Source organism: Lepisosteus platostomus, chromosome 4 (assembly GCF_059453375.1).
Source record: "Lepisosteus platostomus isolate fLepPlt1 chromosome 4, fLepPlt1.hap1, whole genome shotgun sequence".
Lineage (NCBI taxonomy): Eukaryota > Metazoa > Chordata > Actinopteri > Semionotiformes > Lepisosteidae > Lepisosteus > Lepisosteus platostomus.
The window spans coordinates 61,173,333-61,317,511 of record NC_142614.1 but is presented as its reverse complement, the minus strand read 5'-3'; the positions used below and the strand labels follow the sequence as shown (position 1 = coordinate 61,317,511).

The 144,179-nt window shown below is 36.6% G+C and overlaps 3 protein-coding genes across 4 annotated transcripts; 1 reads left to right on the top strand and 2 right to left on the bottom strand.

Annotated features, from left to right (window-relative positions):
* Positions 1-31,848: 31,848 nt before the first annotated feature.
* psat1 (phosphoserine aminotransferase 1) lies at positions 31,849-42,010 on the bottom strand. The gene is made up of 9 exons (XM_088630165.1): positions 41,843-42,010; positions 41,027-41,087; positions 40,869-40,938; positions 38,861-39,066; positions 37,857-38,029; positions 35,159-35,328; positions 33,966-34,094; positions 33,632-33,769; positions 31,849-32,733 (listed from the first exon to the last, which is right to left on the bottom strand). The coding sequence occupies exons 1-9, from the start codon at positions 41,897-41,899 to the stop codon at positions 32,631-32,633; spliced, it is 1,107 nt and encodes a 368-aa protein (XP_088486291.1). The 5' UTR covers positions 41,900-42,010; the 3' UTR covers positions 31,849-32,630.
* Positions 42,011-46,285: 4,275 nt separating this feature from the next.
* Positions 46,286-68,557, bottom strand: cep78 (centrosomal protein 78). 2 transcript variants are annotated; one of them, XM_088630163.1, is made up of 16 exons: positions 68,416-68,557; positions 67,136-67,395; positions 66,711-66,880; positions 66,549-66,621; positions 66,303-66,406; positions 64,835-65,009; positions 63,692-63,805; positions 62,892-62,956; positions 61,276-61,384; positions 59,976-60,099; positions 56,315-56,369; positions 54,502-54,630; positions 53,559-53,636; positions 52,028-52,194; positions 48,293-48,443; positions 46,286-47,617 (listed from the first exon to the last, which is right to left on the bottom strand). In XM_088630163.1, the coding sequence occupies exons 2-16, from the start codon at positions 67,386-67,388 to the stop codon at positions 47,228-47,230; spliced, it is 2,157 nt and encodes a 718-aa protein (XP_088486289.1). In that variant the 5' UTR covers positions 67,389-67,395; positions 68,416-68,557; the 3' UTR covers positions 46,286-47,227. The 2 variants fall into 2 exon arrangements, with proteins under 2 accessions (XP_088486289.1, XP_088486290.1); XM_088630164.1 differs by lacking the exon at positions 68,416-68,557 and having other exon boundaries at positions 66,711-66,876; positions 67,136-67,275.
* A 13,249-nt stretch (positions 68,558-81,806) lies between these two features.
* LOC148673556 (guanine nucleotide-binding protein G(q) subunit alpha) lies at positions 81,807-141,911 on the top strand. Its single transcript, XM_088630162.1, has 7 exons — positions 81,807-82,803; positions 103,382-103,566; positions 124,695-124,849; positions 130,031-130,159; positions 130,544-130,673; positions 138,137-138,290; positions 138,651-141,911. The coding sequence occupies exons 1-7, from the start codon at positions 82,668-82,670 to the stop codon at positions 138,839-138,841; spliced, it is 1,080 nt and encodes a 359-aa protein (XP_088486288.1). The 5' UTR covers positions 81,807-82,667; the 3' UTR covers positions 138,842-141,911.
* Positions 141,912-144,179: the final 2,268 nt, after the last annotated feature.

The following is a 144,179-nucleotide window of genomic DNA, read 5'->3' as shown; positions in this document are numbered from 1 at the left end:
AGCGCAGGCGAACAAGTCCAGTGAGAGTCCAAAAGGGGAAAAAATTGTGCAGTCCAAAGTCCAGGTAGCCAGGTGATTAATCCAAGACAAACAGTTAAAAACAGAAACCGGGTCAGAACTGGAACAGGAACAGGGAAGTTAAAAACACAAAGATGAAGCCAGGCGCTCCGAGCCCCAGGCCCAGATGGTCAGGACGCCGGGGAATAAGACCTGCCCTTGGGCTACCTGCAAGCCCAGGGAATAAGCAAGCCTTGTGGCGTCCATCTTCCAATACTGAGCGCAGAGCTTAGGAGGCACATAACTTATATTGTGATGGATTAAACAGGAGACAGGTGCACGTCATAATGAAACTAATAATAAAAGGTCGGCATGCCCTCTAGAGGAGGGATGACGATCACGACAAGGATCCAGGCAAACATTACTACTTTAATTGAACTGAAATAACTAGTTCAGTGCAAGATTTTTTTAAATGGAAGAATAAATGTTATTCCAAAATAACAAAATGGGGGTTAAAACTGAATCAAGCTTTTCAGTAATGTTTTTTAGAATCTTTTGTGGGCATACCCAAGTTTAACACACTCTCAAGTTGCTCAGAGCATTGTGATTTGTGCTCAAGAAACGCATCAGTATTATCAAGAAACACACCAAAACATTAGAGGAAACATTGGTGACAGAGTGTCGGGATATCTAAGAAATAGAAAAAAAAAAGACAACTGCTCAGTATTAGGTTTCAGTCTCAAACCAGACATTACAATAGATAATAAATAACTAAATCCCCATGCAACTAAGATGTAAAGCTCTAGCTAATCCATTCAAACTTTAGATTCTAGTAGAAATTGTAAATAGGAAAATTCTTCTGAGCTTCCAGGCTCCTCTTTATTTTTGTACTTACAATCACCATACTGCAACGTCTATATTGTACAGTATCCCTTAGGGGGCGAGGTTTCATACTAAAAATGTATAGCAATTCTGAGATCTGTGTTTTTGTTCACATTTTCTTTGATTTTGTTTTTTAAACTACTTTTAAAATACTTATCAACATTGTGAATAGTGTAAGTATTATCAGTTTGATAAAACATTAGTAAAAATAATTAAATGCACTTGGCTTGAGAGTTGCATGTTTTGTAGATCTCTATACACAAACTATACAGAAATTTGATCAATTTAGAAGTAAGCTCTGTACCCATAATTTAAATCTTAGCATTCCTACAACTTTGAATAGCTTTGGTTGAACTCTGAATTACTTTTCATCTCTATTTCCACACTACCTATTACACAGCTTTTGTAGAACATTCTGAGACGATGCTCACAGAGAAAAAGTACTTCACAAAAAATGAATGTCTTGCATTGCAGTTTGGCATACCCACATGCAAGTAACATGGCTGAGCCACAAAAAACATAATTGTTCTCAAAAGCAAAATGCCTTCAGAATTGTTTGTTCCCTGCGAAGATTTACGATGGAAGGAAAAATATAAATGGCTTTAGACAAAAGTTATCCTTAAAATTGAATCTTCTTTTATGTATTTTCTTAGTGTTGATTTTAAGTATACATGACGGAGGGTTAACATTTTCTTTTCCTCTTCCATGTTAAAACGCCCACTGCTAGCTAATTGAAACTGTTTTTAGTGCTCATTTTCTCCTCAAGAAGTGCTGCAGTAAATCAAACAATCCAATTCTGATAACCTGGTAAGTGTTTGGATAGTGAATGCCTTGCAGCAAATATAAATTGGAGAATTACAATTGCTGAAGTACTCAACAGACAGGAAATAAGCAGAAGCACTGATTAGTCCTTTCTAAGAACCCACTTTGAGCAGGAGACCAAATAAACACAACACAGAATCCCCGGAAGCTGAACTCAATCATCCCAACATTTCAGTTAAAATATTTCTTACATCGTTCAAACAGGTTCAGCAATTTAAAAATAATCAAAAGCTCATCTATCCTTCTATTATCAGGAAGATACTTATTCCTGCTTAGGGGTCACGGCAACCCAGAGGCTGTCCCAGAACCATGTTGTACAAGAAGGGGCAACACCCAAGACAGGATGCCAGTCCATCTCTGGATGTACACACACAAACACATGGGGACAGTAAAAAGACAATTCAGTTGATCTAACCCGCATATCTTCCAAATGTAGAAAGAAACTAGTGCACTTGACTAGCTCCAGTGTGAACCTGGGGAAAACATCTAAATTCCAAACAGAAAGTGTCCCATTCACAATTCAAACCCTGGACCCAAGAGCGATGTGGTAGCAATGCTCCCAGAAACCAGCAAGTTATGCTTGATTGATCAGTTTATCTTCTGCCCTACCTTTATTCCAGGTAACATATTAAAAATGAGACTCAAACAGCAAGGCTTTATTTGGGATGAAATGTGAATGAAACTGCTAAAATATAACGATTGAAATACAGTATGATCACAGAATTGGGGTTTATATTAAAAATAAAAAAGAGTCATAAGATTCATCTGTGTCATGTGATTGGTGTCACTTGCTAGAGTGCAATATTAATAGGTGTTTACGTGCACAAACCGATTGCTCCTTTCATGTGGCCTGTAATAAGAAGACATTATATTAGCTCAAAGAAATCATTGAGCTGAAAAGAACCTGTCTTGTCACTTGAGGATGAGGAGAAATTCTATTTTCACACACTCTCTGTTGCAGTAATCACACTTCTGGGAATAGTAGGCATCTTCCAATCAAACTAATGGCTTCAGTTACTCCGATCCAATTTATTGTAGTTCATACCTGGATTTTTTTTTCAATTTGGCAGACAGAAATGATGCTACAATACTTTTAAACACCACTGTAACGATATTATATTTTACATTGAGTACAATTAAACAAACTACAGCTTGTTTATGTGGGCTGTCTTTTTTTGCAGAAACCTTTTAAGGATTTTCTTTTAAAAAAGAGATCAATTTTGTAACTCCATGACACAAGCTGGTCTTGTAACAAACTGTAAGTGATCTGATGATACTTACTAAACACACATTTTTACATACTGAGATTTTCGCCCCGTTGTGTTGATTAAAAAGAAAAACAGATGTCTTTGTTTAAGACTTTTTAAATTAAAAAGTCATAATATCACAATAAAATGGCAATGCAACTCTGTGTATAATCTTTTAAAGCACTCACACAATCTCAAGACTTTTCATGCATGGATTTTATACTCTTCCTGTTGACTTCGACAAACTGTCACGTGTTTACTAGTAAAGTCACCTTTTCTTGGTGGTATTTCTTAATCTGATGCCAGAAATATTTTACTGGACGCTGATCTGTCAGGCTACTCATCCAGCCCACCGTCCTCTGCCCCCCAATCACAAACAAGCCAAGCTCATGTATATACAGTATATATATACGTTCTTACCGTCTATTTAATTCAGCAAATCTACTAGTTCACTACTTCGCTAACCCGTAGCTCTCTTCCTGCTTCCATGTGAAACTACTCTTCCAGTCGCAAAGGGTCTTCCGCTGACCAATCCAAGCTGGCCGGTCCTGCTTCTACCCGTGGGTGCTGTCGGCTGTTCGCTGACTCGCGTTCTGTCACCTGCAGCATACAGTAAGTGCTGCTCAAGTCCATACAAGCACAACCCTGCATCCGACAAGCTGTTCATCCGTAACAGTCGTGTTCCGGCGAAACCACAGCCAAACAGACTCGCTCGTAAGCGTCCATGTTTTATATTGGAATGAACACTCCCGTTTCGACGATCTGTGACATAGGGAAGGACGGGCGGAGACGATTTACAGGGTCACTCACATTTTTTTTTTGCCCTGTTCATTACAGCTAGGTACGCAGCGGAGCAAGTAATAGGAAAGCAGAGAAAGAGAGATATCCTCCAAAACCAGAGGAGGGAAAATAGATATAGATGAAAAGAAAAGGCGGGAAAGGGTGAACATGGGGAAAGAAAGAGAAGAGTTAATGGGGACAGTCCAACCCTGTGGGGTGCGGATCGCTACAATATGTATACGATGCTACACATCACATTGAGAACGCAAGCTTAAGAGAAGGCCTATTTGGCCAATATTATATTTCAAAGTAAAGCCACATCAAAACAATCATCCATAGTAATCCCCAAGTAGACTGACCAGAAAAATATTGGCATTTAAAAATGTTATTTTAAATTTTGTTTTCCTGTGATAAAATATACAAATGTTAATGTATCTAGAAAACAAACATTTTCTGATGCTCTAAGAGTTGTGAATTTTATCTCCTGCTTGTATCAGCAAACAACCAATTCCCAGCATGATCGGCATCATTTTGTACATTAAAGGCTAATTTGATAATCCCTTCACCATTTCCTGTCGCATACTGTCGGGAAAAGCTTTTCCTTAGTCCTGAGCACAGATCAATACAAGTAAATCATCTTTATTTTACAAAAGAATACTGTCATCATCATTGTTCAATAATTACCATGTCTGTGGAAGGAAACTTGAAGAACTAGAGATTCTTCAACTCATATTTATAATCTAGAGTGAATGGCATTAATAAATGAGCTGGTGCACATTAGATTGAAATTTAATGGTATTTGATTTATAGAGAGTCCAGGTCTGATTACTAATGTTAAATCCATTAAACTGTCTCTTATATTTGCCTTAATGTACTTCCCTGAATACAATACAGATTAAATAAAACCATTTACTCTTCTTGTTAGAATACAATGTATTCTTTTCAGATAGCTCCGATAATACCATTTTGTGAAAAAAATAAGAACTTTAAAGGAAGAATGCTTTAAAATATATACAGTTCATATAGAAGTTGAAAATCTTCAGTACTCCATTCCTGTTATATGTGCTAAAAGAATATCTTACACATACTGTATGTTGGGGTTTATTACACAGTTTCATTATGTATTTGTGATCAAATGCATGCTTTTAGATTTAAATTAAAATATATATTTAATGATTTATCTTTGCAGTATGTAGTTGGAAAAATATGAACACTCGCAGAATCAGAGCAAGTGAGTAGTATTGGCAGCATTGTGCCATTAACATTTCTAACACGTCTTTGTGGTTTTATTACAAACACCCACATCCCTTTGTGTAAAGATATGATTCCTGTTCTCAAATTAGTTGTAGTTTAATGTAAAGCGAGGGCATTGAAATCTCAGGAACACAGACAGCTCTTCTCCAGCTCATATCAACACCTACACACTTAATTAAACACACCGTCTTCAGTGGATTCTGCACAAATCTCAGAATATGATTTAGTGCTGCACTTTCAAAGCATTAAAAAGTGCACTGTTTAAAATCTTGCCAAAAGAGATTTCAGTTGCTAGGAAAACATATACCATAGACTCTGTATATTTGAGACACCAGGACAGCTGAAGAAAATATTGCAATATGTCAAAATTCAGACATATTGTCTTCAGTTACCCTTATCTCAAAAGAAGACCTAGTTTACAGTGCATCAGTGCTGTAAACACAAAGCTCAGTTTCTAGGATATTTTTAAATTGTGGGAAATACTACCTGTGTGATATTTCAGTTAACCAACAAGAATTTCATTCAAACACGCAGTGTAACACTCTACGATATTGCAGAAAGTCAAGTTACAAAATAGACTTGCCATGTTACACACTAAAGAATATGCTAATACAGTGAGCTGTAATTACCACTAAATTAAACATTGTAGCAAAACATCTGTGTGGGATAACAGTGTTGCAAAAGCTCTGCAAATTTATGATGTGGTTAGTGTTATCAGAGGGTGGTAGAAGTTTGTTTGAAATATACATGTACATCTTTGACTGGAGGTGCGAGTTTTCAGACAAAAACATCAGAAAAGTTAGTGAGACCTGTCAAGGCTCCCTGTGTTTGAAAGCAAAATACGCCTGTGGATAAGGAATCCATAAAATCCAAAACAGTAAAACTACCCTAAATTAACATGTGACAGCTACGTTGTTTTGTTTTTGACTTATTTTATTTTGCTAATCATATATAGAGTTAGATGCTTCTTTTATAATTCCTAATTCATAACCATTCTGATAAAATCTCAGAAAGGTTTCTTTGAGAAAAGTCCACTTACAGTACATGTGTACAGATGTGAATGTTAAAATATGAGCTGGTGTAAATACCTTATGAAACAACTGAGATGACCTGTAGCTTGAAATCACAAGAAACCAACGTCAAGGCAGTATCATATAAGCATTTTTTTTAAATGCACTGCACTACAATCAGGGAGTCAGGAGATCTGAAAGTAAATTGTACTTGCATCACATATTGGCTAAATTAAATTTCTCTGGAAGCCATATCTACAGCATGTAGATAAGCCATGTTGAAAGACCAGAAGCCTGAGTCATTTGTCATATTTGTTTCACAAGCGTCTATACAAATGCCTCTGGAAAATAAAACATTTTTCTGGAATTCAGGTTCCTTTCTTCTTCTCCCAATTGTTTATATACAATGAGAATTTTATCTCATCCTCCTCCTGCTTGGAACCTTAAACCACCTCCTTTCTCTTTAATCACTCTGTTCTGCCTCACGAGAGAACTATCGCAGGGAGTGCTTGCCGTCCTGATTTTTGCTGCTGATACTCATTTGCAGTTTCTCCACATACATTTTGTACTTTTTGTAAAAATGCTTGTATAAGGAAAACGCTAAACTAGCAACCACACAACGCTACCCACTATCCAGAGCCAAACCCCAAACCTACAGTATGAGCTGTGAGGTCTTAAACCGCCACACTTCTATGCAAACCAAAAACAGTAACATATACAGTATGAACTATAGTACTGAAAAATAAGGATAGAAAAGTATTAATTAGTTGTAAAGGAACAAGTCAAGGTTTGGTCCATGCTGAAAAGAGAAGAAAAGAAACAATGTTTTGGCTGAGGAGACTTCTTCAGGTGAAATTCTTTTTGAATTTCCATACAAGAATGCATTTTTGTCCATTAATACACAACATATTCCTTACTTTACAGTATATGTATAGGTCACGTATGACAGAAAACGCATTTCTCTTAGACTGCATTTTTCACATTTGGAAAATAAATGTAATCAAGAAGCAGTTCTGAGCTGTTGATTGTGGCTAAAATCACTGATAGCTCTGCAGGAGGTTTGACAATTACAGTGGTTGGAGGAAGCACATTCACCTGTGCTGATTTTCCTGTTTCTTACAAAGAACCTCACTTAGACCAATTCCACTGAGCTCAGAACAAGCCTTATCTGAGCCCTGTCCTTCCACATTGCTGGATCTACGTGAAAATATATAATAGAATGAAAACAGATGGCTGTAGGCCAAGATATCATTCTTCTAGACATAGAATTCACTTAAACTTACTGTAGTTTCTTTCTGTGAAAACACCTGTTGTGTGACTGGCAGTAACACGTTCTTATATGACTCACTAAAAAAGTATGTGACATTTTCAAACAGCTGGACTTCAAAATGTATCTCCTGCATAGGTTTAAATATACAGTATTCCTATGCTACAGTATGTATGTCATTTTACATTCTGTGTGTAAGCATATGTAACTGTATGTCCTTGTCCTAAATGCAGCATTCATGGTAACAAAAGTGGTAAATCAGGGCTGTGTCTGGTTGAAACAATTCACTTGCAAGCACTTGACTCTGACAGAATATCATGTCTCTCCAAAAGGCCAAAATAAACTTATTTCAAGACAGCACCAAATGCAGTGTGACTTTTTGCATCCCTACTGGAAATGCAGTACAAAACTGTATGTCGCCTCAAAATGTTGTGTAGAGTCTTCATCCATAAATTTCAATATCAAATTTAAAAGAATGCTTAGGAGTGCACAACTAATTTAATTAAATATGGCATGGTGCAGGTTTTGTGGTACAAAAACAATTTGATTATCTTGTTATAGACAAAAGGAAGAAACAGATTTTCTGAAGAAGAGTTCAGAGCTTCATTCGAGGGAGTTCATGATCCCACTACTCATAATATTTCTGCTATGTTGGTTGAATTTGGTTTCCAGTGGGAGAGAGTGTTTCTAACAAGATCCATAAGTATTATAAAATATTAACTATATCTTGATGTCTGAAATTTTGTGTGCCTTTTCTTTTCACTCAGAATAAAATGAAAACAATCTGAATTACATTTATATCTCCATAATTTTTCAGTTAATACAGTAGATATTAATGAAGTCTCTGACCCAGTTATTCCAAAATGGAACGAAACAGTTTTTGAAAATGCTTCTTTGACTTAATTTAAAACTATTCTAATTTTGTTAATCAAACCCCCATATCTTCATTAAGACTGCAAATGGAGAAAATGAAGTTCACCTTGGCTTGGAAAATGCTTTTCATCTCTGGTTCTGGAAATCATATACTGTAACTCATATCTTTGTAAATTAAAATCTTAAAGGCAATGAAATCGTCCTCACATCTTATTTCACAATATTTCACTGAATTACCAACAATACACACATCACATATTACACTAGAGCACATGACTACAATTTGAATTTCACCCAAAAATTATTTAAATGTAATTGTTAATTAAATTTTGACACTATAATATTATATTCATACTTTAGTTGATTAGGATTTTCATTAAGGGCCATTTTGGGTTTTTTTTCTCTACGTTATTATTAATAATGTCTCCAATTATCCATTTTTCATTTACTGTATTTTAAAACTCGAAAAACAAAACAACTTGCATTTTGTGATCCTAATTGCTAGCATTATCTCCAAAGTCTTCCTCGATTTGTTTTGCGAGGCATGATTATTCTGTTTAAAGTTCGGATTTCTGGTTTTAAAATTTGTTCTATGTATATTTGATGATACCTGCGAATTGTTCAAAAAAAGAAAAACAATGCTGACTTTCAAGATAAAAAGGATTAGTAGTGGCTAATGCATTTCCCAGGAGTGGATATGAGCCTCTTTGCTCCAGGAAATGCAGGCTGCATACAAATGAAAAGAATAAAAAGACCTAGACCTGGAATGAGTGTAGAAAGGCTCAGTGCTTTGCTGGGGATGACTCCTAAAGTTACAATAAATCAGACAGACAGTGCTGGCCTTTGAGGATAAACCTGTGATGGCTTGTTGTGCCTCTCTGAACTGCCTCAGAGGCCCAGGGACTAGAAAAGTGCCTGAATGTCACATTAAATCTACCAGGAGGATGGAGCACTTCAAAAAGAACCACAATCATATCTGATGGAAAATACATTTTCTGAAAGCCACTGACAAAAAAGTAATCTTTGATGTGGATGTTGAATAGCAATTGATATTGTCTTTCCTGACATTTTTCATTATTGCTGTCTTATGCTGCCTACTTCTTGTATTAAAGTAATATTAACTGTTTGACAGGAACAGATCCTCACACTATCACACAGACAATTGTTTTTGAACCGTCTTAGCCTTCAGCCAGGAAAGAAGTCTCCCAAACTGTTTTTTTTTTCAACAAGACACTGCAGGGTTATTTTCGGATTGCCCCACACCTATTTGAAGGAGCTCTCAATCATATTCTTTTAAAAATGTGAGGTGTACCAAAACTTGATGTCAAAGGAAAACATATTTTTACATACTTTATTATTGTACCATATTTCTTTACAGTTTTAATCGAGGACTAAATATTGAGCATTAGGGTCTTAAAATGTACAGGAACCATTCTTTCTCTATATCATGAAAACATGTCACAAACCAGAGTCATTCAGCCAGTCTAGATTGCTTGGTAGCCAGTGGCTAATAGCTCAGATGATCTCATCCAAACATTTCTTAAAAGAATCAAGTATATTCGCTTCAGCGCAATAGCTGGATAGCTTTTTTTCCAGGCTCCCATTACCTTGTCTGTAAACAAATTCCTTCTGTTCTTAGTTTTAAATGTAGTCGCCACTAGTGGCTTCAGCAAAGCTGAAACCTTCTTCAGCATAACATGCCATCAACCATGTTCAAGCATTAGTGTTTGTAGTTGTACACCTTTGAAAAATGCAAGTACGTGCATTGATTGAAGTTGTTGCAAACTTTAGTATCTGTATAGGTGGTTTCCTGCCTTGATCTTCTAAGTCTTGACTGTTTCAGATTCCGGAGTGGAGCAAATTTGTTTGGCAGTAAAATGCTCAGTGGCTGTATTGGAAAAAGAGTAAATCCTTCTATGATTGAGACTAGCTTCTCTCTGCCATCCTTTCTGTGTTAGTATTTTGACGAGGGACTTTCCAGTTCTTCGATTTCATGTTGCCCTCTCATTTCCTGGAGCTCTATCTCTTGCACTTTCAAAGTTCAAAGAGACAATGAATCCTAAGGGTGTTTTCTGCTGATTATGTGGTCTGTCCACTTAGTCCCTAAAGTAGCACAGCTGTTTTCAAACTAAATCTCTCATCCACAATTCTTCTACCTGTATGATATAAATTAAACTCAGCAAGAGAGTAAATTACTGAATAAATGATGGCAAATTAGTAATAAACTACCACAAAGGGTGTCTGTCATTTAGCTCTAAGGAACGATACAAAAGAAAACCTGCAAGAATTTGCATCTCTTTCCTCTAGTCTTTAATTCCACGGCAATTCACACTTCTTTAATTGATCAGCATTGATATATCTATATACAGTATACTGCATAAGGAGTAAAGGCTAAGAATGTTAGACTTCAATGTGCAATTAGTTAATTTACATACTACTCAGCATTAAGCATGAGATTACAGTAGTTGTTTGTTATTTAAGTGTAACAGTAATCCAGGAGCAGATCATCGTGAAACTGATCATGGTTTGAGGTACTGAACATCCAGTTGTTAAACTCTTACACTTGCTACTTGTTGTTTCATTGTTCCATTTATTTGCATTTGTTCTGTCAGTAGATGTTAATTTTAACAAGCAGCTTTAGAGTGCTGTACTTTTCTATGTCTCTGTCGACCTAAGAACTATCTAACCTTTAGATACAGCTCCTGTTGCGTATGGGAAGCATCTGGCCTGCTCCTAGGTCAGAGCAGTGGTGCAGTGGCAAGTCTTGAATAGCAATTGGAAATATCAATTTGAGCTGTAAAAGAAGGAATGAATGGGTCACTTATTTTTAGAATATTGTAAGATTTCTCAAAATCAAATACAAATTAAAATATACATAGTAATGAAAATAATATTGAATCAGTATTAATTCTGAACACTGTAAAATAATTATCAGGACATACGGCTATTAAAATAGAAATTGCCCACCCAATGTATTTTCCTCCAATCAAATAGGAACAAAAACATCATATAACAGAATGAATTATGGAATGTATAATGTGTTTTACTTTACAATGTTATACTGTAACTGTAATAGCATTGCACAGAGTGAAGTCAAGATTGTCATAAATAATTAAAGGAAAGACAAAAGGGTCACATTTATTTCAATATCAGAGTGTTCCTTTAAATAAAATCATACAAAACAAAATCTACAATAACATTCTACTCTGTGAAAGTGTAATAGAAGATTCTGGAACCAATTTATATAGAGGCCTTCAAACGTTTCTGTTTTCCCTGAGGTAGACAAAAAGGTAACATGTAGAACACATTCTGCAATAACAGACATCATCATGGTCTCTGTAACAGCTTTTCAATCACAGCTCTCCATGACTATTGGGACTGTGAAATCTAAACTGTGATTTTCACAATTGAACTTTAATACTTTAACTTCTCATTGAAGAAACTGATGAGGTACCAGTAACCAGCAACCAGTAACCAGTAATGTGGCTCCTATCTATTTTATTTGTCATGAAGTCAATTCAGTCTCTACCCTTTTGGAGCCATTATGCAAATTGTAAAACCTCTTTATTTTGAAAGGGCAAATGTACTAGGACAGTTAGCTGACAGGTGTCTGTAGTCATTCAGGTGTCAGTATTGGGTATCTGGGCATTCATTAAAGAGCTGTGTGCTTGTTATTAAAGTCTTGTTTTGCTTTATTTTGTCTGGAAACCATAGTCAAAAGTTACAATGAAAACCAACTGGCAGGCGATTGTGAGGCAAAAACAAAAGAAAAACTCAATTAGAAACACAGTGCAGAAAATGGGTGTACCAAAATCAAGACTTTAGAATATACCAAGGAAGACAGAGACCACAGGTATAATTACCAATCATCAAAGACCTTGTCAGCCCAGAAAAACATCAGCAGTTTGCAACACAACAATTCTCACAGCTGTCAATGAAAACCCTAAAACAACTGTCAGTGAAATTACTAACAACCTCCAGTGTGCAGGGATGAAGGTATCACAATTCACATTCTTGGTAAACTGAGACAGCAGAATTACACACTGTAGATATCACACCACAAGATGTCACCCTCTCATCATGACCAAGCACAATAAAGGCCGATCAGAATTGGCTTGAAGTAGAAAGATGAGGCAGGAAAGTTTTTGAATAAACTTTTACGGACAGATGAAAGCAAGATAAAACTTTACCACAGTGATGGAAAGCTTAATGTGTGAAGAAAGAAAGAAACTACAGATGTTTCAAAGACCTCAACCTCATTTAAGAAGCATGGTGAAGGTAATGTTATGGTCTTATCAACCTCTGGAACTGGCTTGCTCATATGATGTGAATGATGATAGTGTAGGGACAAGGCCTATTATTTCACCAAGGATTAAGTGATATTAAATATTTCTAACAATCTTTGTGTTCCCAGACAAAACAGCTTATTGCCTGTCACAGGAATGTAGCAAAAGTGGCCCCTTTCTGTAGTCTCAGCCACAGGAAGACCAAGTGGTGTTTGTGTGTGAGCAAGTGAGGGAGATTAGTTTATCTTTTGTATAAGAATCTTTACTTGACTATAAAGAAAAAAACACTTTTTCTGTGACTTTCTTGTACAAATACTTTTGGAGGGCACTATAAATGAAGATGAAGGATGTCCATAAGAAAGTTTAATATATCGTATTGCGATTTAGTGTCCATTACTAAGGAATCTGAGGTTAGATAAATACTGGCAACCCTGCCAGGAAAAGAATGCAAATGTATCTTGCCACTATGTGCTGTGAGACAAGCAGGACAGAAGACAGCCTTAAATCTAAAGGCAACAGTTGGGAATCTTCAAACATACTGGCATTTCCAGGATTAAAACTACATAATTGAAGTTTTCTACATGGATATCGTACTTATGGCCAGGTTGCAAGGATGAAGCCTTTTCTGTTGGTGAGCCACAAAGAGAGGAAACTTGAATTTGAAAGACTGCGTCTGGAACCATGTCTTATGGTCTGATGCTAAAAAAACTGACCTCTTTGACATACTCAGTATTACTGTATGTTTAGTGTAAATAGGTGAAACATGTTGAGAAAATACTAATTCCCACTGTGAAAAATGGCAGGGAGTCTATCATGTTTTTTAAATCTTTTGCAACTGTAGCTCCTGGGGTAATTGTTAATATAGGTTGAATCATAAACTTTCCTAGACAATCTGGCAAAACAGCTGCCCAGAAACTCCCTCTTCCAAGAAGCTCAAGCTTGGCTGAAAATGGACATTGGCTGACAAGGATAATGGATACATCTGAATCAACAAAGCTGTACAGCTGTACAGAAAAACTCATTGTCTTACCTGGCCATCTCAATCTCCAAACCTCAATCCAAACATTTATGTTTTGGAGCTCAAGAGGCACTTCACAAATGGAAACTCTGAAGGTCTGAAGAACCTACAGCAATGCTGCCTGGTGGAACGATCAAAAGTCATGTCAGAACCTCAAAGCACACTACTGAAGTCAGCCTACTCCATGCCAGAGGTAAAATTACAAAATATGAACTACAGCAATGTGACCCTTGTGTTTTCTGGCAGTAAATTATTTTATTAGAATATAACATTTGACATTTTTTTTAAGCAGGACAAATTATCGAGTCCATAACTCATTCTGTTATATGATAAGATAAGATCACTTTATTAGCCATATATAATTTCTTGTATTAAAGATTTGTCTTTTTGCATACCCCAGCTTGCTCTCCATGAGACCCACAGACACGGAGAAAAGCCTTGGGTCAGAGCACAGAGTCAGCCATTTCTACAGCACCCCAGGAACAGCTGGGGTTAAGGGCCTTGCTCAGGGGCCCAACAGAGTATGATCCCTCTGGTGGCCACAGGATTTGAACCAGCAATCTTCCAGCCACAGGCACAGAGCCTTGGCCACAGAGCCACTGCTCCGCCACAATGTTTTTGTTCCTATTTTATTTGGGTTTTGACTGAGTCTGTGAAAATGTGCTTAATATGATTTTAAATACCCCAGTGAGAAAACTGGTGTACTGCATTGGATACAGTATATTTAGGAAAATGGCAGATAGTAAAAATAGTCACCAACATCACCCCTGGATGCAATGTTTCTTCATGTGAAGACAGCCCACAACCACCCCCCTCAAACCCCAAATTCGATATTTTTACATAAAGTCATAATCCATACTTTATGTGGATTCCATTCTCTGATTTTTTGCAATAATTACCTTAAAAACATTACCTTTAAATGGGGCACAAGTAGCATTTATAACATTACAACATGTGGGGCTAAAAAATGCACTGAAAATTAGGATTTGTGATATAACACTTCTCAGAAATGTCAAATTAGATTTTTAATGTAAGAATAGAGCTTTTACCTCTGGAGTTGTACCTTGGAAGAGTGTGGGTTCACATCCCAAGTGGACACTGCTGTTGTACCTTTGTGCCAGATACTGTACTCAGTGCAAAAGGCGATTTTGTATGAATGTCATTGTAAATGAGAATATGTTTAATACGTTAAATAAAGGGTGTTGAATATGATAATGATAATAATGATGACTACGATGATTGTTTTTGCAAATCCAGTGGATTATTCCCTTTATTTCTTTAATTTACAGAATCCACAAATACTAGGTGCGTATACTGTAGAGGTATTGAAATAAAGTTCATTTTAAAAGATGTGAGAGAAAACAAGTGTGGTGGGAGTGGAGATGGAAGTACTGTATATTGTAAGTAAGCTACAGTAAGTGCAGCTCCAGAAAGCACACATCTTAGTCCCTGGGCTCAGTTTCAGCTACAAGTGATCTGTCCAAGATGATCTTGAGCCCAGTTGCTGTCAAGACAATGTTGTTTTTTTGAGAAATATGGACTGAACATTTTTTGTTCACTGTTGAAAGTTGCTGCCTTTTCTGGCTGCATGTATTCTGGTACCCTTGCTAGCAACTGAACAAAGCTGCTGTCTTTGTTCTCACACAATAGAATTCCAGGATATAATTCCAGTCATTTTTGCTCTGTTTTGTCTCATAGTAGGATTTCCATCTTTTTATATTTTTATGGTGCTTGGCAGAGCAACTGGTTACATACAGTACTATAGTTTAGGCTTGTCCTATGCATTGAAATGCATGGGTCAATGAATAGTGTCATTTTAGGGGAATCCTCATACTCTCAGTGCATCTAATGATACAGAAGCTGAGAAAAGCTGTGCCCTGATAGGCATCTTGGCTCGAGTATGGTCTTACTTACACTTTTCCTATTTTTACTCTTTTTGTGTTTTTATTTGATTTTCATATGGTGAACTCATAGGGATTCTCGGTTGTTACTTCTCTCTAGATTATTATTTGACAATCTGTTCATTTATTCCAACAAAAAGTAGCTTCTGAAAACATTGCCTAAGGCAGAACATGAAGAAGCACTGTGGAGGAATATATCGCTCGTAGACAGGCTTCAGCGCATGCTGTTTCACCAATGTGTTTCAGAGGATAGCACAATGCTCATTTGTTTCCCATCACCAGTTCTCTGTAGTCAGTTGTGGTTACTCTTTTCAGAGGATATGCTTTTATTTGGCATGGCAATTTCCAGTCTACGGCAAAGCAACAACAAGGTGGAACACATATGATATAGAAGAAATGAAACATAATAAGGAAGATGCTGTATAAATTACAATGCAGCTGAATAGGTGTGGACCACTAATGAGTGTCTGTTTTTTACAACTGTTACAGAATGTCTATAGCAGTATTTTTTAAATGTCCCAAAAAGGAATCATTTAAGGTCAGGCCTACATTTTTCTATCTCGTGGTTAAGAAAATATTAAATACAAAATGCTAAACACAGAGTGAAAAAAGCAGACATCTGAGGGGAAACAATAAAAAAAGAAATGCAACAACATTTTGAAATCCAAATGTAGTCTTCATTTCATGTCCATAAGTAGCACGCAATATCAACCTAATAAGTAAGGATGTAATTGGATGTTATTGGCCATGTAGCTAAGCTGTTTTTTATGTTAAAATATTGACAGTAAGCCAAAATATCTGCACACTCTATCACACCTTTAACAGGTGCTTAGAGCAGTGATTCCCAAACTTTTTTGGTTTGGTCACAGCACCAACCCTTTCTTGATTGAAATAACTTTAACCCATGCATGCATACTTATATTATTGTTTTGTATATAAATGCATTTTGTAAAAACAATTGATATTGTTCATGATCAGCTGACTTATTCCTAAATTGTACTTAATCTTACAACTATCTGATTCATAGGATGTATTAAAAAATGGCAAATCTATTTAATACATATAATAAATATATATTTAATTTATTTGAGAATTAAAATAATGTTACAACTATTTTAAAAAAATTGCCATTATACACATCCATCCCTTTTCTAATCCGCTTTATTCTGTACAGGATCACTGGGGAGCCGGAGCCTGTCCCAGCAAGGACCAGGTGCCAGACAGAATACATCCTGGACAGGTCATTGCAGATAACACACAGACAAACACACAAGCACTCGCATATTTCTCCAGAATCCAAGTATGTATATTTCAGCTAACACTTTTTATGTAGTTGTAGTAATGTATCAGAAAACACTTCAAATTCAAACCACTTCGGACCTTACTAAAGGTGAACTAAAGTGAAGTCACTGCTGCTTCTTTTTTAATTTCCTTTAATTAAAACCCAAAAAAGAAACCTGAATCCAATTAATCTAATGAGATGGAAAATACAGCTTTTGTTGACAAGCTCAAACATGTAAACATGTAGGCCTAAAGGATGAAAGCACAGCTCACACCACTTTCCATTTGTGACTGTGCTGCTCAGAAAGTCCAGTTTAAAGCATTGAAGTTTGGCATAATCTCTTTTTCACTGAGGTATGAACTGTTAAACACACTTTCACAGGATTTTATGAACAGTTCTGTAGCAGCTCTAAGCAGACGTGCCTGTTTATTTAACTGTGGAGAGTGCTAGGCTGCTGGGCCTGGGGGATGGCAATTCCTGTCTTGGCTCTGACACTGCTCCGTAGTATCTTACAAGGAGCACCTTTAAGAGTTCTAGAGGTTTTTTACACTAAGCAGTCACTATGCATTAAGGGAATGTGAATATAAACTATCTGCTTTTCATATATAAAGTTAAAGATACAGTAGCAGCCACACACCGCTGTTACATGCAGTACATGAAAACAAAGAACAATTCAAATGTGCTCTAATACTCAGCTCTAATGCTATCTCTACCACAGAACGTCTCAAAACGTCCACTGTGTTTGAAACAGAAGAAGTCATGGTTTTGCATTCAAATACATAGTTTAATTAATTGTTTCTGTTTCAATAAGAATTGAGAAACTTGGAGCAGAATTCCAAAGCTTGTTGCATAATATTAAACCCATTCTTTCTGCGACTTAATGCTAGAGATTGCTTTAAATCTTGCCTTTGTCTGTGGGGGATTTGTTGTGTATTGTGGCAGCACTAGTGTTATGAAAAGATTTGGATGTGTAAAACACTACTACTATGCTTGCCTCCCTGATTTCCTGGACCTTTAAGATTTTGTATGGATTTTAAGACTTCTGCTCTATACGTAGGATGTAAGGCTTAGTGTCTACAGTATATGATAAAGTGCTTCATCATATATGAATCCTTGAATTTGCATTTAGAACAATTTGCTGTATACGATGAAAAAGATGAAAATCAATTTTATGGGGCATTTTTGGAGAATTGTGAGGATTGCAGGGGTATGAACGATTATTTAATTTTTAAATGAATCTCATCAGCTTTATCATCCTCAACATTTTCAGTTTATTATTAACAGGATTTTAATCTTTTTTGGTTTATGTTTTTAATCTCCGTAATGCAGTATTTTATATATAAATGATCATGGGATATGAACTGCTGTTGTTGGAAACATCGCAGAAGCAAATCACATAGATAATAAATTGTGTATACTGAAGAAAAAGTAGGGAAAATGAGCAAAAAATAAATTGAAGTGTAATTGTAATAACGTTTAGGTTTGTAGTTCATATTACAGAGAAACCAACTTTTTGCCACTTTACACCAATTTTCAGGTTTTTTCATTTTCTAAAATGAAAATCCCACTTTTATAGTGAAAAAATATATTTCTGCTGAAGACTAGACACGAATGTGAAAGATTCAATTAAAGAAAGTCTGTACTGCCATCTAGTGGTTATTATGGTTCACCTTTTGTGGAGATGTTAATTTGACGTTCTTTATTATTATTGATCAGAGAATGAAGATAATCTGTACAGTATTTGTATTTGTAAATACGCAGGCCATCCCCTTATTTATGAAAAATCTCCATTTCTCTATTACGCTATTTTTACTTCTCTTGCACGTTAGAATTTAAAATATACTAAAAAATACTAATAAGATTTTGCTTGATTAATTTAAAGAGTAGGTTTCGAGTTCATCGAAGCACATACAGAAAATCTGCAGCACTCATGTAGTACCTGCATAACAATAATGGGGGGTGCTAAACCCTATTATTTGAGTTGAAGAAATTAAAAATAAAATAGTTTTTCCTTACTTAATGTGAATTGAATGTAAATGCTTTAATTTTGCATTAGAAGCCATCCAAGGTGATCCCAAAAATGTATTTCAGGCATTTCACACTCTAACAGATGTGCTAGTATTCCACAACATTCCAAAACCATACAGTATCAAGTGTTTAATTTGGTGTGCGCCATGTGCTTCTACTGTTGAACCAATCTGTTAGAAATAAAAAAAAAACAGTCCTTCTTCTTCGCTTCAAAACAATAATCTGGTTTTAGACTTGGCTTTGTTTCTGCAGCTTGTAATTTGTGAATGTTTCTGCAGCTTGTATCACTTTAACATGCTTGCATAACTTCATCAATAGCATCTTCAGCCCATGGCTCATTTAGAATAATTAACAAATAGTAAATATTTCTGCACCATGTGGTAGGTATAACAATTTCATTTTACAGCAAAGATAAATGAAAAATTAATTTCTGGGCCAATCTTCTGTTTCAGAGGTGATCGTCATAAAAAAGTCAAGCCTCCATCTCTTTTTTTTTTAAAAAAAAAGGTTAAAAATTAATATACTATTACTGAAGACTTTTTTATTATCTAGCCTTTCTGGCCTTTGTATTCCCTCACATAAAGGTGTGACTTTGTTCAAAAAGGATTAACCCAGTCACATTTTTCACAGGAGGTTTCCATGTGACAGAGCACATTCCAATTAAGAACCAGTAATTTGCTTGTAATTCAAGTCAGGAATTAGTCACAGTAATGGGGGCTTGGTGGAGAGGTGGATTTCCTTGTTAGGAGCTAAGCACGGGATTAGCCAAATTCTCCATGGAGAAAACTTGATTTGTTCAAGGTCTTTCATGTTTTCTACAGAGAAGGGATTATGTCTGCTTTAAGCAGGCCTTGCTTAAAAAGCTACAAAGTCTAAGAAAAAGGATTTAGGCTGGCTAGGCCTGTGCTTATTTGAGTAGCCAAAGAGTAGATGATTTCAGATCAGGGGATTATTTAAAGCTATAAACTTAAAAAATAATATATTTTGAGCCTCAGGGTCAACTGAGTTAAAATACAGTAGAAGTAGATCGATGAAAGAATACAGTATTTCTAGTGTATTTTATTTGAATGAATGCACACCGAGAATTATTTTGTTAAAAGCTAAGCTGTAACCTTCTTGTTGTAGAGAATGCATTGAAGATTAATAACTATAAAAGGTGACAGCAAATCCTGACTTTTCATTAAAGGCAGATGATGTCATTGGAAGGAAAACCTAGCTGCTGTTGTTTGCTGTGGGTTTTTTTCCCTTCTCTTTTCTGGAAAAATAGAATATTTTTTTCTTAACGTTAGTCTGCTCCAGGATACAAAACTGCACAGTGTAAGTTAAGCAATGCGAGGCGAGTCTAAATTGCTGGCACAGTCACTCTAAAATAATGATGTTTGGTTTATCAGTTTCCCAAATTGTAGGATTATGTTCTACAATAATTACTGTTGCATCAGGACTATTCTGCAGAGTGTTTTTTAAATTGTTTGGAAGGCAGGTTTGTGAAACTGGAGGATGCTTTAGATGTTCTTCAATATTAAAACCACTAGTGTTTTGCTTGTGTTATGTGAGCCAATATGGGACTGTATTTTGATTGGAATTCAAATATCAAACACAAAATCCTAAAAATGTTAAAAAATAGAAGTCTGATAATGTTGCCATATTATTTATGATGTACAGGTAATATGTTATGTATGATATATACATATTAAGTGATATTATCATTTTAATAACACGGTTTAAGCATATAGCCAAACTTTAGGATTTTTTGTGCCAATAAATAAAATCTAAATTTTGTAAAGAACACTGTAATGAGGAAACTCATCTCTTAAAGATTTTTATATCTACATTTTCTAGTTTTGTTTCTGTTGTTCAATTTTATCAAACATTTCTTACAATTATTAATTGCTTTTGTTAAAGCTAAAAAAACAAAGATAGATAAGACTACTCAAAGTTCATAGCCAAGATTTTGGGATCGGCATTAATATAACAGGTAGTCTTAGTGTGAAATTAGTGCTGCTAATTTTAGTGCTGAGGCCCTGCGTTCAATTCCTGGACTGCTATCTGATTATATGTTGTCCTTTTGTTTGTGTGGGTGTCTTCCAGGTGCTCCAGTTTCCTCCCTTAGTCCAAAGAGAAACTGGTAGATTAATTGGCTTCTGGGAAAACTGGCCCTGCTGTGAGTGTCCTATGATGCCCTGGTGTCCTGTCCAGGGTGTATCCTGCCTTGTGCCTGTTGCTTGCCAGCATATAGGCTCAGGTTCACCAGTGACCCTGTATAAAACAGGTAGAGAAGGGATGGCTGGCTACACAGAATGAAATGACAGACAAGTATTTAAAATCTCAGTTTATGTGATAGATTTTTAAGTGACTTGTTGCATTTGCCATACGTAAATATTCTGATAGCTCATGGAATGTTGTACAAATCAGTTTGGATAAATCAGCCCAGCGATGTTACTGTTTAATAAGGCAGTGGGAACAGTCATTAAAAAAGGCAAATATAATAGAATGCTAATATCCTTTCCATCACATTGTGTGCAGAAGATTCTTATCAGGATTGGAGTAAACAACAGAAAATGAAGAGTTATTTTGTTTACTGAGTCAAGACTACAACAGATAAAGTATGCCTCGCAAACTACATTCCCAGGAGGGAAATAAAGGTGTGGTGAAGAATAATAGGTTTAAGATATAAACTAAAAAAAAACTGCAACCCATCATTTTAAACTTTATGAGTTTGTTGGCTTGTTTTAAAAACAATATGTGAGGACAATCATATCTCCCCCCCCCAAACACATACACACTCTCCTATGCATTAATTTTCCAATGGAAACAGCTGATATTAACTGAAAGAATACATGGTAAAGGCACAACTTTAAGAAGGACAGTGTACTTAATTTGAATCAGTAACTGAAGCATCCCATGAGCCCTTGGACAACTAGTAGTTGGGCAACTACTACAACCAGGAAACTATATCTTCCTAAACAAGTCCAGTCCTGCTTCGGTGGGCTTGCTTTCTTATTGGGGTAATGTAGAAACAGCAGAACAACAAAGAACATCTCTCCAAGAGAAAAAAATGTTAGTGTCTGTGGACCTAACCATCTTTGAATACATACTGTAAGTCTTCATCTTGACACAAAAAATGGCAGAAAATTGTACTGTAAATGAAAAGCACAGTGTGTTTCACCTTAAAATGCTGGATAAAAAATTCATCAAGTAAAAAAGTGGAATTGATTTAATTTCTGTCCTTACCAATGAAGAAAAATAAAAACAATCTTTCTTTCTCAGGTGTCTGGCAATCTTAAGAGAACAGGTTAACATTGATTCTGCCATCAGACACTTGACTGGACGTGCGGCAGTATGAGTTAAATGTACTCATACGTGGTTGCAGGATATAATTGTCATTTTTTTCTCAAAGTCGGATGACATCAAAAACGTGAAAAAGAGGGCATTATAGCTTTCAATGCAATTGTTTTTTTAATTCATTGAAATTACAACAGAGAAGCTATTCTGTAAACAAATCCTGCTTTCAGATCTTAGAAAAATTAATTCGCCTCACCAAACAAAAAATGCTTGCATTATTAAGAATTTTATTACTATTTTATTAGTAACTATTAATCCTGTAACAAAATTACACTGTATCAATTGAGACACATACTATAGGCTTTTTACATTTTCTGTATTGATTAACTGCTCTAAGTGATAAGGGTATAAATTGCCAGTGTATTTTCTATTGAATGAGGTGAGCCTGTCTACATCAAACATACTGGCTGCAGGGATTGCATTGCATATAATGGGCTACATTATACAGGAGCATCATGAAGGTTATCATGTGGGATCTCGCTTACCAGCTACTGTGCTGTGAAGTAGTTCACCACACCTCCAGAACAAGTAAGACATGTTGGCACCCCTGTATCAACTGTCTTAATTCCTCACCCAGGCCTTGATAACTGTTCTACTCTTGCCATTCCTCCTCAGCCTGATCCATGATACTGTATATCTCTTCCTGGCATCTCTCTATTGTTTCAAAATTCTTTTAAGCTTTCCTGTTGTTCAGTCTCATGTCATGCTGAAAAGATCCCATGGACATTGTAATGAAATTGCTGCAATCTACTAACATTGGAGAAATTACTGCCTTCCATTTCTTCAACGGTTTTCTTTCATCCCTAACCACTATATGGAAGTGAATTTCATTTTTAGAACCACAAAACTATGTTTGACCATGGGGCCATTTCTGTGATGAAAGCAGGGAACTTGTAAATTCATGTCTAATACAATTCTGATTTCCCAGTCCTTTTCTACCCCTCAAATTCACTTCTTACACTTCTTCACACACTTCCTAACTTTATTATCTTCTTATCTCTTCCTTAATAAACTCTTAACAAACTTTCCAGACACTTTTTTGTCTTCAAGACTCCTTCTCTTTGATATTTTACTGAATTTGGCAGTATTCAGCGAAGACAATTTTAACCATTGCCACCCTTTCCCCTTCAAAATAATAGTAGAATAGTACAGCAGAATATCCTAATTTATGATTAATGTATGAGGCACATTTACATGATTTTTTCACACATATTGCCAGAAGACTTACTCATTTTCTGTTTTCCCAGTTCATCCATGTTTCCAGAGTTGTCTATCCTGCTGTATGGTTTCTGTATGGAGCTGGTGCTCCACAGTCTGGAAGTATAGGTATAATAAATGTCCTGCTGTACTTCTTCATCAGTTACTTCCAGGCTGATATCCAGTACTTTCTTCATACAGCTTTGACTTCTTAATGCTGAAGTTATCTTCCACTTTCACAGTGGTTTACCAAGCCCTTCCTTTTGATCTTAATATAGTATGTTATGGTACAGGTATTCTTATTGTCACGATTATGGTCCCTCCTCCTTAAGGGTGCTCCAGCCCTTTCACTTCAGACTTGATTATGTGCACCTGACCCCTGTTCCCAGCCCACCTTAAAAGCCAGGCGCTGACGTTCATCCGGGCTCTGCATCTGATTTCCGTATCGTGCGAGTCCAGGACCGCCCGGTTCCGAGCCGGTTTATGTTTTTAATTCCTTGTTGGATGGATCACCTGGCTATGGACTTATTATTGTGTTTTTGGATTCCCTCTCTGGATCATTTTTGGATTGTTTGCCCCGGCCACACCTCCCCCGTGCACCAGCGCACTTTGGACACGCCCCCCCCCTGTTTTCATCCCCGTATTCCTGCACGATCTTTTTCCTAGTGTTTCCTCTCGATTCTGGATTGTGTCGTCCGCATAGGGTCCGGAAAGAACTGTTCGTTACACTTATAGCCTTTTGAAAATAAATTGTATGTAAAACTTATTAGATCATTTGTTACAGTGTATCGCAGGGTATTTTCTGAGTACTGTTTTATTTCCATAGGACACTATTGTTCCTATACAAAAGAGCTCAATTAAATAAAGAAAATACAAATCCTACATCATGTTATACATTACATCTACACTGTGATGAAGACAATGTTCAATATAAGCTCTATCACTGTAAGTAAAGAAGTCCTTCTTTCAGATTTGGAATTACCAATTACTTCAAAAAAAATCCATCCTGGTATGACCCGCAGTACCAGTACAACAGGAAAATGCTATAAAGACATTTGCCTTTTTCACACATTTTTCATTTTTCATTTTCATTTCAGTAATTTGGTTAGAACAAATGTGATAGATGAAATCTGTAGAGAGTTTTTGGCATGAACTAGCATGACTTAGCAGAGGGACTGTCAGTCAAGCTATGAGGATGAGACTACCCGAACCCTCCCCTCACTATTGCAAGGAATGAGCCAGGGAGCTGCTGCAAAGCTGTAGATGGGGAGGCAGGAGGGGTGCAAGCTGTATATATATAATAGAGCAGACATGGGCAAGATGAGGGTCTACTGTAATCTTTCTCTCAAACATCTCCTTTAGTTATAATTGATTGGAGTTCTCCAACTGTGATAGATAATATTGCAAGATTACATATCTCCAATAAGAAAGCCACATAGGCTAATGCTGATATTCTGATTCTAGACAGCAGGGTTTATTCTTTATTGCACCCAAATGCCATTTCTGAACCACCCAAGAAGCTCCAGGTGAAGTCCTTTTCAACTGAACAAATAGAGGCTAGGATATCAGGTCATTGTTCATCAAGTCATGCACATCTCAAAATTCAGGTGCACTCTGAAAGGAACCTGCAGATTAATAATTTAGATTATTCAAGGCTTCATCCTGTGAAATTATTTTTCATCTGCAGTCTTTTTTATCATTCGTGGCAATTATTTCAACAGCTACAATAGTGTCCTTTCTAATTTCCCTTGTGCTTTAAGACAAAGAAATGAAATAGCTAGACCTTAAGAAAATATGTTTAATGGGTTTAATAATAGCAAGGCTGAAGGCAAGTTACAAACTAAGTAACCCTTTAAAAAATACCTCTAAAATGTGTTCTGTCTCCAACTCCTCTGATAATAAGTAAATTAAAAAATGTCCATAAAATACAGGATTAAAATAAAATACAAAAACAGACGTTAGTGGATGAAACTCATACTTGTCTATGACAGGTCAATAAGGAGACATTTAAATTAAGCAAATGGACACTGAGATTCACCATGTGACCACCAGAGGGGGTAAATTCAGTAACGATGCATGTTCAACACTGCAGTGTTGTCAGTAATTTTAGTATGGACATGGACTTCTATCCTGAGGCAATGTTGTAGCAGTAAATGTGTGACATCAAGGGCTTCAAAAAAAGTTCTGGCTTTAAAGTTTGTTTCTTTTGGTAGTTGTGGAGTGGGACACCTTTGTCCTTATCATTTATTCCTGTAATTCATTCTCCGATATTTGACAGAATAGCATGCATAAGTGCTAATGTGGAATTATCATTCCTCAGAGGTTGGCCACTATTGATTCTCCAAGATATGCAAATATGCTAAAACAGATTTTACCAGGACAGACATGTAGGATGTCTTAATAAACACTCTAAAATAAAAAATCCAGTATCAAAGGTATCTATTTGTGTCTGCTTCAATCACTGCTACGACCAACATATGTTCCTTTTTTTTTGTTACAGAGAAAAGTAGTAACCTGTAATTAAGAAAGTCTGTTTTTTATTATGTTACTTGTATTATATTTATATTATAGTTTAGGTACACTACTTCTGTACTGCTATCAGTGGGTATAATTGGTATGGATAAGAGTATAATGAAAAATCCACTGTATCGACAGCTAGTACCAGCACATAATATTATTTTTTTGTTGACCTCTTCAGCCTTTACAACTGATATTTCCTGATTTACAGCATTTGCTTCTGCAGCAGCTGTATGGCATGTCCACCACTTCTGCAATCTCCACAAAAACCTCTACACTAATGAAGTCAGCATTGATCTTAGAATTGTGCATCTGTCAGAGTGCTTGCTAGCAAAAGCTATACTGTAGGTGTTTAAGTAGGATCCTATCAATTTCCATCAGACAGCAAAGAAAAAATTGTTCTGTAAATGTACATTTCACTTGTGCTGTGACTCAAAAAAATGTGTAGAAATCCAACTTTTTTGGAACAGAATAAATTGTAAAACTATTGCTTTTTGCTGCATATCACTGTTGAAGTACTGTACCTTTCTGCTTCTGAAATGTACAGCAAAGCTGATAGGATGATACATCGAAGACATAGATATAGATGCAGTCATAGAGATATAGATATTATCCAGAAAGTCGATTGCATCATGTGAATCATACAATCATAGAAAGGGACCTATTAGCCCATTTATCGGTCCATATAAAGGAGACCTATTTCATCCACTGCTGATATGCAGCAACAACATGAGTGATGTACAGAAGCCATTTTTCACCAGCAGGCCCCCTACCAAATCATTTATATTTAGACAGAATCATTTAAAAGAAGCATATGATTTGGAAGCTCCTTGATTTAGCCCCTATACAGTATCAAAAGAAAGAAAAACAGTGGCGAGGAAGAGATACAGTAATGTGCCTGACCTTGATGCAGAAATAAAATTGTCCTCTGCAGAGCTTATTACCCCATGTAAAAAAATGCCTGCAGAGAGATGAGGTGGAGTACATAAATAATAGCCCAAGGGAAGCCATAAACTGGACACAGCCGTGTAAAAAATTCATATGAGAGTAGATATTAATTTAGTGTAGGTATTCCTGTTTTTGTGTTGATTTAGAGTATTTTTCTCTTAAAGCTTTTCCTGACTCTCCCCTAAGGCCCTTCAATCCTGCCCAGAGGTAATGAAAATATAGACTCCCTGTTACACATATACTGCTTTGTTATTTTGCCACTAACCTCCTGCTAGAATTACAGCGATAAGCAGAAATCATAACCGCCTTGCTGGATTGCTGTAGGACTGACCTCCCTTGACAGTTCTTGAATTATTCAGCTATCAAGGGCCTGCTAAACATTAAATTAAGCATCCTCTCTTCCCTGTCCTGAACCATTAAGTTATGCAAATGTGCAGATAATGGGACATATGACAGCTGGAGGCATTAATCAGACAGCTCGGGCTCAGAGCTGTTGTTATGTAGAAACCACATCTGCCAGCAGACAGAGCAGACACAATTAGATCTCACTTAATGCAATGATAAGAAACTACCTCACCTTCCTCAGCTGTGCGGGGCTATAAACCAGGTGATGAATGGCCCACTGGGGAACATCCAGCTATTGCCTTCTTATTCACTTAATTATTATTGTTTGTAAACAAGCCTGTTTTCATAAAGCCATCCTCTCCTCGTGACATCTGTTCTCCCAGATCTCACGGTTCATACAGTTTGTTCACTTGAATACACTGCACAGGAATTCACAAAGGTAACAGTTAGTAGAAAGTAATTTAGCTTGCCTTTGAGCAGATACTATACAAAGATAGTAAATTGAACACTGAAATTAAATTTGAAGGTTTTTATCTCTTACAACATTCTTAGTATACAGACGACAGGCACAGATAGGCGGACAGAGACGGATAATTACATTTTAATTATTTAAAAAGTCAATGTGAATTGCTATTTAATTACAGATTCAGATTGATATCACAGTTACCAAAGATTTGTAAAACCTGTTTCTGGAAAACCTGAATATGAGGAATGTTTCTCCTGAAAATCCGTTGTGGACCTTGCAAGGGCATTTTACATCTGGTCTTAATTGGCTATTAGAAGTGACTTGCATGCTTAGAAAATAAACTAATTACATTAAATATATATGAAGGAAGTGTCGTGCTGAAACAACGAAGAGAATCATTTCAGTTATTTTATCTTTATAGATGTTTTGAATAACTACACTACAACTAGACCAGATTCACTGTGAACTGATATAATAACCATATTGTACGGTCCAGTGTTGTTTTTTTCTCTTACAGTATTTAATAATTGATAGATTTCTTAACAGTTAGCAACATTGATTTTTTAACAAGTATTTTAACAAGTGTCAAAACACAATAAGTTATATTCTTAACATTATAAATTACATATTAATGTTACAGAACATGCAAATCATTGGTACAGTTACACTGTGTAATCTGACAGTAATTAATGAAAAAGAAAAATGCAGAATTTCCTGTCCCCTTCCTACTTCTCTTACAAAAATCCCAAATCTTCCCTTACTAAAATGAGTACAGCTAAAAGGGAAAAAGACAGAGGACACGAAAAAGAGGATACCAACATACTCATTCCACTAAGTCTCTAGGAAGGAAAACACTGGAAGGCAAGTCCTAACAGGTACTGTATCATCAGAATAGCCGATTAGTGACAGATGCAGATCTAGAGTGCAGAAGGGAGGCTCAAAGTCTCAGAATAGCTCAGAAATGGTTGCCAACTTAGGACAAGACCAAAACCAAAATGTCAAATATGGGGAATAAATTAGGAAAAAGTGTAGCAAGTTTAGATTTCGACGTGTATAATTTTAAACTGTATGGGGCCTAGCACAGATGGAAGAAGAGTGAACTGGATTAAATTGGACTCCCACTAGCCCTTTTGTATAACCTTGTCCAGGTTTTGTTCCCACAAAATTTTAACTATGGACAAAAATGGACAACATAGTGAAAGAAACAATGAAGAAATCTTAGACCTCAGATATTATATAGATATAACAGATATTAGACCTCCATCAAGTGTGAGTTTGAGAAGATAATCTATCTCAGTTTTTGTTGGGAGGTGAAGGCTGAACTGAGTATGTATAAAGTGCCTTACTTGTAGACATTGAAAAAAATAGATTGCGGTAGATTATATTTCATTCTTAATTGTTCAAATGACATAAAAATGTTATTTTCAAACAGATCTTAAACTGTCACAACCCCATTTACATGCCAGTTAAGGGAGATCTGGGCATTGAGAGAATGGGGAAGCAAATAATTAGTATTAAGAAGGAAATGGAGAGAGAAATAAAGATAAACTGTTTCCTGAACTGAATCCAAATACAAAGTGTATGTTACAATACGGGGAACAAAGAATCTTATATAATTTTATGATGCGTAGGAACTGAGATTTTATTTTTCTTAATTAGCCAAACTGAATATATATATAGTGAATCATATTTATAGTATAAAGATTCTGTAATAATACATACCTTTATAAATATGTTTATATAATGAATTTTTAGGATTTTGATATGCTTCGTTTTTGTGTTGGGGCTGAGGTGTCTTTTTTTTATTGGTTTTCCAAATCTATTCAAATAATTTTAAGTTTAGCTGGTTGTTAAGTCTTTTAGCACCACCTTGTGTTCAGAGACTGTAAAGACCAAAAATAATGGAAGCTTATCCCAGAACATCACTTCAATTCGCCAGAACTTGAAATACTATGGTACGATCTTCTTTAATTCTTTAATACAGAAAAAAAGGGAAACCTGCAGATTCATTATGTATTGGTAAATTATACTCTAACAGTTGGATATCATACACGTGTCACATTTTAAGTCTTAATGTAGTTTGCTTTTTCTAATTAATACCTGTAATGTCAGGATAACAATAATGAACAGATCTGTGAACTCAATATTCGGTGAAAGAGCCTTTTCCAACAACTACAGCTGCAAGCTTTCTGCACAAGTCACTCCTAACTTTGCACACCAGCTTGGTGCACTTCATGCACATTTGTCTTGGCAGATTTCATCAGGCTCTCTGAAATCGCTTGGGGGCTGTTTATGAACAGCAGTTCCAAGTTTTATTCAGGTTCCCAATAGGATTCAAGTCAGGATTTTGACTGGGCCACTTGAGGACATTCTCTTATTAGGTCACATCAGTGCCAGAGCTTTGGGTCACTCACTGGCCTGCTGGAAGGCACATTTGCAACCCAGTGTTAGATCCTCAGCACTCTCCATCAGAGTTGCCTCTAAGAGTTGCCTGTACTCTGCTCCACCTACTTTCCCCTGCATCTTGAGAAACCTGCCAGCCCCTGATGATGAGAAACAGCCCCATAACACAATGCTGCTTACACTGTGCTTAAAAGCATTTATGCTGCTAACTGCAATGTGTTGGGCTTTAATCAGATGTTTTGCAATTAGACCAAAACCTTTTGGTCTACGGTTGAGTGACTAAAAAACCTCCTGCCACATTTTCAGTATCTTATAGTGGCTACAGGATGTCTTCACCTTTCCTTGTCTTGAAGCTTTTCAGTTCTTCTTTGATATCTTTTTTTTTTGCTGAGGAGTAGGTTTCATATATCACAAATGTTACTTGAAAAGTGTCATAATTACAAACCAGCTTCTAGTTTGAAAGCTCTGCAAGGGTCTGAATAGTTGCAAGGCATGCCGTAAACAAGTAAACACATTAGAGAAATGTAAAGTATACTTAAGAGAAGAGATCAAACCATTTTACTTGTATTATGTTTAGTAGCTAAAAGCTCGGTTCACAACAAACAAAAAATGCATTCATGCAAAGAGAAGCTGGTTACCTGGTACAACAGAGTAGCAGAATTAGTTGAATTCATGCAATGTAGAAAGCAGATGTAAATGATGGGAATGACATTCCCACCATGATCAAAAGTCATGTGAATTTTGAATGATATCCTATTTAGAACCAACAAGCAGGACTCCGTATCTGCACTGTTAAGAATTTCTGGTTTCTTAATAATGCTGGTGAGGAGAACTTTGAACAGCCAATCTTTTGCAGTACCCACTGTTTTGGACCCTAGCCTAGAGAGAAATTATGTCACTGTTTTGTGCTATTTTCACAGTTGCCCCTCCCCCTTATGCAAGTTTCCAGCCAACCCAGCTGTACGAGTGCAGCTCTGTTTGGGATTAATCCATATGATGGATCAGTGTCCCATCCAGAGGCGGAATGAAATTTTCTCTAGTCCATATAAAGCTTCAGAAAGCAGGATGACTTTTGGTCCAATGAGCCACTGTGGTTCTTGTAGAGACTTTCCACTCTCTTTTCTGACACTCCTTTTGACAGTGAGAGAGGAAGACGGAGGCAGAGCACAGAAGACAGTAAAAACGAGAGTTAGTTCAATTCAACTAAATCCAACAATGTCATTGTAAAAGTCCTAACAACAAACAAGAGGAAAAATACCCTGCAAGGAACTGTGGCTGACAGAATGTGGAAAAATATAGAAAAGTAAAAACACATTAAGAACATCCAGAATAGCATATTAAAAGAATGGATGAAGGTGGAGGAATAAATAAATGGGTGCAATACATTACAAAATTGCATCTTTCAAGTAACACAGCGAATTATGAAATCATTTCCTAGGAGTGCAAAGACACCCCAACATATTGGAAACTGTAATACACCATGAGACTGTCCCACTCGCTGTCTGTTCTCAAGAGTTCACAGGGGTACAGTAGCTCCTAGATTAAGTGCTGTGCTACAAGGTGTGGTAAAGTACATGGATTCATGAAGTCAACAAAGGCTTCTGTGGCTGACCGAGCACCTGCCTGACTGTGATGTACAGCAGGAATGTCATGACTTCCCTCACGTTTGTCTTCACCCTCAGCATTTCAGTGCTTCTTTACTTACAGTATGAAAAGTGCTGTTTTCACATTAAGTCAAATTCTTCTGTGAAGTCCCAGGTCAGCATGGGAGCATGAGTAGTGTGGTAGGTTAGAAAACCAATAAGATGAAAAGCTCTTCAATTTAACTGGGAGGAAATATTTTTAAGCGAGGAACTCCATATCACAACAACATTGAAGTATCAAAGGGTGATTAGAATTGTATAACAGAGATAATTTACCTATTACTCAAAACAGTTACATGTAGATAATCAGAAACACAAAGAAAATGAATAAACTCAGAGCTATGTACTCACAAATATTTTTAATTGTAACAAGTTCTAAATTAAGAAAGATTTGTCAGTTGTTTCTTTATGTAAGGTCCACATTCAACAACTTAAAATCTTACTAACTTTTTAGTCTGATTGAAAGTGCTCTTTTTGCAATGAAAACATGTCTCAACAAGACTTAATATTTTAAGTATATTTTGTGATCAAAGTTTTGGTTAAATTAGTTTTTAACCTTATCTGAATCAATAACAAACACAAAAATGTCATTTGAAAAGTTAAAACAAACGTATTTCCAAGATTATAGTGTTTTTAAATATTAAAAACAGTAAAAACACTGATTTACATTTAACTATTTTTAGTCTCATGCACTGATGGTAAGACTGACCCTTTTGTCTGACAAAAAGTTTTTCTATTTACATTATACAGTATTTGTTTAAAGTACAGGAAAACTTTCATGTAACAATATAAGCACCATAGGGGTAGTAAGCCAAATGTCTGTTAACTCAGAACAACAACTATATTAGAAATTTCTGTAAACAAACTGGAATGTAAGTAACAACAGTTAGGTTACTAAGGTACTTTTAATGCAAAATTCTGCAGGGTTTATGTCAATACCTGCAATACAAGTATTAAGCATCAGTATTTGATGCCTGCTTTCTTTATGCTCCAAATCAATCTCAAATGGAAGTTAGATCTTCTCTATTAATATTAAACTATGTCTTAAATATGAAGGTCTGCACAGTACATAACTAACTAATCAACAAGTACTTTTGCATGAGCAGCTAATCACACCATCTTCTAATGGTGTGTTTTCATAAACTCTTTCATGAAGTTCGCCAGCATTTTTGTTTCATCTACTGTGATAGCATTATAGAGAGAGGCTCGGATTCCTCCAACAGACCTGGAACACAAAGAATACAATAATTATTTCCTTATTCATTTATAATTAAATTTGCAGACATGAGCTTGGCTCTCCACCTCAAATATAATCATTAATCAAAAATATGAAAAAGAAATGCAACATCAGTGCGTGCCGAGGTCTGTCTATGGGTTCAAGTAAAATCTGCAAGCAATGTTTTATAGGACCCCAGCTTTTAAAGTCATGAGCTTCTCCAATACTGCAAGAGACATCCTTAGGGTCATGTTAGTTACTTGTGTACCTAACTCAGAAATGTTTTGTTCAGAGTGATCAAAGAGAACAGTGATCCTTCAACAGTAGTTGACTGAAACTAATCCAAGAATGGCCTGATAAACAGCAAATGTCAGGAACTGAAGAAGCATTAATTTTAAATTCTCTCTCACAGGTTCCTTGTTTAAATTACTGTAAGTTGGGTCACTGGAGAATTTATTCCTTGTCATCTGTGTCAAGTCTAAATAAAGATCCGTAACTTCATATCATAACTTAAAAATCAAATATTTACCGACTACATATCAAATATTCCAGGACTAAAAAAAAGTCAGCTTTTTCAGCAAATTGCTTTCTATGACATACTGTAATACCATTTTATTTAAGTGAATGAAGTATGTTTCATGCTAGGCTACATAAAACATCAAGATGTGTAAGAGTGGAATACAGTCTCTTTAGAACAGTTTAATTACAAATACAAAGTGAATTCACAAGGTTTCTTAAATATTTAGTTCTCAAATTAAAATCATCTCAAGTATCTCACCAGATTTCCAAAATTTCACTGTGGTTATGATTTACAATTAAATAAGGGAAATAACTAACTCTTATTGGAAAGAATAAGAATATAATGGATTGCATTAAATGTAATTAATATTGTATTAACAATACGTACCTGTGACCTTTAAGTGAAATCATACCAAGCCTGGAAGCTTCATCCACAAACTTCTTTTCAAGAGCTTCATTTCCATCCTTTATCCCCACACGGAATGTGACATTCATTCGGCTTCTGCTTGCCACTTCAACAGGACAGCTTTACATTGGAAATAGAGAAACTGTTTTTTAGATTTAGACTCAGCTAGCAGAGGACATCAAAATAAGGTTTTCCAAGCACATAAACCGGGCAATGGCTGCAAACCCAATTTTAAAAATAAGGGTGTTGTGGTGCACATTGTTAAGGGCAGTGTGATTTATATTAGCACAGCTCATACAATTACTAAAATACTTACAAATAGAATCCATTGGATTGATCAATGATGTCATAGATCATTTCTGATTTTTCCTTGCTCAATTTCTCCATGGCTGTAGTACTTCCATTGTTCTTTATCCATTCTAGAACCAGTCCCATAATGTAGATACTACAGTAAACAAAAAAGAAGGCATTTCACCAGTGTTTTAACAGTGACATTATTCAACAGAAATGGCTACGAACACGAAGAGCTCAATCTAACAGCAATATAATGATTAGAGCACCAGAGTCTTACTTACAAATCATGAACTGATGAGACACCTCAGTAATTATTTTTTCATTGTACAACATTAACTCATCTATTAATTTGTAAAAAGGTTTTAGCTCTTAAATGTCCCCCCCCCCCCCATTAGCAATACTTAGTTTAATATATTCTTTTTCAAAGTTTCCCCAATCCAAATCCTGGAGTAACCCTACAGTATGTCTTCTGGTTTTCATTCTAGCTGAGTTGTTAGTTTGGTTCATCAGGCTCTTATACAGAACTGTATACTGGGGCTGGTAGCTTTTAATACTGTTTTAGTTTTTAAATAGTAGTGTGAGGTTACTGCAGTATTGCAGTTTGGGTCTGCAATAACGGATAAAAAATAAGGAGTTTTTAGAAAAGTATAGCCAAACAACAATTTTAAACCAAGCTAAAAGCATACTATTTGCCATATTTCTAAAAATATAACACTCAAAAAGTCTCATTAGTGATGAAAACCACAAGACATACTTCAAGACAGTAAATTACAGTTTCACACACAGGTACACAGTTCCAGTCCTTGAGGGCTAGAGTTCACCAGGTATTTTAGATCTCTTTAATTTGTCAACAGCTGCAGACCTTCGAAAAGTGTTTAATTGGTCCACTGAAGCAAATGATTAGCTGAATTAGGCTGCTGAAAGCAGATGTGGAATGAAAACCTGCAGCCCTGCAGGACTGAAGTCATGCACCACAGTTGTATTTAAAACGAACAAACATTTTTAGGGAAAAAAGCGACAGCAGTTTATAACACTAAAAAGCCCTACAAAGTGCCTTGACGTAACAGAAACGACATGGTAGAGTGGGACAGGTAATGGCAGTTGCTACTGGTGAAGTGGAAACACCAACACTGTTGTAAGGTGGAACAAAGATTGTTTTACTGTTATTACATCTCTTTGAAAGTCTAATGCTGAGGTACGATCAATTCTTATTACCTAAAGCACGGCGGAGTGTTGTACACGGAGTTATTCCCCGCCTGCACTTGGTAGTCAAGAATGACGGGACACTCTTTCAGCGCCTTTCCTAGAAGGTCATCCCGGACAATCACCACTGTAACCCCAGCACAGCCCACATTCTTCTGGGCACCAGCAAAGATCAGGCCAAACTGCAGGAGAACAAAAATAAATAAATAAAAATTAGTAACGGAGCCAAACCGGTATTATACGTGTATAGAACTGTTTAGTTCACAAAAAAAAGAGAAAATTGTCATGTTGTGGAAGTTTGTGCGTTTTCTTTTATTTGTATGAGAGAGAGGATAAAGAGAAAAAAAGTTTTGGTTTTCAGTGATCGGTGATCAGCGACATAGTTCTTTCAATTTAATGACTGCTTGCTAATAAATTCTTTTGGTGATTCTTAAGAATCAATGTCTGCAGGAGATGTGCAGATGTGCAATGGAAAGCTAAGCCTTAAGCTCCCGTCTCCCCTCCTGTCTTCTTGTTTCTGTTGTGTCCAGTAAGTTATTTTTTTTATTTATTTTGGGATGCTGCCTAAGTTGGCGGTGGCTCTGAAAAGTCTGGACCTCTCCCCAAATACGAATAAACTGGACTCTCATAAATCGGCAAACAGGCCTGTTCTGCTTCAGCAGCTTGAGGCTCAGCAAACACAAGCTTGTGAAAATGGCGATGGCAGTGCTGACGTCCCACACGGAGGCAATGGCAGCTCAGGTGCACAGGTGGCTACTCCATAGCTCAAACAGCCAGTCCATTCAGGGCAAGTTTAAGAGGTTTCTCCCATCTCTTTGGAACAGACAAAGAGAGTTTTCTACAGCAATGATCTCACTAGAAACGCTTTTGTCCTGCAGAGACAGCACTGCCACAGGCGATTACCGATGGAATAGGTCAAATGTTTAAACATTTAACCGATATGTGAAAATTGCACTTTTACTTAACAGTAATGGTTTAAACTTTAAAGACAAAGATAATGTTTGTACTACACAAGAGAGGTGGGCTCATGAGATTCAACATAATATAAAATATACAGTACTGTTTGGCCTTGCTGGGTCATCAAGCTCTGCAGTAAGGGCTAGGGCAGAGTTTCACTACACTTTTTTCTGGTGACATCGGAGGAAAGCACAAAGACTATACAGTGAATGAGGCAGGAAGATCAAAGTACAGGTTCTAAAAATTTTCAAAGACCACTTTAATGGAATACAATAATTTCTTTGAGAACACAAATTCCATTATCATTACTTGAAAAGATAATTTCAGAATATTTAAGAATATCACTTATGTTACAAACTTCTCTCAATGCCAAATGAAAAACATAAAAGCTTGAATGTTTGTCCTAATGTCCTAAAGACCGGATGTATAAAGGACAGCCATGCACTAATGTGGTCTCCAAAACAAGTTAAAATATTTTATGTCATCTTTCCAAGTGTCAATATTAATGCTACAATGTAGATTATAAGACAAGGGGGGGCTGATGTGCATCCAGTTGATATTGGTTGCAGTTCTTTATTTTCATAAAATAACTAAGGTACTGCATCATGTGTATCCATTTTACAGCTATGAGCTCACTAACATGCTCCTATATCAAGCGCAGGTAAATCATGATTTCAGGAACACATTGCTATTAGGATGAGGTTTTAATGATCTCTCCGAGTGCTTTGCTTTTCTGGAATGCAGCATCAGCATCTTAAGAGATTTACGTATAGTTGGAAATGGATTTATCATTATAGGCTATTTAGTGTCCCTCGTGTCTATATCCGTGTCTGAGCTGAATTAGTTGATGAGGCGGTTTTAAAACATGACAAAGGGTAAATCTCCTGGTATTGATGGCATCCCTCTTGAATCTTATCTGACATTTTGGCCCCAATAAGAAACCCCTTTCCTTGACATGATACATGTGGCCCTCGAAGGAGGTCCTTATTGTAGGGATGTTATCACCATAATAGTCTGCTGATTAATAAAGGATAAAGATCCCATACTTTCTGTGACTTATCAACCTGTCTTGGTGTCCTAGAAAATCAGCAAGATATATGCTAAGGTAGAACTATGAAAGCTGGAGGTCTCTGTAATATATTAATTCACCATGATGATACAGGCTTTATTAAAAAGTACCCAGCCCCTGATAACATTTCAACTGACTGCTCTTTCATTACAGGCAGGGAAAGGCATTTGATCAGCTCCAGTAGAAACACCTCTGGTCAGTTGTGGATTATATGGGCTTGGCCTCAGGTTTCATCGATATGGTAAAGCAATTATAGACCATCCCTTCAGCAAAGGAACTGTATTAACAGGAAACAAGTGATCTTCCCATTATGGTATATCAAGAATGACTTGTCAGGTATATGCACTTTAAACTTTGTTGTTCACTTTGTCTTTAGAAACTCTAGCTCAGGCTGCTTGTAATCTATTACATTTACCTCTACCTTTGTTAATAATATTCAACATTAAGAGGATGATACAGTACATTGTTATAGTGGCGAATACAGGCTGAACTCCAACAAACTACTGGTCAAACATATAAAAACAAAACCTGCCATGTTGAACCTTGACTGCTAATCACCGCGCTACCTTGCTGACCCCTAAAATAATATCAATGTGTGAAATATTAGATGTCCAGAAAGTTTCCACTATCTACATGAAGCAGCAGTAAAAAATGATACCGATTCAAGATGGGCAATGACAATACCTTTGATACGTCCACAGGCTTGGATAAGAAATTGGATGACATGTCACACACAAGGGGAACGCCCTTTGTCTCGGGGACAGATCGGAACTCCACACCATGGACGGTCTCGTTGCAGCAGTAGTACACATAAGAGGCAGAAGGGTTCAAGTTCCAGCTGCCAGGGTCTGGAACCTCTGTGGGGAAAAGTAATTTTTTTTTAATGCAATACTGTATATTGATAAAATGAACATATTAGATAATAGCATTGGGTCTTTTTTTAACCATCATCATGAAACACTCAGAATCAGTCCATACTTTTTAATTTGAAATGAAATACATGACACTTCCCCACAGTTTGTCAGGAAAGACCATTTCCAGATTATCAGCACCCTGTCAGCAGGAGGCCAGTACTGTACAGGTATATCACCAATCAGCTGTTTTCAGGAGTGTAAAAGTATGAAAAATCCTCATTTTTTGCATCAGAATCGGAGGATAACAACAAAAAACATTTTCCCAAATTTTCCCTGGTGCTCAAAAAAATCAGTTTAAAAAAAATGTCATGATTCAGATAGAGCGCAAAAGCAGAATATTTTGGCTGTAATAGATCTGAAGTATAAATTGATGAGAATGTTATAGATTTATATTTTTATTCATACCATCACTCCCCATAGAGGCTAATGTATGTGCAGAAGTGTCAGATTTTGGCACTGTGTCTGTTATCTCAATAAAATCAAACTTTCCGATAGAAACAGTAAGGAAACATTTTCTCTAATGCTGAATTTGATCATTTTCGCTTTATTTTTGATGTGTAAAATTTAAATGGAACTTGTCACCTTTTTCCACTGTATTAGTGAAAAGATATTTGCTGCAAGTATTTCATCTCATTTTAATCCTAATGCTACACATCTATCCTTCAACAGCGATGGACTGTGAAATGGGAACACTTTGGGGTTGCGTTTCTTAATTCCTGAGAGCATAAATAAATGAGGAATGTATTTTTAGGACATTTCTTCAAATGAACATACTTGTGTAGCTCTCCAGTTTGGGGTGGACAATGTTAACTTTTCCATATTTCTCCGCCTCCTTTGCTGCCTTAGCAGACCAGCTGCCTGTGACTATGTAGTCGGCACACCTGTCCTCCTTCAGCCCAATCAGATTCAGGGGCACAGCGCTGAACTGACCACAGCCCCCGCCCTGAAGGAAGATCACTTTGTAATTCTCAGGAACGTCACTGTGGGGGAAAAAAAATGACACAGAAAATTTAAAACTACTTGGGGAAAAATAGTAAACACCTCATAATTTAATGTTCAAACACTGCCATGTAAAATTGATTATTTCACCATTATTTGGATGAGGAATTAGGCCTTTGGCCAGCATCTTTGTAACCTTACAAAACAAGTTTGAGTACTCCCATTTACTTCTAATGAGCACTAATAAAAAGCTTCCCAAGGCTTGGACAACTATGGTCCTTTTCCAGAGAATTGTGTAACACTGACTCAAATCGTGTCCCGTTAACCCTTCATCTGCTCATATACTGCCAGCATGTTGCACTATTGTACTTTTTGGACACTGCATTAATATGCTGTTTATACTGTGGTACTTTCAATCTGTATATACCTATGCACATTTTGCATATATTTTATTGTTTTTCAAGTGACTATGACCATATTTTGCACACACCTATTTTATTTTATTTTAATTTTTAGTCTATACTCATGTCTATTTTTGCTTGTCTTGGGCTGGGCTGCTGTAACACCTCCATTTGGTAGAGATAAGACTTTATTGATCCCGATCTCTTCTGGTCCCGCCCTCAAGCTAAGCAGGCTACCACACTGTTAGAAAGTTTCTTGAAATTGACAATAAAAAGTTTATACGATAGCATGATCTTCCAATAGTAAGGAAATGTGTTTACAGAAAATTATAGAAATCATTAATTTCACTATTATATTAACATTTACAGACCACCATCATTTTCTTTAAAACCACACAGAGCTAAGAAAGCTAAAATCCCCTGCATTCTTTATTACGATTAAATCAACCTGAGATAAGTCCTACCCACATCCACTGAAAACAAACAGCTCTTGCACCCAGTATCAGTTTTACTGGGGGGGGGGGGGGGGACATCTGTGAAGTTTCCGTTACAACTTATAGAAACATATTGTTTTTAATCAGACATTCAAGGAACTGCTATGCTGAAAGAGCAGAATTCAAGACCACTGAAAGGTGAAGTAGCCAGGATCACACATGGAGCTAAACAATTAACCCCCCCCACCGCCACCTTCTAAACACTAGTTAGTGTAAAACTCTGCTGTGATAGAGGACCTTGTGACGGAGTGACGCTGTGTGTGCTCAGAGTGAGCAACTGGGATTGAATCCCGACACTGACAGCTGTATACACGATACCAGTTTGTTGCACTGTATCGCTCTCCAAACAACCCGGTCTAGTTTTCCCTACACTGTGCTCTCCGTTTCAGATAGGGGCTGCTTTTCTTGCGGAAGGCGTCCGCGAGGAAGAGTTCCTGTGTCTCAGGGAGTCCCATTTCCCCGGCATGAGAAGCTGGCGAATGGAAGAGCAAGCTGGAGACTCCCCAGTGGAACTGGGCTATAAGCTGCAGTAAGGAACACCACTGCGTACTTTCTGCTCCTGGACAAGTGATGTTCCTTGTTACTGTAAAAAGTTACAGTAAGAAAGCGCCGTTCCGAGTGAAACAAAACGGTGCAATTACACAACCCCACTATCTTTGACGCTACTCAACATTGTCTCCTAATGTTCTAACAAACTGAGACCTTCACCAAGACAAGAAAACTACACTTACAGTAAGTGTACATTCTGTATTTTACACACCATTTAATCATCAGGCATTTTTGTTTATTTAACAGGTGAACAGATATATGCCTCACACTTGGAAAAACTACCCTTTCTTAAGTTAAAATTAAGGAAACATAAAATTGAAAAACTAATTTTAATATTTTAAACTGTTTTAAGGGAGGTGTGTTTCACTTAATATTGTACTTGAAGGAACGTCTACTTACAGAATTTCACGCAACAGGTTTTCTGTTGTATTCAGGATTTTTGTGAAATCAGCGGATCTGTGGCTCATCTCTGTAAACCGAACAACAAGAAAATAAAGACATCACACAAAGAAGGGGTCAGGAGGTAAAGGAGGGTCCTGCAGCAAATTTAGACTCACCAAGAACACTGATACCAAGCCCCCCGTAATCTATCAGCTCCTTCTGTGCTTCCAACAGAACCTGTTGATCACAAGATAAAAATTCAGAGATTCCACCATGACTGCTCAGGTAGAAACATGAAATAAATCCCTAAAATGCATACAAAACTGGCATCTGTCTTCAGAACATACTGTAAACACAGAATGTACAGCTCTTTCGCTTGTTTAAATTCTTTCAAATTGTTTCTCTGGATATCAGGTAATTCCAGGCTAAATACAATTGTGAAACACTTGTAGATCTTACCCTTTTAAGTCAAAATCGATGAAGTTCACACAATACACGTAATTCCCAGCACAGTGCACAACTGTATTAATGTGCAGATCCCGGGTTTAAAATGAAAGGACACCTCTGTAAGTGGGTAAAGAGCCCTCTAGTGCTGACAAGAAACAATGCAACGAAGAACTAACGAGTTTATCAAATCTGACGCAATTATACTTGTTACCAATTTTAGGACACATTTTTAAGTAACTCACATGCATTATGTAAGGTTTAAATTTAGAAACATCAAACATAAATTTCGTCTTGCACACAAGCTGTAGTTACAAGTATATTACATTACCGACCAATGGACTAGCTATATTCTCTCCTTTTTTTTTTCACAAAGAAGAATGAGAAAAAGTTAATTTCCTTCAATCCTCAAATGTCGTCTGTTACACATGAGAGAAAGTAAAAGTACTACGTTGATAACGTGCCAAGCAGTCTGATGAAAATGTGAAATCCGCCTTCAATGGGCATTGCTTTCGATACGATAATCAAAGCTTTGACAACACACTTACAGAAGGTGGAATTTTGGCAGGTCCGGCACCAAAGTTTACAATTTGCTTCTTTTCCATGATGGTACAGCTTGGTTCTGTCGTGATTTAGAGATGTCGCCTATGCCCGTGCACACCTCACAGCTGCCCCCGAGTTCTGCAGGGCCGCTTTCTAACAGCGCACGATTAACAGATGCCCATTCCACAGTTTTCATTGGACGCTTTCACATGGTGACTCTGATTGTTATTAAGCTATTGGTTCCACGAGGTTCTGGTTAGATAAGATTGGCTGAGTGTTCACGGGACCGGCTCGTGATCACAGGCTCCCCTTGCAAGTCTGTTTCCAGATTGCACCATCCAGCAGCCACGCTTCTGAAAAAGCACTTGCAGGTGGGAATATTCTGTTACGACAGCTGTTTACGTCGGTCCTTTTCGTGCAGTTTAGTAACTCTTAAAACCGAAAAAAAGATTCGACGTTTGCTTCTATTGTAAAAATCTTCAGCTTTTACCGTGCCGTGCCAGCATCAACATCGATCATTCCTTTCTTTTCATTTCTGTTATAAATACATAAAACATGAAAAAGACCTCATCACTCCGCTGAATACGAATTGCGGGATGGTGGGGTAACACTGCGTCCAATGTATTCAGTGCGTGTTAATTTGGACTACTAATGAAAAGCTTTTATCGTACAGATTCAGTTTTCCCAGTGCATAATGGCATGTTTATAAATTACCTTTTGTTTGTCGCATCTAAAGGCTGCACTGCATACAAGGTAGGTATAGTATGAACCCACTTAATGAGCTCTGTTGGAAACTGCATTCATCATTTACCGAATGAAAATAGGAATACAGGCCCTGCCCAGGTCCCCATAAGTTGCCTCATTCTTAACATGGTTCTGTTCATAGCTGGAAATACTCTATTTTGTGATGTGAATTGTTTTTACAAATTACTTTATACATTGCTAACGCCAGCAGCCATATCACCCTGCAACTGACAACTAGCACCCCACTGGTGCTCAGCAGGTGTGAGCCTGTCAGGTACCTGGATGGGAGACCTCCTGGGGAAAAAACTAAGGTTGCTGCTGGAAGAGAAGCAGATAGGGGGTGCTAACCCTGTGGTCTGTGTGAGTCCTAATGCTCCAGTATAGTGACAGGGACACCATACTGTAAAAAGGTGCTGTCCTTTGGATGAGATGTAAAATGGAGCTCCGGACTGTGGTAATTAAAAATCCCAGGCTATTTCTTGAAAAGAATAGGGATGTTACCATGATGTCCTGCCCAACTTTCCTAATCATGGCCTCCTAATAATCCCCATCTAGAAACTGGCTTCCTAGATGGCTTGATAGCACTATGGTGCACTATGGCTGCTGTCACATCATCCAGGTGGGTGGTGAATATTGGTGGAGGGGAGTCCCCATTACCTGTAAAGCGCTTTGAGTGGAGTGTCCAGAATTTTCTTTTACTGTTATTGAAGATTGAAATGCACTCACCAATGCTGATTCTAACCCCAAAATATGAAAATAGCGTTGCAGTTCCTGTTTAAACAGTAGGACTGTCTGTGTAGCTGGTGACCAACTATGTTCTTTGTTTCTTGACACAACATTTTATTCTTTATATAACATAATGGGCTCGTTCCTGCAACATTTGATATATGAGGTACAGTAGGTTCAACCACGACATTCGCAATAAAATAAAAGATAGATCCACCGCGTTCAAATCGGGGGACAAAGAGCTGTACAAGAAATCACGGTATGCATTAGAAGAAGCCATAAAACGCGCCAAACGGAGCTACAGAGTGCGGCTTGAAACGCAGTGCGCTGACACCCGGAGGCTGTGGCAGGGATTACAGTCAATCACAGGCTACAAGGGCTGCAGCCAGGAGATTGACACGAACAACCCATCCCTGCCTGCCGAGCTGAACCACTTCTATGCCCGCTTTGATGCTCTGAACACGGGCAATGCTGAGAAGACCCCAAGTGTGCAGGGCGAGTTTGTTCTGAAACTCTCAGAGCAGGACGTGCAGAAGACTCTGAGCAGGGTGAAAATCCGTAAGGCTGCAGGGCCTGATGCGATACCACCTCGCGTCCTGAGGACATGTGCAGCCCAGCTGACCACAGTGTTTACAGACATCTTTAACTCCTCCCTGTCACAGTCCATGGTCCCCACCTGCTTTAAAAAAAACACTATTGTTCCAACCCCCAAAAAGACAAAAGTGACATGCCTGAATGATTACCGCCCAGTAGCATTAACATCTGTGGTGATGAAATGCCTGGAGAAGCTGGTGTTGTCACACATCAACTCCTCCATCACAGAGTCCCTGGACCCCTTGCAGTTCGCCTACCAGAACAACAGATCAGTGGATGATGCTGTCTCCCTGGCTCTGCATACAGCCTTGGAACACCTGGACACTAAGAACTCGTATGTGAGAATGCTGTTTGTGGACTACAGTTCAGCATTCAATTCCATCATACCCAGTCAACTGGTGACAAAGCTCAGGGGATTAGGTCTCTGCAACTCTGTCTGCAACTGGCTGCTGGACTTTCTTATCGAGAGACCACAGGTGGTGCGGATAGGCAATAGAACATCAACACCACTCCTGAGCACTGGAACCCCACAAGGCTGCTGTCTGAGTCCAAGGTTGTACTCCCTATTTACTCACGACTGCACAGCAAGACACAGCAACAACCGCATCATTAAGTTTGCCGATGACACCACTATAATAGGACTGATCAGTGATGATGACGAGTCCACTTACAGGGATGAAGTTGTACAGCTGCTTAGGTGGTGTCATGGCAATAACCTGGACTTGAACATAAAGAAAACGAAAGAGCTAATAGTGGACTTTCGGAGACACAGGCCATACACTCACAGCCCACTCAGTATTGATGGAACGGAAGTGGAAACAGTCACCAGCTTTACGTTTTTGGGAATTCACATCTCTAAAGATTTAACCTGGACTGTGAACACCGACTATCATGAAGAAGGCTGTGCAGCGCCTTTATTTCTTGAGGTGCCTCAAGCAACGGGGGATGCCAATACATGTGTTGGTGAACTTCTACCACTGCACTATCGAGAGTGTCCTCACCAACGGGATCACCGTGTGGTATGGCAACACCTCTTCGCGAGAAAGAAAGGCACTGCAGAGAATGGTCAATATGGCCCAGAAGATCATCAGCTGCGGTCTCACAGAGATTAAACAGCTCTATGAGGACCGCTGCCGTGGTAGAATTCTGGCCATAACAGAGGACGGTCACCACCCCGGGCATGAGCTCTTCACCCCACTGCCCTCAGGCAAGAGATATAAGAGCATACGGACACTTACCACTAGATTCTTCAATAGCTTCTATCCACAAGCAGTGAGACTGGCGAACACATTTAGCCATCCCCCTCGGACCACACCTACACCATCACCATCTACCTCTTTATGATTTCTTATCTATTGCACATCTCCAGTCATTGTTTACACGTCTGTATTGTTTACATTCAAACTGTCTACATGTTTACTTGCACATTGTCTATTGTTTGTTTGTACATTGTCTTGATGCACTGTTTACACTTTGTTTTGTTTTTTACACTTGTTTTACAATCGAGAGACTTTCTGTAAGTAAGAATTACATTGTACCAGTACCGGTTACATATGGCAATAAAGTTCAAGTTCAAGTTCAGCACGTTTAGAAAGTATTCATCCCCTTTGATTTTTTTCATAATTGATGTTGCAAACTCAAATAGAATATGTGGTTACTAATCTTTTCAAACAATAGTATAAAGTCAAAGTTACTATGATACTTCGTTTTGAGCCAAGGTTTTCTGCACCTAATTTCCTCGAGATATCATGCTAAAACTTGAATTAAATCCACCTGGGACAAGTTCAGTTGATATGATCTTAGAATGAACATGACATAAAGTTCTCAGTTAACAGTGCATGTCAAAACACAAACTCTACCATGAAGATCAGGGAGTGGTCTGTACAATAGGTAATTATGGAATTGTGAGGAGGCATAGCTCTGGGAAGGGGTTTAAAACATATCTAGGGTGAAAGTTCAAGAAGCACAGTGAGGTCTATCATTAAGAAACTATGAGAATATGAAACCACCTGGACTTTTCCAAGAGTAGGCTGTCCTCCCAAACGAAGCAACCAGACAAGAAATTAGGCCTCATGGCCACCTTCTTGCAGGTGGGACTACCACCCCTGTTAGGCGCTGTGCAGCTTGACAAATAAGTGAAACAACTGGTAGCCATTTAGGTCAGTATGGATCTTCAAAAATAAAAAAATAAATGTTTCTTTGATTTGTGGTATAATTAGTCAAACAAGCTGTTTGAGAGAATTCTAACAGAAATTCTCTCATAACATTTTGTTTAATTAGCAGATTTACAGTAAAACTATTTTCCATTATTTGTTTTGATAAAGCAATTTCAAAAGACTCGCTCTTCTATAAAAAAACTAAATGTTAACATAAAAATCCCAGCCTTTAAGTAAAAAATACCTTTATTTTCAGTAAAACAAAATACTCAAGGAATGAAGATCAAGTTTATATTACATGAAATGTATAGAACACATACAAAAATAAAAGTACTATTCAAATCAGATTTATATTTATGAAATTGAAAATGATCATTAAAAGATGCATAAATTCTATAAGCAGTAAAAGAGCCAATGTTTCATAGAAATATATTGACTGTTGTTGTCAAGAAAAATATTTTTTATTTTTAAAATGATACTTCTGCAGCATAGCAGGTTGACATCAAAGACAAAAGAAAGAAAACCATCACAGCAAGATTTTAAAAGGATATCCATCTTCTCTTTATATACTGAGGCATTACAAAATGCCACAAATTCGTATTTGAACCAATAGCATTTGCTGTGTCTTTAATGCCTCTCTGTATAAATTTAAAAGTGGCACATTTAACAGACATTCCTTCATGCATTTTTTCTTTTACTTTCCATGTGGCCGGTTGAACAAGTTATTCTAAATATGTAAGGTTGGCAAAAGTTTGTTTCCATACCAAAGAATGCATTATTCAGTTTATCAAGGTTTTGTTCAGCCAGCATTGCCTGCATTATGCATTTCACAACTACAGAACCTGTTTTTCACATGAATCTGAGAAGGGAACTTACCCAGCCATACCCAAAACCACCCCATTCTTCTCATTTAAGAATATTTTCTGAAAAATTATAATTCAATAATAAGCAGTATCTTAACATTATCGCTAGTTTAGCTGTCTGAAAGTTTTTTTACTGACTTGCATGTTTGTAATGACACTTCCGGTTGTTTTTACAAATTGCCTGCTGGATGTAATTTTAGATGATTTATAAATATATAAATACAGATGCCTTCAGTATTCTACAGAAGGTTCCTTTACTGACAATTTATTTTTTAATGTTTTATCAGAAACCCTCTTTAGACTCATTTCACACATTTCCAAGGCAATGGAGCTCTGAGCTAGATTTGGAAAGCTGGTCTTCCTGATGATCAGCTGATCCAGAATCACTCCTTTTCCCTCCCAGTACACCAACAGGACCTTCACCATTGGTTTGAGAGCCGCTCTTTAGCGATTGGCTTCGGCCACTGGTACTTGCGCTGGATATTCTCCTTCTCTGCTTATGAATACCATCTCCTGAGGCCGATGAGCTCAGAGCAGATGGACGATCAGCAGTGCTCTGTTGTTTTCCTGGTTCTTCTCTATCCTTTGCACCATTCCTCAGGGATTGTCTGCTACTCCTTCCACTTTCACTTGGATGTTTGAAGTATGCTTCCTCAGCTCGACTTTCTTGAAAGAACTGTGGTTTCTGGAGCTCTGTCTGTGTTGAAAACACACCATGAACTGGACCACATGACATTACCCTGATAAGACACAGTCTATGTTTCTAGTCCCGATCTACAAAAAACCCACAAAGCTTAAAAAAGGCCTTGCTATCTTAAAGAATAGCATTTCCTTAATTGAAATGTATTATGATACACATAAGAACATAGTAGCATGAAGGACATTTCATTTTAAAATTTAAATGAAGAACCACCACACAAAAAAGCCAGTGACTACTATGCATACTTTTTAGCTGCTAAGATGACAAAGGCAGCTTTTCATAATGTAGCAAACCTTTTCCTCAAAACATTAATCTTAAAAAGACTGTTAAAAAAATGATACAGTACATATGGTAAATTAGTGACTCATTAATTGCACAGCACTTGAAGGCCATGTGACTGACTGGCCAAGAAGACAGACTCAGCAGCCTTTGTTAACAGCAATCTTGTTTTCCAGACGCCTTAATTAATTTCAATTGGACAAAATCTCATTATATTCTTCGATATTTTTCATATTTCAATGAATATCACCATTCTATTTTCTCAAATTTTACAGTTTAGGTACACTTTTGGAACCAAAGGTAAACCTTAAATTATGAAAGATTCTCTATTATGTCAAAAAACCATACCATTCCACACTCAGTTTTACTGATTTAATTATAAGCTTCACCTACCTGTATTCCTGAAGGCATTTCATCTCTCTTGTGTTCAGTCTCCTCACTGCCTCCTTTTTTACATGTACCAACAGTAGAAGAAAGCTGAGGGACTCCCAGTGGTCCAAAATCAGACTGGTCAATTCCTGCCATAGAAGCAAGCTGTCCTAGACTACAAAAAATATATATTTAAGAATTGATATTATATATAATTTTAAATAATTGTACTTATTGGCTCATAGTAGTACACTGGACAATACAAATACTACAACATGTTTGTTAAGAAGCTCACAATATAAAATAATACACAACAAAGTAAAAATAAAGTAAAAAAACTAAATGCAAAGTAAACTTACCTAGTGAAACCAAGAGTAAAGCTAAATTATTATTACATGTTGGGGTTATATTATACCAATATGGATTGTGTAATAATTAATAATAAAATAACCACCTACCATTCAGTACCAATTAGTAAATTAAATATAGACCAGTAAACTAACTCAAGTCTACAGTATCTGAAGAGCTTTGCAGTTTATGCAGAGCCCTAGGGCAGGGTAGGAATGTTGTTTCTGCAACTAATTGTCCTCTGCAACTAACCACCAATGGGAAGTCTGTTGATTAAGATACATGGGCCTTTGGATAGCCTAAAATGACAACTATGATGAGGTATAAAAGGAAACCTGGTGTTAACTACCCCTAGCCATCTATGCTGAGTCTCTTCACTTTGAGGCACGACATACAGTTAGGCAGAGTGGAAGATGCCCAGCAAGGCCAAGAAACAGCAAGCCAAGAGATGAATGGCTTGTCCAGGAAAAGTAAAATCTCCTGATTAGGATTTGGACCATTTCCATGCAATAAATTCTTAAATTATATGAAGCCCACTCAGCCAGTGCCTTATCCAGGAGCAGGACAACCTTAGAATTCAAATCTAAATTTCACCGTTTTTGTGTGTGCTGAGTACTTTTAGATCACACAAGTCCTAGAATTCTAGACTCGGTCAAGTCTATTTTGGACTGAATAAATAACCAAAAAAGGCTATACAGCAATCATACAGGATGACATTAAGATGTCAATATTTCAGCAACAGAAAGGCAAAGCAAAGGTCTCAACTGAGCAATGTTATGCAGATGGGAAAACAAAATCCTCTTACCAGCAAGATACCTATAAAGTGAAGACAGCAGTAGTATCTTATATCTTATATGACATGCTGTAAAGCCGTTCTCAGGAGACACAGCTTGGTGTGTTTTTATAGCCAGGTGAATCGTGTACTAAAAGACCCATTAAAATACACTTTGAATCCATGTTAAAGCACCAGCACAATACCAAGGCTTTTTGTACACATTATTAAAAAGACCAAGATGAGAACTATTAATAAGAAATTGCTGCACTTATTTTGAACAATTTACTTTAAGATTTATATATTACAGCAATAGACAAGAGTTAATCAATTTATGGCCCTTCCAATCTGCTCTTTAAAATGCTACATTTATCCTACCAATTAACAATTATTAATAATCTAGATTTCAAGAAATATAAAAGGTGAATGTATTCAACATAATATTAAGTACCTAATTTATAATTAGGCATTTCAAAAAATAATAATCTCATCATATTGTAAAGTTTAAAAAAAAAGTTTATAGGACTGTTCAGTAGATTAACAAGCAACTGAACAATAAGTAGTTTCAATCAAGGTATAAGTGATTTATATAAAGTATATAAGATATACTTATATACTTAAGCCACAATAGTAAAAGGAAAAGCAAACAATTCTATGGAACTACATATATCATCTGGCAGCCATCCCCAAGTGCGTATAAAGTGACATATAATTAATTGCTTACACTTATATACTTATATAGCGCTTTTGTGGATACTCCACTCAAAGTGCTTTACAGGTAATGGGGACTCCCCTCCACCACCACCAATGTGCTATCAGTGGGGAGGAGAGTAATGAAGCCAATTCACAGATGGGGATTATTAGGAGGCCATGATCGGTAAGGGCCGATGCGAAATTTGGCCAGGACGCCGGGGTTACACCCCTACTCTTTTCAAGAAACGCCCTGGGATTTTTAATGACCACAGAGTCAGGACCTTGGTTTTACGTCTCATCCGAAGGACGGCGCCCGTTTACACTATAGTGTAGTGTTTACACTATAGACTATAGTGTAAACAGTCACTATACTGGGGCATTAGGACCCACATGGACCGCAGGGTGAGCACCCCCTGCAGGCCCCACTAACACCTCTTCAGCAGCAACCTTAGTTTTTCCCAGGAGGTCTCCCATCCAGGTACTGACCAGGCTCACACCTGCTTGGCTTCACTGGGTTGCCAGTTGTGAGTTGCAGGGTGATATGGCTGCTCCTACATATAAATGTAGGAGTTTTGCTCTAGGCAAGCCTTTTCATATTTATGTTATTCTATAAATTATTTTGAAATTTATGTCAATTTCATTTTGAAATTACTTTTCCCATTAATTGCAAATGCTCTTCCTGACATTGTTCAGTGATGTGAGAAAACTTTAGCAGTCTGAGCACTAATCCATGCACTTAGAGAAGAAATTCTAATGAGCACTCACTATGACAAGCAATAAAGACTGTCCAGAACGACTATTTAGGGTGTGAAAGATTAAATGTTTTGGCTGATTGCCGGTAGTCACTTCAGAAAACAAAGGATTAAGCTGGCCTGGCCTTAATATGCAAAACATGTCCGTCTTTCAACATGCTCTAAATAACTGAATCTAGGTCATGAGAGAAAGAAAAACAGTTTACACTCTGAAACACCCTTTTATGCAGTTAATGGCTAACCCCATCAAAATACATTGAATGTAAAATACTGTATATTTCTGGAATAATGCTGGAAAAATGTTTGAACTTAAATTTATAATGAAACACAAAATAGTAATATACTATTATATACTACCAAACACATACCCAAGTATTCACAAGAAAAATAAATATTATTTAGGCAATGAAATACAACTACTGGTGATAACTGAAATTCAAAGACTGAAAAGGCTAAAGTTGCGACATAGAAGCCAAGGATACAACCAAGAAATCATGCTCTTTTAAAACTTTAAAAGGAGGATGCTATTTGGCAGCTGAAATATGATTCCACTGAAAGCACACCCCTCCAAAGCAACAGGGTGGACTCTACGAAGACTGTTGTTGGAGTACTCAGAGAGTACCTCAGAGCTTCAGAGTGTACTGTACATTTCAAAATGCCTGAAAACATAATATCTCTATCTGTGTAGGGGACGTTTTATATATCATTTTGCAATGTACATACTCCTTTCTTATGCAATATATTAAGGTATATCCCATTTATTAAGTAAATAATATATACATGTATTTCAATTATTATTAATGGTACCAAACCAGATACAACAGATTAAAAGGAAGTTCCTATTTTTCTCTCATGCTGTCACATTTCTACATTTTACCAGTTGTTAAAACCGGAGAAAAATATACAGTAGTTACGCACAGTACATTTCTTAATAGAATACATAATATTAACCCCAGACAGATAGAAGACCCTATCATTTAAATCAGAAGAAACATCATTGAATTGATGAATAAGTAGCATGTTTCAAGGCAGGAATAGATGTAGCACGTAACTATAAACATAAGAAATATTGTTCACCAACTGGCACCTTGAATTTAAATCATACTTTGCTTGCCCAAAACTTTGATGTGATCCTGTAGTATTGGTGAGTATCATTATACAGATTATAAAATGCTTTACATATAAACTTCTTACCCCGCATCTTTTAGAAGATCCAAAAAAGCATGAAATTTTTTAAAGGATGTTTCAATGCTCTCTAACACAGCTTCATCTTCAAGTACACTAGATGTTACTGATTGACTGTGGAGGGCCTCAGACAGAGAAAGGTTCATATTTCTTAATCGCGTGTTTTCAACTTCTAGCTGCAAGATACAAAAGAAGAAGAATGAAACATCCTTCCAGAGTACTTCAAAAATCCTCAGTTAAATTAAAACATATTAAAAACACACATTAAAACAAAGAAAAACATTTAATTTAATTTTTAATAATAATTTAATGAAAACAAAAAAATAATTTAAAGATTCTGCAGAATATCCAGATAACAACAGTCAGGATCAAGCTAATCACCTGAAAGTCATCAATTACCCTTCAGTTTCAAATCTGCAATCAACAAAGAATGGTCCATTTTAATTTTTGTTGCATAGCAAGAGATCTGTAACGAGATCTAATGAGAAAAGCAGTTCAGCCCATTAAGTTCAGAGTTTGGGATGTATCGTTAGCTGAAATGCCAACCACCAGAATAGTACTGGCTAGGAGACTATACAGAGATTGAGATTAAAATGATACCCATCACAGTGATAGTAAGGCTACCTACATGGATCACTGTATAACCAATGAGCATTCAGACCACCACTTATTTCAACACTAAACAATAAAGAGAGCTGCAAAGTGATGATATAGTAGGATGCATACACTAAACTTCAACCTTTCAGTGGAACATATCAATATGTGGAGTCCTGTGTTTAACATACTCAAATTGCAAGCTAATAGAATAGGTGAATAGCCAGGTCTGTACATCAGATGTCTGAGAATCAATTATCTCACTTTCTTCTTCTAGCAATGGAAAAAGCTGCACCTTCTCCTTCAAAGACAGAAACTTACAAAGTAATTGAAATCTAAAGGGATGCAGTTTAAATTTAGAAAATGTATAAGTTCTTCTATTTGTAGAAAATTGTGGAATTCAAATGGCAAAAGAAACCTCACTTTGTTATATTATTTGGCATACAGAGAGTGATTCCAGCTGGATAAGGCCTTTTGTTTTATGTGAACAGCTTAGCCCTCCTCGTCTTTATGACACTGTTGGGATGTTTATCATGGAAATAAGCAGAGTTCCTGAGTCTTGGTTTTGTATAAGGCTGGGCTAAGGTACTCATGACTGTTGTAAATAATCTTTGTGTTTTGTGTTTTTGTAAATGAAGGCATGTATGCATCTTTTAAGATGCTGCTTGTTCTTTTACCCTGAAACTACGCTATGCAAAAAAAACTACATAACCACAGCTGACACTATTTAGCTACAAGGCAGCAATGCTAGCCACTGCACAAACCCTAATGTATATTATCTATTATGTTATAAATTACATATACAGTATATGATTTAAATTGAATTCCTAAAACATTTTGAAAAAAGAGCAAAAAATCGTATTGCTGCCACTAAGGACTGCATTGCCATCTACCATTAAGCATTACTTTGCGCAGAATTAGAGAGCATACAGATTCGTACAGGTACCTCAACCAACCGAGCATCTAGCTTGGCTCTTGCCCTTTTTTCCTCCTTTAGCCTGAGCAAGCACTCTTCCAAATCCACCTTCACATAAAATAGAAACAATGGGTTATTTCAGGGATACATTTTTCATTTACTCATTTGGTTGATGAATTAAAGAAGTAAAATTAATAACTTCATTGTATATGTACAGTAGCAAAGATACTGTACATGACATCTGATTCCACATGGATCCAGAAATTGTTTTATAGAAATGCAAAAGAAAAAGGATTGCAGTGACAGATTGTCACCTAACTTTTATTTACTTTTTTATACTTGATATGTAGTGCATCAGTAAATACTAAGTGAAAGAAATGGTCAAATTAAAAATCATCCGTGAATAAATATTGAAGGAGTTTTTTAATATTATACTTCTATTCCTGCGAATATTAGAAGCATGATCAAATTAAAACGACAATACTTAATACCTGAAGCTTAATCCTTGTACATTTTGTATTTATGAAATGTTGCAGAAATTCAGTTGATAACCCTGCAGTACTACTTTGACAGTATGTTCTCAACCTGTTTTCTTATGTTTGAAGGCCAGGGGGAAAAGAAATCAATTCTAGTTCATTCTTAGAAACTGACTTAATATTCAGAAGTATTTCACAAACATATTTACAGCTTGCCTTAAAAAGTAATTAAGTTACTATTGAATTTATGGAAAGTTTTTTTAAAGACTAATTTATGGTCTCTTCATGGTTACAGTTCATAATCACAAAATATACTTTTAACAATAAACAAAATTCTGCTGAAAGTCAAGACCTAGATGACCAGATTTTACAGTTACAGTACTTTTATTTATTTTTAGTTATTTTTCCTGAAAGGAACTGATCTGTTTACACACAGTAAATGTTTTCAACCCTTACAAAACAATTTGCCATGGTTCTCTTGGAGAAAAGCTTTATACCTGTAATCGCTTGTATTGCCGGACTGTGATTTTCTCTGGAGTGCTGGGCACTTGCTGACTGATTGTAGAACAGCTAGGCTCTTCAGATTCAGACTCACTTTCTACTGTGACCTTTACAGGACTTCCACCCTGAAAGCACAGATCAGGAAAATGTCAGTGAAGAACTTAGAACTTGCTTGATTTAGCTTTTATTAAATTTTTGAGTATATGACAATTAAAAAATACCAAAGTCAGTGACCATAGAGCAAAGAGCTGTGGTCCGTCTTTATTCAGACAGCTGGTTAGACTAAAGACACTATTATCATAACATTGTAAACAAATGTGTGACAGACCAAGGAGAACACACTCACAAACTCATCCATAAAATAACCAGCAGTTCTGCAAAAGAAGCATTAAAAGCAAAAAAAAACTAAATGAATAGTCAACTTAACACAGCAGTCTGTTTAACCAGAAAATATAAAAAAGAATTCAGTTCCAAAGTAAAACGTTCTGGATTAACACAGATTTAATTGAGTAATTTTGTTTTGGTGGAATGTATCTCATGAATATAGATTGCTTCTTAATACAGGACAAATCAGTTGTCAGTTTATTAAATTAGTTGTCACTTTATCAGTCACAATCAGACAACTTGACAGAGTGTTTGTGAGATGTGCTATGTGACAAGGGCCGTACAGGGTGAACAGGTGACAAACAGCTCAGTTGTCTCTGACTCACTGCTCTTCAATCACACACTTAAATAAATTAATACAATTAATTTATTTACATAATAGCTTTTTTATATTGTATAAAATATTAAATAAAATACATAAAGCCCAAAAGTTAGCCACTGTTTGAAAAAAAACAAATGAAAATTAAAGCAAATAATTGTTACATAAATCTGTTATATATTTCTTTAAAAAAAACTGTCAACCTTAACATTAAATGAAATATTCTAAAAATAAACTGTTTTTAAATGGCACACAGAGTACAAGAACCATGTATAGCTGCAGGTTCAGATGCCTATCTATGGGCACATGACATGAATGTTATTCTGCTTTTTAGACATACAGTATATTCTCTGTGGTTACCAAAAGCTTAATCGACGCAAAATCTTTTTATTTGCATTTATGTACATTTCATGCAACAATTGACAGTGTCCTCATATGAATAAGTGTCAAATCTATTTTATGATGTGTTTTCTCTTTCAACTTGGAAAATGTGGAGCACAAAATAGCACTCCTTGCCTTGGCCCCAACTACTGCCACCTAGGGCTTGCCTGGTGTATTTAAAATGTGATGTACAGTACTTCACAAACAAGAGTTTAGCTAAATTCTTCCCCAGGAGTCTAGGCAACATTTTAAATTACCCTAGTTATGAATTTGCAATGTGGTACATGATGTTTTTTTTGTTTGTGGGGTGACAGTACAGGACAACAAACAATCCTTCTGTGTCCGTGTTATAGCTTGCCTGCACTGATATAAATGCTATTTTTCTGTTTGTCTCCTTCTGGCCAGTTACTGTACAAACTTTATATGCACTAGGGTCTCAATATTTACGATGTTTCAATGCAGAGAACCTTTGTGAATAGCTAAATCTGCATATATCAGAAATAAATAAAAAAATGATTGAAGCAGTTCAAGGAAGAAAATATAGATGTTAAGGCCTGTCAAAGGTGTTTGCTTCTCATTTACACAACAAAAATGACAGGCTCAAATTAATGCATATTAATTATGTAAATGCAAGATGTGGAAGTGTGCAATCTCATTCACTTCTTACTTGTGTAGTTCATGCCTAATGTGGAAGCTTCCTACATCAGGAGTACAGCAAAGTTTACCTGAATTGGATGGTCTATGAGCACATTTTCTTGATGCAAACCCCGAGGGAAACCCCTGAAAAATTGAAAACGCTTAATACTTAGGACTGTTTTACGGGACTGTCAGAAATCCACATGACAAAACATTTTATGAAAAACACAAGTACAGTTCTCATATGAATAAATCTTTGCTTAAAACAAACTGATTAGAGAGTTTTAAGTGCAATATAAGTGATTTCAAAATTGTGTGGTTACATGAAAACCATCAACAGGTCTCAGGACTGATGAGAAATTCCTAAGAAATACCTAGGCAACAGTACCACACTTAAATTCATTGGTCTTATTCTGTCTTATTTTGTTGGGCTGTACTTTAAGGGAGATGTGCACAGACATTTAATTAATGTGATGTTCCATAAATGTTTTTCTTGCTACATAGCCAAGGCTGTCCAGAATCCTTAGAAAATAAAATACACATATGGATCTCATTAGAAATAAGCCATGTCAAAACACTTAAGGAGTTCATAAACATTCATGATTAAAAAATAAAGTACAAAATAACTATTTACTCTCTGATGTGATCAGCAATTGAATTTTTTATGTGGCACACAGCTACATTAAGTTGCTCACTGAGATTAACCAACTATTTTTGATACCCAGATTTGTTCCAAAAGTACTCAAAATGTTCACAGGAACCAGGAAGTTCCTTAAATTTAAGTAGGTAGCTTCGTCAGCATGCGCACCCTGCAAAGGAACAAGTAAAAGTTTATTCCATGCTGAAAAGAAAAGAAACACAACTTTTCGGCTGTGGAGCCTTCTTCTTTTCCAAAGGAAAGAGTGTGGAGGCACCTGAAGAAGGCTCCACAGGTGAAAAGTTGTGTCTCTTTTCTTTTCAGCGTGGAATAAACCTTTACTTGTTCCTTAAATTTATTAATTCAAATCTATTCACAGGGATTTTTTCTGGAAGCTGTACCCATGAGTTTGGGTAGACCAATACGTTTTTTGGGTTGCGAACATGAACTGGTTAGTGCATGGAAGCTAAGGACAGTTGAGAAGAGAAATGCTATGATGAATGCTACATTATAATGCTATATTATGTACTATGCTATATTATATACTGTATGTAGGTCACTGCTAGTTAACATTGTATGCCAGAGTATTCCTAGCATTGTTTATTTGTCCTTATTACTGCATTCCTAGTTTATTCTTATGACATCAGTCAGGACATTTTGTCTTGCATATTTTTTTTCAAACTCATTGCAACTAGAACTCCACAAAACCAAATAACAGCTTTTATTATTCATTTATCTTTAACTGTCACTGGCACCGTGGAGTTTATGTGCTTTAAACTAAACATATTAAGTTCTTAGGCAATAACTTAGGCTGGTCATCCCTGGGACAGGACAGACTTTAAGAAAGTTCCTTAAACTGAAATAAAGTAGCATATAAACTATTATACATTTGCTAAGATTAATATTGATGTCTAATTTAGTGTGATAAGACAGTTATACATCTCCTGAGAGTTAAGCAGTTGTTCACTCAAGACAGTCTGCTATGACCATCAGAGAAGCTGCCAATTAACAGAGTTCAAATTAACTGTGGTAATGTACTTTTTTCAAAACCCCAAATCTTCCTTTAAAATGTCTGCAACAGTGGGACAGAAACAAATCTATTTAAATGTGTTAATTACGAGATAAAAACAAATGCCTTTTCAATAAGACTTTTTTTAGTTTCAGGTTCTGAATCTGCAGGGTGTTATGACAATTTTAATTAAATTACATCTTTGCCTATTTCACACATTTTCTCTACACAATGCCTAATAAAGAAAACGACAAGCTAAATATGTGCTAATACTGTTACTTTATATTACATATGTGATATTTCCAGATGGTTAATGACAATTTATCATTGTTATTGTGTGAAAAAGTGTGAAATTAAACTTCACACCTGAAACAGCAATGGATTGTAAGTTTCTATTAAAACTGTTTAAGTGACACGTGTCGGCATCAAGCAAGGGGGCAATATCACCGAGAAACATTGAAACAAACAGACTGCCTTGTTTAAAGGGAATAAAAACAGCTATTTGTAAAATTGTGAGCCATAAATTAGTATTTTATTAATTACAAGAAGATAAATGGTGATTGATGTACTTGTGAATATAAAAAAAGATAATAATGAGTTGCTCTATGGTCATGATGAATATGATGAAAGTCACTTTTTCTTCCATAACTTGAAATAATGATGATAATAAAGTTTGGCTGCTCAGCAATCTGCAGTATATTATCTACAGTATGTACAGTACTACAACACTGAGAAAAAAGTTGTGAACCCCAGATAAATCTGGTAACTTCCATCATTTTACCTTCGTTACATTCTACATTCATAATTACCTATTTTAACCAAAACCTGTCATTATAGGGTGTATAATAACCATGTATCCATGTCTCTTGAAACAAAACGATGTATGCATTAGACAAACAATGAGTAATAAAAAGGTACAGCAGAAAAAGCTAGTTTCAATAGCTCAATTAAGGGAATAATTAGAATTAGCTGTTTAAGTTTACGGTCATAAATGAATACAATTAAATAATTACTTGCGTGTTATCCTCTCATGACAGATGACATAACACTGACATAGAAAATGACATAATAATTACGTAGCTCTTAGGGACTACGTTTGGAAGTTCCCACCTAATATAAAAATCAGAAATGTTGTGAATTTGGTCTTTACCGCACAAGTGTGCGTAAACAAGACATTCCACGATCTAAGGAAATCTGAGGACCTCGGAAAATGTTATTGATGATCATCAGTCTGTAAAGGATTGAAACACCATTTCTAAAGATCTGAGGCTCCACCAATCCACAGTCAGTCTACAAGTGGGGAAATTTGAAGACCACAGTCACCCAGCACAAGTTGTCCTACCAAAATCTCTCCAAGAAGAAAAAAAATAATCATCAGGTAAGTTACACGGAGTCCCAGAGTAACATCCAAGGAACTTCAGGTCACTCACATCTGGGCTAATATGAATGTTCATGACTCAACTATCAAAAAACGACTACATTAGAACGGTGTCCATGAAAGTACAGCAAGGAAAACAAACACTGCTCGCCAAAGAACATAGAGATGATCAAAAGGGCTTTGGGGAAAAAAAGATTTCTGGACCGATGAGCAATAGGTAGAACTTTTTGGCCTCAATGGGAAATGACCAAACACTCAAGAACCTCATCCCAAATGTCAAGCAAGGTAGTGGGAGTGTGATGATTTATGGCTGCTTTTCTTGCCATCACTCACATAACCATGAATTCTGAATTGGATCAGACAATTTAGGAGGATAATAATAGGCCATACATCTGTGACCTGAAGCTGAACTGAAAGTGGGTCTTGCAGCAAGACTATGATTGCAACATACAAGAATGACTGCAGAAGAAATTCCCTTTTTTACAATGATCTAGACAGTAGGACTTCAAAGAATGTGACTACTCCAGTGATTTTTGTGACGCAGATAACTTTTTGTCATGCACTTAAACCTACGAGGATTCCTGGCCACTGAGCCGAAGAGTACTGGGGTAGGACCCCAAAAAACATTAAAGCCTTCAACTTCAAATGAAAAGAAAAATCTGTACGACATGGTTAATGATAGCAACAGTGTTAATTACAGTTTCAATTCTCTATAAAATCTCTTACCTCTGTCTACAGGCACGTGCTGCAGTTCGCCAAGGTGTATAGCCAATCGCCCCTGGAGGTAAAGGCTGTGGGACATAAGCAGTAACACAAGTAGTTCTCCCATTTGACGGTGGTCTCCGGGATCCTAAAATATACCAGTTGAGGTATAGCAAAAGTTTTTATATTGTGTTTCGATATTTTGTATAGACTTCATGTGTATCAAACGCTCATCATTTATCTTTAGGTTTAAGACTGGAATCACATCTTTTTTATAATATACGTATGCAAGTTGAAGTTTAAATGGCCAGCTACAGAAAAAAGATCAGACAGGTTCCACAAATCCACTCACCCAATGAGTCATTCATCTTTTGACATACTGCAAGTTTTACAGTGAGCTATAGGAGAATTACAAATACGCAGAGGAGAGGCACATTGTTTACTGAGGTCTGTGCAAGCCTGCAGACTTCAAGGAAGTCTATGGGGTCGATCTGTGACTGAAAGAGTTGTGGTCGACTAATCCAAGCCTTACCCAGGCCTGCACCCAGCCAATTGTATACCAACAGCTAAGGAATCCTAGTCAGCCTGTGACATGGCCCAGGTTCAAACCTGTGATTTCTGTCATTGTGCTCAACCTGCACTCCAAGCAAGATTCTTTGCTGATTATCTTGTTAATTTACATAAAATGAAAAAGACTACAAAAACAGTTTATAAGATCTAGTAAAAATACACTGACCAAGAAAGGGCTGGTGAAGACGACTACATTAAAACTCCAGGAAGCAATATAAACATTTTACGAACAGACATATTAAGGGTCTCAATAATGTTATAAGTTAAAGAAACTGTTTAAATCAAGCCATCAGGAGGATGAAAAAGCTAGATAACTAGTAGATTAAATTACAACGACCACTCTAATATTACTATCTTGCTTACCACATCGTCTCCAAATAACTGATGCAAAGGTGGAAAATAATACAAGAATAACATGAATGACTACATGATTTACCACGTGACAATACAGTTAAGATTTCATTTTCAAATGATTAAACTAAAAAAAAAACTAATGGAGGAAACAAAGAAGAATAAAAAAATCTAACCATAAAGGAAATAAACTTTTAAAAAATCATTTTGCTTCAACTCACAATTTCCCCTGTCTTGGTTCACAATGACTGAGTCAAGAGATGCAATTAAAATTAAAATCTGTTCTTTATCTACTAGAGTACTTGTCACTCTAATAGGCCACAGTACACTGAATTTCACTTATCGAACCCAAAAGAGAAAACACCAAATTAATACATGGTATTCCTAAGGATCATTAATGTACCTATTCTGATAGTCGCCTTTCCTTTCACTCCATTTCCAAGCATTATGGTTCTTTTTTGTGGTTTCTGTCTCAATGATTCCTTAGACGAGGGAGGTTGTATCCACTTGTACTACAACACAAAAAAAGACATTCAATGTTAATAAAACAAGATTCATGGCACGCATTCCATCATCATTATTATAATCACAAATATAGATTTAGCAATTGTAAAGAATTTTTTAAAAAGACTGGTGATCTATCCATTTTCATTAGCATTAGATGAAAGTAAATAGGATTTTACTATCCTTTAGTGTAAACATCACATTTTCACTTTTAAGTACATTTTTGACAATAGCTGCTTCCTGGAGCCCCTTTAATCACAAGATACAAGACAACAATAAAGGAAGAGGAAAGGAAATTTATGACCTGCATTTTTTTCTTTTGTTAACGTGAGCAATTTAATAGCATTGAAACAGATTTGAAACAACTTTAACAAGGCTCCAAACCTAACAATCATGGCATACTTGAAGCTTTCAAACAGGAATACCTTAACAGTGTTCACACAGAAGGACTCAAATGAATTAAGGCACAGAATGCCAGAATATGAATAGAAGTCAATATGTTATAAACTGACAGACACATGATGGCTAAAGCATAGAATTACAGAAAAAAACTTCATGCTGGATGGAGGTTTGAGAAACAGGGGATTCACTTGTCATTTCTGCAACCATCTTATATTGGCAAACTATTGTATATAACTGCAGATTAAAAACTGGAAGAACCCATGTATTAACATTCTAATTGTTGCGTATATTTTTCTATATGTTTAAACAACTACTTTGTCGTAGTTTTTCTTCTATGCAATTTAAATAACAATAGGGTGGCAATTTAGCTAATAAGCTGTGGCAACACTGTAATTTTGTACATGGAATTGCAAATTGAATTCTAACCTGGTCTGAGGGACTCAGACACTACTTTCCAAATGCTCCCCTCTAGTGGAGAAAAACAAGTTCAACCTTTTTGAACACTTTTCCAAAGCTATGGACGGAAAACTACGTGCATCAAACACAGGTCAGCAATGAGTGAAGGGAGGGCATAGCTATGAATCAGAGTGAGTGGTACTTAGGTCTCCAACTTTAATAAAAATTAAACTGACAAAGGCTCCATATGAGTCATGCTTCACATTTTTTTCCTCAATTTCATATTTCATCCTACCACAAAATCTTGTCCACAGATTTCTCATCCATGGCTTTATTTTCCCAATCAATAGTTAGAGTAGATGATGAAATATATTGTCTTCATCATAAAGGTAAACGTAAGGAGAGTTTTGCTGCCAATATGGTAGTTTTTGCCAATTAAATCAAAATTAGTCTGTCCAACATGACATGATACAAAGACACATTTAACGAATGGTAAATTGCTAAATAATTTGTGAAAGAAACATTTAACAGGATTTTTAATATAAACTTTAAACAAGTAATCCAGACTGTCCCTACAAAAAGGCATTCATTTTATATTGTTTACATCTTCTACCTAAACAATTTGGTATCAGAATATAAAAACAAAACTTCAATTTTTCAAGAAAAGAATTCCAATTTCTTTGATGATAAACTTAATCTAGAGAGAACCTCACCTACCTCAGGACTGGTTCCATTAGCATTCACAAGTACTCTCTCAATAATCAACTTCACTAGAGCATTATCTGATGAAAGAAAACATTCATCAATAATGGCCATTAATAATATTTGTAAACAAAATCTGTGTTTAATCAAATTCTTTTTACTATTCCTTCCATAAAGGAACAGCTGATTTTCATATTTGTCACAACAGGCCTCATTTCCATGAAAGGAATTAATGGAACTTACAGTGCTTGAGAAAATCCTCAGGAAAACTCACAGCTACTTTAATCTTTTATTATTGCCATTTACAGTTTTTCTTCTTCACTAATTGTAGTTTCCCACTTAAAACTCAAGTCAACTGGGTCTCATCTTAAAAAACATTCAAGCAGTTATTTTTTTATTTGATTCAACTGAGAATAAGCATATATAGCACACTGTAAAACTATTAACCACAGTGCAAAGTTTTTATATTTTGTTGGCATATGAACTTGCAATCATGATACTTCCGAGTAAATGTTCTGGTCGTGTAAGTTTTCTCAGATATTGAATTTCAAGCCACAGCTCACGTAGAGCTATAACGAATCAACCACGAAGATGGGAAAAAAAAAGTCATGAAGTGGAAGAGAGAGACATTGTCACTTTTATAGCTTCTTCACAGGTCTTGCTGACATTTGAATTTGATTGTTACGATTTAAAAAAGTATACATTACTTATAACTCCATAAAAGATTTAATTATTAGTAAGGATTGAATACTTTTGCAAGACATTTTATATACTGTGCTGTAATAATAGCAAATAAACTAAAAGGAAACACTCACCTACAAGAGGATTTTTCCGAAGATCAAGAACAACTAAGGTTGAGTTGGAATTAAGCATATCCAGCAGTGCTTCGGCCCCAGCATTGGATATCCCACATTTCTGAAGGTCTAGAGCTGTAAAGTAACACTGAAAGCTAGAGAAACCATCCACTGCACTTTCTCTTTGACAACATCTGTACAGTTATAATTTCTGACGACCCTGTTGAATTCATGAGTGGATTACAATATTTTAAATTACATTTCAATCAAAAAACCTCAAGGTGTCTTATTTGAGTTAAAAGAGGGCTGTTTATACACAGCATCCCTTACTATTAAGAGACGAACTATGGACACTTCATGGGTGTAGAATTCAAACACAAGGTTAAATACAAAAACGGATTAATTTTGACAAATAATAAGATATATCATCAGCAAACCATACAAATGTATTTAAATGTATTTTTATAGCTATTGCAGTTAAGTCTGATAGTGTTTGTTACTTGAATACATCTTACAAATACATACTACATGTAAAATGTTTAAATATGACATCTAATACAATACTTCAATTCACATTGAAGGGCAACAAGCAGCTTCCAATTTGGGTAAATACTTTTGGAAAAAAATACTACGTTAAATTGAACAATCTACGAGCTTGTAAATGTTCTCTTTTTTTCTAGGTCTGACCTTTATGCATTCAATAACCATGTGAAAATTTACAAAACCAACTGTAGTTCTCAGACATACATTTCCAGATTATGTTTTTTTATGTCTCCTAATTTGGATTTTCAAGCAACTGTCTTTTACCCAAGACACTACTCACAGAACACCATTCACATTTAGTGAGGCGGCCCCAGTTGCCACCTCAGTAGTGATTTATAACTGGAAAACATGTATGTAAACACAGTACAAAGCTTATTTACTAACACCAACTTTTCTAGGGAGAAATATAGTTTCTATAGAAGACAACAATAAATATATTTTTAGATTTAGAAATACTGATGTAAACATTTGGTTTATTTGACATAATTTTAAATTTTTAAAGCACCTCTCCCCAAAAGTTATGCTACATCTCCGAGAGAAAACTGATAAAATGTTGGCATTAAGATAAGCCATATTAAGATATGTAAAGGTTTTGCTCATTTATTACAACAGTATTTTTACCTTTAAGCCACAGATCTTCTCCTAGAGCATCTGCAAACGCTGCAGACCCCCGATCCCCAATCAGAGTGTTACAGCACAGGCTGATTCTTCGAAGGCCAGTCATACAATCTAGGTCAGGTCTCCTGTACCGGAGGCTCTCAGCCCAGGCCTCGCTGTGCCGTCTGGTTGCCTGGTGCTTCGGAGACGTACAAGAGAATTTATTTTTTCTAAAGAATGTAAATGTGCATTTCACCAACAGTATTTCCCAAAAAATGAACAGCTCAACCAATAAGTACTGACAATAAAGGAGTTACAGGAAAAAAACAACATGTACCACACAAGCCTCTTCAAGTGTTATGTTTTCCTTGTTGTCGCTTTAGTTAGTGCAGTCAAAGATAAGAATTTCACACTTAATCGATCGCAGATATCAACATTCTACTTTCATAATGTACTATGAAACATTAATTTCTGTGGGTTTTGATTAACCTATTATCAGTACTGCTACTAATGTGGCAAAAACAATCTTAATAAGGTTCAGCGGGGGAGCTGCATGCATTGTTTTCATAGGAACGAGTAATGTTTACTTCCATTGAAAATTATGAGGAAAACCACAATGTTTGAGATGTTGAGCCTTTATCAGGGGTGAAGAAAGATAATTTATCCTGAAATGTTGTTTCTAAATTACTATTATTCACACACACAACTACAGTACTAGTGTGGGGTTTTTGCAAGCCACTCAAATGTTAAAATTACCTACTTACTTGTACATGTTTTCTTTTTTTATTTTATGTACTTTTTCTTATTTAAATGTGAAATGTACAATATCTTAATTTAAAATGAGATCTTTATACATGATTATCTGCAATGACAAATTGAATTTTTATCTGAATTAATTGAATTATTTAAACTATTTTTAGACTTTAAAAAAGGCCGATTATTATGTTTTTAATTACAGGAAATTATTCTTAATCTGTATTATACAAAGAATACATCATATAAATGAATGTTGTAGGTATTGCAGGTATTTCTCAAATACTCTCCTCCTCTTCACTAGAGAACCATTAATGAGTACAACATTACTGTGCTAATTAACAAATTTTGCCTATTTACTCAAAAACATCATATTAACCTCAGCACATCAATCACTCATTCCATTTTAATTTAAAGATTCAAAAGTGATCTAAAGTGTTTCTGCCTTTACAAAAGCTAAAATACTCATTTTAAAAATGAAAACAAAATGTAATCTTGCATATGCAGTTTGCTCACAATACCCGAATGACGTATTTTCACTCAAATTTCTCTCAACAGCAAATTCAGAGACTGACATTTTTCCATGTTAGAAATAATCAGGTAACAAAACTAAATATTTCACCACAATATCTGCATTGCCAGAGAAACTGTCAAATTCTTTTGTATTTTCTTGATAGGAACACGACTTTACGCAGAACATTCTCTTCCCGTTATGAAGATCAGCAAATTAGCAAATTACCTTGATAATATTTGCCATGTGTTCTGCTCCTCGCCATGTCAGGTTACAGCCTGTAAAATTAACTGTCTTGATTGTAGAGGAGTTCTTCACACTCTGGCAGATAACTTTACAAAACAGGTATAAATTCAAATGAGGACACAAGAGGAATAAACAAAACAGTTCATTCTCCAGAGATATATCTACTATTAAAATGTGACACAAAATACACAAAAACAAAACTGCGTAATCCATAATGGCTTTATTTACCTTCCAGCCCTTCATCCGCTATAGGGCAGTATGCCAATGAAAGGTTCTCCAAAGACACAGTTTTTGCTAAACCCTAGAGACAATAAGCACAAAAGAAGCAATCAAGCTCACGTCACTTTCACTCATCATTTCTGAAATGAAACAAGATAACTTTTACTTTACCTTCGTGAGAACAACTAAATCTCTTTCTCGCAATGGAAGCCCTTGCAGCTCCAGGGATTTAAGGGCATGCGAAACACTCAGGCAGTCTCGCACCGATTTGGACAATCGAAATGTCATATCCTTGGAACGGAAAGCTGGGATTCTTTTCCTGTAGGTTGATCTATATCTTTCTGACAAATACATAAGTGCGATTAGTGTACTATTGAAAGGTTCCTATATACCAACTACTGCATTTCACAGCCCATTTAAAGTAAGCTTTGGGTAGAAATTTTAGGAAACTTTAGTCACGCAGTCCTTATTACAAAGAGTTAGAATTTGGATTTTAATCCTCAATGATTTACTTTTCTTCATGTCCCATCCACTGTTTTAACTATCTGAATAAAGTGGCCGTGACCAAGAATAATATTCACACAAACACTACAAACCTCCTTCACTAAGACCTGGTTGATAACAGCTTCTAACTGCAACATGATGTAAATGTTTGTTGATAGCAAGAGAATTTAAAATGGGAGTCCAGTCAGCCAGCTTGATGCGATCTCCGTTGATATCTAGCACACCCTGGCATAGGTTTGCCCTGACGGCTGGCAGTGGAACCAAGTCCTGCAGAGTACAGGCATACTCGTAATATGACTCAAAGTCTACAGCTCCTCGGCGCCGGATTTGGACAGTATCTATCATTGTGGACCTGAAAAAACAAAACAAAAATGATTCCACAAATGTTTCCTGTGAACGATTTCAAATCATTGCTGCTGTACATAGACCCTGTACTCCTTTTCTGGGAAGGTTAGTAGGGAATTATGACACAAACAATAACACGTCTACTATATTGTAGTTTAGTCTGTTTCATTTTTTAAAACAAATCAGGATCTCAATCCAACAGCATGTACCTGGTATTTCAAGCTCTGAAATTAATGTGACTGATGTGTGCAGTGAGAACTTATACTGAATATTACCAATACTATTATATTTCAGCAATATTATATCATATTGCTTCGTCAAGTGCAAACATGCCGTTTCAGTAAACGTTATCAGTGTGTCTTAATTTGTTTTCTTTGTACTTTATTCCTATTACCTTTCGTTTTTGAGAATCGAGATTGGATCCAAGAATTCAAATTAGTGATGAAAACTGTCAGGGACTCGTCAAAAGTCAATCTAAATACCCAATATGCAGTACATCAGTGCTTTATCATGCAAAAGCAAACTAATAATAAAACTTTAAATAATATTCAAAATGACGCTGTATTTCCCTTTTCACCTATATTTTAGCACTTACAGCATCATCATCATCATCTACTACACCTATGAGTTATTAATTTTAAATACAGTAGTTATATAACAGTAAGTGTTTTATGGATTGTTATTGAATATCAATTTTTGGCAGAAGAGGCACACAAAGGTACTCGGAGGCAAAATGATTTTAACGTTTCAAATGGAATAATCCCACCAATTGTCCTCCGGCTTCACTCCATCTACAGTACTCGCAAACATTCAGGCTTTCATTTAAACCCGAGCTCCAAAAAATCATCTTCATCTGCGCCACAAAAACGAAATTCTAGTTTAGTTATCCTTTAATTACGCGCATCACCGACCACAAGCCTCATACAGTACCAATTGTTTTGGATAGACCATGAGTTACAATAAAACGAACACGATTATTAATAACAATACTACAAAAGGAGAATAAACCCGATCACCGTGACTCTACCGTTTGCCTGCCTGCCTGCCTGCTCCCCAGAGGAGGTGTGCAATCTCCCTGGTCCAAGCAACCTTTGCGTTCCCTTGGTTTCCTAACCGTCTACCCACCTCACCCCACAACTCCTCCTGCCGCTGCGGTTTGAAAATGGCCACTCGGCCCGGCCCCCAAGTTCCCAGCGCCCTCCGCGGCCTCCCCACGCTGGGAGGGCCGTGCTCTGTTTACACGCACGCCGCCTGCGGCGAGACCAGCGAGCCAGGAGAGCAGGGGATTTTGAATTGTAATTGCTTTTCGATAAGTGCGATGTGTAGGCTGCTTTTTATATAAAATTGCCTCGTATCAAAATTAACCCAATAAAAGTGGATGAATGCGAATATCATGAAGTGATTTTAAAAATGTAGGCAATGTGAAACATTGTACACAAGAAGAAAGCTCTTTGTATACCAGAAGAAAGCTCTAACGGGTGTCATTTTACTTATATTCAGTGGAGGATTTTAAGACTGGAAAATGATGGTGGCATTATGTAACTTTTTGCTGATTTTTGTGCTGAGATGAAGTGGTGATCAAGTTCTGTCAGCCAGAACTTTAATTAAAACGAAACAATTTAATAAAAATACGACATACTCTGTATAAAACACTTTTAATACTGTTTAATATATGCACTGATTGAAATACCATTGCACAAGTAGTTTTCTAAGATTAGTTTTGTGTATTTTCTGCTACAAAGTGTAATTCATACTGTAACGACAATACTATTCGTGTTCAGAAAGTCACCATAAACTATTCCGGAGAAGGAAACCGAGGGAACCCTGGCGTTTTCATAGGTTATAGCTGGTAAATATTTCCAAAATCCGATGAGTTCTTCGACACTGCAAAATGTATTTATATAAAATACTGTACTTTAAACAATGTTTTCAAGTTGCAAAACGGTGGTTTCTTTCAAGTGTAAAAAATATACGGGTAGGGTTGCAAGTTCAGCTCAAGTATTAATTTGGTCGTCACGTAAACTGAGATTTGAGGATTGTGTTGCGCTATTTTTCAGGTTCTGGCACAGGAGTTCTGACTGTAGGTGGGTATCCTTCCACTCCCCCCTCACCTGTCTGACTGGAGAGAGATCAGTGCCATGAGCCACATGTCAATAATGGGAAAGCAGCTCATCCAGGCAGGCAGGATGCCTCTTGGCACATGATTGTCTGTCTAACACTCAACAGCATTTTAGACAGTGTCCTATTGTCTGCGTTTTAATAATAATAATTCCTTACACTTACTGTATATAGCACTTTTCTGGGCACTCCACTCAAAGCACTTTAGAGGTAATGGGGACTCCCCTCCACCACCAGCTATGTGCAGCCCCATCTGCAGCAGTATGCTCACCACACATCAGCTATCAGTGGGGAGGAGAACAGAGTAATGAAGCCATGGAGGAGGAGCCAGTAGGAGGCCATGATTAGTGAAGGCCAATGGGAAATTTGGCCAGCATAAAACCCCTACTCTATTCGAGAAACACCATGGGACCACAGAGAGGCAGGACCTCACTTTTACATCTCATCTGAAGGATGGCACCTTTATTCCATCACTATACTGGGGTATTAGGACCCACACAGACTGCATGGTGAGAACCCCCTACTGGCCCCATTTTCCCGAAAAACTGAGGTGAGCAACCTTAGTTTTTCCTAGGAGGTCTCCCATCCAGGTACTGAGCAGGCTCACACCTGTTTACCTTTGGTGGGTTGCCAGTTGTCAGTTGCAGGGTGATATGGCTGCTACTCCTAGTTTCTACTTCACCTATAAAAATACAACCTAACTTTGGCAACTGCAGTTTGTTTCTTTGTTTCACCCTTATAATGAGGTCACATACTAATTTCTGCTATATCCATTAATTTCTCTTCTCTGTTTTTGGGTTTGTAGCGTTTGCATCATTTTTGCTTGAAGCATCCATTTCTGCTGCCTGCATGTTAATACTGTACAGACTGTAGACGTAATGTATAAGTATCTACATCTGTACATACATTATATATGTCAATTATATGTAAATATTTATAGTATATGTATCTGTGAATACGCACTGCATACATGTACATAAAAAAGAAGAAATGAAAAGTATTCTAAATGCAGTTGTGATCAGAACATAGAGGTGTGAATTAAACCTGATAGACGTGGCACTCTAGTGTGTTTTTCTTTTTGTCTTTCTAGACATCACAATAGATCTGTCCCCACTACCATTATGTTTTTTTTATTTCTGGTTACAACAAAAACTAAGTGGAAAAAATACATGTACACCCAAATACATTTGGAAGCTTAAAGTGTTTAATCGGAATTAGGTGGGTCGTCCATGATCTGTTCAAAATTTATTTCTTGGCTTTTCGTCTTGTTTCAGCCTGTGTTGGCATATATCTCTCTACATTTTGTTCCCTAGATGAAATATCTAGGACAAGACACTTGGGCCTCATACTAAATTCCAGATTCATGACTGTATATGGTAATTTAAACTGTAAGTGTTCAATCTTTTAGTCTGATAAACTCAATTATAACTTTTTCAATTATGACCTGAACAATGCTGAAAATACAACAGATACAGTAGGTTTACTAAAAAAAAAAACCAAAGGCATTAAAGTAAAACTCAGTTGAAACATCTCGATATTTGGTATTGGGACATTTAAAGTGTATTGTTCTAAAAATGGATTAAATCATCATTATGTAAGTCCAGCAGATACCCTTTACCTTTGGTTTCAATGTGTTTCATTGTAGAACGTATTGATACTGGTGGCAAACCTACTGGCTAACTCTAATTAGTGATTTGCTGAAAAAATCCAAACTTATACAAAGTGTAATCCATCTAATAGTTGACAGGTTTAAGAGGGACTGACCTATAAAGTAAAACAATTTTAAATAAATTTGTATCTATGTACAGTATGAGTGTAGTCACTGTTATACTGTATATCCAATGCTTTAGATCACTTAAATGGACTGCACTACTGAAGACAATAATGTATTAAAACTGTAATCCCCCTGTTATAGAACAATCCCCATGAGTATGTGATCATTTCAAGGCTGTGCCAGGCTAGGGTAGCTAGAAACCAATAAATCACCAGGGTCTGATGCTATTTACCCACTCATTTGATGTTATTCATATACTGTACCTCTTAGCATGGATACTTTAACTCATTTAGATTGGGAGCAGTACCCAAGGACTGAAGAATTGCAGTTGTAATGCCAATTTATAAAAAGGGGGCACAGATATGTGTCAAGAAACTACAGATTTCTTGGCACGTATCTGTGCCCCATTTTTTAAATTGTTCATGTAGATGATTCATAGAGACTGAGCCTTACTTCAGCTACGGCTAAAGCCTTTGAAATGATAGATCTAAATGAAAAGATTACACCAAACACAATGGACAGGGAGACAGCCAGCATGGGTTGAGAAAGAAAAGGCTTGTTTAACTTAGCTAACAAGGATAGTAGATAAAACTAAAGGATTAGATGTTTAAACTTCTGGAAAGCTTTTAAATATGGACCTTCATGAAATATTTATTCTAAAATTAAAAGCCAAAGGAATCCAGGCTAATGTGTGCTCATGGCACAACTTCTAATTGGGCCAATGTAAGCAGTGATGCACCGCAGAGATTTGTTTTGGGCCTGTCTGATTTACATCAGTGGTTTAGATTGTGATTCAGTTAGCAAACTGTTTAAATTTACAGATTGTACAAAAACAAGGGGAGAGGTAAGCACTGAAATCTCTTCAAGAAACTAATAAAAAAAAATATCGGACAGTACGCTGATATACGGCAAATTAAAGTTTGCATTGAAAAGTGAAAAGTGTTCTACACTGGTAGCTGGAACATAAGATATAGATATTGCACTAGTGATACAAAGCTACTAGAAGCTAAAAAGGATCTGGATGTGTAGACTCTTCTTATGGTCTCCTCACTGTGAGGAAACAAAACAGAAAACAGAATAGCAAAATGAGTGTGATTTACAGCGTATCCAGGGAAGATATGCTCAGGCTTCAAAGGTCACTTGTAAGACTACTCTAGAATATTTTGTTCAGTTTTGGTAAGCATACTGCAAAAATGATTTTATAGACTTCAAGAATACAAAGGAGAGCAACAAGAATGCTCAATTTCTCTGTGAAACATTATGATCCGTAGGAAAATGTGTAAAAATGTTAAATTATAATATACATCTGATACCATTTTCTTCCCCATTGAAAGTGACCAATGTCATCTCGTTATTACAACATACCCATTAGATAAGGAAACTGAATCTAAAAATGTCATAAAATCTTACTCCTTGTTTATAACTTCCTAAATGTCTGATGTTGCACACTTAATTTTTTTTCATGGACTGAGCCTTTCTCAATCTGCCTACATATATTCCTCATTTTGTTCTTTTGTCGGTAAAATGCACATCGGTTAGATATGACCACAAAAAGTGCAGACTTAAACTTTTAGTGGGAGTGTACCGAAGGCTAGTCTCAGTATCGACTCTTGATTTGTGAAACAAGAAATGAAATGCATTTTTCATCCACTAGGTGGCAAAGCAAAAATCAAGATTGCCGTGCAATGATACAGTACATATGATAGTGATTCATTCTTCACAATTCATTGCAAAATATTTTCACCAGTGTCAAGTTTCACACTGAAAACATAATGATTCTTTTATATGTGTGTATGTTCTCATTTTATGTAGTCTTGATTAATTATTATGTTTAAAATATTTGATTAAATCTTTTAGACTGGATTGCTGCATTTCGTTTGTGCAATGGTACAGTATGGAGCCTAATATTTAGTTAATAAGCTATAGGCAGCAATACAAAAATATTGTTTATAATACTCCCCAAACAAACAGCTATTAAAATTGATGTTGTGTGCTTGTTGAACAATATATAAAATCTAAAAAATATAAATATATAAAAAATACCAATAAGAAAAAAACATATAATAACCACATCGTAACATATTAAAATCAAGACAAATCGTTCACCACTAGGAACACATTTGGGGGGATATTACATCTGTTGCAATGATTCGAACGTTATTATTGATTTTAAATTATTAATGTCACAAATCCATATTTAATAATGCAGTAGGATTTAATTTCCATTTGAAAATAATGCAGCAAAATATATAAATATATAAAACACGGCACAAAGCCTATTAAATGTGACTCATTATTAAAGTGTTGTACTAAGGCTTTAGTTTGCTCAGGAACCACAAAGGAAACAACTGCTCTAAATTCGTTCATTATTTATACAGTGAACCCAGTCTTACACTTAGTGCCTAGCAGGAAGAAAAGTTAACTATTCTAATGCCTCTAGCAGAAACAAGAGACCACAAGCTTAGATGGCTAACAGGACTGACACCAAGCAGACTAGCAGGGGGATGGAATGTAAACAAGCATCAGTATATACTGTACATACAGCACACAAAACAGCAGGGAGAAGGAATCAGGAACCACTTATAACAAACGTGCATTAACAACCCTAAACTCATACAGTGCTTGGCCACCAAGTGCGGGCAAGCAGTCTTTGTCCTGGATGAAGTCTTTGGGATATCTCATCCCCTTTTGTGTGCATATTACCAATCCATTAGAGGTGAGAACACCCTGACCAAGTCTTTACAATATTTTGAAAATATGTTTTGATTAGAGTCCTCATCTTCTTTTTTAAGATCTAGACTACAGGAACAGGATTTTCATTGTTTTCCTTGCAAATATGCTGAAACTGAAACCCAATTTCCCAAAAGATTGCATTTCCAGTAACATGTCAAATGTTTTGCCTTTTGAACAAAAATATAATAGTACTTGCATCTATCCATTTTCTAACTGCTTTATCCAATACAGGGTCACAGGGGAGCCAGCGCCTATCCTGGCAAGCAATAGGCCCAAGGCAAGATATACCCAGTCCGTAGCAGGAAACATAAAGACACAGAGACACACCAGGGCTAATTTTCCCAGAAGCCAATTATCCTTCCACAATGTCTTCAGACTCTGGGAGAAAACTGAAGCATCCAGAAGAAACCCACACAAACACCAGGAGATCATACAAGTTCCATGTAGACATGACCCCAAGAATTGAACCCAGCGCCACAGTGATGCAAGGTAGCAGTATTAACCACTGTGCTACTGTGCTGCCCTTCTACTGTTATTACATTGAAAAACATCTTACAATTTATATTGGGTATGTCTCAAGGGATGGTCAGGTTTTTTTTTCACACAATCTATTTCACCCACAGCACAGATATGGGGGCATTTTATTCTATTGTACATAATGTACTGTAACACCATGCTAGATGGCTCAGTGTCATGGATCTTTTAAGCAGGCATGTCACAGGACAAAAGACACACATTAGAAAGGATACCGTTTGGTAGACACTGATAAATTCAAGGATTTCATCCAGTTGTTTCTTGAAAGAAGCCCGGGTATCATCTTCAACAAGATTGTTCCAGATTGAGGGGAACTAGTTGCGGTGGTTCAGCCATCTGGTGAAGATGCTGAAGGTGTACTGGGAAGAGACCTTTGGGCAGACCCAGGATATGTTTGAGGGATTGTATCTCAGCTGGCCTGGGAGCACCTTGGAATCCACCAGGAGGATATGAAGACTGTTGCTGGGGAAACGGAAGTCTGATCGGCCCTGCTCAGCCAACCACCACAACCCTCACCAGGAGTAAGTGGTTAGAAAATGCATGGATGTAAAATGATTTAACACAGTCCCAGAAGGTCTTACTTTCTCTCCTTTGTGCGAATGCCAGCACGTTTTCTTCTTCTGGTCACTAAGCCTCACACACATACAGCTCAGAGTGTTACGGGAGCCGGTCCTGACTCCCGTGTTGAGTGTAGTTTAGGACCCTGTGCAGACGGTAAAATCCAGAAGTGACTGTAAAAGGGCTTAGGGGAAAACACAGTTAGGAAAGGAAGGGATGGCAAACAGGGGATGGTGCCGACAGTGATCAGGTGCAAGGGGGGTGCAAGTCCAGTGGGAGTCCAAAAGGGAAAAACAGGCGCAGTCCAAAATCCAAAACCGAGTGATCCATCCAAGACGAGACAGAGGTTAAATCCGGAACGGGATCCGGAACAGGAACAGGAGGTTAAAAACAGACTGATGAGGCCAGGCGCTCCAAGCCCCGGACTCAGCTAGGCCAGGTTGCCAATCCGAGGCCTAAGCCCTCAAGCCGTGGACAAAGGGCGACTTGATCTGTCTTCCATTGCAGAGCCCTGAGCTTCCGGGGCACCGGGTTTAATTAATGGTGAATTCAGGGACAGGTATACATGATCATGAAACTAAAAACACAAAGGGGTCGGAGGGCCCTCTAGAGGAGGGATGACAACCGTGACGTGACAGAGACACAGCTGCTCCCTTACAATCGTCTTTGAATGGTTTATATCTGGACATCCTCATGTTCCCTCACAAGTTCTGTAACATTTCCAGGTGCCCCCGGAGAAGGTCCTCTTTCTTCTGCCTGAGTAGCACCGTAGAATCCAAAATCAACATTTTTTTTTCTGTTTGTCGATGGGGGTTTTAGCACGTCTTCAAAAGACATTTCACACTTGGACTTGCAGTTGCTCTGTGCCCAATACAACAGAGCCTACAGCCCACATTCTCCACCGTACATGACATCGCCACGGGCAGTCCAGCATCAGAAACCTATAAGTAAGGTGATGCCTCAGGAAAACGGATGTACAAATGCAGCAATTAAGTGGAAGGCTTTTTATTTACGATGCACAGGAAATAAAACATAAAATTCTAGATCACTCTGATATCTAACTAAACGTCTACAGTTTCTTTCTAAACACAGTTAGGCAGATAATCCTTTTACTGGCATGCACAACAAAACCACAGTTCGAATCCAAGTACATATCTTTTGTGAGAACTCACTTGATCTCTCTGTATTGCTCATTTCCTTTCTCCCTTCTGTAGTTTTAGTAGGAAAGGATCTGTTACCTTCTCCCAATGTCACGCCCCACACTCTCCCTCGCAAATGGCGTACCATTCCCAAACCCACTGTTTCACAATCTCATTCCTAATTTAACCCATCACATTCCCACATGCACCAGATTCCACAAATTCTCACTCCCGAACCAGTTATCCAACCACATCCCTTTCCTTTCAGTATTTAAAGTTCCCTCATACACCAACCTATGCTCACTATTGAGAAGACTCCAGTAGAATTCTCGTGTGCGTGTGCGTGTGCGTGTGCGTGTGCGTGTGCGTGTGCGTGTGCGTGTGCGCTTCTAAGCCTTTTGACTGATCTCCTGGTACCAAATCTTTGCTCCTGCCTTTTGACCATGCCTTTTGGATTTCCCTCGTTACCGGACTCTTTGCCTCCCTAATTGATTATGTTCCCCCTGGATTATGTCTTTTGGATTGTCCCTGTGCTACTCCGCATTCAGCGAGATTCACGGTTACGCATAAGGATCCTCCAATTCTACCAATTGGTTTCCTGACACCTGAGCAGGAAATTGTTAGATTCCCTAGGTAACCTTTCCTTTCTGGTTTTATACACTTGACAATTATCTTTGTAAGACTGGTCAAGTGATATCCTTTCAAAATCATTCACATGACCTCCTGGGGGATGTATAGTAGCAGCTTTCGAATTAAACAAATATGATCTTGAAAATAAATATTGAAGACCCTGGTTTTGAAAGAGTAGTTCAAATATTAGAGTTTCAATCAACCCATCAGTGTTTATGTTTTATGACAGTCAGTGCTGAGCTATTTATTAAAGGTTACAAGAACAACACACACTAATACAAATGTAATGTACAGAAAAACTGAAGAAATGTTATATACACACAATTTACAGAAAGACTGATAAACAGTTAAATGATGCTTAACTGTGAGAAAGTGTCACAGGAAAAGAAACTATTGACCTAAAACATACACAAGCAGATCAGATTTGAACTGGTTATACTGTAGAATAGGTAATGAGAACAGTTGTGTCTTCAGTTTAGATTTTAGTAGGGAAAATGTACTGTATACAGACAAAATAAACAGATCTTTAGACATATTTTGACATAGAAGTATATCACACAGCCATAAAGCAGCGGGAAGCAATATATATATATACCATTCAGTGTATATTATCACATGTATTTGTACTGTGTGTAAATATTTCTACACAGATGTTGGATTAGATTTATTTTGTGCATGTAGTTGAAGATAATATCGGGGAGTGAGTTATAACTGTGTCTAAGAAATAGGAGTATCTTTGTGTTTCTCTGTTTTTACACATCAATGCAAGACAACTTTTAAATTGTACAATTACGAAGACATTATCATCAAATTTAAACAATAAGCTTCTTTGGCACTCTTCACCATGTGATTCAATGAAAAATGATGGCTACAAAAAATATTTTATTGCTTTTCAACAAGCTCTTCTGATGTGGGTTTAGTTGTTTAAAACAGATTTTCTTTTATTGTTGAACAGTTATATTGTGCTTGATGTTTGATTTCAGAACACAGGAGCCCTAGTGCTTAGTATTTCAATGAATAAGAAGACAGTTTAACTGATTTTAATTTTTCACTTAGATATCCCGGTGTATGCTGTTTCCTTGGATATGTTTACATCTCTGAAACAAAGCCAGCTTCTAACTCATGTCATTAGAGAAGATCTTACATTTCCAGGAATTCTGCTCTCGCTACTGCTGCTTGCTGTGGAATGAATAGGAAGTATTGTAATCATGCATTAGGGAGAGGGATGAAAAACTGAAACATGCTGCTTATCATGCAGAAGCTTAAGCTTCATGTAAAAAATATTGAAAATAACTCAAAGCGCATATGAAGCATTTAATAAACAAGCTAAATTCCATAGAAGCCTAAAAAATGAATTGACTGAATTTAGCCATTTGGTTAATGAAGGCCCTTTGGCTAAAAATTGTGTTGTTTACAATTTTATGTCTTTCTTAGCCTTAAATAATTAAAGATTGAAATTGGATATAAATGGAATTATTCATAAACAAAAGCACCAGTATATAACCTTTAACCATGGTAACTGCCTTTTACAACATTCACAAAACACAAAGAAATAACATGAGATCATACTGGCACATTGAAAGTAAAAATTACCTTTGCAAGTATCAGACAACCAAAATCAGTTTGAAAATGAAAGTACTGTATACAGTACATGTCCACAGCAACACTGTGGTAATGGGTTGTGGAATTCAATGTAATTTGACAGAAGAACAAAGAAAGCTTCAGTTCTCTAATCAATAATGTATCATTCTTGAAGTCGGCTTCAAGATAGAGGCTTGTGAAAAAGACAGATAAATTATCTGAAGCGTCTGTGAAAAAGATAAATTTGTTTAAAGCATTCGCTCAATTAAGCAAGAAATGTTTCAATGAAGGGAGTCCTTGTCCTAGAGAGCTGAAGCATATTCTGATTTTTGTTCCAAATGGTCTGTAAATTACTTAATTGAACACACATCACCCGTTTAATTGATCACAGTTAATTGTTACTGGCCTTTTGAAATGGGTTGCTTAAAAGCTACCTATGAAACTCGTTAGACCGGGGCTCTCCACAACCAAGGATGGAGACCACTGTTTTAGGGAATCCTTCCATACATTACCTTTTATTCCTGGTAAGCATTGTATTGCATTGCCAATCCTGGAAAACATAAAAGGCAAAGTGAAACCACACTCACTTTATCGGGACTGGATCCAGTTCATTGCAGGGTACACACGCAACTTAGAAACATCAATTTCCCTGCTAGCCTGTCTCAGGGTAGTAAGTGGAAACTGAAGAATCCAGATAAACCACGAAGGAACACTTGTAGAACATGCAAACTCCTCACAGAATATCAAGGTACTACTGCTATTACGTTGTAAGGCTGCTTTGTTGCCTTGAGAAAAGAAACTAGTGTAGAAAGATGTTGTAATATTCAGCCCATATAACTCATTTGGTTGCCAGCAGTTACTGTAGCTGAGTAGTTAGAAACATCTCATCTGGCTGTTTCTTGAAAGAACTCAAGGTATCAGCTTATAGACTAGAGCATGGAGGGAGGCTTGATCCAGACTCCCATATTTCATAGTAAAAAGTGCCAATTATGAAAATCATCATAAAATAAAAGGAAAATTAACTACAGTACATGTACGTGTATGTATATTTCAATTTCACAAAAACATTAGCAGAGAGTTCGTTATCAGCAGCTGAATAATGGAAAAGGAGAGGATTTATCCTGCTGAGATGGGTGAAACCCAACTTCTCCAACATGTTCCCCTCCAAACAGAGAGATTCTGAACATAATCCAATTTACAGTACAAAATAAGAAAATAATGTTGAAAATGTTAAGCAGTCATTATGCTTATCTGGATGTATGGTTGCTAGTAACTGATTTCTTATGGTCTTATTCAGATGTTTCTCAGAGGATCCCAAATAAATTACTTTAACAACATGCTTGGTTGGTTCCGGCCCCTCATACAGTAACTTTTAGGGTGAACATATCTCTCCTTTTTAAGGTCCTACAGTACTGCATATGCATCCAATCACGATTTCCACAATGCTGCACCCTCATTTCAACACTGAGCTTGAAGCAGTCCCTTGGACTGACACTGTCAACTAGGATTTTGAATATTTACGTAAATCAACTCTCCTTGCAATCTACTTGTTTGGCTGGGTGTGATTACTCTTTGAGAACATCAACTATTCTTGTATCTGCAAGAATGCACATCGTTACAATTTTACAACGCAGAGTCCATGGGAAGCCTAGACATATTTGTGCTTGCAGCAGTTAGATGCTCTCAGGCAGCCTAGTTCAGTCACAGGCAGCTCATTTACACACAGACCAACATAAACCAGGTGCACTAAGATAATCTTTTCAGTGCGCCCACACTCCTTTCAAGTCTATAACATTGATTTGAACCAGAACCAGAGTTCTTATAATCCAGCTGTATACTTTACAACCATTGCACAGTCACAGTATTAATTAACAGCATAACAACCTCAACACTCACTTTAGAAAAGGTTTATTTGCCTAAATTAAGGGAACAAAGCCTATAAATTCCAGATACTTAAAGCCAGTATTAATCATTAAACACTTAAATGGGTGTAATTGTTTTATTTTTTTAATAATGTAAATGTGGTATTTGATCTACAGTGTAGTGTTTTCTGTGAAAAGGCTCTTCTGAAACGTTTTCACGCACACTGTAATATATTTTGTAAATAAAAGTATCTGAAAATATGAGTGTGCATGAATAAGTACATATTAGGTGATCAATGTATATTTCAATGTATATCAACCCCTATAACTATGAGTTTGTTTCAAACATCATTATTGTTACTGAAATTACAAATATTAACACATTTGATCATTATTATTTGATACTCTAATGAATGTTTTCTTTTCTTTCAGATTAGGTACTTTGGACCTGCTAGTAAAACACTTCACCCCAAATCCATGAAAATATATTAATACATTAAATCAGGAAAAATACATGGAAAATATTATTGACTTGAGAGTTGAAAAGTAAGAACCAGTGTGTGCCTCATAAAAAGACATAAAAAGACAAATATACAAAAACAGTACTGTATATGTGATGAAAATACTACTAGAAAATAATAATAAAAATGAATTGCATTTATAGTGTTTTTTACCCCAAAGAATCCAAAAGCCCTTTACATACTGTACAGGAGGAGACCTACTGTATTTCATCCACCACTGAAGAACAGCCCCGCTACACAGCAGATCAGGAGAAATTAAAAAATTGCATCACCAGCTAAAACAAAGGGGATCTTTAAGGAGGCCAGATTGTACTGGCCCACAGTGGAATTTAGGCACTTAACACCCTAATTCTTTCAAAGAGTGCTGTGGGCTCTTTAATGACCTAGTAGTCAAGGGTTTAGTTTAATTCAAAGAACTGCACCACAGTGTCCCCACTCACCATACTGAGGTACTGGTCTGGAAATTGTCCCACCTGCCTGTCCAGCAGCAGAACTGATCGGAGCAGCCTGGTCTGCCTTGGGGGTCACAAATTCCAGTAAAACCAGGAGCTGTCTTGCTTAGTTTTTCAGGCATGATTGTGTCAAACTACGAAATGTAATAACATTACTATCAATAATAATAATAGCTGAAAATATTTTTTTGCGTTACCCTGGTATATCAACTGGTTAAAAATAAATGTTTTTAAGGTAATAACAGACACAATCATAAAAAGCTGTATTTGTAAGGCACATACTGTATACCCGCACTGTGTATATATCGTCTCTACAGTATATCTGTCATACAGTATATTATATTTGAGATCTTGCGGTCAGCACTAATCTTACTTGATATTTTGCACTTAAACCACGGACTATTTTTTTTTTGTTGTTGCTGAATTGTGCTTTGCCATCCACAGGTTAATTGGAGCTACTTCTGTGTCTGCGTGTGCTTTCCTTCAGTTTGTCAGATTCTTCCCTCCCCAATTACTAACGTCACTGTTAGGAGTGGATGGTGTGTATAATAAAATTACATGCATGGAAAAGAGGAAAAGCGGATAAAGAACGGAGAATTTCTTTCATGCAGTGTGTCTTGATGCAAAATAATTTAATGAGATACTTCTCTACGGACATTTCCGGGATTGTTACCGTTCCCCATTTTGCGTGTCATGTACCTGGGGTTCTGGTCATTTTTTTTTCCGTAGGGTTTCCATCTGGAGATAACTGTATTCCTGTCTAGTGGATTGGAGTGAAAGTCCGCCATATTCTGCCTTACCACGCCCGGGAGTCGAGCAATTGAGAAAAGGGCTGTATAAATATATTTATTTATGTGTTTTTTTTACCATATACATAAAAGGAAAAAGCATACAGTCTGGAGACTGAATTTCAATTAATAATACAACAAAGAAGATTTTAAGAAATCATCTAGCAAGGATGAAAACCCTTTACAAGATTAGGTAGAGAAAGGCTACGGAGGCTTTCTGAAAGGATCTGTTGCTCAAACTGAGAAAGAAAAGCAGATTAGCCCTGTTAGGATTTTAATAGGGTTCCAGGGGGTTATTTAGAGTTACTGTTTTGTTTAAGAGGAGCTGCAGATTATCAGAAAGAGAAACCAAAAGGGGGGGAGGGGGGCAATTATTACAAAAAAAATCTTGGTCATTTTTTGTTTTGTTTTTCTTTTTTTTTTAAATTCCATTAATCGTGAATGTGTTCGCGTTTTGTGCCGACTGGACTGAGATTTCTCTTCCAAAAGCCGCAAAGGATTTTGATGTTTTATTTTCGCGGGCGCTGTTATTGAAAACATTGTACAATTAAAAGGCACTAGAGTGAAGGAGATTTTTTTTTTTGGAAGAATGACTCTGGAGTCCATCATGGCGTGCTGCCTTAGTGAGGAGGCGAAAGAAGCTAGACGGATCAACGACGAGATCGAAAGGCAGCTCCGCCGGGACAAGAGAGACGCTCGCCGGGAGCTCAAATTGCTATTACTCGGTAAGAAGCAGCAGCGGAGAACGAATATTTAGCCGCGCACAAACAAAATAATTTTCACGCTCAGGCGAAGGAGCGATAGCGTTTTAGTGCTGGTACACTTACAAAACAGCGGTTAATGTCATGCAAATAAGGTGGTTTCAAGGAAATTTTCACAAGAGTCCGGGGTTTAAACTGCTAACGGTTATTTTCTTATTTCTGTCAGTGATTTGTTAGCGATAATTTAGTGTTTTTCATTTTACGAACGCGCTTCTATTTTCAATAATATAATTTGTCATGTAGTTTCCGCCCTTATTCCGAAAAGGCCAAAGTCTGGGTGCTTTATTGATGGCTATAAGAGGTTCAGAAATTCCTTGCCTGCAAATTATTAACTTAAAATTCATAAATGGCTATGTGGTATACGTTCAAATGCTAAGGTTTCTGAGATCACATCAAAACATATAAACAAATATTTCGCTTAAAAGTAGCCTTTTGACAGCTCTAACATATTGAATCAGGGTTGTAAGTGCAATTCATTTTTTTACTCTGTACATTTTTGTAATTACTAATACAAGATTATCATTGTACATGAGGAATCAAAAGTGCGTTTTAGGTCAGTGATAAGATCTTGCAGGGGCTCCATGTTAATTTATCAATAAATCTAAGAATGATGGCGCTTCTTAGAAATCATAAAGGCTGTTTTGGATACACCGTTTTATACGGTGAACAGCTATACTTAGAGCATGGTGTTGTATAGTCAACTGTACAGGTTTTCTTTATTCTCACTTCAGTTTAAACATTACTAAAGTAAAAATATTGCGTTTTTAGCTCGGTATAGCAACGTCCTTTCATTCGGCAATAGAATAATAATCTTTTGTAAATGTGTGAACCTCCCATAAAAGCCTTGGCATGCTTAACGGATCTTTGGTTCTTTGGGGGGCGTATTTGTTTTTAAATAGTTTAAATTATGTATTTTAACGAGCTGCGAAACAATTGTGGCATCTGTTAAGCTATCGCATTGGTAAAAGCCCATCAGACTATCAATGAAATAAGTTTTTCATGAAAATGCTCGAAGTATTTTTTTAAGATAAAATTGTTCTTCAGAAAGTCAGTGTTAAAGCAGCATACATGATTCTTGCATTGCATAGTAATCGACTTGAGTAAATAAGGTAGGAATCTTTCTGTTCTTAACTAGCTGCTGTACAGCACCTTCTTTAGTCTCTTCTGTGGTTTTTAGGACGAGGGCTGCTTCTAGTACTTCACCAGAATGTCTTTACTGTTATTTTCTCGCAAGATACCACAGGTTGCTTTTCATATCCAGATTCACGGTTGATGTAAAAACTCTGTCATGAACCTCTCATAGACATTTGAAAAATTCACAGACGCGTTTATAAAAATGGAGGATGTTTCTTAATTTGGGTTTGAATCAAAAGGCTTGATACCAGAATAATAGCATCCCAATAAATCCAACCTGATAAAATCCCGTAATGTCGGGGCAAAAGGCACACTGCAGAGCTGAGAGTGGAAGATCTTTAAATCTATCTTCCAACTAAGGGATTTTATTACAGGCGTTGGGGAGGGTATCGTGAGTAATTGAGGTCTGCAATCTTCTTGCCTGGCCTCACCACATGTCTGCTGGTGGAGTGGATTCTGGAGGCTGTGATGCGAGTTTGGGGCCCACAGAGTATCTCCATTTGTGAAGTCCTCAGCGGAGCCAAGACACAGATGGATCCTTTGCGGACCTTTGCTGCCTGAACTTTGTACTTGTTCTGCCAGTTGCATGATGGAGCAAACTACCTAAAATGTGCAAAACAAAACTAGACCTGTGGGCATGTGAACCAAGTTTAAAGGATAGAGCAATGGTGTAAAAAAAAAATGCAAGTATCATTTTTGAAAGAGAGTGCATTGCTAGACATGCCCTTTGACATGTAGGCATTTTTGTTGTCCACATTGGACATGCAAAACGGGGATGTAGACTGCATGTTCTTGTTTTATCTTTTTGGTATACTGGTTAGTGCTTCTGTTCAAATCTTATTTAGGAATTACCCGTTTGAGGTGCATTGAAACCCACTGGTATCATGATGCATGATGTTTATTAAACAAAATGAACTGTCACATCACAAGTTCTCTGGCTGTGCTGCCAAGGAGTACATTACAAGGTCCAGTTAAGTTATTTTCTAAGCTTGTTTGTGTTGAGGTGCTGGGGGGTTGACTTTCATGGCCTAAGCCTTTTCAAGTTTTTAACTGGACTCATAGATTTACTGTAAAGCCATTTTAATTTGCGTTTTATTTATTGTTTATATTTACTGGTAAGCATGACAGTAACAACGTTTTACAGTACAGTAAATGTGCATTTTAATGTTGGATGAATACATATTTAAAATAATAGAGAATAAGATCAAATGGATTTTGTTTCACTGTATGAGAACCATACAGACACAACATCTTTGCTGTCTATTACAGATCCAACGTTTCCTAGTATATGTTGTTCTTACTTAAAATGACACTTTTTCCCCCGAAATGACTTTCAAATTTAAGGTGGTAGAGGTGTGGATTATGCAATCTGCTGACATACCTTGGCAGGATATTTCCTAATTGTGCGTAAATGGGGCTCTTGTTAGAATACTGTGGCCAACAACTAAACGATTTTTACCATTACTTTTTGTTAAATCATTACAATAAATGTTATGTCCTGAAATAGGTAACTGAAATACTTATTAAAAGTTGAAGTTTTGTTCTCAGAACATCTTTCTCTGACTTTGAAACCTAAGTATCCATGTAATTAGCAGTAATAAAGTATGAATGTAAAATGACACAGGTTTTGGCTAAGTAACGATAAAGAAGCAAGAAATATCTAGCTGCTTTGCCTTTTCAGGTCTATCGTTGATGTTTGAGAGACCCAGGAAAAGTTGGCACTTCATTTTGTGTTAAAGGCGCGATGAAAGCTTACACCAGGTTTGTGCATAGGGTGTACACCTTGTAGTTGTTCATTGTTTTCAAAGCAGTTGCTCACTTTGCCTAAAGGGAAATAGAAAAGTATGTTATGGCAGGTTGAACAGGTATGTTTAGGTTGATAGTGAAATGTGATAGTGAAAGCAGAGAGAATTTTACTGTTTCGGTGTCTCGCACGCATAAGCACAGCGCACTGCATGCACAAATCACTGAATTCCTTCATTTAGAAATTGTGCAAACAAGTGCAGCATCTCAATATTATTTAATGTCTTATTAAAACTATTTTACACAACTTGATATTTTGAGCTCTCACTTTAGTGGAACACAGTATAGCAGTATGACAACAACTTAAAAAGTACAGGATCTGTAATTTTCCATAATATAGCCCGCGTTTTTTAAAAGATTCACATCACGTCTAAAGGGGTGTGTACTTTTTCAAGTGAGATTGATTGGTGAACGTTGTTATACATTCATTGAGAAATCATACAAAGCAACAAACTTGTTTTAGCTTGTTTAGAATTTTGCTTGGTCTCCCCACACAGTGATTATTCTATTGTCCTGTAATGTAAGGGAAAGACTTGCCTAGATCTAGTCTGTTAAGGACAAAAGTACTCCCCCTCCTGCATGCAAAATTCTATAGTGTAATTATTGTTGTTTTCGTAAATGATTTTACATTTTTGCTGGGGTATATAACCTTATGTTTATTATTATTGACATACAGTAGTTTTTTCGATACATTGTTGGCACATCGTGACAAACTGTACTCCATATTTATTCAGCATCTTGGACTGGAAATAATGAACAATCCTATTATGAATGAACAATCTTATTATTTTCACAACAGGCAAGACTAAGTAATTATTCTGTTGATCCCCACTTCAAAAAACAATATATTTATGTATATATCAAAGTGGAGGTCTTTTCTAAACCTTGAATGATGGTTGGAATCTGTACATTTAGCTTGCTGTTGATATATACTGTATCTTACTCCTAACTAAACTGTTCACTGACTGCTTAGATGTAAATTGTAATTGGGATAGGTTGAAGTTATAAATGAAGCACTTTATTCAGTACTGAGGTTTCTGAACAGTTTTTGTGTTTTTTAATAATGACCTATATAATAATTTATATAGAAAGTTCCTTCTTACTAGGTTAAAATATTGAGAAGGGCTGACACAGACGTTTAGTTGTTTTGAGTTACCATGATTGCATTCTCAAAAAAACCTTGTAGCTCTTTTTTAGCCTGGGACAGATGTCTCATGGCTGTTTTCAGTAGCCAAGAGAAAAGACACTTGGATACCTTCTTAAGTTGTGAATAAGAATTAACCACATATAGCCTTTGAATTTTAATAGGCATAGACACTTCAGAAATACAGAATCCTAATGTTTTAACAGGATTTGGTAGGATAAAGTTAAGTGTCTTTTGTAATTGGGTTTTGTGCTGTCATGTTACAGATTTCTATTCAGAATGTTTAAAATTTGCTAGAAGCATACTGTAGGTCACAGTGCATGCAAATAAGATGCCCCAACACAAGTGATCAGTTAGCTCAGGGTTTTGGGGCTGACCTTGATACTGGGGACCCATATACCTGCTGACTTTTGTTCTAGCTGAACTCTTTATTTAACCGAATCGAACAGCCGAGTTGCTTGGTCATCACCTTTGCAATTTTCATCTTCTCAAAACGTGAAGACCTTCGATTCTAGATACGTGTTAAAAAGCAGCTGCCAACACGTTTTAGTACAAAGGATGAAAAATAATCCTGTCGTGAGCTCAACAAAGTGTTCAGTCATGTACCCAAGATCACAGCTGTGCTTAAAAGCAGCAGGCACGTGGATCTGTGAATGCTGGGTGCCCTACATGCAGTGGCATTAAGATTTTAGATGAAATATAAGGGCATAAGCATGTGTGAGATACAGAACACTTGAAACGCATCCTCTCAGTGCCATTTCATTCTTATTTAAAAAATATCTTGATGTGGGGGATCTGTCCACCGGTTCAGTAAGTGGGAGGCATCTTGTTGTGGTGGACTTAGAAAGACTGCTGTACAAACTGCCTTTAGCTTGATTCGGTATAGGTCCACTGCTAGATAGCCATCTGTCATCTTTATCACTGCAGCTCCAGCTCTTTCGAACTGTATCTGTCAGTTTGGCACAGTTTGATTTCAGCTTCAGGGCAACCGCTAAGTGCTGTTAATGTAGAAGTGAGAAGGGGTGTCTTTTTACAGTCAGCGTAATTTAGAGCACATTTCCTGCACTGTACCTGGTTTCACAGATTTATTAGGCAAATGTCAAGCTGGCAGTAAGATAACACAAATACACTGTTAATTCTGAATACTGATCACGTGTAAAACTATAATTTCTACACACCATCTCTTTTAAACCCGCACTTATGATCAGAGCAGTATGTAGATTTAATAAATGTGCTTAGTAAAATCTTTAAATTACAGAAGGAAGCCTTGAGAGTCCCAGCTCTTCTTTTTTTTTCATTTCTCCCTTGTAATCCTTCAAGCTACGGACTGTAGCTGTAACAGCAAAGAACATAAACCTGATGCACAAAGATGTCTCTTGATCGATGCCCGAGAATAATGACAAGAACATGCATCTTCATTTAAATAGCATGGAGAGGCTGTTCTGGTACAGTTGACATTGTAGCAATTGTTACACAGGATGACAGGGGAATTATATATAGCCTGCCTATTAAGTAATACTTTTAAAGTGCTCTGTGTGCCCCATCTGGTATATCCCCTACTGGGAGCAAGTGTACCATCTCTTTTGCTGTCTGATCCAAACAGTTCACATTTGCAGCAGACCTGGTCGCTAGAAGCTAATAGATTATAAGGTACAGTATCATTTGAGCCCAACGATACTGTTGGCCTCTAAATACTGCGCAGTAAAATCCCAATTTGCAAGGAGTAAGCTAGTGTCTGTATGCATGGTATTGGTTTAGTTTGCAAACAAAAATCTCTTCATTTTTCAAAATGGATTTGTATTTTTTATTAAACTCATGCACTTGAGCTCTAAGTGGCCATGAAAGATTGAATTTGCCATGCCAAAGTTTGTGGCTGTCCATGATTTTTCTTTTTTTTAGTAATGTAAGGAGATTACTGACCATTTCAAGGTAGCAGTAGTAAAAATATTTTGGAAATTCTTAATTGTAGTTAGAGGTAAAGTTCCTCAATGCTATACAACTAAGCAATCTAAATAGAAAATATAAAATGTGAAAAGTTTGGTGTCCAGGTGCTGTGACCCATCTGCAGGGGTGTTTTGTCTATTCTAGGATTCATTTATGTAATATGCACAAAAAACTACTTTCACCAAAGTTTTGGTCAACTTGTTCCGAACCCAGTCAAGTACCGTATTTTTAAAGTTTTTTTTGTACTCTGTGCTGTTGATATTTTGTTCCATATCTCCCTTAATGATATCGGAATATAGTGTGAAATTTGGAACTTTGAATTCACCCCGTTTCCCAGGGCCAAAGATGTGACTGTACACCGAAGAGTAAGGGAGGTAGATCTGACTTCACAGGCCCACTGTAGTCTTTTCTGCTGGTGAGAAGGCAACTTCAGAGCACAGACCTGCAGGCCAGCCAGGTGGGGGGGCACTTTTGGACAGGCTCTGATAAATGTGTGCTGATGTTTTCAGGACGCCATTGGTGGTGTTTGATCTCCATCTGGGTCTCCAATATGTAATTTTTGCATTAAACAATGGTAAATAATCAACAAATAAGTTGAACATAAACATGTTTAGAAAGTGGGCGAATTATATTTTGTATAATCTTTTTAAGGCATTAAAATATTGCGGAGCACACCACTATATGTAATCACTTCGCTCATAATATTTTGGTTCTGGTCATGAAAATGGCCGTAGCAATGAATGGAATGGTCAGCTTTTTATTTTCTAATAAAAGGTTCAGCTGCTCAAATGGGCGCACAGTTAAAATGGTCAAACCCGATAGCAGGGAATGTATTTATAATGAAAAGGGAAGCGGTCCCTATGGTGGCAGACAAGCTTTCAGTTCATTCTTGTCGGGTTAAGGCTCTCTCAGTTTTGTTGTTCTAAAAGGGATCATCAGAAACCAAATGTCACACTTGATTGTTTTGACTTCATGAACTATATAAAAACAGACAAATTCTCATGAATCATTTTATTACAATGTATGCGAGGTGGTAATTAAATGCATTGTCTGTTTGTCATGCGCTACATGACTGCGGTGAAAATAAGGTCCTTAATAAACCTGCCTACTCAGCAGGCAGACAACCCTGACAAAAGAGTTTTGCAGGCGTTTTCCTGTCACCTTTTTAAAGTGTTGGACATTCTGACATTGTCAAATGGACATTGTAAATATGTGAGCAACAATGTCTGTTTTTGTGGGGTTTTTTTCATAATGGTAATTACAACTACTTGCATTTCTTAGACTTTTCTAAGTCTAAAGGATCCCAACTCGTTGTGCATATAGCGAAAGGGACCCGCTTCATCTAGTGCTGATGTTTAATGCCCAGCCGGGAGCCAGCAGGTCAGGTGGAGAAGTGAGAAATTGACCCCCCTGCAGAATAAGTGGGGAAATTCCAGGCCAGATTCTGCAAACTTGAGCAGCATTTAGCCAGTGTGGGATTTAGTTGCAATTCAGTGACCCACATGAACCACTTGTTGCAATTAAATATTGTATTTTCACCACATTTAACAATGAAAGTTGTGAGGTTTTTTTCATTTTATAATGCACTTTACATTTTCTTGGCTCAAAGTTATTGATATATATAAATATATGATTTTTGCATTTTAATCCAGTGTTACAAACTACTGAGCATGTTTTGGGGGTCATAGTGCAAATTATTTTTTAAATTTCGGAATAGATCATACAGTATAATTTGAGCAGTCAACTATGTTATATGTGACAGAATTAATTTGTTAACCTCCTGCTTTTGAGATTAATGGAGATACCTCTCATTTATTGGGATTTTGTATGGATGAAGATAGTAAAACAGTGATACTATGATCAGTGGATATAGGGTCAATATGAGCCAAATTGGTTGGCCTTACATTCTTTGTAGCAGCATGATATAATGGATAGGGCTCTCTACTCTACTACGGAGTGTACTGTAGGCTCATGATTTCAGATCTTGAATGGGATGCTGCTGTTGTTTCTATGAATAAGGCCCTTTTCACAAACTGCTGAAGAAAATGCTCTTTGCGTTGGTCGTCATGGTAACTGAGAATATGTTTTAATTTGACTTAACTGATAATATATCGGAATAAAAAGTGCATGTACCATTTTTGCTGAATAATGCTATCAGATGAAGCAAATGGTAATTGGGCACAATTGATGTTGCCAGTCTACAGATTTCAGTGGATTGAGGCCTATGTGTTGAAATTTTGGCCATATCTAATGTCTTTCTCATTTTGGTAAAGTTTTAAGTTGGAGTTTCATTTCACTTTTGTTTGGTAATGCCAAATTACAGTGGTTCATGAAGTGAAATTTTGAACTGACGTTTTTTGAAAGTAGTATATGATGTAAACTGTTTCTGAAACCTGATTTTCAGTCCGCAGCCTTGTAGATTTTGTACGGTGCCCTAAGCCTGAGGTGAAATCTATAAAACCATTGTAATCCTTCTTTAATATAATTTTCACTCCTAGTAAGGCAAAAGAAGAAAGCGATTTGTAGTTCAGTCTAGAAGCTAGGTGAGATAATAAGGCTTTCATTGGCAGAGGCAGTGAAGAATAATATTTGCTCTTTGGGAAACTCAGTATAAGAGGGTCTCACTCAGTGTGCTGCCCAATGTATGTGCAGATGACAAGTTTACTAATTCTTACTGTACTTTTATGCAGAAGAAGCAGCAACTGAAATTGACAGTCAGGTTATGTTAACAGAGTTGCAGTCCTGTTTAAACAATCAGACAGACGAGGGCAAACAGCAGAACTGGTGCACATGACTTTTGGGAAATTTGTGAGTCTGTAGATACACCCTGACTGACCAGACATACATAATGTGACAAGTCACACATTCGTGACATAAATGCAGCCTATATGTTCTGTAGGAGTTGCAATGCTAAATCCTGTAACTAAAAACTCAATACATTTTTTACTCATTTCCTCTGTTTTATTCTTCTTTCATTTATTAAAGTTAGATATCTGTGTTCTTGTTAGGTTAAAAAAAATCTTACTGAAATCTTAGTCATTTTCAGCTCTGAACGGTGAATATCTAGTGCCTGTTTTCACGACGTGACATGACGTGATCATACTATATCTTTTATTGACCTAAACTGAGGAGTTTTTAATAATTTATTTTCTTGATACACACTCCTCTAGGATTTCCATTTGCCACGTTCATCACATGCACACCATTATTATTAGACATAAGATCAAGTAAGAATTAAAGGACGCCTGTCTACCAAAGAGCGCGATACATTTAAGATGTGTGTAAGAATGTATACATTTATCAACAGAATCCATTTATCAAAATGAAAGTTCTCTATTGTGAAAATATTGATTAGAGAAAAGTGTTGTAGAAGGTATAGCAGCAGTAAATATTGCCAAACATTTGCAGATATCCACAAGAGCCCTGAGCTCTCAATTTGTACAGTCCCTTACTTCATTCACTATAGCTTGTTTGCTGTTTCCTGCCTTTTGAGACGCCACCATTCCTTGCCAGTGACTTTAGATTTTCATTTTTTATCAGATAGGGATCAATTATGGGTGTAGTGATGTCAAAGAAAGTTTTCATTGTAATGTCTGCAAGTGGTTTGTGCCATTGACTGACTTCAATAAAGTTCTACCATTGTCATCAGTCCAAGAATGGAGTACTTTTAAGGAAGTCCATATACAGTTCTTATATACGGTGTTGGTTGCTTTCTTTAATTTAAATAGCTTACCACAAAATGTTTATGCAGGACTAATAATAAATAATTTCCCTGGCGGATATCTAGAATGGAAAATAGTGTCAGAGTAGTCTCACAGATCTGGACAGAACACAAAATACGATTGATAAAAATACCAATAAGCTTGGCTCTCTTTAATTAAAATGGTATTAGGTGGAATCTATAACATCAGAAAAATGTTAAGTAAAACAAGCCAACAACATCAAAAGAGACAGAATGTAATTAAGATGTGTCCTAAATGTGTCAGTACTGCTGGTTGCCTTTAAGGAGCTTGTCCCGAATTAAGACATTTTTCAGTAGACAGTTTTAATATTGATATAAATGTGTCTTATCTGGATGAAAGTGGAATGTTTCAGTTTTATCCCCTACGGAACTATCTTAGTATCCCAGGGCAAGACTAGGAAGTGAAATCATGTCTTAAAGGAAAATGCAATCAAAATAAGAGAAGTTTTAGCTCATTAGGAGTTGTGGGCAGTAGGTGAACCTGGCATGTGGTTAATGCTGTGTGGCAAGCTGAGGAGACGCTGGATGACTTAAATCACTAACCTTGCAGCTTAAGATCACTAGTGTACGGTCTGCTAATAACATATCCCATAGCAATACTTGACATTTGGTCCCAACCTGTTGGTTTCTTTGGTGAGTACCTTTACAGTGTGAGCCTCGCTCCAGCCCTTTAAAATTAACATTAGCAGAAACGTTACATTACATTAAAACCTGGAGATTGCCAGCCTCTAAAATAGAAATATTGAGGGTGTTAAGCAGAGTTAATTAATCCTAGGTTAGGTTAAGGATAAAGTGCTTGCATGAGCAGAGTGGCTAATTGGAGGCAAAACTGGTTTTTGTATTGTTAAGCCAATTGAGAGTACAAGACTACTGCAGGATGGGCAGCTAGCAGGATAAGCAGTGTAGCAAAACAGTGTTGGTAAACCCTTATAGCTGGGTGTGCAGGCACAACTGAGGTACAGGGTAAAGGGACTTGAACCCGTGTCCCGCTGGTAAAGAGTCATTGTTCGCAGCAGTAGAACTGCTGGTGTTCCAGCCAAGCTCTCTCTGAATCCCCCACACCCTTGCAAGCTAAACAAATCCCTTTTTGACTCTCAGTGGATTTCAGGATCAAGTGACGGAATGTGCACTTACTCCTGGTAGTTTTCCCACTATGTGCGTTTTCTCACTGTGGTCCTGGAGATTCTCCAATAACATGGGGAGCTCCCATTTGTTGAAGGGGTCAAGCAACAGGACAAATGGCAACTTTTCTCACTTTGACACTTCGCAGTTTTCTGTTTAGATAAGACTTTATTGATCCCGAAAGGAAATTGAGGTTATGAAATTCAGATTAGCTGAAATTGTTACCTTTCTGTTTTAATCTATCCCGTTAAAGAACACAGAGTTTAGCGGGGCATTGATCAGTCTTTCCTTTGTGTTCCTTGTGTAGTCAAGATCTGGAAGTGGTCAGTTCACGGGAAGAGTTATTAGGACCCTCCCCATGAACCTGTTCTAAGAAAGCAAGGACGTGCATCACCGGCATTCATGATCACTGACAGCTGAGGCCGTGTCTGGTCTTGATTTGTTGTATCAGCTGTCTGTGCCATTAACAGCTGCTGGATAAGAGAAGGAGGGTCTGCTACTTCTGGAGGTCCAGGTCGCATAAGGTGAACATTATTCAGATGTGTATGGTTCACTCTTTAGAATTCCCCTCTATACTGGATCTGTTGTCCTTGACTTACTGCTGCCTTGACATTCCAACCCAATGAGCAAGCAACTATAATCAGAGTTGTTGAGAAACAGTTCCTGATTGACCTGAAACTGTCCCATAAAATATTTTCCTAAAACGAATTCTAGAGCATCCACCGTCTGTTCTTTGTTCCAGTTTTGAGTGGCAGATCATCTTTTCTGCACTTTCAGTTGTGGTATTACCAAACAGGGGTTAATCTTTATTTCATGACTCGTAACAATCATCATATCATCACCGTGTTGAGGTCGTGTGTCTGTCTTTCTTACTCTTGATTCTTAGATTCCAGAACAGGTTTTTGCTGCTTTTTGTTAGACTGCAGTGAGAGTTTCAAGACTACTCTTCACCAGAAGGAACACTGTTCTCATTTTTATTTGAGTTGGGAAGAGAGAAAAATGTCTTAGTTTATAAATTCCATCTGCTTCTTTAGTTTTTGAAGTGGAAAGGGCTTAAAATGCATCTGATAGTGTCTGTGTATATGAAATATTTTATTTAACAATTAATTTAAATTCTACATTCTAAATTGGTCCTCCTTGTGTTTTTTATGTTATGGCTTTATGTGAGGAAATAGACATTAGTATTTAACAGTGTGTTCCTACAGTTCATTGCCTTCAGATTGACTGCAGATAGTTGTTTTATCTAAAGCAAGCTGTGTATCTAAAATTTGTTTCTTGCTTAACGGCTCTGTAAGCTTGTTCTTTGACTTGGGAGAGAGTACTTAATTCCATTGTTAAAACATGTACGTACTGTTAGAAAGTATTAAATGTTCGGTGTTCATTGTATAGTTCTAATATTCAGTAACACATTCATAATGTGGAGAGATTACTGAGTAGAGCATTGATTTATAGGTGTTATTAAAGATGTTAACTCGTCTCCATTTTAAAATACAGGATACCTTTAGTTCAGATCTTGTTGGTGCATTGTGTCTTTTCTGGTTAGATATGTCACAGGTCAGCTAAATATGTCTAAACTTTTTTCCTAGAGGGGAAATTTTGAATAAATAGTTCAGTAATCCTTTTCTGGTTCTTTGTGACATTAGGTCTTAGAACAAGTTAGGTCTCTAATATTTGAATGTAAAGGAAACAAAGGATTCTCTACTTTCCTAGCTTAAGCAAGGCTCAAAGTTAATGTGCATTTCTGTATTTAACAAGTGGTTCATATATTCATTAAGGCTTGCCCATTTTTTATAATTTAATGTTTCTTACAAAATTAACTGTTTCATGTCTTTTGCCATTTAATTCTCAAATGAAAATCTGATTTTGAAATTTGAACTATCCTTTCCTCTCAGTCCAAGCAATGAAGCAAAAGGGAAAAAATACAGGGCTCATCCTTGGTGCACCTGAAGACATTCACGTTCCAGTGCCTCTAAAATCAAATCCCTATGTTTGACACATTTAGAAAATGAGAGTAAACAGTTTTACGGTATTAAAATATTAAATATGTGAGCAAAGGTTAATTCTTCGCGATGGGGAATGATAATCCCCTGCCATGCAGTGTCAAAGGTGGAAAGCTGAGATGTGAAAAAATGCACTGTAGATGAGCAAATCAGGACATCCAGCTCTCTTTTAATTGTGGGTGTTTGCTCCATACTGCTCTGTTTTGATACATATACCTCTTTACCATGTCATTACCATGGTTCTGCCCAGTCATTTCATTGATTAGCAAAAATCTTTGAAATTTATATTTAGGTTTAAAAGATGGAAGTATGTTTTAGCCTGAGAACAGGAGGCCTTTTTTCTCACAGAAAGATGTGAGAGGGGTGCAAATTACCCAGCCTTGTTTTTGTAGCTGTCACCCTGGTACATTTTCAGGAGATGGTTAGAAGACCATTATTTTTAATCAATTAGTTAACAGTGAGCAAACGAGTTAAATGGGCCAATTGGATTCCTCTTGCTGGTAATTTGTTTTACAGAAGTAATGAACCTTACATGCCAAGTGTAGGACATCCCCTGCCATGACCAAATCCCACTCTCCCCAGAAAAGCTGGCAAAAGGTGAAGTGATTCTTTTAGAGTCATGTCTGCAATCTAGATAAGCATTAAATACACACTTTTCTGTGCTGCTGTGCATCTGTTGGTAGGAAGGTTTAATGCTGGCAAAAAGTATTAAATACTACTAAGGTACAGTTTACTAAATAAAGACTAAGGACTATTTAGGATCCCACTTTGATACTGTATTTAGCTGTCTTACCTGGAAAATAGGCACGAGCAGATGGTGACCTATATATAACTATATAACCCAAATACCACAGATATTGTAGGTTATCATGTTTTTCCCAGTAAAAACACACATTTTAAGTAGCATTTGCAGAAACTATCAAAAATAATCTGGCACATCCCATTCAAGGTGTTGCCCAGACGTGTGCTGTGTCCTTCAAGGATGGGCTACAGGGTGGCTACGTCTCTAACTAGGAATAGACCGTTCTTGTAAGAGGCGTTTGCAAATTCTTGTTTCAGAATGTGGTACTGTATTTCATCATTTTTATTGCACTTTTGTCCAAAGAAGATGTTTCACAATGTCATGTATGAATAACACTGCGGCATGAAAAATGTACCCATTTGCTCACGATGATGTGATGAACTTTATTAGCCAATGCCAGAGCTATGGAGTAAAGCCTAGCCGTTATGTTGTTGGATTTCGTATCAGCAGTAGTAAAGCAAAGTAGTTACTATTCTTCTCAAAAACACAGGGATCTGTTTAGTTTTGGACTTCAGAAATTAGTTGTTTTCAGACCTTTGTAATAGTGTTTGGATTGTATCTGTATTATTTGAAAATGAGTTCTGATTAGGCAGATAAGCATACGGTGGAGAACATGGTTAAAAACAAGTCCCACACCTAATATTTATCACAGAGAACAAAGCAGCAAACTATCCGTCTAAGTAAATTTTAGCTTGTTGACTCTCACAACCACTGACTCCTGAGGGAGGAGGGCAGTACACACTGACACAGTTGCAAAGCAGAAGTGACAAAAAGAGGTGTCGAAAATGAAACCATGACTAAGAGGCAGCTCAGTGCTTATGACACCTGTCTGATCAAAGGTGACAGAAAAGCGCATAACTGCATTGATCTCAAAAAGTTATTGAATGGCAGAAGATGGGTTCTTGAACTGTAACGTTTGTTGGCAATATATAACTTAATTTAAATGTACGTATACAATTCAAAAATGTCTGAAATGTTAAAGATATATGAATTACTTTGCCAAATAAAATACAGTAAAGAAGCCAAGGACTGACACCACTATGCCCCACGTGTGCAGTTATTCCAGTGGAACCAACGCCCAGCAGTGTCTTACTGCTTACTTATTAATGTTTGACTGTTTGAAAAATCTCTTCATCACCTATTCATACAATAGCATTTTTTTTTAATAAATGGTCACCAAAGTGCAGTCAACAACATCTGCCAAATTTTAAAAAAAGATTCATTCAGCCCTTTCCTGTGTTTAAGGATGCACAACAATTTGGAAGAGCAGGGAGAATTTGAGGGGTGGCTAATAATACTATCACATCATCTTACAAATAAATAATACTTGGAAATTTGCCATTTTTGAATAGCTGTACAGAATTAGTGTGCTTACAGCCTACTTTCTCTAAAATACAATTATTTAAATAGGCTGTGCTTTTCATTTGTTTTTTGAAACTGATTCACAAATTCTTAATTGTCTTGTAGAAAGGTTGTAGCTAGTTGGGATTGGTTTAAAACAAGTGCATCAATAGTTATTCTTTTGAATGAAAAAAAAGGAGAGGCAGGTATGCTATGTATGATGTCTGAATTTTAAAAAATAAATTGGATTTAAATTCTCATAACACATTGTGTATTGAGAATTATAGTGCATTTGTTTTAAAATAATTTGTCAAACTGGCATACTATTTGGAGAGAAACCTAATTATTCACATAGAAAAGTTTAATTGTATAGAACTACCATAAAAGCCTTCATTAACCTATATTGTAAGCTACTGTGAATTCCTTTTAGTTTAATTACTTTGTGTCCGTTGGGATGACTGCAGGCACTGGTATAGCAGGAAAAAAAATATCTTCCATACTTTCTAAATGAGGAGTAAACTGCAAAGCCTGTTCCAGTATTTTAGTGAACAACTGGAATGTTGAGGAGTAGAATGTTCTGTTATTCCTGTTGCTAGACAAACAGTGAACTGGCAGGCTCCGATTAACATGCAAAAAAGGGTTCAGAACTACACTGATGCACAGTAGACTGGAACAGAGATCAGATGATATGAATGGATGAGAAAGAATTCCTTCATATTGCTTAGTCACAGCTGGGATCACGGATCAAAGCCCCTTTCTTGATGTGTGTTGAGCGCGTGGTTGGAAATCAGAGCTCACATCTGAGCCTGTAGTATGGATTTTACTTTGAAATTCAGTTTTTTCTGCAAAGGTGTCAGCAACTCGCAGAAGTACAATGTGAATGAGATGTTTCTTTTCTAAAAGCAATAAGCAATAAACTGAGAAATATGAAGTCCTACTAGCTACTAAAGGTTAAAAAGGACTTAGATGGATTTCATGTTGATTCTACTTCAAACAGCTTCAGAAATCCTTTTAGTACCAGTGTTCCGATAATTAAATTTCTCAATTTTTAGGTCTTATTGTTAGAAATGCGCAGTAGGTATAGGAAGTATTGACCTCCTTAAACCTCTACCACATTTTCTTGTTACAACCTCAAATTGCAACATTTGAACGGTTTTTTTTTGTATGACTAACAAAACATTTTGATGGGGCATAATCATTTTTATTGTAACTATACAACCCAGATTTCTGGAGTACCTGAGCTATTGTTGACTCACTCGGGTTCTCCCATCTCAGTTATGAAACATTGTAGGTGTCTGAGGGTTGTTTTCAGTCTCCTGGCTGCTTCTCTGACCAATGTCATTCTTGTCTGGCTGCAGAGTTTTGGTGGAACACATGGTCGATTTAAGATGCTGAGTTTTATGTGGTCCTCCCCTTCCTGTTAATTTATACTAAAAAGTTGTATCAACGTAAATGTATGAGCTGTATCATTACCCCAGCATAAATTTCATATAAATTGGAGCTTGTTGGTTTACACCTAAAGAAAAAGAATGTATGGATGAACCTGCATTATAATGCACTAGATCATCACAGTTTTATTTACTTCTATTTGTAGTTGATTAGATTGAGTTGTCAGTCACGCACCCAAAAGAAGTATTTATAAACCCATTTAAAAAAAAAAAACCTACTACTGGTTAATTAACAGCATTTGTGATACAACATCCAGAGTATTCTGTCCAACTTTTCCAAATTCCAAGGGAAATTACAGTCAATGTCTGAAACTGCCCTCTGAGGATAATTTGTAGGATAATTTGGTGCTGAAAATCTGCCCGTATCGTAGTTTGAAAGTGGTTTAATTAATTCTCTATCCAAACCTTTGTTTGGCTCTCTGATGTTGACTTTCTGTGTCGCCCAAAGCTTTGAAGTCCTGCTCATGCTAAAGACAAGCTGGCTGATTTCTGATATCTTGTGGTTAGGAATTTGTTTTCCGATTTTATGTTCATGGATGGCCTCTTCAGAGAGACTGGGAATTTTCCGTATGAAGAATTAAGATTCGTCAGCAAACAACAAAACCTGAACATTGAATGTTTAAACATTTTGTTGTATTTCCTAAGAAAAATAATAATATACTTTAATGTTGCATGCAGTTGTACAGCATTTATAAATTTGTTAAAAGGTAGTTCCCTATGATTTACTGTTTATTGTGTTGTTATTCTAATTTTAGGGTTTTTAAAACATTTTTCATTCATCTCTATTGCATTTGTCTCCCCTATACAAACGGGGGAAGTTTCCTCTCTCTCCCTCCGAACCTCATACTGCTACTTTGTTCTTTCTCTTCTCCCTGCCTCTCCCTGTGATCAGCACACACCTGTTACCATTAAAGGACAACAGACCCCAATGAGCCTGCAGTTCTGCTCTCGCATATCTCCTTCCTCACTCACAGACACAGCTGGGGAAAATAAGGGAGGATCTTTGCCGTATCTTGAACAGTGATTCTTTGTTTTCACCGAGTGGCTAAGAAAAGGTTGCTTCTGACTTACAGAATGTAGAATTGGGGCGATGTGAAGAGTTCTGAAGCAGAACCCTTACATAACCCAGGGAAGTGGATGTTTTACAAATCACATTTACGTGAAATTGTGTAGTGGTCTTTGTCATGTATATAATGTCGTAAAGTGTGCTCTCGGCAAACGTGAAACAGATGTGTAACTGTGCTGTGTAATCATAGTTAAGTAAGTCTTTTTAGTTTAGGTGCTTTACTTTATTTGTAAATCTTCAAGTTTATTTTTTAAATCTGATTTCAGTGTATTTTTTTCTGTAATTCAAATGATGCTGTTGTGCTATAAATCTGTGTAATGTTTATGTAAATCACAGGAATCTGTGCAAGGATGAAAGGCTGACATATTTCAGCTATCACAGTCTTTCAGAGGGTTTTCCTCTCCGTTTGTTCCAGACGTTTCGGTGTAGTAATTCTACTAGTGAGGAAAACCTAATCATTTAACAATGATTACCATTACTTTTCTTGGATTTGTCTTTTAAAATACTGGATTAATGGTGAAAGTTGACTATTAATCTGTGATTGGTTTAGAAATTTATTTTGGGAGGTTTATTTTGCTTCAAAACCAGAGAAGATTATAATGACTTCTTTAAACGTTTTAAATGTAAAATGTTGTAAATTACTTTACAAAGGTATTGCTAGTTATGGAAACAATATTATGGTTTTTTTAACAGACATATGAAGTCAAAAAGAAACTATAGAAACGGGCAACAAAGAAAAACATGACAATTTAGTGTTTAGTGTTAGAGTAGTGAGACCCCGAAATAAAACATTAATAATAAGTAGACTTTAAAAGCCAGATTTCCCTAGCCGTCCTGAATAGCTGTAATGGCAAGCATGGTTTCTAGTAATAGTTTTAATGAACTTAAAATTCTTACCATGTGTGGAATTCTTATGGATTTGTCATTTGTTTATCTTTTTTCCTGTTCTATATCTATTTGATGAAGACATTTCTTGCAAAAGAGCACTAGTTATGTGTCCAGCAATTTAGACATTTTACATAGCATATGTAATATTGCTTAAAATTGACAAAAGCAGTGTTAGACGTTAAATTAAAACACTCCCTATGCACTTTTGTACATATTTTTGTATGCAAACCTAAGTTCTAATCTTTGGATTTATATTGTACTGGCGACAGTCAAGATTCTTTCTGGGATTAATAATAAAATGCCTTGCTTCACTTTTGATCCCACTTTAGATTACAAAGGGGAGATCCGTGTCTTCTGCCACAGAATTGCAGCTCCTATTATGTATGGCCATTAAGCTCCAGCAATCCCTATGCAGCAGATCACACAGAGCAGTGAGGGATTGCTTCACTGAGTTAAGGGGGAACTTTAGAAAGACTGGATAGAATAAGCCAAAGGTGGAATTAAAGTGGGACGTAGCATGAACTCTATCCAAGTGTCAAGTCCCAAGCACCTTGGCTTAACATCTCTTCCTAAAGATGGCACATCCATCAACACTGTGGGCCTGGTCGCTATACTGGGCCATGTAGGTTTGGAAGTTCTGGTCCATGAATATCAACTACGGCAGTGGTCAGTTTGTCCTGAGAGGTGTGTCATCCCATTACTGACAAGGCCTGCTCTTACTTAGCTTCTGAGATCTGAGAAGATTGGGATGTAGGGTGGCATCACTGCTACCTTGAACAAGGATTCTAAATGTTGGGAAAAAGTATATAATTTTATGTTTTTTGACTGTCATAAACGTAATATTGCTTAATGCTGATCTTTCTGTCTGAATGGTCTTATGTTATAAATACTTCAAACAAACTTAACCCACAGAGTTGTGGGCACCCCATCCGGTTATGAAGAAGAGGTACCTCCTGCTGATTTAGTATGGAGAAATCTCTCTCATTTTGCACATCAGCAGGTTTCCCTAGATTATTTTAAGGTGTCGGGGGGAGTCCTGTTCTCGTGTTGAATTTGTGATTGATGCTGTTTTTGTTGCATGTTTTTTAAAAGGAAAAGGCAGTATTATATTGTTCCAGGCACTCATGGTGAAAAAACTGTCATCAGACGTTATTATTTGTGACCATTTTAATGACTGACATTAGGGTGCTCAGCCACTCTCCTCTTCATTACTGCGTTAACTTTACTATTATGGTTTGAGTCAGGCAAAGTCTGAGGCCTCGGTAGGTAGATGGTCACTTACTTCATTTCAGATACAGTCATTATAGAGTGTATTATTACTAAAGTTAACTTCAAATGAAATGTCTCTTTGAGAGACATCTACTGTTATTTCCTTTTAATTTTAAAAATAATAGTAACAGTTTCTCTTCACACAGCTGTACCTCATATCTTTAAATGACTGTGTGTAACACTAGACCATTTCAGAAAGACTAGGATTTTCTCATTTGAAACAGTGTAGCAGTTTGCTTACTGTTTCCACAAGTCAGCAGAAATACTGAAGGTGGTTCTAAGCTTTTTACACTACATAATTTGTACAACTCTTTAGTTGTGTTTTGGAAACTTACTATAAACCTAGTGTGCAGTTTGTCGTGCTTTTACAGTGAAATAAACTTCAGTTCCCTTAATCTCTTACTTCTGTGTTCATTTATACTTTGTACAGTAATGCTGGTTTATCAGTCAGGGTTACATATGAACTCAGTTGAACTGGCTGTTTACCACCAATAATGGTGTGTTGCTATCTAATTCTTATAACATAATGCCTACGTTGTCATTTTTTCCCAGTCCTCTTGTTGATAAAATAACCTAAGCTTTCTGTCAGAAAAAAATAGAAAACCTCTCGCTTCTTTTTACCTGCATTGACTGTACTGTACTTCTTGAAGTTGTACCTTGTTTTGAGAAGTGTATTTTCTGCACTTGTCGTGTGCAAAGCTGTTGTTTTTGGATTTTGCAACCATTTCAAAACATTTGCTTGAAACAATGTTAAATGAAAACTGTAATGGGTATCTGTAAATTGTGAAATAAAGACTGATTTTAAAAAAATAATTTTCTCTTCTTTTCCCCCTGTACAGGTACAGGAGAAAGTGGCAAAAGCACGTTTATCAAACAAATGAGAATTATCCATGGTTCAGGTTACTCGGATGAGGACAAACGGGGTTTCACAAAACTGGTGTATCAGAATATCTTCACAGCCATGCAATCTATGATAAGAGCCATGGACACTCTAAAAATCCCATACAAGTATGAACATAACAAGGTAAGATTTTCAAAATGTTTTGTCTGTGGTGCTGAGGAGAATGCTGTCTCTTTTTTTTTTCCCCCAACCTGGTAAAAAAATGTATTGCCCTGCTGTGTTTTTCTGAATATAAGTAGTAATCTCTTGTGCCAAAAGAGCTTTTAGCTCCTTCACAGCTTTGGTGAAAATGTAAACTCTTGAATTGAAATAGCGTTTCATCTCTGCAGGTTTTTTATAACATACACTTGAGACAATCCTGAAGAGCTGCGATTGTTTTTGGAAAACCTTAGGCCAGTGTTCAAAACCACCTCCCAAAATGTGTTTTGTAATTTCTGAGGACTTCAGTTTTAGATTTACACAGTAAAAAATAAAAAGTAAAGGCAACGGTTTGATTTCTCGGGATGATTCAAAATTTGACCTGACAGTCATTTGACACTAGAAGCTTGTAAGTATATTGTAAAGACTTCCAGACTTGACTTGTTTTTCGTGGCTCTGACTTTGACTTGAATCCCAGAAGCTGGGACTTGACAGTGCATGACAGGTATGTTTAATTATGCTTTGTGATGCATAGATAACTGACAATAAATTGATTTTTCTTCTAGAAAATGAAACCCTAACTTTATAAACATAAATACTGGTCTGTTGGTTGTTTATTTTTTTGCTGTGTAATATTCATTTATAATTTGAAAAGGTAAATTATATATTTTAATATTTGATTCTGAAATCTATTACCGTTACAACAATTGAGGGCTTTAACTCATCAGTTCCTCAAGAACAGCTTACAGGTGACACTGATTAATAATCCGAGAGCCAATTAAGAACTTGGAATTACAATGCAATAGTATACCAACTGATATGTGCATGCTGGTACATTTTCTGCCAGTTGTTGAGTAAGACTTAAAAATCTGAAATTATTTTTCAACAGAACAAACATGTACACTAAATACAATAATCTCAACCTATATTTTAAATGCTTTTGGTTTATTTGGTTAACAATGATTATGATCTTATTTGAACTGAAAACTTGAGGAACCATTGACTGCCGCTAATTGCATTTTATGGGGAAGTAAAGTCATTGTATACTAAATGCAATAACTGCAGAACACTATAAGTAAAGTGAATTTTCACCTACTCTGACCATAAGTATGACTTATTCTTCTCATGAAATGCTTGTTAATTGTAAACAAAAAATGATAAATCAGATGAGTGAATCAGTTGCTCTGGTACAATAGTGACCTAGATCTAGCAAGAATTGTTTGGCAAACAAAAAATATTGCTCTAATGCAAAATATTCTGCAAAATGTAAATTTAAGAGTGTATGGCATCTAATTTTAACTGTCATCTTTCACTTATCCATCCAGACAAGGAAGTTGGTTCTGGAGCTCTAGAGTCAGTTTATTTGATACATTAATTACTTTGGCTCTATTTGGAACACTAAATGTATTAGAATTGAGGATGTGTCAGGATGCACATTTGAAATAAGCATCTAGGACAGATAAGGTTAGAGAGATAAATATGGTATTTTGACATCTTGCTAAAGATTTTTTTAATGAATACTTGTTTTGTAATAATTCTTTTATACCTCATACTTACAGTTCACCAAACACAAATGCCTTAGGGATACCCAAAAGAATTAACTGCCAGCTGTTATTATTGGTATTGTTATTAGTGGCTGTTTGTCCTACACAGTAAATCAGCATCTAAGTTAACCCTGTGTTTTTGTATTATGTGTAGTGGGGTTTGCAATATGAAAACATATGAAGCATTAGTAAATGTCAAATTCTTGACAGGATTATGTGTTTTGAGGATCTATTTAAACTCTTTTTACTTTTGCTGTCTTACATGTTTTATATGGTTACATCGTTTTTTTATTTAAACATTTATCAAATTGTTACAGATGGTATCCACTACTGATTGATAAGAGTACTGAGGCAATGGTAGAATAAGGTTTTGCAGGGTTAATCTGGTAAAGTTTTATTCAGCTGTAGAACAGTGACCTTTTAAATGATTACATTATTGTTTTCCATTGATAAATTATTTTTCATTTATTATTATTATTTTTATTATTGGTAGTGCTAGAAGCAGATGTAGAATTACGTACTTAGGTTAACTGATATACACCTTCATATTAACAATGGTAAGAATGTTTATTTTTTTTGTATTTTATAATACTATAACAGCCTGTGTTGTAAAATGCAACAAGGTCTTATTAAATTGCAGAATATTTGAAAAGCAATTTGATTTATTTAACATACTTATGGAGAGGCTGTTCCCTTTTCTTTCAGCACTTTGTTTCCATTTTTACTTAGCTGGTTTGAAGAAAATTCTGCTGTTTATCATTTGAGGTCTTTTTTTTATCCAGGCATTGTTTAAAGTAGAACTCAGTTTTGTTCAGTTGACTTAAGGTCAGATTTGGTGGTTGTGGGGTGGAAACCGATGATCATGAGTCAGACTTGAACCCGTATTTTTTTTATTTGGATTTGACTCTGTCTCAACTATAGATGGACAGATTGGTTAGGAGTGCATCGCCCCCTGTCTATCCATCAGCCGTTTAAAGATCTGTTTTTGATTTTTAAGAGTTGATCAGCATTAAGTGCGATGGAAGTAGCAGCTTTAATTCTGCATTGACCTGAGTTTTTTTCCCAGTTAGTACTTCATAAGCACCTTTCGTGCATCTTATGCTTAAGCCACTCCTGCCTGTTTTTATTGCTGAATCACGTTTATTTGCTCTACATCATTTTTTTTAGCTTGGTATTGCGCTTTCAAATTTCAGTAGGTAATGTCGTAATGTTAGCTGTGTGATATTGCTCCTCTTACTGTACAGTGTAATTTGGTTACTGTGTAATTGCCCATCAAATAGTGATACTTCGCTGAACATACTGTACAATTGGATAAAGGTAACCCACTAAATAAAATACTTAGAATTAAGAACCTTGTTTTTGAGTGTTGCCTTGCATGTGAGGAACATTTCCTGAATTAAAATAACAGTACATACAGTAAGATCCTCTTCCCTGTCTGATATCATACCTTCTCAAACTTGTTTTTAGTCTGTAATCTGTTTAAGATTCTTTATCCAGGAGGGATGGGAGGTATGTTTTGTTGTGTAACAAGGCTCCTGGAGAAACTATCTTCTGTTGTTCCATCCAATTTTATGAACTTGGTCTAATTAACTGCTTTTGAGAGTCTTTACCAGGCTCTGTTGTGATATAGAGGTAACTCTACCTTTGGGAAGAAAACACCAATATATTTCTAAGTTGTAGGCTGATATATTTAGTTTATTAGCCAAAACAAAAGCTGGAACAAAGGCTTCCAGGAAATGAAGCTGCGCTCATTGTATAACATTCTCGGTAAAGTCATGCATCTTAACCCCAGTGCTGCATGTATTTTCAGCCCCTGTGGAGGTTCAGACAGACCAGAAGTGTCAGTGTTTGCATTTAATTTTATATCTGTATGAATTTTTAAGTACAGTATTTGTAATTGTTCCTTACTGTATACAGATGTGTCCAAAAGGGTTAAGTCAACACAATGAAGTTAAAAGAAAAAATAAAGATGCCAAAAATATATCTCCCCCACCCCACACACACACTCCACAGATAGATCTGCTCCATTACTAGCAGGTCAGTGATACTTTAATGCCTTTTCTAGGCAAGCAGCAATAAGTGCCTCTGGAGCTCCTTTCTTAAGTGTGGTGTGAGGTGGGGTGGACTTAGGAAGTGATGTAAATTCTCTGGATAGCTCACTACTGTTATCTTTTTCCGCCCCTGTGAAATTCTGACAAAAAGGGGTGGCAGATAATAAGAAAAGCAGTGCTCCACCCAGTTAAACATAATGTGCATGATGCATAATGTAGGTTGACAGAATTGTGTTTGTGCCAATATTCATGACACTGATGGGGTTAAGTTGTCATAAGCATGTAGTCATTTAGATAATTTATGACGGTATGTTCTTCATTCCCACTTCTTTCTGTGTGGTTGGTTTGTTGATCTGAGGTCAGTGCATTAGTGGAAGTAAAAGAAAAGCTTGCTTTTTTTTCTATTCCTTGGACAAGCCATTGAGTTGCCTTTTTTTTTGGTCACATTTTTTTAATGGTCTTTAGTTTAGTTTTTTGGGAAGATTACTGTAGCCTTACATGCTGGTCTGCTAAAAAGACTATTATTTGTTACAGAAATCATTTGAAATGGGGTTCAGTTATTTGTTCGCTCAGTAGTGATCTGGGAAATCTAAAGGGGTTCAAAGGGTAACTGTCACTGTGCATCCTATTCACTTATTAATGGGTCCATGTGCTCCAGTTCCATTACTGAAACCTTACTTTCTGAAGAAACGTGGCACCTTGTTCTTTGTGTTTGTAGCCCAGCTTTTACACTTCCTGTGCTGCTTTTGTTTCTACATGCTGAATCACTCGAGCATTGTGGTAATGTCAACAGTCAAGACAGATACAACATTCATCTCCTTCCCGTATGCATGACAAGTGATAACAAATGACTTATCACACTACAGAGAAAGTTGGAAACAATGGCAGGGCAACAAAGAACATGTCATAGGAGGCTTTTAATTATGTTTGATTGCTTTGGTATCCTCAAAATCAGCAGAGTGTGTCCGTGTTTTTTTTCCAATACAAATGTTTTTAAAAATATTATTACCTGGACTGTAGTCCAAGGCTGTGTGTGTGGCAGTTTTTTTGTAATGTAGGTTTATTTTCTTATTTTAAAAAATGCTACTGTTTCTAATTGAAGGAGAGCCGATTCCTTTATTCACTGCCAGAACACAGTGTAACATTCTCTTAATGTTCCAAAATGTGAAATCAGAGTCACTCTTTCTCCCCTGCGTGAGTATACAGGTATTTTTTAACTTGCTGTTTAGTCTAACATTTTTAACAGGACGCTTCTAATGTCTCAGCAGTGAAATTAGCCAATAATGTTTCCCTGAAGTCCTAAGAGATACTTACTACATCCCATCTATTATTAAAACCAGTGCACATTACTTTAGCAGGATTGACATTATTGTGATTATCTGGTAAAGGACTTCCCTGAGTCTGTGTCTACATTGTCTATATATATATAGCATATATATATATAGCATTGTCTTGTCTGTATTCACACTGTAGACCTGGAGAATGATATCTCGCTCCTTTGTATACTTGTATATGGCTGAACTTGAAATGAACTTATTTTTTTAAGTGCCCATGTAACAAGACCCTGGAATTATTGAAGTATACTAGTTTTTTTTGTATTTCAGCTTCTAGGATAAAACTGCAGTACTCTGAAGTGCAACCACATGTGAGATGCATTCCATTTGGTATTGGCTTCTCAAGGACTTTAATGCTATTCTGAAATTGTTTCTTGGTCCTTCTTTGGCACATTTGTAATTTTTTTCTTCTTCTTGCCTTTTATCTGTTACTTTATATAGCAGTTACATGTGCACTAGGGTTTGAATATGAAATGATAAAAAATGGTAGTTAAATATACTGTAACTTTCAGACATTGTTACAATTTTTATTATATTAAAGTCAGTTCTGTGAGAGTGTTAAAACTGAATTCTTGTCTCTGGCCATTGTTAAGGAAATGCACCAAAAAGAGGAGGTAGGGTTGCATGACAGAAGTATTCCACTTTGTTCAGTTAGTTCTCAGTTTAACCCTTTCCTCATTTGCATATTTTTGGATTAAAGTGTCTAAGGACTCGACAATAAATCTTTGGCATTTCCAAGTGTTAGGTGCCTTGAAATCTCCACGAAAGGAGAAACAGAACTTAATACCTTATTTGAAAAATAGGGTATCATACCACAGTTCGCACAAAAGCATTTTCACAAATTTTGTGTTACAACCGTCAACTATTTCAGAAATGGTGTCAGTCATAATTACTACCGATAATATTTCATGGAAATGAATACTGGTAACTTTAAAAAGATTGCTTTCCCCTTATGATTGAAGTTATTGTTAAACGTGCACTTTTCTGAAGGAAAGTGAATGACCCACGTTACCCTGGTACATAAACATGTTAACTCTGTTTAGGCAGGCCGTGATTTTACTACGGAAGCTGATGCTGATCAAGTGAAGTACTGTGGATCCACAGGATAAAAATGTATCGGACTTGGGCGCCTCCTTTTTCTTATCCTTTAATGTCGCCCACAAATAGGTGAATTTAATCTGTGAAGATGGAAAAAGAGGTCACTAAAAGGTCTGCACAAATAGGCGAAAGTACGAATATAGAACTTGTGAAAATTAAGGTTTTACTGTATATAACATATGACTTCTTAATTCAAGATAGTTATAGCCCTCACTTTAACGTGCATGGCAGCTGCCACCACCAACAGTTGGCTTGATGGTGTGCTGAAGACTATGTGCTCTGTGTGTAACTGGTTGTGTGCCGAGAGTAAATTAATTGCTCGGGTGGCAGACTGCTGGGCAGTCTTTGTCTCACTGTCCTTCCGGCCACCATTTATCTCCCATCGTCTCACACTTATTCAGTCTATAAAATGACCTTGTCTTGGTCTGTGCTTTACATAAAACCGACTTAACTAAATTCAGTATTACTCTAAAACAAGGCAAGTTACTGTGTGTGTGTGGGGGGGGGGGGGAGAATGAAATTCAATGCAAAGTCATTTAAAAAATCCTTTGTAACATTCAATAAATAAAACTTAAATAAAAGTCTTCAAATAATAATGGGCTAAAAGCGACATAAGGTAAGATGGTATCTAATGTTTCTTATAAGACATTAAAATAAATGACACTTAAAGAGGTCACTGGGAATAATGACCAAGGACTGTTACGCAGTTCAAATACATCTACAGACACATTACATATGCATTTTCCACATTGTTCACTTTCAGCCACATAATAACATCTTCACTTCCCATTTTCCATGAAACTGATAAACATTAACAAACATTTTATTACCCCCCCTGGTTGGAAGTGCACCCAGAATGCATCACCAGCTATCGGTTACATGCCTTTTTGTGCAAAACTAGTGCTTGGCTTATAAAAAACAATTAGGGGACCTGATTTTTTTTATGATGAATTTTTTAAATGTGCTCAACTACCCTGGCATGAAATGTTGTTTTAATGGTTCCATTGTCTTCATGTTTCCTCACAATCCTTCCATTTTATCTTAAGCGTTAATGATTCAGGTGAGAAAAAGACACTGAGAAAACATTGAGAAGACCCAAAGAGTTAGCTTTCTATCAGTCATTGCCATTGAAGAACACTCTGGAATTCAGTATCCAGGGCAAGATTCAGTATCTGATAAAACACTCAAGAAAAATTATTCCATATCGCTAGTACATATAATGCAGTGACATTTCCCTTCCAGTACTTTCCAGTTTTTCTTAACAGTTTTGTCTTAATTCCTTTGTTGGCTTCAGTTACAGTATATAGCTAGTATCATCTTGATAAGTCGGTGCACTGGAGACTGAAGGCCTAAGGTGAGGTAATAGTATCTTCAAAGACAAGGATTGTGATTGTAAAAATATGGACTTTTTTGTTTAGCTGACAGAAATCTGTTGTTGTGTTTATAAAGGATACATCTCTCTTCCGGTCATGCCAGTTGTTGGTAGTATCCACATTTTTTCTCCATCTGCAATCATTACTTTTAATGCACGTTATCACTCCGTCACCTAAATTTACTATAGTAATGACTTTACCTGCCTAATTTAAGTTCAGTTGAATAATTTTCCCTTGATACTGTCACATGAAAGCTATTTTAATGTCACTTAAACTTTTTTTAATTAGTGTAAAATATTAAAAAATAGAATCCATTAATTTAACTTTTATTATTATTAAAAATATTTTTTAAGTGACAATTAGGCGTAGTACCTCCTACCAATTCATACTTTCGAAATGCACATCGGCTTTCTAATGTGACCTCACAGATTGGTACAGTATTAGTTGTCCTACTTTGCACAAAAAGACATAATGAAGGTCAACATGACATTATTATACCATATAGCAGGTTTTGGTATTTTGCTGACCTAATGGCTGAACCTTTTAAAACTGCTCTATCTGCCCTGGCCTCCTTTTGTCTTTTGTTTTTATTGACATATTGTATGACTGGGCACATTCTGCATGTATATGTGAATTATACACAAATGGTTTAGAAGTATTGTAGGTGCCTGTTGAGTGCAGTTATGGTTACAAATATGTTTAGGAAAACTCAAGAGATGTGCTTTGTTTGGTTAGAAATGTACAACTCCAAAGCCGATGAGTCTTTTACAGTATAATGGTCAGTTTGTGTTTTATGCTTTTCTTAATTATGTCAGATCTTTCTGGTATATGGTTAAAATGTCCTTATCCTTAGTCTTCTAACCAAAGATTAATTTAGTGTGTTTGTCATTCTTCTTTAAAATCCAGGATTGGTCTAGTAGATGCCTTATGTGAAAACAAATCTTTAACATATTAAGGAATTTGTGTAGTTAGCCTTTTTAAAAACAAATTGAATTGAAATTCAATTGAAATTGAAATTTGTGTATACTTTGATTCTGCAGAACACTTATTAAGTACGCCCAAAAAGGTTTTTATTCTGACCTGGCTACAATAGTGACATACACGTGGTCTGATAAGGCTATCTGATATACACAACATGAATAGAACCTGATTTTTCTTAATTACTCCAGTTAAAGTCACATATGTTTTAACCAACCAACTTCTGGTCATTTTGTTGTGTGCAGAATAATTCCTGAGTTTTTCTCACACTTATTAATATTACTATACAGTGAGCAAAACCAAACTTTCAAAAATTACACAAACGTTTATTTGCTGTAAAGTCCAATTAGTGAGGCATGTCAGTCACAACTGCCACCTCTTTGTAATCTTTCATATTAATCAGAATAATATTAATCTGAGTAATATTTAGTCTTGTGACCACCTCTAGTTTCAGCAGGGAGAAATTAACTGTAGGAAGTAGCAGTAGAATGATGTTTGTAGCTTTTGTTGTAAATTAAGAAATACAACATCATTTTATGTAAGATTTAGTGTGACACATTCATGTTTCCACAAAGTAGTTTACATGTGATGAATATCATAAGATGCATGTGATGGAAATCCTTAAAATCCTTAAAATACCCAATAAGCGTGTGGGTGTATTTCAGTTAAACCCCATATCCTAGGCTTCCCATTGTAACCTTATCTTTTGACCTTGAAGTGCGGGACACAGTTGACCTTTTCTATTTAAAGTAACTTTTAAAAGGAACTTGGTTAAAATACAATGGGGATGTTTGCAGCAACAGCTTTTGTAGTTGTATGTGATCAGCTGTCTTGCCTGTTTTGCTTTACATTTGTAAATACGACAAGAAGGAGTATTTGCAATGTAGTAGTGGCGCCAATAAAAACGACTTTTTTGATTTACTGTTTGTTCTCTTTCCTAGTATTAGATTATAAGACTGTGCAATGATAAATTCGGCATGTTTTTTGGTTTGTGAAGAACAGATGTTCTCAAGATTCTGCTGAGCCCAAATGTGTAATCATCACATCCTTTCTGTTATGGGCTTCCTGTTGGCAAAATTACACAACCCATGAGAGATCATCTTTGCTTTCTAACACTCTTAAACCAGTGGTGTGCTCTAGGTAAAACTTCAGAATAAAAGCTTGGTGTGAACAGGTTCCAGGTTGAAAGTACAATATAGCTGGAGCCATTTAGTAGCTTTTTTAATTTTACAACACAAGATTAAGAAGGAGATATAAATCATAAGCCATTCATTAATATTAGATCTGATATATTTCTGTGCCTCACAAGAAACAGAAACAACTAACCCAGACTTTCTGTTCTTAGAGGCTTCTAACTGCACCAGGCAAAAGGCTTGTTTCAAGCAAATACACATTTGCTATATGCCTGGCTTAAACTCGCCACCATCTTGGAGAAGTGTACAAACCAGTTTGTCAGTAACGTAACAAGAAAATAGGAATTTCTCCCATGGAAACTGGAAAACCTACTGCACATGAGCATTTCCGCAGGTCTTATATAGGAGTTTGATATTGTCATTTCTGGCCTGACCACTCCCAGCTATCAGCAGTTGTCAAGGCTTCACATATTGAACATGCATTATTTTGACGAGAATTGGCAAGTTGCGTTTTCTGTAACATTTTTGACGATGGGCTGTTGTTTTTGTTGTTGTAGATTTTAAACAAAGTCATGCATTTTGACCTCACTGCTTATAGATTTATGATTGTCATATTAATCATTTTCAGTTGAGACAGTTGCTCTTTACAGTACATAATTGCCACTAGATCATACAGAGGTTAAAATAAATCCTTTTTGTTCATCCAGTTTTATGTACCTCGATAAAGATATTCACTTGTAAGTCATATGTATAGGTTAGCTCTATGTTTTCTAAACTACTAGCTATAAAGTCTTTATTAAATTATCTTGTCTTCCAAGCATATTTGAATTATTTAAAAGCATATTTTAATTGGAGGTTCTGCTCTTTCAATGATTTTAAAAGTGAGGAGGCCATTTGGGTCTTCATTATTGTTGTTTAATTAATACATTCAAGAGCTTGTGAATGAAATGTAGCATATATCAGAGATTTTAGTTTTTAATTTCCATTTAGGATAATAAGGTACTGTTTATTTTGTATTTATTTCTTAGATGCTCAAAATTTCAAGGAAGCTGGTAACTCACATTTCACATTTTTTGGCAATTTGTGAAAGCTTGGTTTTACTCACTATGTAGTAGTAGTAATTCTTTATTGAACCAGAAATGGGATTCAAGAACAGTATTTACAATGATGAGCTGTCCAAGAGGTTGATAAGAGCACTTACAGAATACAGGTGCAGAAAGAAAATAACATAAAATAGAAAAATAATTTTTAAAGGACGTGTCAGTTTTCATGAGTGTCAGGTAGAAAAGATTTAATCATACAGAGGAAATCCATAGAGATACCTACTGTATATATCTGTGTAATTTGCATCTATAGGGTCACTACAAGCCATTAGTGTCCTACTCTGTGCTTTTTAGTGGTTGGGTTAAAGCATAAAGTCATCAATGTACGTGTGTGGTTTTGCAATAAAATATTTATTGGGCATCTCCTTCTATGCATGCCACAGATCATAAACATGAAAGAGACATTGTTTGAGAACCTTTTCAATCAGATGACCTTGGGTCGGGTTCAGATACTGGGAACTAAAGCAAGCTTTTATCTGACCTAAAAAACAATTTAAGTGGTGCAAGGAAAAAAAAAAAAATTTCACAACATTTACAGTTTTTGTGCTTTGGATTTCCCATACATCATTTACTCCAAAGACGCACGTAAGCCTCAAGTGAACTTGCCGTAACAGTGGATCCTTTCATTTCAGAACTGTAGCTTTTGGGCCATTCAGCCTTTTCCTGATATGTGCAAGACTAACTCCCAAGTTAGTACAGTAAGAGGTGGTGAATCCAAAGCTGTTCACTGAACGATCAGGTAATACTTTAGGCTGTAATGCACATCTTTGGTTTAACCAGCTGCACAATCTCAGAATAGTGGATTTATTAAACCATACAACCAGCTTATGCCAAGGTCCAATTCCAATGGAATGAAAGACCTGGGTTTTTCCTTAACCTGCGTCTGGCAAGTGATCCCTCTATTACATTCAGCTAATTTGAAGTAATGGTCAAATAATTATGTTGCCTTTTGAGAAATTAGCAGGCATAGCAAGCATGGGAGTTCAATCAGATACGTTAGTGCAAAAAGCATATCACTCCAGCAGGCTAAATTGGGTATATTGGGTGATGGTGTATAACTGGGAATCTAAAAATCTAGTATCTAGCATGTCAAAGTGGGTGCAGATTAAGTACGAATGTAGCATAGTAAAGTGGAGTTTGTTGCTTTTATATTTTGCCGAGCAGCAGCTAAACACCAGCTACATTCAAATTGAGCAGTCTTGCTGGACATCTGCTTTGTAGTTCTGAAAATCACTTGATCCTTATGCTTGAGTATCTTTGATCCAGCAGTTTGCCCTTAGTCAGCTCTGTCATTGCGCTGTAAGATCAGTCATGGTCTCTCAGGTAACCAGAGATTCAGAACATTTGTCTTAGAGAACCTTTTTTGTTTGTTTTTAATAGTTTGGTATCCCTGTATGTGTATCACATTCAGGCTGAATGTGAAACTTGGACATAATGTTCTTTGACCACGAGTGTCTGTATAAATATTGTACTGGTACAACCACAAAATCCGGAAAAGGTCAGAAACACCTTTGTAAAGTTACACTTTGGAGATCAGAAGGCTATCACATTTGAATGGCAGTTACAAAAATATGTGATATTCTGATTGTCTCAGAATTTTTTTTGCCTCTTTCAGTGATAAGAGGCCTATAGTTACTCTGATACTGAATGTGAGGTATCGGGTATCTTGTAGAAACAAAATGGTTTTGGGGTAAAGAAAGACTACATTTTCTAAAACAAACTTGGTTGGTAAATCCAAACCTCCTGTGAACCTCTTAGAAATCCACTGTATCACATGTAATGTTTTATCACCTCGCTAGAGAGGAACTTTTGTGTCATTTGTGTTGGACAGCCTTTTATCTTCTTTCTAAAAGTAAAAGAGCATGTTTCTGTTGATAAATGTGGGTTAAGCAATTGATGATTAAATGGGAAGTAAGCCCTGGGAGAAGTAAGCAATAATACTCAACTTTTTTGTGATAAATGTTTTTCAGAAGTAAAATATTCAACCTTGCTTGCACATTCTAGACGAGTCACCTTTGGTGGCATCTTAGGTCTTAGGTTTGCACGATATTGACTAGAAGAGACAAATTTTATCCACTATTTTTTCTCCTATTATATTGACATGACACAAGCTGGACATGTTCTTGGAACCTGCAGCAATTGCCTTGCCAAGTAGACAAAGTTTGACCGTTTAACGGATGTGAATGAAATGGCTATTCCTGTGTCGTGTGAATATGTCAGTTACCGCAGAAGAACAGATATTTACTAGACTTTTTCAGTTTTCATGTCCAGTTTGCAGTTTTGTATTCAGTTAAATCACTTAACAGCAGTGAGTGATTCTTTTTAGGAGATCCCGGATTTAAAAGAATTCATAAAAATTAAACACCAATTTAAACTAAAGGCTTATCAGCCGTATCTAGGCTGCTTGTTGTAAGAACAATTACAAATGGTAGCAAACAAGAGGAGGGCCATCTAGCCCATTTGGTGATTGATCCACAGATCTCATCCAGTCATTTCTTGAAAGAAACCAGGGTACTGGCTTAAACGACATAGATAGATTGATCCAGACTCCCACAACTCTGGGTTGTGTTTGAGGATTCTGAGTGCTTGTAACCTTGTAGAGTTGCTATTTGTTTCCCTGCTTTGACTGCATGTTCATAAGCAAGCGACTTCACATAGATGGCACCTTCCAAATTGCTGGACATTTCCGGTGGTTTCTTTGACAAAAAAATTAAATTCCTGTCAGTGTTAACAAAACATGTTTTAACTGGGACACTGATTCCAACTAGAGTCTTCAGGGGTTAAATTCTTAAATGGTGAGTGAATACCTCCAGGTAGTGCTATAGAAAGAGAATCATCAAACTATGACAGAAAAATCAACTGACTTTCCTAGAACCTGTTGTTTCACTGTTTTCATACAGCTCAAATGAACTGGTCTGGCTAGTGTGTTCTTGCAGTGGATTTCAGAGGTTTATTTCATGGGGTTGAGCGGCGTCTAAGGAAGCTGATACACTTAGTAAAGCTAATTAAGTTCGGCTTCAGAGTTTAATTGACTTAAGAAGTAATGACACTCAGAAATACTTTTTTCGTTTATATAAATGAGAACAAAAGATGACATACCTTCAGGGCTTTGAAGTTATGGAACTTTACGTTATGTTCGTAGCTTTCTGGCCAGTCCATGGATTATACAATTAATTTCATGGCTTGAAGCGATATTCTCGCTGGAGAACATTTTGTAATTTACTGAAGTGAATTGTGTCCCTTGTGTGTTTATACTTTTTCCTGCTGTATTCATTGTCACATGAGTTGGCCTATTTCACACTGAAAATCTGTGCAGTTACTTGGTATTTCAGAAGAACATAAAGTACCTTATGTCAGTTCCTTTTAGTGTCAATTTCATTGTGGCTCAAGTTCAGTGCCCCTGGTACATTTGTGTGATAGAATTTGATCTATGTACTGCCTTCCCCCAAGACAAGGCTATGGGAGCACAAAACTAAGAGTTGAACCTACTGTAAATGGTTGGATGCATAGTGTAGATTAATGACATTCAGTGTTGAGTTCTGCTACAATGCTAATATTCCAACTAAAAGTTCTCCCACACTATTTTATTGTAAATTCGTGGAAAGAGCGAATTAGCTTTCTCTAGGCATTTTGCTTAATTAAAGTGTGGTACTCCTGGTCACCAGCTTGGATATTCATTGGGTTCTGATCTCAGAACTAGAGTTTTTTTTTTTTCATCTGAATTTACTGTAGGCAAAACGTCTTTGTCTTGACTTCTTAACATTTTTTTTTTCCTTTAGGCAACGTCAATAAATTACCATTCTTTAATATATTATATTATATATTGAAACCAAATAATAAGGAGAGAGCTAGGTTATCAAAGCCTACCTCCCAAAGTGTTTAATAACAGAGAAGGGACAGATATGTGTCACTGCTCAAATACAAAAATCTAGAAAAAATTAAATGTCACGGCTTGCAAAAACAGAAAATATTTGCATATAGTAACAGGAAAATAATTGACCCTTGGTTGAAGAATCCTTTTTTTGCAAAGTAGACTTTGCGGTTGGGTATGAACTGATAAATGCTAAATTAATTAAAGAAATAACGAGGTGTAAGTCATCTCCTGGCATGTGGCCTTCTGCAAAATTTTGAACTGATTAATTCATGAAATCACATAATTTCTTTTGCCAGTATTGAAAAGTCCATGCTGTATCTAGGGATAAAAAAAATCTTATACTGTTTGGGCATTGTTTTTAATTTTGATATTCACAATGTCCGTGTAGACCATTACTGTACAGCCCACCCCCAGAACCCCCATTATTCCCAGTCAGATTATGTGTGAGACTGCAGCCCCTAGGATGGCTGTGAATTTACTACAGAAGCATGTACATGAGGGTGGCATGACAGTTCTTTGGTAAGCATTGCTGTCCTGCAGCTCTGGTCTAGGGGTTCAATTCCTGGGGTGCTATCAGTGTGGAGTTTGTATATTCTCCCCTTTGCATGTGTGGGTTTACTCCAGGTGCTCTGATTTCCTCCCACAGTCCGAAGGTTTACTGGTAGGTTAATTGGCTTCTGGGAAAATCAGCCCTATGTGTGAGTGTGTCTGTGTGTGCTCTGCGATGAACGGGTGTCCTGTCCAAGGAAGGGTGTGTCCCTCTTTGCGCCCCTGGGTGCTGCCCTGCAACCCGGTATTTGGTAAAGTGGTTAGAAAATGAATTGCTGAATGCACTTATGAAAATAGAGGACGTGCTAGGACAACTGACAGACGTGGGCTCTTGAAGATGTTGTAAAAATATCAGATAGCACCAGCATTTCAGGGGTAGTTCGCATGCACTTAGCTCTGGTGAGGAATCAACATCACATTAAGCAGAGTGAAGTTTAAGTAAGTAGCTGTGTCAGCACGCGTAGGCTGTGAAGGAACAGGTGACACACCTGAAAAAGACTTCACCACTGAAACATTGTGTCTTTTCTTTTCCTTGCAGCATGGAATAAACCTTTACATGTTCCTGTTAAGCAGAGTTTATTCCTCGAAGGGTGCAGCCCGTCCTTGTGTGCTGAATGTGTATACTTTTGAAAAATTCCAGTGGTGGATTCTTGAATGAAGTACAGAAGTTTAATTTAAAGACAGAATTCTTCTTTCTCTGCTTCTTTATCTGCCTGTGCAGGCATTGGTAAATTAGTTCAGTATTTTTAAGACAAATTTAAGACTTACACGTTTAGTTCCATAGTATGAAATGAAATTTGTATTTAAAAAAATATACTGATTGCTGTTTTTATGTAACACTAAACATAACAAATGCACAGGTAAGATGTATTCAGTTCAGAAAGTATAAGTGCAGGTTCTTTGAACATCAGTGCCAAAATGACAAGCAACAATATTTAGGCTTACTTTCTCTAAGATTAGGTGTGCTTTAAATAGTCCTGCTTTTGTAAAGGTGAGACATTATCTTTAAATCTTATTCATCTTTTATTTTGATCTAAGCTCTATGGTGTGACATATACAGCATAATATTATTTGACATTTTAGGCAAATATTAAAATATTTGCATTTACAAACCCTGTCAGAATAAAAGGCCAGATGTGAGGGAGAGGCATTTGGCACGTCATGCTCAGTTGCTTTCTGTTTCTTGACAGTCCCACATCCTGTACTGGTTGTACTGGGAATACATTATCCGTGAACGAAATCCTCCGAGATCTCCTTCACGCGGAAAGTTTAGAGTAGTCAAAACCAATCTGCCAGCCTTATGGGAACTCTTCTAAATCCAGAATTCTTAGAAAACTTGCAGAAAGTTCCTTACAGTTTGAAACTGGGATTTGCCTGTTAGTATTATTTGTTTCTATAGCTACGAACAACATACCTCAGTTTCATGAAGCTTTATGTTCTAGGCTAGTGGTTTTTAAGTGTGTGCACGGAGTCATTACAATTGTGTAACCTTTTAAGTATCTTTTCTTCTTGACTGCTCAGTATATCAAAACAGGTTCATTTCTGCAGTGGGAAATCTGTGAGTTAGGTGGCAGCACACCAGCTAAGTGGTTATCATTGGTGCCTCGTAGCTATGGGACCCTGGATTCAATTCCTGGGGTGCTATCGGTGTGGAGTTTATGTGTTTTCCACTGTGTTGGTGCGGGTTAGTGCTCTGCTTTCTTCCTACAGTCGAAAGGCATGCTAGTAAGTTAATGCAACCTGGTGTGACTGTGTGTTTGTGTCTCTGTGTGCCCTGCGGTGGACTGGTGTTCTGTCCAGGATGTGTCCTGCCTTGTGCCTGTTGCTTGCCAGGATAGGCTCCAGCTCTCCTGCGACGATAAAGTGGTTTAGAAAAGAAATGTAAGGATATAAAGCCTAAAAATCTAAATCCGTGCACTGGTTGCGTTACAGCTTTGTCCCAAGCAGCAAACAAAATGAACTATTGTAGTTGAGTTAAAAAAAACCTTGTTTCACTGACAACTGAGAAATATCCTAAGAGGCTAAACAAATCAGTAAGATGTTGTACATAGGAATAATTAAAAGTGACTTGAACACACATCATAATGTTAAAGAATGTTACTTATCAGATGCTGAAAGCATTTGTGCCTGTAAGAACTAATCTAAATTTGATATCGACCCAAACATTTTAGTGAAGTGTGTTTACCTCTTAAGTTAGACACATTTTTAAGACATTATCCACAGATTCCTGCCTGAAGCTTATTCGTGCATTTTTGTTGCCAAATCTGTCAGTGCTTTTGATTTCAAGCTCCTCAAGTGAAGGAGACTCCATGGGGATTTTGATACAGTCTCTTCTGGTACAGTGCAAAGCAGAAACATTAGTACAGGCTATTCACATACCTTCGTCTTTTTGCTTTTCTGATTTCTATTGGGATCATATATCTCGTTTCGTTTTTATCTTCACTTATGGAATGCTCAGTAAACGGTCAAATGAATACAAAGCTCACACCAAGCGAGGTGCTGGCTGATAGAATTTCATAATAAAAGGATTTCATGTATGAACTCTGGATATGTCACACTCTCCATGTCTTTAGAATTTATTAATCTAGACTCTGTGTCAGCACCAAATGTGCCTTCATCAGGACATAAAAATATCTGACATGACTTTCTTATCACCTAGTAATAATATACAGTAAGGGATGAACTTGGAACTACAGCACCTAAATGAACTCATATGGCCCTTGTAAAAGTTAAAACATTAATACAACATTAAGTGATTATTTACAATTCACAATCAGAGCTGAAGCTTGTGCAACTTATTATCCATTAAAACATTGCTTCTAATTACATGTTGACTACATTGTATCATAACTATTTTAGAATATTTAACATAAAAGTTTGGTTATTTACTGCCATGCAATCTCATCCAGTCATATCATATTTTTGTGGAACTATATGTTTTTCAAAAATGAGATCAATCTATATTTGATGCTATCTGAGTCGGTCAAAGCCAGTTTATTAGTATTAACACAGTTTCCTTAACCAAACCAATATATTTAAAATAACCTATAAAATTATTTATAAAACTGACTTAAGATCAGGATTTGTTTTTAATCTGGTAGATGTCAGATTTCGAAGGAATGGTTATTTTTTTTAAAGCACTGTATCCTAGACAGATGCAAACCTACTCAGTGCCAGTAGACCTAGGAGAGGCAATTGGACGACTGGGTTCAGTAAAACGAACTGCTAGTTGGAAAGTCAAATTATGACATCTCATGAAACACCCACCTAATAGATGTTCATCTCCTATTTTTTAATTCCTTTTTCATTTTCCCTGCATAAGTCTTTTCTGGGTTTATTGTACAGATTAACATTTGTCATTGGCAAGCCTGATCGACAGACTTTGAGCTGTGAAAGTCGCAGGCTGGTTGTGTGTGCAAGACGAAACGGCCGAAAGCTCATCGGAGTCGAGCTTTTGGTATTCCGTCTCATTCCGCTTGTAGAACCTGGAAACACAGCGTGTCTGTTAACTGGTCTATGAGCTATCGGTGCCACCCATCATCCCAGCTCATCCCACAAATGCTCAGATCGATTGAGACATTACACGAGTGTGCATTGTCACATTACAACAACTAGGGTTGTTGCTTATCTGACAATCAAAGTCACTCAAGAGCATTGTGGTCACGAGTGATCAATTCATGAAAATGAGTCCCAAACCATTAAATCTGTATCCAAAACCTTATTTCAATAGAGAAACATTAATTTCGAGGTTATTTTTAAATCAATTATTAATGGTTATGAATGTCTATCAGCCAAAAATACATGCTTTTTTCCTTAACATGCTGAAATATTATAGAGTATATATACAGAGATATACTATTTATACCATGTACATACAGAGATGCATACAGTCAGATTGTCGTCTTATTTTTAAATTTTTTACAAAATATTTTAATTTTTATTTTGAAGTAACACTGCTCAATGTTTTTCAGTTGCAGGAGTTTGCTAATTTTGTAATGGTAATGATCAGTTTGTATACATTATTTCTTACATTAGGAATACAAAAATAATATTCAATTCACAGAGCCTTATGAGGTGGATTTGACCTGTTCGGATGTGTTGCTGTGAATTTACCAGTAGGGGGCCCAGTGCAACAACATAAATAAACAAGAAACAAATTGTAACCACAGTTGACCCAACACAGAGAAATCATGCTGTGCTCATAGAGGAACGTAACATAAATAGTAAATAAGTTTTAAATGACTTTATATTAGATTCTTTTATTCAATAATGATTCCCCTCTTAAATAGATTTTATGGATGAAAATTAGAATAAAGTAAAAGTCTTTATTTTATCGAAAAGGGGGAATTTTAAAGTGATTAATTATCTATTTTTTTCTGACCTTGGGGGTTTTCATTTTCACTTGGGGGAAATTAATAAAATAACGGACTTTATCTATGTAAGAGAAATTGAAATTCTGTCCCACCTCATATATTGGCTTAGTTCTCTTCACCGTTAACCAGGGGCTACAAATATTTCAAGGAAGCATCTTGAAACCGAAATTCTGATAGCACAGAGGTCAGATTAAAAGAATGGTGCTGTAGTGACAACTAAATTATTGATCATACGTTTCCCCGGCCTTATTCTCTGATGATCTCATTTGTCTTTATAGTAGCATATAGTAACTGTGAAAGCTTTCAAAAAACTGTCAGAAGTCTTATAACTCAACTATGTCGAACTGAAGTGAACTTAGCCTTATGCTGCAGTTCCCAGCTGGTGTTTGTTTTTTCTTCCTTTCAAGAATGATTGGTTTGGATGAGGGTGTTCCTCAACAGAGTGCATGAACAGGAAGCTTTGGACTGCTTGCCAGACTGATATGGGGTTTTCAGTAAATACAAAATATTAACTGGCTTTCTCTTCACATTAGTTTCCCAAAATGAAAGAGATGTGCTTGGATGTCATGGTGAAAAGGTCTTTTATTTTGGCTCTTCTCAAAAGGGCAAGGGATAAATATGGAAACCGTCTGAACATGTCAGTAACAACAGTCAGGTTTAAAGCAGTATTTCTGAAGCTGGGAGGTCCGTATGTTTTATTTGAAAGGGATCCAACATTATCTAGTGCAGAGAAGAACTCTTTAGTAGGACCTGCCTCCCTACACACTTGAAGAAACTAAATCAAGGAAAAGCTCAGTGTAGTTTTTTTAAGTGTGCCGTCTAGCAGATCAATACTGACCTCAATCTGATAATGTCAGCGCTTGCAACTGTTGATATAGTGTACAGTATTTTCATGAGGCATATTAACATAATGGCAGCTTTTGGCTTCAGTGTATTTGCAGGACAGGGTCAATATTTGTCAGTTACCTTTCTCAACAGTAAGGGTTTCTGAAGAATGAATTGTAGATCTAAATGCTTTCCCAGATACAGGACATGGGAATAAAAGAGCTGCCAAATGTTATGTGATCTCTCACCTGTAAATCATTGACCAAGGACTTCATATATCCATTTTGGTTTGATTGTGGGTCAGTACTTGAAAAATTAGTTTTTGTTTCTCCTTATAGAGTTTGCCTTTGGAGACCTCAAAGATAATTAGGTGCCATCAGCGAGGAGACTCCAGGGGGTTTAACAAATTAATTTTCTGTAGGAGAAGTGTTTTACAGAGTCTTTTTTAGTGATTAGTTAGCACGTGAGAGTCCTGTTAAGGCTGCGAATATAGCCTTGGTACTTTTTTGCATGCCAAATTGTGCCATTTAAAGTCTCTGTTGTCATTATCCAATATGTTTATCACATCAGCAATTATAATTTTATCTGCAGTCTAGTTGAAAACAAAAACAGGTATTAACAAAAACAACATTGGCATGATGGCAGGGGCAGTGTTTTTCCTGCCTCTTCAGATGAGCTTTTATGGAAACAACTTGTTTGTATTAGAAAAGTATTGTCCTAGCTATTGCATTCTGTGATGTTAATGTTTTTTTTCCCACATTTATGGAATGGAGTCATTGAATTTTGTAAAAGTGATTTTTAAATGAGTAAAAGTCTTAATAAATACCAAAAGTCTCTGTGAAGATGCATGAAATAATTTTCTTTCTTTTCTTTTTCAGGGCAATGCACATACAGTCCGTGAAGTTGATGTAGAAAAAGTTAGTGTATTCGAAAACCCTTATGTAGATGCCATTAAGAGTTTATGGAATGACCCAGGTATCCAGGAATGTTATGATAGACGGAGAGAATACCAACTTTCGGATTCAACTAAATAGTAAGTGCTCATAATTTTATCATTTTTTAGTTTCTACATGCTGCAAATGTTAGCAGAGCAAGCAAAAGCACTGAAAATGGATGGATGGGGGTAAAATGTGAGGACTTTTATGAGAAACCTGTTCAATTTCACACTTTTATTTGTTTAGGATTAACAGAGTTTCTGTAACCTTGCTTTTAATGCACAGAGGCTTGCACGTTTATCTATAAAATCATTGTTTTTCTCTCTTACAGATAGTGTGTATTCTGATAGGAATATTTTAACATAAATTCCCAGAATAGGGTATTTATTATGAAGGTATTGTTAAATCTTTTTTTAAAGTTGTAAAATTCAGACTGGTGTGGTTTTAAAGGTTTGATTTCTCTGAGAGCCATATATTTTTTTAACAATTTGTAAATCAAATAGTGCTCTGGAAATATGCAAAGTCCAACTCCAAACGGGTCAGTGAAGTTGTTTTCCACTCAAACCCGGTGGGTCAAATCCAGTCAAATCCAAAGCGATTATTCAGGAAAGTAAGACAATTATTGTTGTTCTGGTTTGTTTTACTCTGATAACAAAGCTATTTTTCCATTCTGTAATCTCTATGTTTTATAGTCGGTCAGTTTTTTTGGCTAGTTCAAAAACATTTTAAAGAGGTGGAAAAATAGTTAAAATACTGTACATTCTTGACTTATCCAGTTAAGAACTCTTCAGGAGTATCCTCTGCTCTCCTCTGTTCCTGGTAAATTCTCTAAGCAGCATTTGTGCTCTCTAAGATCTTTCTATTTTATTGTGTGAATCAGAAGGTAAAGTAGACCAAGGTCTTTTGTTATAAATCTGAATAATTTAAGGTTATTAGATGTAATAATTCTATAAAATTCATACAGCCTCATGACTATGTGCTTTACCTCAAAAAAAGGAGCTGATATTAATGGCTAATAAAATGACAGATCCTTGAATATAAATGGGGACTGAATTTATGCAGTTATCTTTTTATGGTATGTTGAACTAATTGACAATGTTAAATACATTGATATCCTGTAAAAGGGTATCAATCAAATCTTTAGCAGGTAAAAGTTTTTAGTATAGCTTGTAGCAATTGACAGCCTTCACTTGACCAAATTTTAGTTTTAATCTGGTGATGTCTGAAGGGAAAAAAAAATCACCAAAGAACTGGCAGCTGGATAAACTTTTAATCAAATCAGGCCAAAGGATTTGTTTTAACATTTGTTTGCAGCACAGATTTGCCTTTTGTGACCTTTTCAAAGCGTGTAGCATTAAAGGCAAGGTAATAGTTCTTTAAAATACTGACCACAGGGCATGGCTGAAACCTCCTGCTTTTGTTAACCCACACATTTTACTTAATTATTTTGTGCACCGAAGACTCTGTAATGTTGATGACATAAAGTAGAGGGATGCACACAGACCTCAGCTGTGCCCTATTTCATTCTTTATGGTTGTGCATTATCCTGTTGCACCCTTCTGTCACAAATGAACATGCTACTCTTTCACAAGAAAGTAACAGATGCAGCAACTATGTTAATTCGTGAAATTGACCTTCATGTACTTTGTCTTCAGAGTGAATACCTGATGTCTGAATGTCCTTAATGTGAAATAAATGGCTCTATATGTATTACATTCCAGCTGCAGTTTATGCTTAATTATTGGCAATAAACTTGGATTGCCCAAAATACATTTTTATTTTATGAAGTGCCTTTCAAAGGAGTAAAGCGTTACAATATGCTGTGCGATCATGATAATTCATTTTTATTCCCTTCAGTAGAATTAACTGTGCACTTTTTTGTCCATCTTGGAATATTTACTTGTGAAAGATTGTGCTGTGTAAAGTATCATGAATTCCACTTAACATCCACATTCTCTATATCAATCCTTCGTTTAAAGATTGTTTTGTGAGATCAGTTTTTAAGTTTTTGAAACTTGACAGTAAACAGATCTGACATTAATTGTGTGTAACATCAATGAAGGCTGATATACTGTAGGCACATCTCGTTTTTTCACTCGTCCTCTAATCCTCTTGCAAACATAATAACAGGTATAGCATTTTGAGAGTTTACTTTTGAGGCCCGATTGATGGCCCCGTTTAATCTGAATTTGTTTCTTGTATAAGTTAGTGAAATGCTCAGATCTGTCCGCTGTTTTAAAATCGCCATGTTTTTTATCTGCTTCACAATTCTTCTGGGTCTCATCAGGTTTTACTGCCATCAGATGGCGTGTTTACAGGTACAGGAGTACTCAATTTTTTCACCAGTAGCAAGTTGCGGAGGCTGTTTTCAATATCCAGTGTCCTCTGGGCTATCTAGGCCACTGAAATCATATAACCCTTTTAAAAAGCTTTAATCCTCCCTTGTAGTTTCAATCGAGTTACAATTGATTGTCAAATAGATGTTGTTCCACATTTTCTGTGCGTCTTAGAAGGGACTAGCACATGGATACACAACTTACAGCTGACCAGAAGCTTTTTTTCCCAGCTCAAAACCATTAATACTAATATTAATTAATATTAAAAATGGCTGCTGCCTTTTAGAAATAAATATGCTGCTATATTTATCCAAAAAATTGAGGTTCTCGACAATATCGAATATTGAGGATTTGTTCTTTCATAAAATGTATTGTAAGATGTAAGGGTCACAAACTTTCCATTCCAATTATTGCTTTGCGTGTTTTAGTGCATGTTTCCCTGTACCCCCTTCTGTAGAACTGGGTTAGGGGGGGTCATTAGTGATGAACCTGAATTTAGTCATATTAAGATTAGGTTTGGAAAAGCCAAGAGAGACTTTCAGTTGGATTATATACAGGTTAAAAACGACAAGGGAAAAATATGTACCTGCCCAAAAGTATTTTTCTCCTATGAAACATTTTGTAGTATATATCCTAACATACTGTAACTGTCAAAGTCTAAAAAATACCAGGTGCACAGGAGGTTTACTCAAGGACAGGAAAATATTTCGTTGTTGAATCCAATCCCTGTGTCGCATGCCTTTATGGCACAAAACAGCCCAAAAATGAGGCATTTCCAGGGGAAGCAACTTGTAAAAAAAAAAAAAAAGTGAGCCTGAAAATTGGCTTCTCAGTCAACAAGGGTGTTGCGGAAAAGAAAACCAAAGAAATTGAAGTTGCTAGTTTAGTCATTTTTGAAGTTTCTCAACTTTTTCCTAAATCCATGTCCTTTTTCCAATGGGAAATTACTGAAAGACTATTAGATGGATGAAATGGATGAAAGTGCCTATGCTACCAATAGTCCCCGACCTTTAATTTGTGGCGTTGCAGAGCATTTGAAGTACACCAGGAGCTTGCATCTCTTTCTTGTGCACATCGTAGAGCCACTTACTGAGATTTTCAGTGAAGAGTTGTCTCTGCAGTGGGATGAATGTGTGGTTGGGGACGACTGTCAGTGCTGCTGCCGTGGTTGGTGAAACTAATGCCTTCATGCGCTGTTCAGACAAACACCAGGGGAATTGAGCTTTCCTGCTGAAGCAGCAAAACTTAATATTACCCCAGGAAGGCCTGTAGGTATCTGCTGAATTGTTGTATCCACTATAAACTTTGTGCGTAACCTTCTGACATACTGTGGACATACAGTGCTTTTTGAGTGACTGCAGGGAGATCATACCCAGCAGCATGCAGCAGGGGGTTTTCACTTCCGTAAATGGGAAGAGTGAGGTCTTTGGTGGACGATATGGAGGGGATCGCAGATCCTGCTGTTTTGGCTGATATCACGGGGCAACCCATTTGAAGCCGAAGTCATGGGGGGTCATAGTTCTGGTTTGATTTGATTATGGCAATGTATGCACGTGCAGTGAAACTGACCGTTCGCAAGGCCGTCCAAGAAGGGACAGCTGACATATTTTACAGCATATCAAGCAGCCTTCCAAAACACCCGCTGGAGGACACTGGACTCTAGTAAAGTGGTGGCCACCTGAAGCACTAGATTATTATTCAAATAAATGTCAAATAAAATCTTCTGTGAGGTAGTTTGTGTGCTGTGATCTGCACTCCAGAGTGAATGTGCATACGAGCAGCCTATGTTTATATTAATTGCCACAAGGTAAGGGATGGCATTGGATATCTCGCAAGCTGTGGCCTGAGTCCAGTCTTATTCAGATAGATGTGGCCCCAATGGGCTGGGGAAAGCAGCTGTGCTCCTCTGGACAAGCACGTTTTTGATATACGGTACTGGTTTCGGTTTGAAGGACTTTGGAGCAGAGCTTGACCAATTTTATGAGAAAAAAGTTAAATATGATAAAGATTAAATGCAGTTTTAATTTTTTAGAGATTTTCAAAACCAAATTCTTTGAGCTGTACGTTCAGTTTCTGTAGATATCAAAGAAGCATGATGACCGCCTGAAAGTAAAACTGAAAGTGAGCTTCTGGGAATGAGGGAGGAAATAAAACGGAAGTTATCCGACTCTTGAAGAATGTTTTCCTGATAACAGCAGGTCACCACCGGCTTTTCAGTTTTTAGGGAGTTTGAAGTGCTAACATTCTTTCTTACTCCACAGCTACCTTAGTGATACTGACCGTATTGCAGCACTGGGTTATCTGCCAACCCAACAGGATGTGCTGCGGGTTCGAGTGCCTACAACTGGCATCATTGAGTATCCATTTGATCTGGAGAATATTATCTTCAAGTAGTGATTGCGGCCTGTTGTAAATTTTCCAGTTGGCAAGGTGTGTCCATTTGCAAAATTCTTCATCCTCTTAAACCAGTTTGAGTGTCCTGACATAAAATCTCATGATATCTCAGTTTGAAACATTGGACATTAGCATGGATATTTTTACAGCGCTATGCCACTGATTTGTCTTGCAGAGATTTGAAAAGAATGTGGCCTGTACCCTGTTACATTTAAAGATAAAAATGCTTGAAATTGTTGAATTGCCTGTGGCTTAAGATTAAGGGAAAAGCTGGAAAAACATACCTTGCATCACTGGGAAACCATGATTGGCACAATCTGGCAGAAAGCAGGGTGCTTGGGCAGTTCCTGCTCCGAGACGCTGAGGAGGAGGATACTTGCCGAGGGAGAGCCCACAGAGGAGGAAGAATGGTGTACCCCATTCCTCCATCCTTCTCACCCCCCACCCCCCCTCCTTTTCCCATTTCTCTCCTTGCCTCCCTCCTCCCCTTCCCTCAGTGGGATCACAATGTCACTGTGTTGCGTTCCTCTTGTCTCTCCCTGTTTGTAGCTACCTGAACGACCTGGACCGTATAGCAGATCCTGCCTATCTGCCTACTCAGCAAGATGTGCTTAGAGTCCGAGTCCCCACCACAGGGATCATTGAGTACCCTTTCGACTTACAAAGCGTCATTTTCAGGTAGACGGCCTGCTTTCCAAGACTTGGTGACGGATTTCATTTTGTAGTGCTTTGGCACTTTTTATTTCTTTGAATACGTGTCCAAACTAATATGGTCAGATGGGGATGTTTACCATACACATTTCTTTAATACTATAAAGTGCAATTAGAGTATATATACATTTTAATGGCATTAGATCACCGCACTTTAACTGCTGTGCTACAAATTTGGATGCAATCATGTCTAGCATGTGTCCGTTGTCCAGCACGTTTTCTAAATGTTGATCTAATTAGAAAGGTGATTTTGGTTTCTCTGTGTTTAGTTTCGCACCCATTAAGCCTTTTCTTTTCCATGGAAAGATTTTTCGTTTTCTGGAAACATCACTTTCATTTGTACTCTTTTAGGATGGTGGATGTGGGTGGACAGCGATCTGAGAGGAGAAAATGGATACACTGCTTTGAAAATGTGACCTCCATCATGTTTTTAGTTGCCCTCAGCGAATACGATCAAGTGCTTGTAGAATCTGACAATGAGGTGAGTGAGCATGAGAAGACTGGATGGAAGGTTGTTGTCCGTTTTACCTACACCCTGTGGTTTTTCTTCTCTAGACCTTTGCCAGTGTTTAATGGTTCCAGAAATGTTTTTTTAGTGGGCGACATCACCCAGGCATCGTCATAACAGATGTGATCAGCTGATGTGATCAACGTTTTTGTAACCTGAGATTCAGTCTTCGTTTATGGATAATCTATGGGACGGCAGTGGTGAAAATGATGTATTGTGAACATTTGCATTCATTTTAGTTTTATGTTTTGGAATAGAACACCGATGAGAAGTCTGTCCAGCTTACTTAGTACGTTGCTTTGAAAATGGTTTTGCTTTGGATTTTATCAGCCATTTTCTTGCAAATAGTGATGGACTGGAAGTGACTAGTTCCATGCGAAGAGAGGTGTTGATTTGTTTTTAGTAGTAGTGGCTAAATACTGGCAATAGGTTTATAAAGCTTTTTCTAGCACCTATTGATCTCTACCTAACCTATTGGCTACTAGCATACCAGCTACAGTATATCCTTCTATCCACAGACATGTACTGATTGGTGAGGCCTCAGTACTTTTATCTTTTACAAATCCGTAACCATATATTTGAACCAGAGCAAACTCCAGTTTGGATTTTTGAATAAAGAAACATTCAGTTCTCTCAAATCTAAGCTTTGGCTGCACTTTAGTGTGTTTGGTTGTAACTGTTTGTCTTTCTGGTGAATTTAGTTTTACACAGTGTGTAAGGTCAGTCACATGAGAAAAGAACAACAATACAGGGCTTTGAAATGTTGACATTTTGAAAATAATTGAAACTCGGAGGGGATGATGGGGATGAATACAAACGAGTAAACATTTTTACTGCAAGATACTTGGGATTTAATGGATAGTGATGTGTAACCACAGTATGTATCCCTAATACCCTGAACATGAGAGAACTAATACAAGAGAGTTGAGAAATGTTAGAATATAATATACAGGTTAAACTACATAATAGAAATTCTAATGACTTAACACTATGTGTATGGCTGCATTTATGATATGATGAGATGAGGAAGGTATTTAACAAATTTTACATTATTTTGCTGGGTGATTACAACTTTCCACTCATAAATTGTAATATTTTGAGGGAGAACCTGAAATGGATTTAGTTGAAATGGTTAATGACCTGTGCTTAAACCAGTTTGTAAATGTACTTCCCTAGGAAAGATGCTCTTAAGTACCATGTTTTTGCAAACATCCTGAATATAATTTAGGCAATAAATATGATGAGAAATTATGATCCATGATATTTTTTCTTAAGACATTTTTTTCAAAATTAAGGATTAAAGTTAAGGATTAAAATTTTAGAATACCAGACAGTGAAGGAAAGGTAAGCATTAAGTCCAAGTTTAGGAAAATATTGACTAGATGGTTTAAAGGAAGTGCTCTACAGAATGTGTAAAAGGGTCTGAGATTCAAAGATAGAGTGTATCCAGATATAGGCAAAGCTTACAAAAGAAATTAACATTTGCAACAGGTGTACAGAAAAATATTAAGGTAAAACAATAACACTGGAAAATAAAAAACACAAAGCATTTTTCAGTGCTGTGGCCAACTGAAAAATGTAGAAATGTAGAGAGTTTGCAGGAGTATGAAGATACAGTAAAGATGTAAAATTTATATTTCACAGATTTTTACAATAGATAATAGCAATGGTAATTTTATTTTGAGGTTCAGCTAAAATGGTTATAAACAAATTGTCAGGCAAGATCAGACTTCTTGTCTATAGTTAAATGCTGAAATAACGACATCTTTAATGTATGCAGAATGTCATCACAACTCACAAGATGAAAGGAGGAAAACATTATGCCAAAAATCTCATTCCAAGCAGTTCTGGGCTGCGTTCAAAATCGGTCTCACCTCTCTAAATTTAGAAACTCTAGACTCTGATGGATACAGTAAAGGAATTTGATTGGGTTTTTTTTCTCTAAGTACAAGCCTATTGACATTGTCACCCATACTTAATGCTTTTCCATCATTGGCACTCATGCAATTTAAAGTGAATATTTTCAATCAAATTCTGGAAAATCATCAAAAACTGCAATGAAAAATCATGAACTGAAATACGTTGATTGCCTCGGTATTCACCTACCAGACTGAATACCTGGAGGTTGCACATTTTAATTTCATTCAGAACTTACCAACGTAGCACAATAGGATGGTTTTCACTTATTATTGCTTTTATATTACCATCCTCCTTCTTCTTTTTATATTTGTTGCTTTCCATTTTTTTTTTTCAGTTAAGCTTTCTTTCTTAACATATCGAAAGATGTTTCTACCAAAGTCGGTCAGTTTTCTTGATAAACAGGAACTAAAAAGGAGCGTTCTCATTAATAGAGTCTCCTGTGTTTAAACCTCTGAGTCAACAAACGTATTGTTGACTTACTGTACATCAATCAGCTTTTAAATGACTAGGGATACACATATGGTGAATAGGAAATACATGGTTCAATCATTATTAGAAATATTATAAACCAAATGCTAATTAAAGCATTTTGGCTTGGCTACTGCTAGAAGTAAGAACAGAAAGAAAGTTACTTAAGAGAGGAGGCCATTTGGGTATTTAATCACTGTGCTGTTATGCAATATTATTACAACGTTACACAATGTTTCAGTGGTATCATTTTGTTGTAACGCAACTGTAAAACATCAATATGTTTTTCAGATACCACATAAATGATTTTGCTTTAATTGGGTTATTTACAGGCATGGTCATGGGTGATTCAAGATTAGCAGTGAAATTTGCTCAATTAACTAAATTTGTGTGAGCAAGGAGAAATAGTTACTTTAACCATTAACATGCTGGTTTATCAAATGTACATTTTGGATGTTGTGCTGTAAAAAAGAGGACAGTAGGTCCTTCTTGTTGTGAGCTCATATTATTGGAAAGCTTAATTTTGTTTCCCATTGAAAGATATCAATATTGTTTTCTAGCATTATAGTTCAGAATTTTAGTTTGAATACTTTTTCCACATTTTGATTTTGATCTAAAGCACGTCTCATAATATTTACAAGTTGGATTATATTTGTTTTAATGGAATAAGTCACCAGAAGCGTGGCTCACAGAATTTAATTTGTAGTGTATCTAGTTATTTTGTATAGAATACGTTTGTTCTTTCCGTGACAAAAGTAATTGAAAAAACAAGTTAATGTGCAAGATGATTTAAGTTTCTGTGGCACAGATGGTTTTCATAAAATGCAAGTATAAATAGGAATTCAAGAAAGTATAAAGCAATTTTGACTTCCTTATATAATGGTGGATGATTTTTAAATCAACACTAGTTGATTTATCTCTTACTTTGTAAGAGCAAAAATGGAAAGCTGCTGAAAGCAATGTTAAGATATTCATATTGATGTCCAATGCATGGTTTCATTTTTGTTTTTCTAGACGTTATTCTAACTATTCATAACATTAAAGACTGAAAGGTGAATAAAAAGTTGGAAGTGGGTTTTATTCTTTTGTGTTCACTTTTGATGGGGGTCTCTGGGTATGTGTCAACTTTCCATTTCATTCAGTGCGTGTCTTTTATAAATCTGAGAGGCAGAGACGACTTTCACAATTCCAGGTCTTTTAATGCGGTTATCATTCTAAGTGCTGCAGTGAAAAACCCCTGTAAGGAGATGTCCATGTTGGGGAGAATCAGGATACCACAGCATAGTATGGAATGTACAAAGCTAATCTTGGCTTATGTGAGCCATTCCATTCCATTGTAATGTCCCAGATCTTCTGAAACAAATAACTAAGGGCAGCGTAAGACACATTTTTATTCAGCGATGGTCTCGTCAAAAATAGTAGTCTCTAGGTAAAATCTCCAAATCGGTCTAATACCGAGTGCTTCAAGGTGATTTTATATTATCACTTACACTGAATTGACCATATTGTTCTTTAAATTTCTTACTGGGGAGCACCAAAAGCATTCTAAAATTATGCAGTAGCATGATAATTGTGTTAGAAAATCTCAGGATGTTATTTTAAGTTTCAAATAAACCCACTTATTTCACATATTGGTCTAAAAACATCTTTCATATACTGTATGTCTGATTCAATTTGCAAGTGAACTTGGGTGCATCTCCGTGGACTCAGTCCAATGTGGAATATAAAACTCTGTCCAGTTCAGTTCATTCTAGGTTGAACAGAATATTCTTATTTGGCAGAGATGATCTACATTCTAAAACTCGATCAGGCCATGTTCCTTGTGGCTGTAGGCACCTTTTCTTTTATCTCTGCTTACCACGAACCAGTAGTGATAAGTGTTACTAGGAATGTGTAAGTGCAGCTTGTTCTTTTGGTTAAATTGTAGTGCAAAAAGAAGTGTAGACCAGGGTTTTTGTTTCTCCTGGTGAAACTCCTCACTCCTCAGTGAAAATTATAGTAAAAACGTCATGGCATTAGTCTCAGTATTACAGTAGTGCAGATAAAATGTTCCTGTCTTAATAAAATATTTAAAGTTAAAAAAACTTCTGTGCTGTGGTATAGTCTGCAGGCTTGTATTTTACACAGTAGTTTGATGTGTCAGCTATCTATCCACATGTCCATTTAAGTATTGTATGTGATTTTGTATAGACAGTGTGAACATTTTAACTTAAGGTTTCAAAGGTTTTGAGGCAGCTGAGCAAACTTAACATCTTTTATATACTGAAATTGGAAGCAAGGACCTGGAAATCAAGCACAATTGTATATTTTTGTTCAAGCTAATAAAATGAGGTGCTTACTGTTAAAATTGGCGACATCTGCAAAACTCTAAGTCCTGCCCTTAAAGTCCCTGGCTGCCATGCTTCAACAGTTGGCTGCAAGACCTGTTAGTGTTCTCTTTTTTTTGTTGTTGTGTTGTTTGATTCTTTCTTTCAAAGAGTTGCAGTAGTTATGAGCACAGTTTATGGTAAGCCCTTTGAAAAAGGAAGGTAAAAGGTACCGCAATTTTTTGTTGGTTTCCTCTGCTGCACAGCATGCTTTGTATTGCTCATTGTAGGAGTTAAAGGAATTGTCTAGGGAGATGGAAGGAAATAATTAAGACTGCTCATTTCTGGGAAGAGAGCTGTTTCATCTGACATTGCTCGACCCCTGGAGGCGAAGAGGTTGTGCTCTGGTGCAGAAAACAGTGTAGAAATGCATTTTGCTTTGGAATGGTTTGAAGTCAAGCCTATAAAAGGTATACTTGAATTTTAAATAATTGCAAGTTCAAAGAGTTTTTGAATTTCGTTTGAAGTGCCCTGCAATTTGTGTTTGTGTTGGGGGAGGTCATCCTTGACCTTTATTGCATGGGCCACACGTGCACAACATCCTTGCACATTGCTTGAAGTATATTTTTATCATGTTCACTTTCTTTATCTAAGAAAAAAATGAATAATGCTTCTCACAGTCACAATCTGATCAGAGCACTGTTTTAAAAGGACTGAACCAAAATGCACATCAGACCTAAATGCAGATTCCTGCTGGACAGCCTTGATAAATGCAGAAACGAGATGTGCGGCTTCCAGTTAAGATTCCAGTTTGTGTTGCTGTTGATGAAAGTAAAAGTTCGTTTACCTTGCCCAAAGCTAAGCAGTTCCTTAAAATCCGTAAGCACCTGCAAAGTTTACAGGGACAGAATAAATTCTGGAATCTGCAGAAGTGATTTCCTGTATTCTGGGAGAGAAACCGTTTTTCAATCTGTGTCCCATACGTGGCCATGGTTTCTTACAGGCCATACAGGCTGCCTGGCCAAATAAATGTATGAACACCACCAAAATTTACTCAATTATTTATATTAAAATACGGTTTCATAATAATATACTTTTGCCAAAGTCTTCAGCCAGCAGCTGCAGTGGTACATAATCACAGAGCTATGTTAGTAATCGACATAAAAAAATAATGCAAGGTTTCCTCACAGCTAAATAATCGGCTCACAGAGAGATACTGTGCCCCTTTGTCACTTGCAAAAGTTGATGAACATCATTTCTAAGGAACAATAAAGGGAGTGGAAGCCAGTGATTTTCAATGAGCTCAAGATAATGCACAGCACCTCAATAGCAAAAAAAACACAATAATGGCTTGAGCATACAGAAAACCGCCAACAGCGATGCGTTTCAAGCACAAAGCTCTTCCTTTGGTGGCAGTATAAGTCTCTTACGTCTTTGACTGAGTCCTGTATAGTCAAACTAGTTGCTGTGGTCAAATAACATCTTCTTAATATCACTTATTGTTAAGTTACAGTAATAGGATAGCTTAGTAGTTTGCAAGCTGCTGTAGTACAGTAATCTAGCTGTTGGTAGCTGGGCTGGGGGGACTAATGTTAATGTGCCGCTTCATGTTATCTGTGGGAATTTACCACCTGGCCTCAGCATTTTCCTGCGGGAATCCCTGCAGGCCTGTTGTTGTTTATTTTTCCTTCCTGTTGTTATAACGTTGCTGTTATATACCCCTCACCTTTTTCTCCCTTGAGTATAAAAATGATCGTAAATAAAGCGACTGTTTAACGGTAGTAAACGCTTGGCAGTGTCCTGTAACACTGGGAAGTGTTTCAGGGAAGTATTTTTTTTCCTGCTGTGCGTTATAACACCAGAAGTGTCTAAAGATTTAAGCTGTTACCGGCACACGGATTGTGTTGTGTTGGGTGGTCTTTTTGTTATTTGGAGCAGTGGGTTTTGTTTGGGAATGGTGCACGCTGCCCATCCTGCAATGGCGTTAGGGGGATTTTAGTGGCGTTTCATGTAATTAAGAAGTGGATCAGTAGCTTAAGCTCGGCATGTTTCTTTCCTACTGCTTCCTGGTTTTTTTTGGAATGGGACTTACAAGGTTATGCAAACTGGCCTGCTTGTCTGTTTTGCACTGTGCGGAGATGTGGGCTGTAGGCGGCAGGCGGAATCCTGAAATGTTGAAGTGTGTTGAGAAATCTCCAGCTCAGGAATCCTTTACAGGGACAGTGAAATATTCTGCATTCTTTACCATGATGGTAAGCCAAACAAAAGCCTGCTGTTCTGGAACTACTGCATGAAGTATATGGGATTGCACAGACTCTAACTGAGATTACCCCAAACCATCACAGACAATTCCATTTCAGAATGTAATATTTTGGACAGTTGGCAGAATAACAGCAATTAGCAATTGTGTGAGGAGGAGCAGGCTGTAGTCTGTGTTGAATAGTTTTTTTATGTGCTTTGCGTATGATCATTGCTTATGTCAGGTTTAAAGGAGGTTACTGGGCAAATATTGGTGGTTCCGAAACCAGAAAAAAATTGTATTAAAAGAATTTTGTATTGTTATGTAGTAGACCTTGTATGAGAAGAAACAAGTCTAATTAGACATTTGTATTGGTTTATAATTTCATCAAACATTTTAAATAAGATATTCATCAAATTTAAATATGTTTGTAGTAGCTTTTATGTACATTAATATGCATACAATTTGACACTGAAGCTCGTTTCTTTTTTTCCCCAATACAGAATCGAATGGAAGAGAGCAAAGCCCTGTTTAGGACAATAATAACATATCCGTGGTTCCAGAATTCATCAGTCATTCTGTTTTTAAACAAGAAGGACCTTCTTGAAGAGAAGATCATGTATTCTCATCTTGTTGATTACTTTCCTGAATATGATGGTAAATGACCATAATTTATGTGTGCACGCATTACCTGTCCTGTTATAATAATGCATTTCTTTTCATGTGATTAATGGGCTTGATTCATAGAATTTAATAGAAAAATATGGATATATTATAACAAGGTTCAGAAACCTTTGGTGAGTTTTATCCTCACATTATTTTTTGGCTTGCCTAATGTTTTATGAAGTCATCCCATTTACTCCTTAAAAGGAGTTGTACAATTAGAAGATACTTATCACTGTGGAAATAGTCTGGCTTAGTTCCTTGAGGAATTCTAAACATAATGTGCATGAAAATGTAATATATTTGAAGTACTTCCTTAAGACCGTTAACACTGCCTAACTTCATACTTTTCAGGGCCTCAGCGTGATGCACAAGCAGCAAGGGAGTTCATTTTGAAAATGTTCGTGGACCTGAATCCTGACAGTGACAAAATTATCTACTCGCACTTCACATGTGCCACAGACACAGAGAATATACGGTTCGTCTTTGCTGCTGTCAAGGACACTATCCTACAGTTGAACCTGAAGGAGTATAATCTGGTCTGAGTGCTCAGACGAGACTGGGAGACTGAAGAGAATATGAAAGTGTGACTGTATTATCTGTGAAAAAAACAATGACAAATAATTGCATAATACTAATTTATTGCGTCTTGGACTCTGTTTTCACAGAGTTTATAGTAAATATTATGATTTTATTTAAAAGGAAAAATAATTGGGGGTTGGAAAATGCTGTTGAACATTTGCAGCACAATTCCTAATTTTTAGGCAGAACCTTGTGAACTTAATGTTTTTTTTAACTCTCATTTGTGCACTCAAAAGGGTAGGGGGATTTGATTTTTGCTTCAGAAGCAAATCACGACTTGTAACCACCTTCCAGTTTTCTTTGAGGGTACAATGGCCTTTTATTCTGATCCATTCCTTAGTAACTCTGTATTCTGCAGTGATAACCGTAAAGTTCTTTGTTTAATAGAAGTTAAGCCATCTGTTCTTCTAATTTATGTACTTTTTTCTGAAGGATGAAAAGTATTGATACTGTGATTTTTAAATTATTGATCTGTATAAATTATTACATCCAGTTAGGTACTATCTTCATCTTGGGCTGCAAAGGAAAAAAAAAAGAAAAAATTAGGAGCTCGTCAAGTAATAGGAAGAATTCTTCATAAATGCTACCTGGTTATCCAGAAACACAGATAGACTTAGGCAAGGATAGTTCCTTTGGATAAAAGTTATATTTATGGAGTGGTGCTTGCCATTCTCAGTACTCTGTGCCACATTTGCTTTCTAGTATCATTTTATTGCAGATGCCAAACAGAAATGCCATGGACACTACATCTTTCCCACACTGCTAAAATCTAAAAGCTACTTTTTTTAAAAAAAAAGCTATATCTGGAAGCAACTATTTTCGTGCTTCTACTTTAACCTTTTAAATTAATTTTTATTGTGTACAGTTTTATGTCTCCAACCATGTTGGGTCTATCTTGATTTCTTGTTTTCCTTAAAAGTGTTTTTATTTTCTAAAATGCCAAAACCACTGTTTGGGAACTGACTTGATGAGACCCTGAATGCCAAGCCTATGTTTAACTTTGTGGCATCAGCTCATAGGGTTTGTTTAGAAAGTGTTGTATAGTTAATGCCAAATAAAGCAAACTGATAAATATATAACATTTGGGTGCTCTTTGCACAGTGTAATATTTTCTGATTATTCCTAATAATCCTATAGAACACTTTTGATGTCTGTGTGTGGTTGGTTGTATTATGTTGGCACCTTTTAATATAGGATTTAAGATATTTATGCAATTGTACTGGCATAAAATAAAGATTGTTTATGATGCAGTTGCTGTTTGACACTGCCCAGGTGAAGTAAAAGTACATTTTTGTGTGAAACACAACATTAATGCAGCTCAGTTGTAAAAAAAAATCTCCTTTTTTAAAGAAATGGTATTTAAGATGTGGGATTTGGTGGGGTTTTATTTGACTTGAAAAGACAGTTTGTTTGTTTGAAACAGATTTGAGGGCTATGAGTTGGGAGTACAGCTTCTAACAGAAGATTTTTTATAATTAGTATTTACTTCTCAGGCCAGTCAGAATTGCATCTGAGTTTACAAATGTTGTTCTGCTTCAGAGGAGTAAAGCAAAGTGTATTTATTGTGTACCAAAGTTAGTAGTCATCTCTAATTGGCTTTTATTATCCTGCCCCCATTTATTTCTTTTTTGTTATTCCCTTAATTTTAATTTTATTGAACCTGGTTGTAGTTATAGTGCAATTATGAATGCTATAATCATTGTACATACATCTCTCTATATATATATGGCAGCATCCATATTGGCTTTGTAATCATTAATTTTTGGCAGACTGAATGTGCTGTATTGAAAATATGTATCTATGTAATTGTATTGTATGTCTTATAGCTAAATCACATTTTGAATGATATTATTTTACTTTTTTAAGAGAGGAGAATGTACATTTTGCCAGTTCATTTCTCAGCTAGGAATATTTTTTTCTTTGATTTAAAACCTTAAAAGAAAAATATTGCTATGATACAGAGCAGTATGCCAATAATTACAGTAGCTGTTGGACATTTTGTTAATCTTTGTATGAAAAGTGACCCAGAATGAATTGCACGGCGAATCATATTTGTTGGGACAAGAAACTCGTTCCACAAATAGAGCACTTGCCATAAGATAAACATTATCTGAATATGTTCCTTAACTCTTAACAACACTTCAGATTTTACTTTGCAGTAATAGTAGGTGATTTGGTTCCAGTTGACAGCCATCCATTAAATGTGCTTGGATGTGTGTGTATTTACATACAGTATTCTGTTTTGCTCCAGACAGTTCTGAAGAGAATTCCTTTGGTAATTAAACATGCAGTGAGTGCCATTAGGTTGGCTTTTGCCAGAAAAAAAGGTGATCAGCTATTTAGCAAGAAAGGTAACGAAGTTCTTTGTTTCTGGTAACTGGGTGCACTTCTTAAATCAAGAGAAATACAGTTGAGTAACTGTCAGCTACAGTAGGTCCATATGCACTGTGTGAAGGCAAGAGTTTTGTTCTAAACTGTGCATACCAGGAATCACCACATTTATACCTGGCTTACACAATGATATTTGCAGGATTTTTTTCAAAGTAGTCTACATTTCTCTTCAGACTGTATTCCTTTCAATAAAAAAAGTTGAAAATGTACATATTGCCTTATAGAATTAGTTATGCCTGAAAACTGAAGGCAAAAAAGAATCAAATCCCTGCTCCAGAAAAATACACCCTTTATAATGAATGTTGCTAGTGAACTGTACAATGACATTTTTTCATAATGATTAGAGTTTGAAACAAATAAAGGTTATTTTGTAAAACCAGACCATCATATATAATATCGACAAAGAGTGTTTGACTTTAACAATGAAATAACTCTACAGTACAATTCACAATGCCTACAGTACCTGGACTGCAGAACCTTTCCTTTGTCTTGTACATAAGAAACCAAGGAGCAACAGTAGTAGAAAACAAAGAACTTAAGTCTTGTCTGAGAACTACTGATGATGAATAATGCATATGTTATATTTGTTTCAGTTTTATTTATGAAGTAATGTTTAGCCATAATAAAAAGGAACTTAATACATGGTTGCCTTTCTCATTGGAACTCTAGTCTTGGCAGTGCCTCCAGATCCATGTTATTGCCCTTGTAAGCTGTATAAACAAATCTTATTTCATTAACATATCTCCTGACTGAGGAAATGTCTGGAAGGATACTTTGTAACAGTTAATTTTTCAAGTCCTACTTTTGCAGACCATGTGGATCCGGTAGAGAATTAAAGCAGAGATTCGTGTGAACATGTACCGATTTCGGAATAAGTGATGCATCTTCTAAATGTGGCTCTTTAGTGTGTTTTTTCCATGATCGTTTGTCCAAAATAGTTTTTAATAATCCAGTTTTGCACAAGTTCATACATAAGGAGAATATAAAAATTCTCCTTCTGTACAGATGAATATGACACTAACTAAATTGATCACTTGATGCCACATTTTCAAATTTAGTTAGGCTGAAGATGACCTGCTGCTTGTTCTGCAAATGTAAAGTCTGAAAGGGCTCTTCGTGTGAGCACTCATAGGCTGTAACAGCCTGCTGAAGTAATGTCCTTATGTTCATTCCTGCTCTGTTGATCCCAATCCGTTTTCCACCTTGTTAAGAACAGACGTTAAAGTACCTTGGTGGGATCACAAAGGAATGCTTGTTTGTCCTTTGCTTTTGAAAGTGGGACTATGAGCAGTACTTAAAACATGCTTCCTTCTAAATATAACGCTGCAGGACTTTTTTGTTAATATGAGTAGCCGTCGGCTGGAGTTGAAGGAGTTTCATCATCTTCTGTTGATCCTTTTTTTTTTTGCAATCACATTATTCTTTAACAAAGTCAATTATTTTCACACTAACAGAGGCTGCAACATCATTGTTTATAACTGTATGCACATCAAGACAGATTGGGAGCCTCCTTGTCTCATACTGCACACAATCACGCTAGGGAAAGGTTTTACAATAGATGACCCAGCGAATATATTCCATTTCACAATGTGATGGAATCCCCGAGTAGTACAAGTGCATTTTTTAAAAAGAAAAACTGAAGTGACATGGAGTAGTTCTGTTTGATGTTGGTACAATTATAATTCAAATGTATGTATTGAACATCATCTGGGGAAGTTAATTCATTGCAGTAAAAAAATGTTTGGTATAAATACTGCTTCAGTTGGCATTTGTGTGTTAAAAAATAGTATCTTTGGCTATACTATTGTACTATTTTGCATTCCTTTACTTTTTTGTCTCAAAGGTATTACCAGTTGTCTGTCTTCATTGGCTTCTACATATTATATTATGGAGTGCATTAGGTTATTTTGGTTTCTGAGACCAGTACAGTGCTTTTTAAACCTTGGAAGCAATGTTCGAATAGATTGCTTTTTTTTTGTCTATTAACTTTCTTAAGAATTACTATATGCATATGACCTGTAGTTTGGGCTACTGAGAAATTAGGATGCTGCTGTTACTAAAAATGTCGGACTATAAAGGTTTATCATCAACATGTTAACAGAACTAAGAATTTGAGAGTTAATTCAACAAGGTTTAAAGTAAATGCCTTCATGATTGTGTAGTGAACAGCAAAGTCAGTAACTGAAGAGAACATTTTCTGTACCTGCACTGATTGCTTTTGTTGGTTGTCTTTAAATGTGGATAAAAGTTTGCAGACACTTCTGAAAATGAAATACAGCATTTGTAACACAAAGTATTAATGATATTGATAAATATAAGGTAGGAACATTATGGCATAATTATGTGTCTCCCATTTTGCATCCCTGTTTGTTTGGTGGGTAGCGGGCAAAATCTGAGTTTTGATCATTTGTATTCCTTTTGTGCCACAAAACAATTTACCAAACTGTTTTTTTCTTGAAAATTAAATCTCCTGCCTACAATTTCATAAACCCTGTGAACTTCTGACTGTGGCTCTTAGCACTCGAACACTTTAATGTTCAGCCATTGATCTGAACATGGTATGATTTATTTTTTAATCCCTACCCTCTGTAAAACCTGTGTTTTCCAGATAACCCCTGGTGACCTAAAGGTAAGGCACTATATAAGCTTCTTCCTGAAACACATCCGTTTTTTAAATCTGCCGTTTCAGTTCTTTAGATTTTTATGGAATGATAAAGAACCTGATGAGCCTTTGTTTTTATATACTGTATAAAATGAATCACAGGTCCTTGGAATAAACATTTTTTCCAAGGTCTAGCTGTACCATTCTTGCCTGAGGTTTGAGTACTCTGCTTGTAAAGCCAGTGTCTGTCTCCTAACTCTGGAATTAACAATCCATGCTGTTTTCAACTGGACTCACATTTTATTAAT

What these genes read in the sequence shown, in the direction of transcription:
- LOC148673556 (XM_088630162.1), top strand. Translation starts at nt 82,668, where the DNA reads ATGACTCTGGAGTCCATCATGGCGTGCTGCCTTAGTGAGGAGGCGAAA. An exon ending in ACAAGTATGAACATAACAAG is followed by an intron (nt 103,567 to 124,694) that starts GTAAGATTTTCA and finishes TTTCTTTTTCAG; the next exon opens with GGCAATGCACATACAGTCCG. An exon ending in TTACTTTCCTGAATATGATG is followed by an intron (nt 138,291 to 138,650) that starts GTAAATGACCAT and finishes CATACTTTTCAG; the next exon opens with GGCCTCAGCGTGATGCACAA.
- psat1 (XM_088630165.1), bottom strand. Translation starts at nt 41,899, where the DNA reads ATGGAAAAGAAGCAAATTGTAAACTTTGGTGCCGGACCTGCCAAAATT. An exon ending in CAAACTGGAGAGCTACACAA is followed by an intron (nt 38,030 to 38,860) that starts GTATGTTCATTT and finishes TTTTCCCCACAG; the next exon opens with AGGTTCCAGACCCTGGCAGC. An exon ending in AGCCTGTGGACGTATCAAAG is followed by an intron (nt 35,329 to 37,856) that starts GTATTGTCATTG and finishes GTTCTCCTGCAG; the next exon opens with TTTGGCCTGATCTTTGCTGG.
- cep78 (XM_088630163.1), bottom strand. Translation starts at nt 67,388, where the DNA reads ATGATAGATACTGTCCAAATCCGGCGCCGAGGAGCTGTAGACTTTGAG. An exon ending in AAAGGCGACTATCAGAATAG is followed by an intron (nt 60,100 to 61,275) that starts GTACATTAATGA and finishes GGTATATTTTAG; the next exon opens with GATCCCGGAGACCACCGTCA. An exon ending in TAGATGCTCGGTTGGTTGAG is followed by an intron (nt 52,195 to 53,558) that starts GTACCTGTACGA and finishes TGTATCTTGCAG; the next exon opens with CTAGAAGTTGAAAACACGCG.